The 105,558-nt window shown below is 45.4% G+C and overlaps 2 protein-coding genes and 2 pseudogenes across 9 annotated transcripts; all 4 read left to right on the forward strand.

The window, feature by feature from the left end:
• Positions 1-22,941: 22,941 nt before the first annotated feature.
• Positions 22,942-24,207, forward strand: LOC146337892 (18S ribosomal RNA; annotated as a pseudogene).
• A 1,534-nt stretch (positions 24,208-25,741) lies between these two features.
• Positions 25,742-36,768, forward strand: LOC146337893 (sulfotransferase 2B1-like; annotated as a pseudogene). Its single transcript, XR_014785116.1, has 7 exons — positions 25,742-25,817; positions 26,698-26,843; positions 28,218-28,426; positions 29,466-29,592; positions 30,329-30,423; positions 32,397-32,577; positions 34,584-36,768. The product of XR_014785116.1 is annotated as a sulfotransferase 2B1-like (transcript).
• A 2,283-nt stretch (positions 36,769-39,051) lies between these two features.
• On the forward strand, positions 39,052-58,483 carry LOC146337894 (sulfotransferase 2B1-like). 7 transcript variants are annotated; one of them, XR_014785117.1, is made up of 8 exons: positions 39,052-39,092; positions 40,907-41,052; positions 45,551-45,759; positions 52,354-52,480; positions 53,306-53,400; positions 54,786-54,960; positions 56,157-56,941; positions 57,781-58,324. XR_014785117.1 is itself a non-coding variant. In XM_084815428.1 (7 exons), the coding sequence occupies exons 2-7, from the start codon at positions 41,043-41,045 to the stop codon at positions 57,888-57,890; spliced, it is 726 nt and encodes a 241-aa protein (XP_084671554.1). In that variant the 5' UTR covers positions 39,052-39,092; positions 40,907-41,042; the 3' UTR covers positions 57,891-58,483. The 7 variants fall into 7 exon arrangements, 4 of the variants coding, with proteins under 4 accessions (XP_084671554.1, XP_084671555.1, XP_084671556.1 ...); XR_014785118.1 differs by having other exon boundaries at positions 54,786-54,825; positions 57,781-58,305; XR_014785119.1 differs by having other exon boundaries at positions 40,944-41,052; positions 54,786-54,825; positions 57,781-58,305.
• Positions 58,484-71,013: 12,530 nt separating this feature from the next.
• On the forward strand, positions 71,014-93,905 carry LOC146337895 (sushi, nidogen and EGF-like domain-containing protein 1). Its single transcript, XM_084814373.1, has 8 exons — positions 71,014-71,084; positions 74,752-74,799; positions 77,666-77,710; positions 80,645-80,775; positions 85,222-85,503; positions 91,331-91,468; positions 91,689-92,068; positions 93,744-93,905. Coding segments are annotated over exons 2-8 (1,014 nt in total). The 5' UTR covers positions 71,014-71,084; positions 74,752-74,762; the 3' UTR covers positions 93,745-93,905.
• The last annotated feature ends 11,653 nt before the right edge of the window (positions 93,906-105,558 follow it).

Below are 105,558 nucleotides of genomic sequence, written 5' to 3' on the forward strand. Positions count from 1 at the left end.
ATCCAGTAGCCAAGTCCAGACACAGACAAAGGGATTCTTTTCAAAGCTTTATTCTTCTTTTACAACTTAACAGCTCTACAGGTAGCAACTAGATCTGAGCAGCAGCATCCCTATGCCCTAAGTTGGAACAGTTGGTCCCCATTTGAAAGGCAATTACTGGCAGACCCCTGAATATAAGGACTAGGGAGGATCCCTCCCCTTTTCCCTTGGATCCTCTGGGCGCAACCGTTCTTTGAGCGCCAACCGGGCACTACGCCTCCTTTCTGCGCCCTCCATTTGGCGCCGCTCTCTGCGTCTGTGCCGCGCATCCACCCAGTCTGCTATCTGTGCTGGGTCACTCCCTGGACTGCTTTCTAATCTAGGAATGTGGGTGGGAGGAATCTCCACCAGCTGTGGGCCCTGGGAAAAAGGGGCGCACTCCTCTCCCAGGAGCGACTGCTCTTCCTCCGAATCAGAACTACTCTGGGATTCTATGGGCTCAGTGTCCACCCTGACACTCAGAATACAAGCATTCTGTCTTGGGATGTGGTGGTCTCTCTTTTGCTTGAGGTAGTTCAGCAGAGGCTCGACAGTCATCTGTCAGGGATGCTGTGGTTGTAAAATTCCTACATCGAGCAGGATGTTGTTCTAGATGACAGCTGAGCAGTGGCATTAAGAGCTCTCCTGCCATGTGATACAGGACAACAGGTGCTGGTGCACCAAGCCAATAATCGCCGTTGCCACTGCAGTGACCCCCCGCAATTGCTGCCACAACCCCAATCATTGCCGCCTACCCTCTCGCTCACTCTGAGGACCTCCTCAGAGTGAGCCACATCTGAGGATCCCCCTGAAGAGCCACATCATCCAGAGAAAGTGGAAGGTACATCTCTTCAGAGCGCCACCCAGACCCAAATGCCTGGCTCTGAGGGGGTTCTCCTTCACAGACAGGCATTGTGGAGACTACTTGGAGAGGTATCCAAGGAGATTGCCTGTGCAGCAGGCAATCTCCTGGGACACCTCTCCTCTGGCAGCCCCCATCCACTGTTAGCTCTGACTTACCTCAGAGCAAAACAGAAATTGGGCGGCTGCTCCAGAGAGCCCTGCCAGCTCCTTTTCTGCTGCAGCAAGAGCTAGGTCAGTGGGACTCTCCGGAGCAGCTGCTGATGTGCCACCATCTTGCTCTAGCGACTTGGCAGTGGGGAGCCCTCCCAGTAGGGGCAGGGGGAGCATCGAATTTGCCACTACCCACAATCGACTGCTTGAGGCAGGGGATTCACCCCACCTCATGGGAGGACCACCCTTTCCTCTGAACTCCCTTTCACTTCAAAGCGTTATGATTATATGTTCTTGATTTTGGGAGACAGGTGCATGATTTTAAGTCAAATCATTCCTTGGAACTGGACTTGGAAACGAATGCAAATCGAGATGCTTGAAAATATAACTTTCTTTTCAATAAAGACCAATGAGTTTTGGCTCTGATATTTTAGGGTCCTTCTTCAGGGCTATTAAAGGGACAATATACAAACAGAAATTTCTTAAAATGAACAATAAACAACAGCAAATAATTTCAATACAAACTGCATTCACCTTTGTATTTACTACCTTTAAAATGGCCTTCTGAGAACTGGGAATGATATACCTCTTCAATTCAATAACTGGCAGGTAAAATTATTATTGAAAGCATCAGATTAACTATCCTGTACACATCTTCCATATCAAAGAGCCTGAGTAGCCTTGGTGATAGTTCCCCTGAGTTGAAGGTACTGCTGCTGAATGACAGGTCAGTGAATGGAAAAACAACAGCTATCTAGGACCTGATCCTGGATAAGTGTGCTGACCTGGATTGTATCACTGAGAGCTGGTTGAATGAGACTGGGGGGATTAAATCTCTCCCAGCTTTGCCCACTTGGGTTCTCTGTGTTGTAGCAGGCAAGACTTGGGTTGTGGGGAGGCAGAGTTGCACTGGTCTATCGTGATTCTGTCCCCCTGTCCAGGTGGCCCATTCCAGGTGTTGCAGTTTTGAGTGTGTGCATCTGAAGGTGTGTGTTTGGGACAGAACAGGGATTCTGATAGTGTACTGTCCACCCAGCTGCCCAACACTTTCTCTTGCTGAGCTAGCTGAGGTGGTCTCGGGGTTGGTGCTGGAGTGTCCATGACTTGTTGGGCCAGGGCCCTTCAACATACATGCTGAGGCCACCTTGTTGGAAGTGGCTCAGGACTTCATGGCTTCCTTGGCAATCATGGGTCTGTCCCAATTAGTATTTGGCCCCACTTATTTGGCAGGGCACATATTGGATCTGGTCTTCTGCATAGGATGAGATGATGGTGATTTGGGGGTGGAGGAAGTTTCTATAGTTCTGTTGTCATGGTCAGATCACTACCTGTTGGGTTTAGACTTGTTGGTGCTTAGAGCCTCTGCTGGTGCAGGGGGTTAATTAAGATGGTGTGCTGATGGATCCAGATGGTTTTCTGTAGCCTCTTGGGGATTTTCCTGTCACCTCGGCATGGAATTCTGTTGAAACCCTGGTTGATGTCTGGAATGGAGAAATAGCCTGGGTGGTTGACACAATTGCTCCTGATTGTCCTCCCCCATGGAATAGAGCCAACTGGGCCTCCTGATTTTCCAGGCACTGAGGGTGATAAAATGAGTGGGATGTTGACTAGAGTGATGTTGGTATAGGGATGTTGCAGGTGCCCAATACGGGGGTGGAGTCCAATAGACTTCCCCCCTTTTGGCCCCCTGGATCCCCATTCATGGACCATGCAGCACTCACCGGACCCTTCTGCAAGCACCGCATGGTCTGTGAGTGACTGGCCACCCGCCTCCTCCTTCTATGAGCTGCCATTTTGCACAACAATGGCATCTCAGGTATTTCTGGGAAATCTAGGACAGGAATGCCAGGGAATTGTTTTTTCTTCAGATGTGAGGAAAAGCTGGGCACTTATTTCACAGTCCAAACAGTGGAGGACAGCAAACATGCCCAAAGGACAGCAGACTTGCCCATAGTAAACATACAGAAAATATATTTTTAATTTTAGAGACATCCCAAGGTTAGCCTTTCTTGTCCCTCAGCTATCAGCATGTTGATATGGAATGAAAGAACATTTTGTTTCAAAAACAGACTGCCCACTGTCCTAACTCTTCACTCAAATAATTGGCGAAAATGTTAGGGCTTTACCTCAGCATTTTCTCTTTGAATACGATCATTGTCATCTTGACTATTATTTTTCAGGCCAGTTAACATAAGAACATAAGACAAGCCCTGCTGGATCAGACCAAGGGTCCATCTAGTCCAGCATTCTGCTCACACAGTAGCCAACCAGCTGTAAACCAGGAACCCACAAGCAGAACATGAGTGCAACAGCACCCTCCCACCCATCTTCCCCAGCAACTGGTGTACATAGGCTCACTCCCTCTAGTACTGGATGTAGCTCATAGCCATCAAGACAGGTAGCCATTGATAGCCTTTTCCTCCAAGAATTTGTCCAACCCTCTTTTAAAGCCATCCAAATTGGTGGCCATCATTACATCCTGTGGTAGCGAATTCCATAGTCTGACTCTGCCCTGTGTGAAGAAGTCCTTCCTTTTCTCTGTCCTGAATCTCCCACCAATCAGCTTCATGGGATGACCCTGGGTTCTAGTATTTTGAGAGAGGGAGAAAAATGTCTCCCTATCCACATTCTCCACACCATGCATAATGTTGTAGACCTTTATCATGTCTCCCCTTACCCCCCTTTTTCCCAAGTTAAACAATCCCAGCCATTGTAACTTTCTCTCATAGGGGAGATGCTCCTGCCCCTTGATCATTTTAGTTGCCCTTTTTCCAGCTCTTTTTTTTAGGTGCAGTGACCAGAACTGGACACGGTATTCCAAGTGTGGTTGCACCACAGAGTTGTATAGGGGCAGTATGATATTAGTAGTTTTATTCTCAATTCCTTTTCTAATTATGCCTAACATGGAGTTTGCCTTTTTTTACAGCAGCCTCATACTAGGTTGACATCTTCATTGAGCTGTTCACCACAACTCCAAGATCTCTTTCCTGGTTGGTCACTGCTAGCTCAGATTCCATCAGGCTATACTTGAAGTTGGGATTTTTTGCCCCAACATGCATCACTTTACACTTGCTTACATTGAACCACATCTGCCATTTAGAGGCCCATTATCCCAGTTTGGAGAGATCCTTTTGGAGCTCTTCACAATCCCTTTTTGTTTTAATCACCCTAAATAATTTGGTATCATCTGCAAACTTGGCCACTTCACTGCTCACTCCTAATTCCAGATAATTTATGAACAGGTTGAAAACTACTGGTCCTAATGGGGGACCTCACTATTGACTTCCCTCCATTGGGAGAATTTACCATTTATTCCTACTCTCTGCTTTCTCTTCTTTAACTAAGTACTGATCCAGAAGAGGACCTGTCCTCTTATTCCATGACTGCTAAGTTTGCTCAGGAGTCTTTGGTGAGGGACTTTGTCAAAAGCCTTTTGGAAGTCCAAGTAAACAATATCTATCAGATAACCCCTGTCTACATGATTATTGGCACTCTCAAAGAACTCTAAAAGATTAGTGAGACAGGATTTACCTTTGCAGAAGCCATGTTGATTCTTTTTCAGCAGGGCTTGTCCTTCTCTAGGCTTATTAATTTTACCTTTAATAATGCTTTCGACCAATTTACCCAGAACAGATGTTAAGCTAATTTCCTGTATCTCCCAGGATCCCTTTTTAAAAATTGGTGTTACATTGGCCATTTTCCAGTCCTCTGGTAGAAAGGCTGATCTTAGGGACATGTTGCATATTTTGGTTAGAAGATCAGCAATTTCATATTTGAGTTCTTTCAGAAACCTAGGATGGATATCATCTGGGCCCAGTGATTTATTTGCTTTCAGTTTATCAATGTGGTTGAGAACTTCATCTTTTGTCACCACTACTTGCCTCAATTCCTCAGACTCCCTTCCTGAAAACATCAGTTAAAGAATTCTTTGTTGTTGGCCTTGATGTTGTTAGCAATATGCTCTTCAAAATGCTTTTTTTGCATCTCTTATTGTCTGCTTGCATTATCTTTGTGCAAGCTTGTGCTCCCTTTTGTTTTCCTTATTTGAGCAATACTTCTATTTTCTGAAGGAAGCTCTCTTTACTCTAATAGCTCCCTTAACACTGCTCATTAACTATGCCGGCGGCGACCTCTTGGACTTGGTGCTACCGTTCCTAACCTGTGGTATACATTTTAGCTGGGCTTCTATTATTGTGGTTTTGAGTAATCTCCAAGCATTTTGGAGGGATTTAATCCTCTTGACTCCCCCTTTTAACTTCCTTTTCACCTATTCCCTCATTTTAGAGAAGTTTCCTCTTTTGAAGTCAAATGTGACTGTGTTGGACTTCCTGGGCAATTTTCCACTGAAATATGCATTAAGTCTGCTAGCACTGGGATCACTGTTTTCAGTTGGTTCAACAACATTTACATCTCATACTAGGTCCTGGGCAACACCACTTGTTCCCTGAGAGCCAGGAGCTCATTACACCGAGCACACACCCACAACTTCCATCCAGCAGGCAGATAGTCGTACATGTGGCACTCAGTGCAATACACTGGATAGCCCCCACCCCCCTGCTGGCTTTCTACCTTCATAACTATTTTTTTAATTTGCGTGTTTTTTCCCTGGAAAACTTAGTTGTTTACTATGAGAAGGTGGGGAAATCTGGGATTTAGCTGTGCTCTTGTTTTGGCTTCAGCTGCTATTTATCAATTTTAAATTGCTACCTGAGGTACTTTAGTAGATAATTAAGTAATTTCACTTAAACTTTCCCTCACACAGTTGCTTAACTCGCTTGTCTGCTGACGTTTTGTCACTGCGGTTGAGAGATGCTTCATCGCTGGGGCTCTTTGCGCTCAGAGAGCTGGCTCCCTCGCAAGCCTGCGTCCTTATATAGATAGGCCCAACTGCTGCTGCAGTGAATCTGATTGGAGGGCCTCATTTGAAAAGCAAGGGAGGCTGTGTGAAAAGCAAGGGAAGCAGTTACCTAGAGTTTATTGTGAACCTGCTTGTGTTTTGGGTATCTTCCCTTGAATACAATTACTACTTTTTACTTATTTATATTTTTAAATTCTTGATTATTCATCATTAACATTTGGCATTTGCATTTCATAGTAGGACATCATATATTATTTTAAGAGGCATGGGTTAGTGTTTTTTTTCCAATAATCTTCCTAGCAAGTCTAATAAAGCAAAGTCAGCAATTTCCTAAAAATATTCCAGGGCAATATTACCTCCAGTTTCTGGGAAACATGAGTGAGATGGTGGTTTTTCTTGTGTGCTTCCCACTGTGTCATCTGGTTGGCCACTATGGAAGGAGAATACTGAAGTAGATGGTTGGATCCAGCACAGCTCTTCTTGTGTTCTTATATCCACCAACGAACCATGTTCTTTCTTGTGCCCACCCCTGTTCTTCACCAGACCTGGGAGGTGTCTCCATGGTCAATTTGGTGTGAGCTGGCTCTGTTTTGAGTTTGTTCAGGGCACATGACATCATGGCCATCCAGCAGCCACCCTGGAACTTTTCATAGAAAAACTGGATTTCCTGAGACTACTTTAAGTTCAGTTCTTTTCCTTAAGTCGGGTTCTCCATGGTATAGTTGTTGTGTGCCCCAACCCCCACATTTACCTCTGGAAACTAGCCCTGCCCAAGGGTGTGCCTTTCACTGTGACCCTGGTCAAGGGGTGTTTCCTGTCCCTGTGTTTCCCAGCACAAACCAATTAGTATCTACTCAGAAGTATCTTCCATTGTAGTCAATGAAGCTTGTCCCTTGAATGCGCACTTCAGAATTTACAGAGATTTCCCTCAATCAAAAAAGCACATTTTAAAGCACTAATTCCCTAAAGGCTGTAAGGTGCTATCTTGAACCTGTGATTCTCCGTTGTTTGGTTTATTGCCATTTGGAAGTAACTAATTCACACCTTCGACCCTGCACTGCATCAGGTTAGAAAGGGGGCTGGTTCCCCATCCCTGTGTTTCCTGTCCCTGTCTCTCCCAGCACATCCATATGTGTGTCTACTCAGAAGTAACTCCCATTGTGGTCAATGAGGCTTGTTCCCTAAGTGCACACTCCAGAAGTTCCCAAGATTCCCATGCATTGAAATAATGCATTTAGGAGCCTTAATGTCAACACTGCGTGTCTTTGATGTTTGCTTCCTTGCCGTTTGGAAGTTATTAATTTGAAGCTTTGATCCTTTGCAGTATTGGGAGCTTCAGCAGAAAAGAGAAGGGATTAGAAAGGGGGCTGGTTGGAGCCACAGTGCTTCAAGTATTCAGAGGGTTAACTCCCCTAAAGGCTGTGAAGCGCTATGTCGAAGCTGCTTTCTCAGCTATAAGGGAGTAATTAATGAGAAGCATCGAAGCTTCGATTGTTTGCAGCTTTGTCAGCTGTAAGGAAGGATGGGGGAAGCCTCTAACACTGGATCGGGGAGTGGGGAAGCCTCTCGCATTGGTTGATCAGCCCCTGCCAGTCTGATGATGTTCACTCCAATCCCCCCACCCCACCCGGAAGTATGTTCTTGTGAAGGGGCTTAGAATGGTGTGTTGCACTCGTTCATCAAGCTCTGCATGGACCAAAGCCAGATCCTTGAAAAATCCGGTTAAGCCACCACTGGCTTCTCCTTCTGTTGTCATGGAGACACCCCCCTGGGTTTTGCTTCTCCAGCCAACTCCTGGAATTGGCTGAATCAACCCCTCCTGTCCAGAAATAAATACATGCCTTGCAGAACTCTTTCTCTCAGTTCAAATCTTTTTTGGATTCCTAACAAGGCAAACTAAGAACTTAATATTAACAAAACCAAGATGGGTAGCATTTGATCTCAAACGGCCACCATGAGGCCCAGTTTCTGGCTGCTGCTGTCTGTGTATTTTAATGTATTTTTGCTTGTACAATGACCTTAAGAATGTAAGAACAGAAAGCAGATGTCAGCAGGGGGTACATAAATGTAAGATCAGAAGAAAAGTCCTGCTGGATCAGACCACAGGCCTATCTAGTTCAGCATTCTTTTTCCACAATGACCAACCATGGGAAGCCCACAGAAAGACAGAAGTGCATGACCTTTCTGCTCATGTTCCCCCAACAACTGGTATCAAAGGTATATCACCTCTTATACCAGAGTTTGCATCAAGAAGATTGCATTACAAATGCTCCCACAGTTTCTTGATAAAATGATGGAGGAAACAGCAGAGAACTGCCCATGAACCTGTCATGGTGTAATCTCCAAATTGTTCAAAGGGCGAAAAAGGCAGCTGAGATAATCTCAACAAAAATCAACAATTGTGGGGTGGGAGGTGGGGAATAGAGAGTTCTTGAATCATTATACCTTTTTTTCTGAATTTTATAAACATGAACATAATTGCAGGGTGAGATCTAGTGGGTGGACTTTAGAGGGATACCTGCAAATAACTTCAGGATATGCTTTTGGCTGAAATGTCATGGGATGCCTTGGTATCAGCAGGAATGTTATTTAATGATAACCATCACTGAATGCTGATGATGTTATAGACCAAGATGAGCTTCTGTTCAGTAGTTTGGTCTCCTTGATAAAATTCTCACTTGCACCCACTCAGAAGGGAATATGCTCATTATACATGACCCTGTTGGACTGGTCATGAATTTAGGGAATACTGGCTTTGTAGTGTTTTCAGTAGCTATTAGCACTTTACAGAAATCCATTCCCGCTCTTATGATTCACTTATTAATTTTGCAAGGGAAAGTAATTATTCATGGGTAGTGGAAGGAAGTGGGAAACAGTTAGGTAAAAGGGGTGCATTGCAGAACCAGGAGGGTGGGGAAGAAGAGGGAAGCCTATAATTGGTGTTATCCCCTCCACCCCTGCCCCAGGTACCTTTTGGCTACAGGAGATCGTGGGTTTGATCTGGCATGATGGGGATCCCTCTTGGGTTTGCCGTTTGATGCCATTGGACCAGCCACCATGGACTGGGACTGTTTATGGCCTGAAGCTTGCCCTGCAATGTCCTTCACTCAGGCTCTTAACTACTCACCTGCCATTTCAGCTCCCTTGAATGGAAACCTATCTGCTGGAACATTGGCCTGGTTTATTACTTTGCGCTGTGGTCCACCCTACCACGGAGATTGCTACAGCCAACTCAGGACTGGGGGGGGGGCACTTTAGCAGCACTATGCCAGGGGCCCATTGGAGGCTGGTGCCTGAATGGAGAGCATCCTTCAGCATGCCTGAGTGTAAGCAGATATGCTAAAGGGGTGCAGGGCATGCCACATGAAATGCACACCTTGCTAACTATTTCATCTGCTCCCTACTTGCTGCCCACTCTTGCAATTGCTGCAGTGCAGCATTGGTGGCAGCAACCTGGGTTGCATGTCTAGTCTCTGGCTCGATCTGACGTCTTGTCTGCCTGTTTGTTCTATAAGAAGCCTTTCCCTACAGTGCTGACTGTGACATACTGGGAGAAAGCTGCTAGTGGGGTACGAATGTCAGTGCTATTCATCTTCTTTGTGGTTACTGCTCTTTCTTGTGGTTTTCCAGGGATCTCTGGGGATTGGAAGAACCACCTGATGGTGGTACAGAGTGAACACTTTGACCATGGTTGTCAAGAGAAGATGCAGGGTGTACATGTGACTGTCCCATGGGACTGAAGAATATTAGACTGTTTCTTCTGCTGTTCCGTTTTCTTACACTCTGTGTCTTCTATGGTTCAGGTTCCTTCTAGTAAATATTCAAACCATATTACCAGGGAATTGTTATTTCTTTAGATTTGAAGAAAGCTGAGCCTTGTTCTAAGGGCCGATCTACATTGCACCTGCCATTGCAATGGATTCAGTGTCCTGTTGGGTTAAATGCTCTTGCATTAAAACATGATTATCCACACTCACCCATTTTCCCCATTGCGGTGCTTCATCGAATGCGCGAGCTCAGTTCACACTCGAGCGCTGTGCTGTTTTCTTGCTCTTAAAGACAGAGGCTCTCATTGGAGGATCAGAAACTCTTTCTGTTTCTGCTGATTCCACGCCCACCACTCTCATAGCTCTCGATGGCCCCATGTCGCCTTCCGGCTACTGATCGCATAGCTTCCTCAGCACTCAATGTTTCCTCAGCAACAAGCAAAGGGCTGGATGTGCGCATGCTTGTCTGATCTCGGAAGCTAAGCAGGGTCAGCCCCGGTCAGTAGTTGGATGGGCGACCGCCTGGGAATCAGGCTTTCTGCATTGAGCAGGGGGTTGTTCTATCCCTTCAAATGAGACTAAGTTTTACCCCCTTCTATCCTCCGCTTCAGCTGTTTTTTTTAAAATTAAGGCGTTATCTTCGAAGAATTGTGGCTTCTCTGCGATTTCCCCCCCTCTAATTCAGGCATGATCTTTGAAGATTCGAAAATTCAAAGATTTGAAAATTTGAAGATTTGAAGCTTCAAATCTTCGGATTTTTGAATCTTTGAATTTTCGAATCTTTGAAGATCATGCCTGAATTAGGGGGAAAAAATTGCAGAGAAGCCACAATTCTTCGAAGATAACCCCTTAATTAAAAAAAAAAAACAGCCAAAGTGGGGGATAGAAGTGGGGGGTAAAACTTAGTCTCATTTGAAGGGATAGAACAACCCCCTGCTCAAAGCAGGAAGCCTGATTCCCAGGCGGTCACCCATCCAACTACTGACTGGGGCCGACCTTGCTTAGCTTCCGAGATCAGACAAGTGCGCGCACATCCAGCCCTTTGCTAGTTGCTGAGGAAACATTGAGTGCTGAGGAAGCTATGCGTTCAGTAGCTGGAAGAAGACATGGGGCCGTTGAGAGCTGTGATTGGACAGGAGGGAAATACAAGCACTGCCATATATGGACAGGCAGGGGAGGGGACTACGACCAGATATGGTAGCAAAGGCGAAAAATCAGAGCACATTAAGGGGAAATACCAGGATATCAGGCTATTGAAAGTGGGAGCACGGAAGCGGGAAATTCCGGTTCCAATTCAAGGTGGGTACTGTGTAGTGTGAAAGATGGGCAGTGAAACCTCATTGGAAGCAAAAAAAACCCATAAGTGTAGATCGGCCCTAAGTAGCAGAAAATAGCAGATGATAAAAAGCTCCATGGGTGCATTTTTTCATTCTATTTTTTATTCTAGAGTTACCCCAAGGTTAGCCTTTCTTGCCCCTCAGATGTCAGGGTGATGTCACGGACTGAAATAATATTTCTTTCTCCAAATTGCCTTTTGTCATAACTCTGGCAAAGTCTGTATTCTCACTACTGCTCACTGTCCAGAGGCCCAGAAAGAGTAAGTAAGGATACATTCTTACTAGTTTTTCTTTTAACTTGTGGACCGCTTTGCACAAGCACAATTTCTTACATGAAAAGTACTTCTAGGCAGGTTCTTATATGTCTGAATCTTGCATTTAATTCAACACATTTCTGTACCTGGCATTAGATCCAGACTTAGTTGGATCCAGACTCTGATTTCAGAAATAAACCACTAAAACCAGTTAGTAAGCACCCATTGTCTTCTTCAATGTCATGACTCAAGAGTGAGCTAGGGACCTGTTATCTGTGTTCCTTGGAAAGCACCATGTTCATAGATGGAGCCAAATAAATAAACTGGATTTGAAACCTTTAAAACAGTAAGTATTTAGTAGCACTTTGCACTCTATATTGTATTGTGCTTGTGGCATGATGGCTTGAAATGTTCATTTGCTCAAGGAACAAAAGGACTGGTAGTCTACCTTTGGTGTATGAAGGGGATGTTGTCATCTTGGCTGGGATAAGCTAGGGCATGACTGAGAGGGCTGTGAAGAGATCCTGGGCAGGAAAACTAAGTGATATGATCCCAGAACTAAGGCTGCTGGAGGAGGGGTGTAGACTAGGCACGCAGCTGGGAAAGCAGAAGGTGAAAGAAGTGTTGGAGGGGAAGGAGGCTTGGAAAAGGGGCAGAGGAAAGAGGGAACTGAAGAAAGAAGGAGGTGTTGAGAGAGGGGGCTTTATGGAATTTCCTGCTTTTAAGGGCAAGCAAAATGGGTAGTAATGGGGAAGGGGAGAAAGAGTGGTGCTAGGAAGGTTGGTCCCAATCCCAACTCTACTCCTCATCCTGCCAGTGGTTGTCCTTCAGCCATGCCCCTCTGCACCAGTTTAGTTGTCTATGGCTCACAACTGACAAGGGTTGCCTGTGTTTAAATTATTTTTCATGAGGTTTTGTTGCCGCTTCCTCATTTGTGGCTTAACCACTAAAGTAAAGCCTCTCCCTGATGGAAATAGAACCACAGAGTCTGTGCCGCACTCCTCAGAAAACAAGCATTCTGAGATACAGCCTTGAGAGGCGGTGGTCTCTTTCTTGTTAGAGGCATTTAAGCAGAGCCTGGGCAATCATCAGTTAGGGATACTGTACTGTATATGCAAGATTCTTGTATAAAGCATAGAGTTGGACAAGATGGCCTCTGATCTCCCCCCCCCCAACTTGGAAATTCTATGATTCTATGTTCTTGATTTTGGGAAGCAGGTGCAGGGTTTTAGGTCAAAACCAGCACTTGGAATTTGGTTTGGAAAGAAACTAGAAACCAAGGACAATGTTTCTGAACTGGCATGATGGGTTCTCTTCACCTCACATCTGTTAAAAAAGGACATGCAGTATTCTGTAGCAGTTGAAGTTTCCAAGGCAGCCACACATAGGATGCACAACAGTACTCCAAACTGGAGGTCATCAAGCATGAATGACAATAGACATATCTCTGTGATGCAGTAGTGGGCCCAGCTTTCAAATCAGCAAAAGGTGATAAGAAGGCTTGCTGGGAAAGAGTCACCTCCTGAGATCTAGCAACAATGCCAGGTCTAAGAATATCCCCTTATGAACCTGTGGCCTCCATCTGTGATTCGATTTAGTTTCCATCTAGAATGTGATTCCATCTAGAGCTAACATTGCCCGAGCAACTGCATTTTCCAAGCCACAAGAGATGGCAATTTGAATGCCAGGAAAATGTGATAGCTCTTCAGTGTTGCTGCACCTTCACTCTTGGGAAGAAGGACGCAGTAGCAGTGTATCAAGTCACTGTACGTGCTTCCATCAAGGGACGAGTATTTGGATAGCGCACAAACTCAACGGATCACAGTTGCATGGGGAACTGATAAGCCTCAAGTGGTTCACTGGGGCATGGCACTGGGGGAAAGAAGACATTTGGGTTGTCTCTCACAATTTGTCCATGCAACAAATACTGGACCCTTAGGAAACTCTGCATGTCCTGTCCTGGGTTTTTAGGAAATAGCTGATTTTGCTTTATTGGACTTCCTGGGAAGAGTATTGAAAAAATGCTAACCCATGCCTCTTAAAATAATATGGGATGTCTGTAACATACGCATGTTATATTAATGTATGTGTTTTCATTGTTAAATTTAATCCAGGTAAGATAGGGTTAATAGTATGCCAGAGAGTGAGTGAAAGGTCCAAGGTGTGTGTGTGTGTGTGTGTGTGTGTGTGTGTCTGCCTGCATGTGAGTATTCTGAAGTTATATAAGGAATGAGCTGACAGTCAGTCAGGTAGGGTCTTAGGGATCGTGGAAGCAACGTCTAGTTAGTGGGGTTTGTGTATAGGATTTTAGAAGGGGTAGAGTAGGTAGGGAAGTTATGACACAGTATTAATGAATAATAACATATAACTCTTCTTGTGTTAAACAAATTTTTATTTGTTTTTCTTTTAAAAATCCAAATTCCCACGCGTTTGATTTTACACTAGCTTTATTGCATCTATATCCTTGTTACGTCTCCTGCCTTAGGTTGAGAGAACCAATTGAGCATACTGAGTTTCTCTGGAACCCAGAGAGAGTAGAAGGGCTGAAGCTTGTGGGACAGTGGGTATAGCTGTCATAAAGTGAAAGCAGAGGTTCCTGAGGGGTTTGCTTCTCTGTTTCTGAGCTGGGGAAAGGTGGATCCTTGAGTGGGAACACCACAGTATCTTATGAAATGCAAATGCCAAATGTTTAATGATGAATAATTTAAAAAATTGAAATATAAATATGTGAAAAGTAGTATTTGTATGAAAGGGAAAATACACAAAGACACTAGCAGGTTCCCCATGACTTCTATGTCACTGGCATAAAAAATAATGGTCAGGATGACCTGGGTAGTATCCAAAGAGATAATGCTGAGTTAAAGCCCTATCATTTGGGCCAAAGAGCTGAGTAATGAACAGGTGTAATACTATATTATTCCAGGTCAAAAGTGTACTTAAGTGAAAAAGTTATCAACTAATGAGCAACAAATGTTGTGTAAGGCTTGAAAGCAGGATGTCAGAGGAATCCGTTTGGGGATGGAGCTCAGCGAGCTTTTGCCAGCTTGGTCCTCCACCCAGCCTCTGACCTGACATCTGCCAGCTGGCCTGACTCGACCCACAGTGACTTGGGCCAACTGGCAGATTTTCGGCCTTTGCATGGTGGCGGTGGCAGGGTGCGAGGAGAGCCCCATGGCACTTTCCCCTCCCCCCCAATCCTGTTGCTGCCACTGCAAAATCCTCCGTTATTTATTTCCTTTCCTTTCCTTTCCTTTCATTTCTATACCACCCAATAGCTGAAGCTATCTGGGCGGTTCACAAAAATTAAAACCAAACAGCACACAATAAAACAATTTAAAATATATAGAACATTAAAAGCACAATATAACAATACATCCACAATAAAACCTAGCAGCAATGCAGGAGTTTAAAATACAGATTTAAAACAGCAAAGCTAAAAGTTTAGAAAGCTAAAATGCTAAAATGCCTGGGAAAATAAAAAGGTCTTCACCTGGCAACAAAAGGAATACAATGTAGGTGCCAGGCGAAGCTCACTAGGGAGCTCATTCCAGAGCCAGGGTGCCACAGCAGAAAAAGCCCTCCTCCTACTAGCCACCCGCCTCACTTCCTTTGGCAGGGGCTCACGGAGAAGGGCTGCTGACGATGATCTTAAGGTCCAGGCAGGTACATATGGGAGGATGCGATCCTTCAGATAACCTGGCCCCAAGCCCTTAAGGGCTTTAAATGTTAATACCAGCACTTTGAATCGGGCCCGGAAATGGACTGGCAATCAGTGCAGCTGAAAAAGTACTGGCATAATATGAGCTCACTGGCCAGTCCCTGTTAACAATCTTGCTGCCCTATTTTGGACCAGCTGAAGTTTCTGGACCGTTTTCAAAGGCAGCCCCACGTATAATGCATTGCAGTAATCCAGACAAGAAGTTATCAGAGCATGGATAACTGTAGCTAGGCTATCTCTGTCCAGATAAGGGCGTAGTTGGTATACCAGCCTAAGCTGATAAAAAGTGCTCTGTGCCACTGAGTTCACCTGTGCCTCAAGTGACAGTTCTGGATCCAAGAGCACCCCCAAACTATGAACCTGATCCTTTAGGGGGAGTGCAACCCCCTCCAGAACAGGTTGAATATCACCTCGCCGGGCAGACGAACCACCTACTAACAGTACCTCTATCTTGTCTGGATTGAGTTTCAGTTTATTGGCCATCATCCAGTCCATTACCGTGCCCAGGCACTGATTCAGAACAACCACTGCCTCACCTGGTTTTGATGAGAAAGCGAGGTAAGAGCTGGGTGTCATCCGCATATTGATGGCACGTCAGCCCACATCTCCGGATAACCCCCCCAGCAGTTTCTTGTAGATGTTAAACAGCATGGGGGATAAAATAGAACCCTGTAGAGTAATAATCCCCCAGCACCACCTTCTGGAATCAGCCATCCAAGTAGGAGCGGAACCACTGCAGTGCAGTGCCTCCAGCTCCCAACCCAGACAACATATCCAGAAGGATACCATGGTTGATGGTATCGAAAGCCGCTGAGAGGTCCAGGAGAATCAACAGGGTCGCACTCTCCCTCTCCCAGCAGAGGTCATCCCACAGGGCGACCAAGGCAGTTTCCATTCCAAAACCAGGCCTGAAGCCCGATTGAAATGGATCTAGATAATCCGTTTCATTCAACAGTGCCTGGAGCTGTCCTACAACCACGCGCTCAAGCACCTTGCTCAGGAAGGGGATGTTGGCCACTGGCCTATAATTGTTAACATCCTCTGGGTCCAGGTTAGGCTTATTCAGGAGTGGTCTAATTACTGCCTCTTTTAAAGCAGCAGGCACCACTCCCTCTCTCAAGGATGAATTTACAACCTCCTGGACCCAGCCAGACATCCCCTCCTTGTTTGATTTAATAAGCCATGAAGGGCAAGGGTCAAGCACACAAGTGGTCGATCGGACTTGGCCAAGCACCTTGTCTGCATCCTCAGGTCTCAGTAACTGAAACTCATCCAATAAAACTGGACCAGACAGTGCTCTGAATGCCTCTACCAATGGAACTGCATTAATCGAGAGCCAGCGTGGTGTAGTGGCGAGAGTGTTGGACTGGGAGCCGGGAGATCCGGGTTCTAGTCCCCACTCAGCCATGGAAGCTCACTGGGTAACTTTGGGCCAGTCACAGACTCTCAGCCCAACCTACCTCACAAGGTTGTTGTTGTGAAAATGGAGAGGAGGAGACTAATGTAAGCTGCCTTGGGTTCCTTGCAAGAGGAAAAAAAGCGGGATATAAATGCAATACATAATAATAATAATAATAATCGTGGTGTCCAATTCATGATGAATCTGAGTGACTTTATCTTCAAAGTGCCTTGCAAACTTATCACAGTGTGCCATCGAGGGTTCCACCATCTCTCTCCCTGGCCCAGAACGTAACAAGCTGCAAACCACTTGGAAAATTTCCGCTGGATGGCACTGAGAAGATGCAATGCTGGTGGAAAAGAACTGTCTCTTTGCCACCCTCACTGCCACAGAATAGGCTTGATAGTGGGCTCTTACCTGTGTTTGGTCAGACTCAGCACGAGTTTTCCTCCACCTGCATTCTAGCCGTTTCCCCTCTTGCTTCATTGCCCTCAGCTCAGGAGTATACCAATGAGCTGGCTGGGCTCTGCTCAGAGGGAGAGGGCGCTTGGGGGCATTCGTGTCAACTGCCCGAGTCATCTCTGCATTCCACAGAGCGACCTGGGCTTCGACAGGAGCACCAGCCATACCAGCAGGAAAATCCCCCAGAGCCCTCTGGAATCCATCGGAATTCATTAATCTCCGGGAGCAGACCATTTTAATAGGTCCCCCACCCTTGCAGAGGGGGAAGGCTGCCAGGAGTCTAAACCTCAGCAGGAAGTGATCTGACCATGACAAAGGGACAGATGTTAATTCCTCCACTTTCAGATCACCATCCTCTTGCCCAGCCGAGAAAACCAGATCAAGCGTGTGTCCTTTTATATGCGTTGGGCCGATGACATGTTGGGACAGCCCCATGGTTGTCATGGCGGCCATGAAGTCCTGAGCCGCCCCGGATACAGCGGCCTCGGCATGGAAGTTGAGATCCCCCAGGACCATCATCCTGGGGGTTCTCTACACCAAGTCCGAGACCACCTCCGTCAGCTCAGGCAGGGAGTCTGATGGGCAGCAGGGTGGGCGGTACACCAACAGAATCCCTAATCTGTCCCGGGTACCCAACACAAGGTACAAACACTCAAGATCTGCACTCGAATGAGCAGGAAGCCTGGAGAGGGAGATGAAATTCCTATAGACCACGGCAACCCCCCCTCCCCGACCCTCGAGTCGGTGTTGGTGCCGCACTGAGTACCCAGGAGGGCACAACTGGGAGAGAGTGACCCCTCCCAGTTCCCTCACCCAGGTCTCAGTAATACATACCAGGTCAGCCCCCTCATCCACAATCAAATCATGGATGAGGGAGATTTTATTTTGGGCTGACCTGGCATTCAGCAGCAGCACCACCAGGCCTGGGAGCAGGCTGGTGAGGCTGCCAGGAACCATCAGGTTGGGGGAAGAACCAGAAGAGGGGACAGCTGTAAGGTGTCACGCCCCTCTTCTCCTCAGCTGGCCTGTTAATCCCCCAACGCCATACCTCCCCCTGCCCGTGACCACAGTTATAGTGGCACCTCCCCGACCCCCTGAGTTGCTCAATAGTCCTCCCAGGCACATATTAAAATGGTAGGATATAAAATGTACAACAGTGTAAAAGAATATAAAAGATAAAAGAGATAAAAGAGAACAGCAGCTAAGAAGGAGCAGATAAAATCCACGTTTGCCCCTTTCTCCCTGGTCTTTAAAGCTGCTGCCCTCTGCTGCTGCTATTTGCTGCTGGTATCTGTGGCTGCTGGTGTCTCTGGAGAGGCAGGTGGGTGGGTCTTCAGGTGCTGTTCCATGCGACTCCAAGTGCGATGCTAAGTGCGCACTTAGCGTCGCATTTGGCACGACGCTGAGGCGCACGCCGAGGCACTGCCTCTGGCAGCCCCACCTTAAGTACCTGTTTGGTGGGGGCAGAAGCAGGCTCAGGATCCACCTGGTACAGCTGGCTGGTCCTCCTTCCCACAGGCTCCTTCCTCTTTTTCTGCTGGTGCCAACACCAGCAAGGAGAGAGGGAGGGTTGTGTGGCAGCAGTGCTGCCCTCCCTTTCCGCCACCGCTGCTGCTGTGTGCAGCTCTCCCGTTCTCCGTGCCAGGGACTGGCAAGCAGAGGGTGGGGAGTGAGCACAACATGGCAGCAGGAAGGGAGGGGAGCAGTGGCACTCCCCTCTCTTGCTGCTGCCACCACGCACAACCCTCCCATTGTCTCTGCCAGGCACCAGGAGGGAGGATAGAAGAGTTGCACATGGCAGCTGCGGCAACTTCCTCGTGATGGACCTCCCTACTTGATATACAGATGTCTAGAAAAAATCATAAGCCAAGCTTTAACTAGCACATTTTGAGTAAGGAGTTACCTTCTCAAAAAGTATAATTCAAAATTAATCTTATATAGGCTGAAGGTTATATGTATAAGCCTTATTCGTACATTCTAATTTTTTAAGGAATGCTTAATAACAGTGAGATAATAAGGACTGTGAGCCCTAATGTAAGGGACAGTAGATAAGAGCTATGAAGGAATTTCTACAGAAAAAGTACAACTACGTGCTGATTTTAGAATGAGGTAGCTTTTTATTAAAAGTTCCCCAGGCCTGAGTACCTGCCAGCAGAACAGTACTGAATGGGAAACTTGCTACTTCGTAGAAAGATATCTCTCCTTTTCAAGCTATTAGAACTAGAAGTCTAAGAACAAGAAATGTTTAAGCAGTTCTGTTTCCTGCCAACGAATACAAACACTTATAAATACAAATATGAATACAAACACTTTTGATTATGATGATTTAAATTTATGCCTCGCCTCCCAAGACGAAAGAAGTCTCTAAGTGACTTACAAAGGTGGCCAACTGATAGATCCAGTCGTAAAAATATTTGTTGGGAAAGCAGTTGCTCAAATGTGTCATGGAGCTGAGATCTGGGGTGATGGCGATATTGTTTCTTTGAAAGCACTCCAGGATGGATTTATAAGCAAAATACTAGTATTACCTCTGGGCACACCATCAGCCCTGTTGAGAGCAGAGACTGGTCTGCTCTCTATGGAATCTAGAGTTAACAAAAGTATGACCTGATATTGGTGCAGACTGAATGAAATGGTCAATTTTAGACTCCCTAAGAAATGCTTATTGAACAATGGAGATGGCATGCTGTGACGGCAGGTGTGTTTTGTTCGATCTTGGGTGTGTGTGTGCAGTCATTCCAGCTCCTTCTTAGATTCCTTCCTTCTCCCTTGCTATCAGGTTTTCCTAGGTTTTTAAGAGCAAACAGCAACCTTGTGGTGGGATTGTTCCTTCACTCCACGTGCAAGCAGTCCCTTGCAGAAGGTTTTTTAAAAAAACTTAGGCAGTCAAAACTTTGGCTCTGTCCTATTCCTTCCTTCCTCCAAGTCCTTTGTTGTGAAGGCACTGTCCCGCTTCTGCTCCCAAGCATCAGATGCCCTGGTGGGCAAGGCATTTTCCTCCTTTTCCCAGAACCAGCCCATTCACCTGGATGCACTTCTGAAAGTGCCCTGTGCTCTCCAGATGAAGGGAGGGAGGTCCGACACACAATCCTCTCTTTAAGCAACACTGCGTCTCAGTTACCCAGTGCCATCTTGGCATTACACACTACATGTAAAGAAATACCTACGATCTTTTGAACTGCAGCAACTCTACTATACCGGATGTGATCAGAAAAGCAACAAAGATAATATAGATAACGGAACCATTCTGAATAGGAAGTATGCCCAAGATCCATCTGGTCATCCTCCTGACCTCGCAGTGCCCTGTCCCCCATCTCTGGCACAAATAGCTGGGCTTGGAGGCGTTGACATCACAGGCTATATATATGCAATGTGCCACACCCACATGTCCTCTGCCACCCTCTGTTTTTCTTATTCATTTGGCCTTTCCTTCTTTCCAGATCCTTCATTATGTATCTCTGTTTCCCAAGAAGCAGCAATGAGATGTTCCCTGTCATGCAATGATGATATTGTATCTTGCACTACCATGGCTGCTGGTACCCGACTTCCCCACCCAGATCATTACTCATTAACCAGTACTGGTTGCACAGTCCGGCATTGTTTTCCTCCACCGCCTCCCAGGCAACAGAATTGCCCTCCCTTGGATGTTCATTAAAGGATTTCAAGTGTGGTCATCCCTGCCAGGCCGTATATCCACAGTATTTCCCCTCATTCCCTCCCTTGGAGTCAGTGCCCTTCGCAGAGTCCGGCACGCCCCCCCCCCGCCTCTCCAGCACCGGAGTTGCCCTCCCATGGATGTTCTTTGTCCATACCAACATGGGTCAGGAGTGGGTGGCCCATTCTACTCGCCAGGCTCTGCCAGCCTCCCTTCCTCAGCTGGCCTCTGCCAGCCTGCCTGTGTCTGCCGCTGCCCTCTCTGCTTGCCCTCTTGGCGGGCTTGACTCAGTTTATATCTGCCTTTCTGGCCACAGGCCACTCTTCCCTAGAGAATATGTTCTGGTGTTGTCTGGATTGCGGCCCCAGGCTGCTCTTCCCTACACAATATGCTCTAGTGGACAAAGCATTGCTCTTTCTTTCTTTCTTTCTTTCTTTCTTTCTTTCTTTCTTTCTTTCATAGATCCTTCATTTCAAAACCCAGTGTAACTATTCCCATGGTCCATGGCCGTTCCCCAGGCAGCTCTTCCCTATAGAAGCACTCCTGGGCATGTAGGAGCAGTAGAACCACCACAGGTCCTGACTGGCAGAGTTGCTTTGTCATTCTGCCTCTGTCAGGAGACCACTGAGAGCGTGAAGACAGCAGAGATCACCAAATGCATAAAGTGGATAATTAATGTGCACTTTCAGCACCCTCTGTTCCTTCAGTTCCCTAGAATCAGGTTTTAAATTAAAACCTGTTTGAGATTTGGCAGATGTGATGTGGCCAAGAAAGCCCCAAATATTACAGTGTATCATAAAATACTCATTTAGTGTGTGCTAGAAATAAACAACAGCAGATAGAAGAAAAAACCTCTTCTAGCCTGCCTGCCAGGTAATTGTGTATTCAGCCATAGAGAGGCTGAGCCCGTGATCCTTCTGAATAAACTTGTTTTGCACTCCAAAGAAACCTGCAGCAGGGATCAGGCATAGTGACTTCCCCTTCAACACACTATCCCTCCTGAGTTTAGTTTGACTTTCTGGAAAAAGTCACATTTCACCAGCACCCAGCACCCAAGCCAGTGGGTCACACTGCCTGGTCTTTGAGGGGTGTGATGCCCTCAATGGGGCCTGGGAGGGGCCAAGGTGTCACACACATCTGTGGAAACAGGGAGAAGTTACAGCTCTTTGCTTTGAGAGTTTTTCTGGGAAAAGTCAAATTTTAACTCCACCTAGCACGAAAACCACTGGGTCAAACTGACTGAGATTTGGCAGGTGGCCTCCCCTCCAAGCAGCCAGAGAGGTCCCCAAAGTTCATGTCTGTATCATAAAAACTGAAAACGTTATGACTGTTTGTGTTCTCCCATGCAAGTTAATGGGAATACACCAAAAACGGGCAATCCGGATATCCGAATCTCACTTTGGATTCAGATCCTAGTCAAAGCGAAGGGGGTCTGAAGTGGCATCTGAAGCAGAATGGGGGGGGGGGTCTGTGCACAGCCCTAGCTACCACTCACCCCAGGCCCTGCCTTTTGGCACTTCCTCAATAGTCTTAACTGTGGGGTGCCACAGGGTTCCATCCTCTCCCCGATGCTATTTAACATCTATGTGAAGCCGCTGGGGGCTATCATCAGGAGGTCTGGAGTGCGGTGTCATCAATATGTGGATGACACGCAGCTCTACCTCGCATTTAAATCTTCACCAAGGTTGGCCATAGAATCCCTGTCCAAATGTCTAGAGATGGTGAGTGGCTGGATGGGGTGGAATGGGAAGGAATAAGCTGAAGCTGAACCCTGACAAGACTGAGGTACTTTTGGTGGGAGACAAGAGGAGGCTGGAGCATGTTGACCTGGTGTTGAATGGGATATGGCTACCCTTGAAAGACCAGGTCCGCAGCCTGGGGGTCATTTTAGACTCCCAGCTGTCCATGGAGGCTCAGGTGTCAGCTGTGAGCTGGACAGCACTGTACCAACTCCATCTGATATGGTGGCTGCGCCCCTTCCTTCCCGACCATCTGCTCCCATGGCTAGTACATGCCCTGGTCTCCTCTCGTTTAGACTACTGTAATGTGATCTACGTGGGGTTACCCTTGAAGACGGTTGGGAAGCTGCAGCTGGTACAGAATGCGGTGGCTCACCTGATTAAAGGCAGCCGCCGGCGAGATCACATCACTCCAGTGCTGAAGGAGTTGCACTGGTTGCCAGTTGTTTTCCGGGCCAAATTCAAGGTATTGGTTTTGACCTTTAAAACCCTATATGGTTCTGGCCCAGCCTATCTTAAGGAGTGTCTCCAGCAACACCAGACAGGCTGCTTAACATGATCAGCCTTGGATGGCCTTCTCTCCGTCCCATCAGCCAGGACAGCTAGACTGGTGAGGACAAGGGAGAGGGCCTTTTCTGTGGTGGCCCCCACTCTGTGGAACTCCCTCCCTAGGGAACTCCGCCATGCCCCCTCTTTAATGAGCTTCCATTGTGCATTAAAAATGTGGTTGATCAGGCAGGCATTTGGGGTGGGTTAGGGTATTTTTTATGATGTTTTTAATGTAGAATTTTATTGTTTTAACTGTTTTATTGTTGTACATCGCCCACAGTGGCTGGGTGGCCAGCCAGATGGGCGATTAATAAATTTAATAAATAAATAAATAAATAATAAAAAAAACTGAGTGTCCTGCGGGGTCCAAAGCATTTACTTTGAAAAAAAAATAGAGTCTGCAAATCAGGCCGGTCACCGGAATACTCCAGCTAGGAATAATGGAACAGGACTCCAGTTCTATTTTGTTGGTTTTGGGAACTGGGGCCATGATTAAGAGCGATGGCTGAAGGCATTCATATTGTGCCACAAGAGGTGAAATTCTTGTGCTGGTGCAAGATGAACCAGAGTAAAAGCATTTGCCAAGAATGATTTCATCAATCAAGAATGAAAGTTGAAGGTTTGAAGATGATCAGAGCTTAGTTCCAGCCATAAATGATGCTGACTAGTGATCTGGTGGCACTATTCCCATGACCTGCCAGGCAGCTTCTGGGAAACCAACTTCTTTGGGTTCTGGGGGGAGTAGGGTTGCAAAGCTAAAACTTAAAGGAACTGATGGAAGGGCACCCCCAATAGAGGAACTCAACTTAATTTGACTCAACACAGGAATCCTCACCTGGCCCAGACACAGAAAGGGTTGAGAGTTTGATAGCTCTTCCTTGATTCTGTGGGTTGTGGTGCCTGACTATTCTTAGTTGGTGGGGTGATTTGTCTGGTTAATTCCAATAAGGAATGAGACCCAGGCATGCTAACAAGTTACACGACTCCCAAGCAGTTGCTGGACAACTTCTTAGAGAGACAAATGGCGTCGTTCAGCCATCTACGATTGAGCAATAACAGGTCTGTGCTGGCCTTAGACGTCCAGGATTGCACATACGCTACACTGACTGGCTCAGCATGTGTCTATCCTATCCTGACAGGTGCAGGTAAGTTGCTGAGCCCCATTTGTGATGGGAACCAGGGGACTGCAACTATCCCCATGAGCGAGGAATTCCCAGAAAGTGCAGGTGAGAAGCTCACATTGATTAAGTCCCTGCCGTTTGTCCTCCCCACCCATTGCTCCTTCCAGTTGGATAGTTTAGTTAGGTCCTTGGATCAGCACCATTGGGATCAGCCCTGGCCCTGGCAGAGTGCTGAGAAGATGGATGAACTTGACTATCTAGAGGAAGTAAAAGTCATAACAATGTTTCTGTAAGTGAACCTGCGGAAGGATCAATAATGGGACTGGGGCATGGAGATAAGAGTGTGAGGATCACCCTCTGGAATGCTTGATTCCCAGCTACTGGTCGGGCCCTGGGTGCCTGCCTGGGGCTGGCTAATGCCCCAGCTGACCTGCCCCCCTTGTGTTGCTGCTGGCCCTGCTTCTTACCCCTTGTGGGGATGGCAGGACAGTACAGGATGAGGATAGGGTGGGTGGCTCAGAACTGCAGGACGGAGGAGTTCAAGGGCCCAGGCACGAGCACTCTGGTGAGATTCCACCCCCCACGATGCCCAGGAAAGGGCCTGGTCCCGACAGCCATGGGGTGGCTTCTGATTGATGTGGCAGTTTTTGCTCTGTAGTTCTGGTGGCTGCCCAGCCTTTCCGGCTTCACCCTTCTGAGGCAGTGGGGGGAAATGGCCTGTCAGGGTGCAGATGAGCATGTGTTGTGAGTGTCCCCCATGGCCAGGCCCGGCCTTTGTCTATGCCCCCATGGGCATGCCAGACCAAATAGCTGTATGCTGGTTCCGCTGCCTCCAAATTATTTTTAAAGGCATCTGTAGTGACTATGGATGGACTTGAGCACGCTCCGGGAGAGAGTGCAGGACAGGAAGGCCTGGCGTGCTATGGTCCATGGGGTCATGAAGAGTCGGACATGACTGAACAACTGAACAACAAAGTGACTATGGAGTGCCCCAAATGTCAAAATTAGCTTGATTGGAAACTGATTTTGACTAGGAATGCTGGAGAAATTCAAGATGGACTAAAATGAGCTCGGATTTCTAAGAACACAGCCTGAGGATACCACTGTGGAGCAGCCCCATCAGGCTGTGCGGAGTCCGTGGACTTTCGGATCTTTTTTGAAATTTATGCAAATTAGTTCATGGGAAAATATGCAAGTTCCTGCTGAGACTGGTAAATATATGCAGGGAAAAATTGAATGGAATGTTAAATGTTACGTACTAACGAACACTCTTACGGAATTATTTGCATATTTTTCTGCATAAGGGAAAAAAATAAAATTCATCTGTGAATGGACACCGGAATGAATGACACTGTACAATCCACAAATCCATAGCACAATCCATGAAACACACAAAATCTGGACATCCCTAATTTTGATTCTTTTGGTGATCAATAGCCACTAGGGATGCCATTTCATTATTTTTTTTAAAGTTTTTTTGTCACTTGTGTGTGTGTGCCCATGGGGCAAAAATGGCTCCAGGACCTGCTGATATTGCCCACCCCTGATTTACAATGTGGGAAAGCCTATTTTAAAGGGTACTTGTAAGTATTAATGGGAAAATGTGACCTGCTTTGGAGACAGGCAATAGCTCTGCAACATGACTATGGAGGTGGGAATTCAAGGCTCACTTCATCAGCTCTAAAGAGAGGCCACAGCCAGTCCCATTCATTTCCTCCTGTCCCTGAACTGTTTCTATTTTATCTAATCATCAGAAGGATGTTGTAACACTAAGAATGGATGCCACAGTTTGTGTATTCTCTTCCCTCCTCTCCTTTTGAATATAAACACACAGGCACAGACCGCCCTGTCTGTCTGATTTTAGTGATCACCTGGACCTGGCACGCTCCTGCAAGAGATGAGAAGTAGCTGATGGGAGATTCGTAGGTGAGTGGGGAATCATTTGGGGCTATAGAGGAGGAGGGATTAAGTGTTCACTTTGAGAATGAGGGCTGCCTGATGCTTATGTTTCAAAAGCTCTTAAACTACCAATCCCATAAACCCAATGTGTCCCCCTTTAGCTCAGGAATGCCCATATTTTTTCAAAGCTTGTCTTGAACCCGTGACGCAAATTCTGCAACCCTTTGGACTTTTGGAGATCATCAATTCACAAATGTCCTTGCTGTCTTTTTGCCATTGTGGAATACCCCAGGAAACACCAATCCCATATCCACAGTGGGAGAGCTAGCCTACAATCGATGCATGATATTTGTATATGAAGGATGGGTCCTGCTTTGCTCAGGGTGGCTGTGTTCCTGCTCTCCCCCTTTTGTTTAAATTGATTTGTGTTTAGTTTTTGACATGTGGTTTCAATCTGGAGAATGTGACTTGGGCTGAATTCCTAGTTGATTTATTATTTATTTAAGGTGTATTTATCCCATTCCTCAGCCAAAGAACTCCTGAAGTGGCTTGCATGCAATTAGTAAAACAAGGCTTACGATCTAAAACGACCTACAAGGAAAAAGGGATGGAAAGGGAAGAGGTAAAAATTAAGTAGCCTTTCAGCAAAGCTGGTGAAATGGCTCAGTTTCCCCTCTCATCTTTCTCTGTACAGCCTTTTGGAACGGCTGGTGGTGGTGATAGTGCTGAAAGGTCCTATTTTTGCTGAAAACAGAAGTGCTAGTTAGGGGACTGATGTTTGGATCCCCCTAATAATGGCATATTCCAAATTACAGGAGAAAACAACCTGCAAAGGCCATAAGGATGCTATATCATTAACTCTCTCTCTCTCTCTCTCTCTCTCTCTCTCTCTCTCCCACATATACAGTTTTTCAATGTCACCAGCAAAGTATTTCACCCACAAGGGGATCTCTTTTCCCTCACTGGGATATTCAGCAGAAACACTCAGCTTTGTGGAAAATGAATTCCAACTGCGGGATGATGATGTACTGAATGTCACTTACCCCAAATCTGGTCAGTTGTGCTGTTAAGTCTCTGGACCTAATGATTGTATTGAAACCCTGCTTTTGATGATAATGTACATTCCTTTTAAAAGTGAAGCACAAAATGAATGTTTGACGATGAGATATTTTGCCTCTGCTCATCCCATCCCATCCCATCCCATCCCATCCCATCCCATCCCATCCCACCCCATCGCTTACGACTGTTGTTCTTGATGTGATTTCATGGAGCATAAGTCTATCAATGGCTGCCAGTTATGACAGCTACATATTACCTGCGGTATCAGAGACTGTATGCGCAGGGAGGTCTTATTGCTTGTGGGCCTCCTACTGCAGCTTCAGGTTAGACACTGTTTGAGCAGAATGCCGGAACAGATAGGCCTTGGTCTGATCCAGAAAGGCTCTTCTTACATTCTTAGGTCCACCAAAGGACCTTGATCTTTCTTGTGCCCACACCTATTCTTCCCCAGGCCTGGGTTTGGTTCTATGGCCAACTTGAGTCAACCCCTCCCTGACAGAACTTGCACCCCTCCTTTCCTCTTCTCTTCCCCAGTTCGAATGCTCTTTATTCTCCTGACAAGGCTAAGAACTTAATATGTGCTTGTACAGAGAACATAGGAACATACAGTAGGTGGCATCAGGATGCACTTAAATGTAAGTGTATAAGGAGAACCATGGGGGATCACACCAAAGGTTCTGTTTCCACAGTGGCCAATCAGGTTCTTATGGGAAGTGTGCAGGAAGGCATGAGTACAGTTCTTGAGAAACATGAGCAGGAGGAACTGGTGCTGGGATGAATACTTCCTCTGATATTGGAGGTAATATATCTCCATCATGACAAGCAGCCATTGATAGCTTAATACCACATGGAACTGTCTAATCTCTCTCTTTTTTTTTAAGCCAAATCAGGAATGACAGTTGTAAAGCATGTAATGGGATGGAGGGCGGTATCTTATTTTACTCTGGGGTATGCTTGTAAGTGAGGGGCTGAAATGCCATGGCATGCTCTGGTCATGTGAACAGAAATGTTATTTGTGGAGATCCATTCCAGAATGTTGATCATATTATAGACTCACATGAGCATCTGTTCGGTAGCTTGGTCTCCTTGTCCAAACTTCACTTACCCCCAACCAGAAAGTGATATGCTCATTTAGACAGGACTGCATTGATGGTCTTGAATTTAGGTAACCTTGGACTTGTCATGTTTTGAGTAGCTGCCAGATTTTCCCAAAGATCCATTCCAGTTCTTATGATTTTACAAAGGGCAGGCAACTATGAGTGGCCGGTGGAAGGGAAGCGAGAATCAGGAACTTGAATGGGATGCATTGCAGAATCAAGAGGGTTGGGGAAGAAGAGGCAATCCTATGACTGGTGGACTCCTTACCAGGTACCAATTGGATGCAGGAGATCTTGGGCTTGATCCGGTACAATGGGGACCCATCATGGGTTCGCAATTTGTCTGTTTTCGAACGGTCACCGTGGATTGGAGCTGATTCTGGCCTGAAGGTTGCCTTGGGATATCCCCCACCCAGACTCCTGACTACTCACATGCCATTTCAGCTTTTCCCTAAGTCGTTTCTCCACTCCAAGGCTAAGGTAAGAGATGAACAATTCACACATCAAGCCCACCTTCACCTCCTGCTAGTCTGCAGCACAGATATGGGGAATTCCAGGCTAACACAGTCGATTTACTGGAAGGTGCTCCAATTTGTAGTGGCAGTTGGTGCCCCTGGGACTGGTGGGGTAGAGGGCAGGTTCACCAGAGGTGGAACCAAGGGGTCACCAGAGCGGAGCAATCTTTTAAATCCCTAGCAGCCAGCAACCTACACCACAGAAAAGGTAAACTGAGGCACATGAACTTTAAGATCATGAGGAACACAGGAAAAAAAACTTGTGTGGAAGATTGAACTATGGTCATCTTTACTCAGAAGTAAGTCCCATTCAATTCAATGGAATTTACTTCCAGGAAAGTGGGTATAGGATGGCACCCTAACAGTGCAATCCTATGCATGCCTGCTCAGAAGACCCACTGAGTTCAGTGGGTCTTACTGTCAGGTAAGTGTGTATAGATTGCTGCTTTAATCGTGTGTGTGTGTGTGTGTGTGTGGATCTGTAGAACGCATGTGTGACATTTTTGATATTTTGAAAAAAGTGTGTGCAGATTAAACACACAGATCTACAGCTTGTTGAGATCTTGGACATTCCTGTGATGGGATGGAATGGGGGAAGAAAAGGCAAAATGAAGACAATAGTAGCAAATATAAATATGAATGTATGTATGTGTTTCTTCCCAATGGGCTGGAGAAGTTTGGTGCTTCTCTGTTTCCCTGCTGGATGCTAGGTGAGGCAGGGTCAAACGGCAATGCCCCGAAATATTACCTACCTACTTTTTAAAATCAGAAAAAGACCTGACATTGACCACATCTTATCCTCCAATATCCTTATTAAATCAGGGATTTAAGATATGGAGTCCTATTTTAGCTAAGAGGCTCAAAGGTGTCAGGGTAATGCCAATGAAGTCCGTAGCGCACAATACACATGCTGGAGGCAGTTGTGACTGGAGTCTCCCTGTAATAGGGGTCGGGGGGGGGGGAGATCTTGCCCTTCCTTGATGTTGTCTCTGCCTCTCCTACAGGTGATCTACACTCTGCGTAACCCCAAGGATGTTCTGGTCTCATTCTACCACTTTTCCAAGGTCTATAAAGGATACAAGGACCCTGGAACTTTGGAAGAGTACCTGGGGAAGTTCCTGACTGGGAATGGTATGCAAAAATGCAAATCAGCTGACTTCTTCATGTAGGCTTGCAGCAGACTTCCACAGATACTCACTCAGCCATCTCCCCGTTACACCAACCTCCTCTCCTATAGTCAGAAGCAGAAGTCAGCAGTCGAGACTTGTAGCTGCTAGCACACTTCAGTGTCTTCCATTTGATTGTCATGACTTTCCTGATGGAATCCTGGGATTCCCTAAATTTGTCAGAAGGCTGCAATGGGCCTTTTATTGTATTTACCTATCATATTGGTATCCTTCTGTTGCTAATGCCACAAAACTGTGTCTATGGAATTTTCCCATTTGAGGTAAGTTAGGCTGAGAGATGGTGACCATCATGGACTAGTTCACAGCCACTCAGGGCATCCTATGACTGGGTGAAGATGTGAAGTTCTCCTCCGTCGCAATCCAACCCTCTTTGCAGCATGCCATGAAGATGTTCTTCTTAACTCTGTCATAGAACTGTAATTACCAATAGGGGACATGGGAAGGTGGAGAAAAGGTACGAAAATCATTAAAGTGGCTTAAAAAAGAAAAGAAAAAGGAAATGTCATGAATGGGTAGGTGTGAATGGCCTGAACATGTGGAGAGTGGATGTGGTGAAGCCCCAGTTTCATAGTTTACATGATACTGCACAGTCTCAGTTGTGTAAACCTCCTATCCTGTCCCACCCCATATCCCCCCTGACCTATTTACATGCAACCTTTGCCTCTGTTTTGCTCTTCCAGTGGCCTTTGGTTCCTGGTTTGACCATGTGAAAAGTTGGGTGAAGGTGAAGGAGAGACCCAACATCTTCTTCAACACTTATGAAGACCTGCAGCAGGTATGGTTTGACCTTTGGCTACATTCACACATGTACAGTTAGCTTAGTTAGTTCCTTGCTACTCCTCCAAGTGAAGATTTTTAAAAATGAAAAGCTGTTAAGAGCAACAAGTCTCTAAGAATATAAGAAGAGCTGTGTTGGATCAAACCAAGTGAAATGCTCTTCAAAATGCTTGTTTGCATCTCTTGTTGTCTGCTTCCATCTCCTTTGTGCAAGTTAGTGCTTTCTTTTGTTCTCAGCTGGGCAAGTCTTCCATTTTCTGAAGAAATCCTTCTTTTCTCTAATAGCTTCCTTGACACTGCTTGTTAACCATGCTGGTAACCTCTTGGCCTTGGTGCTACCTCACCTAACCTGTGATACACATTTTAGCTGAGCTTCTATTATTGTGGTTTTGAGAAACCTTCAAGCATTTTGAAGGGATTTAACCCTCTCGACTCCCCTTTTCAACATCTTTTTTTTACTGTTTCCCCCATCTTAGAGATGTTCCTTCTTTTGAAGTCAAATGTGACTGTGTTGGACTTCCTTGGCAATTTCCCACCTAAATATATAATAAATCTAAAACTGTGCTCACCATTTCCAGTTGGTTCGACAACATGCACTTCTCATACTAGGTCCTGGGTGGCACCACTGAAGATTAATTTCAGGGTTGCCTCCTCTCTGCTGGGTTCCATGACCAGCTGTTTTAGGGCACAGTCACGTAGGGCATCAAGAAATGTACGCTCTTTGTCATGACTGGAACATGCATTATTTCAGTCTGTGTGGGGGTAATCCAAGTCACCCATTATTACAATACTTCCAAGTTTGGATGCCTCCCTGATTTCATTTTCCATCTCATGATCACCCTGAGCATTCTGGTCTGGGAGATAGTAGCATGTTCCTAGTACTAAATTACTTTTGGAGCCTGGTATTGTCACCCACAGCACTTCTGTGAAAGAGTCTGCCCCTTTTAGAATTTCTCCTCTGCCTGACAGTGTGCCATCATTGACATACAGAGTGACAGCTCCCCCAGTACGTGGTTCCCTCTGCTTCCTGTACTGTTTATATCCAGAGAGCTTGGGTGGTATAGGAATATAATAAATGAAATGAAAAATCCCACTGGTTCTCTCATTCCACCATGTTTCTGTTATGCCCACTACATCTAGGTTCTCCTTTAAAGCCAAGGTTCCTGTCTTGGCTCAGAATCTTCTAACATTAGCATGGAAACACCTTTCCATGGTTCCCTCCCCAGATGTCTCTGGCATTTGCATCTTCTGCTATGGCCTTTAGGCCTCTTCTATTGGCTATCATATTTCACCATATGTACATGACCTATTTGCACCCCATGTCCATTTGGGCAATTGGAAATATTTTCTTCATCATCCCCTAGGGGGGTGAGTCAACCTGAACCAGATGCTTTCCAGCTCCCAACAACTCTCCTACAGGGTTCAGTTTAAAAGCTGCCCTGCCACCTTTTTTAAAGTCAAGCACCAGGTGTCTGGTTTTATTTTGGTTCAAGTGGAGCCTGTCCCTCTTGTATAGGCCCAGCTTGTCCCAAAACATTTCCCTGCAAATTTGAATCCTCCTCTCTACATTGCTATCTCATGCACTCATTGAGACTCCTTGGTTTTGCTGGTTTAGCTGGCCCTGTTCATGGAATAGAGAGCTTTGGCTACTGAGTGGTATAAAAATGTAATAAATGAATGAATGAATGAATGAATGGTAGGTAGGTAGGTAGCATTTCAGAGAAATGCTTCAGAAATTCAGGTAGTCCTGGATTTCAACTTCCTACGCAGCAATGTAAGTGTGGTTTCCAGGACCTCCCAACTAAATTTCCCCTTGTCACTGGTACCAACATAAACCCTGTGTCACTGGTACCAACATGACTACTGACTCCACCCCAGCACTATCTACAAAGCTATCTTGATGGCATATGCTATCCGCAACCTTTGCACCAGGCAGGCAATTTACCATGTCATCTGCTTGTATCTCCCCAGGACCCATGAGGCACTGTGGAGAGGATCTGCCACTTCCTTGGTAAGGAGCTGAACAGCCAGCAAATTGACTCTGTGGTGGAAAATGCCTCCTTCCAGAAGATGAAGGACAACAGTAGGTCCAACTTCTCCCAGATATCAGATGAATATTTCAACCACAAGAAAGGGAAGTTATTGAGGAAAGGTAAAAGCAGAGCCTCCTGGATATCTAGTGTTGTCACGTGTCATTTGGTGGACTTTGGATGGCAGCCACTGACCAAAAAAGATGGGAAGCAGGAAGGAGAGGATGTGCCATTGGCTTGAGCTTCCTCCCATTTTTCTCTCTCAACCAGAATTAATAGTAATGGGTTGCCCTTTCCTATGCCTGTAGTGGGAGGGGCATTTGTGTGAGATGCAGCCCAGTCAGTTGTGTTCTGATGTGATACGTTTCTGCCCACCTGGCAACCTTTTCTGAAAAAGCCAAGTGGAAATCTTTTTGCTTCCTCTGAGAGGGAGATTTTGATTTGGAGGCACTTGGCAACCTTTTTCTCTTTTGTGTAGACTTAGGCAGAACTGTGCCGAGAGAAGCCTGCACTATGTATGGTGCATCATATTTGTATAATATGGGTGAGTGGTTCCCGGGTCTGGGAGACAGGCTTATTGCCTGCTCTGGATGAGGGTTGCACTCCCTCTGAAAGATCAGGTTTGTAGTCTGCGGGTACTCCTAAATGGATCACTGTCACTGGAGGCCCAAGTGGCCATGGTGGCTTGGAGTGCCTTTTACCAGCTTTGGCTGGTTCACCAGCTACGGCCTCTCCTGGACAGGGATAGCTGGGCCATGGTGGTACAGCTGCTAGTAACCTCAAGACTGGATTACGTCAATGCAGTCTATGTGGGGCTGCCCTTCAGGCTGCTCCAGAAGCTGGAGCTAGTGCAGAACACAGCAACTCAACTGTTATCAGGAGCTGTCTCTTTGGAGCATGCAACTCCTTTGCTGAGGGAACTGCACTGGCTGCCTATTCACTACCAGGCCAGGTTTAAGGTATTAGTACTAGTGTACAAAGCCCTAAACAACTTGGGACCAGGATACCTGAGAGAGTGCCTTCTCCCTTACCAACCTGCCCAGTCACATCAGGGGGTATGCTCCTGGTGGTTCCACATGGACCTATGGCCTGACTGGATTACACTCAGAGAAAAGCCTTCAGTGTGGTGGCCCCCTTTCTATGGAACTCCCTGCCTCTGGAGGTCAAGCAGGCACCAACATTGGGTTGTTTTCAGCACCTCCTGAAAACAACTGCTTTCCAGGAAGCCTTCCTTGGTTGACAAGCCATGGTTTTATCGGCCCTCTGTTGTTGTTGTTGTTTTTTAAAGAATAATTTTAATGTCATGTTTAATTCTTTTTATCATTTTATCTCTCCTTGTTCACTGCTCTGGAATCTGTTTAGATGTAGAGCTGTACACAAATGTTGTAAATAAATAAATAATCTCTGAGGAGGCCTTTCAGAAGTAGCAGTATGAGAGTGCAAATATGGCCTTCCCATGACATTTCTCTGCTTATGGGGCAAAGGACAGGAGCATGCCCATTCTCCCCATTCCATGTAAAGAATCTGCCTAGACCGGCAGTTGAAGCTTACTCGAACACTGGAAACTGGACAGCGCCCTCCACCATGCCTGAGGGCAGCAGACTAGCTTAAGAGATTCAAGGCATGATTATTTAAGTTTATTTATATACCACCCTTTCTCCCAAGCGAACCCATGGGCATTCCATGTGATACACACAGCTCCCTCCTCCAACATCTTGCCAACTGCTTTGCCTGATGCCTGCTTGCTGCCCACTCAAAGAATTGCTGCAATTCTTTGCAAAACCCAGCCCCAACACGGGTTGCATGAGTAGACTGTGAGTCTGCCTGCTTAGTCAGGCTTTTCCTAACAGTGCTAACTGTGTCCTGTTGGGAGGAGGCTATGATCTGACAGCCAGCTAGCCCAGGACATTAAAAAAACACTACCACTGTTGGGGGGCTGGCTCAGAAGGATGTACTTGTAGATGGGGGAACAGCCAGGTTAAAGGTTGCCACTGCTGCCCACACTATCCGCATCCTTAGGCGGCTTCCTCACTCTGTCTAAAGGTAGGGCCAGCCTTTAGAGGGGTACTCATTTCTGTGTGCTAATTCAACTTCTTGGTGATTACCACTCCCTCCTGTGGTGTTCCAGGGATGTCCGGGGACTGGAAGAACCAGCTGACGGTGGCACAGAGCGAACACTTTGACCGTGTTTATCAGGAGAAGATGCAGGGCGTGGGAATGACCTTCCCATGGGATTGAAGAATGCCAAATTGTTCCTTTTAATGTTCCATATCCTCAGATTCTATGTCTCATATGGCGCAGGTTTCTTTTATGAAAATTTAATTTCAGTATCTATTAGGGGATTGTGATTGATGTGTGATGTTCTGAGTCCAAATGGTGAAATTGGTCTTGCGGAAAGTCTAAAGCACTGGGAGGTGGCTACCAAAAATTCTGGAGCTGAACACTACATTTCTGGATTTGATTAGAAGCGTTAAGCAGAACCCCCATTGCCAAGGTTCTCCACCTATATCTATTTTTAAGCAAAATTGTGGTGGCTCCAGGGCCCTTTCCTGGCTTAGCCTCCCTTTGATCACCCCATCCTCACTCACCAGACAATTTATTTTTGGATGTCTGTGGACAACATGGTCCAGCAGCCCATTGTTAACAAGTACAGATTAGTGAGACGGTGTTGCTTCATTTTTTTTTTTTAATTGGAAGTAAGATGATACATTGGAGGGTGGTCTGTGCCCACATTTTTCTAACTGTGGGCAACCAACCAGGCAGTGAAGTCCTTTGGGTTCCCTTTCCTCTAAAGTCACATAACTGTAGCTGCTCCCACTCTATTTCTTCTCCCTTTCTCCCAAATCTATCCATTTCTGCCCCCCATGCCCCCTCAGCCCACAATTTTCACCAGTGCTTGAGCTTTTGTGGTCCCCTGCTTCTCCATTTCCATAGCATCACCTTTTCCTCCTTATTTGGTAAAAACCAATTTCAGCAGTCTTTGTCTTTTTATCTTCTGCTTAGGCCTATTAGAACTGGTAAAGTGACCCATGTGTTGCATGTCAGAATACTAATCAAGCCAATTTTCTTCTCTGTAATGAAATGTATGCATGTGTTTTGAGAAGAAAAAGCTGTAAAAAAAAGAAGTGTTTGAGCTATTTCCCCCATTTCAGTTGTAGTTATTCCCCATTTTAGTACGAGCATAGTGCAAGGGGCCCCAACATATCTGGAATATTGAGAATGTATCATTTTATTTATTCATTCATTTACAACGTTTGTATACCTCTCCACATCTAAATAGATTCCGGAGCAGTGAACTACAAGAGATAAAATAAACAAAGATTAAAAGAATGAAACATGATATTAATCTTTTAAAAAAACCAGTCTGCCGATAAAACTGAGGCTACTTAACCAAGGAAGGCTTTCTGGAACGAGCTGTTTTCAGGAGGCACCAGAAACAATGCAGTGTTGGTGCCTGCCTGACCTCCAGAGACAGGGAGTTCCACAGGAAGGGAGCCACCACACTGAAGGCTCTTCTCTGGGTAGACTCCAGTTGGGCCATAGGTATAGTTCTCTCACAAAATAGTTCCTATGTGGATGGGGCTTTTCCATTCATAAAATGGTTGCTACGGTAGGCAGGGCTGGTCACAAAACATTCATTTCCCAAAAGGCTGGTAAGACTAAAAGAAAACTAACTTCCCCAAAAAGCTAAGTATAAGGCAGAGGTGGGGATCGAAGCCTCCAAACACAAGAAGACACTTGTGAACCCATTTTTTTGCTCCAACACCCATTTCACAGACAGCAAACTGATGAGGCTTAAAGAAAAGTAACTTGGCCAAGAAACCGAGTATAAAGCAAAGGCGAGGTCTGAGCACCAAATGCCAGAGCAAATATTTGCCCCCACTAAGTGTATCAGAATATCACTTTCACAGAAGGCAAACTGGTGATGCTCAGAGAAACACATACCACACTCACCAGGCAAAGCACATGCATAACACAGGCAAACCCCACCCCACCCCTGGGCACTCTCTACCACCACCAGCTTATAGGGATGCTGGAGAATTTCAAGATGGACTAAAATAAGCTTGGATTTCTAAGAATCTGACCTGCAGAATCCACTGAGGAGCTCCCCCCTCAGGCAGTGCAGAGTCCATGGATTTTCAGATGATATTTTTACTTTCCCCCAAATTTACGCATATAAATTTGTAGGAAAATACATAAGTTTCCACCAAGGAAATGTTGAATGGAATGGGGGACAATACACTACATGTTACGTACTAAGATAAATTATGTAAATATTTATGTAAATACTTACGTAATTGCGTATTTTTCCACATTACAAAAAAAAAAAAATCGCACCTGTCTGTGGGCGGACGATGGAAGCTTCACAACTTCGAATCTTTGAAGATCATGCCTGAATTAGAAAAAAAAAAAAATCACGGAGAAGCCCCGATTCTGTGAGGATAACACCTTAATTTTTTAAAAAAACATCCGGAGCGGGGGATAGGAGGGGGTAAAACTTAATCTCATTTGAAGTGATAGAATAACCCCCTGCTCAGTGCAGGAAGCCTGATTCCCAGGTGGTCTCCCATCCAACTACTGACCTGGGCCGACCCCGCTTAGCTTCCGAGATCAGACAAGCACGCGCACATCCAGCCCTTTGCTTGTTGCTGAGGAAACAGGGGCCACTGAGGTAGCTATGTGATCAGTAGCTGGAAGAAGACATGGGGCCGTCAAGAGCTGTAACTGGGCAGGAGGGAAATACAAACACTGCCGTATATGGACAGGCGGCGGAGGGGACTACAACCGGATACAGTAGCGAAGGCGGAAAATCAGAGCACATTAAGCGGAAATACTGGGATATTAGGGTATTGAAAGAGGGAGCACGGAAGTGAGATATTCCAGTTCCAATTCAAGGCGGGTACTGCGTAGTGTGAAAGGTGGGCGGTGAAACCTCATTGGAAGCGAAAAAAGGCCATAAGTGTAGATCCAGCCAGTGACAACACTCACATCTCACACTCGGTCCTGGGTAGCACCATTTAGGATTAAATCCAGGGTCACTTCCCCTCTCGTGGGTTCCATGACCAGCTGTTCTACAGTAATTTATGCCATCAAGAAATTTAACATCTGTCATGAGTGTAACGTACATTAATCTGGTCAAGGTTGGGGTAATTGAAGTCACCCATTATTACAACACTTCCTCATTTGGAGGCCTTCCTGATCTTGTTTTCCATCTTAAGGTCATGCTGAGTATTCTGATCTGGGGGATGTTCCTAGTACTAAATTACTTTTGGAGCCTGGTAATGTTACCCACAGTGCTTCTGTGGAAGAAAATACTGCTTTTAGGATTTCTAGTCTTCTTCACACTACTCCCTCTTTGACACACAGAGCAACACCTCCTCCAATACGGCCTTCCCTGTTCTTCCTATAGAGTTTATATTCAGAGATTACCCTATCCCATTTCACCAGGTTTCCATAATGCATACTATATCTGTGTTCTCCTTTAAAACAAGGCACTCCAAGAACTTTTCTACAGGAGGCATTTATTGTGTGTTCATGATTCCTTACTCATGGTTGTTTACGGGTTCTTTAGATGATGTCATGATCCTCCTGGTTCATTTCTGTTTTATATCAGAGCACTTCCCCCCCTTTTTTTAGAATGGGGAAAATGGGGTATTATTTCTGAAAGTTCTGTTTGTACTTGTGCTGTTCTGCTATAACACAGCTCCACCTAGAGGTTATGTAGCTGACTTCATTGCCTGCAGCTCACAACTAACAAGGTTTGAATATATTTAAATCACCTGTTTTTAAAAGTGATCTAGTGCAACTCCCCCACACACATTTTAGTTTAACCAGTTTAGTAAAAGCCTCCCCCTGATGGAAATGGAACCCCAGAGTCTTGTCATACTCCTCAGAACACAAGGATTCTGTGAGGGTGCATTGGGAGGTGGAGGTTTCTCCTTTGCTGGAGGTATTTAAGCAGAAGCTGGTCAGCCACCTATCTGTCAGGGATGCTGCAGTTGCATGATCCCTGCATTGAGCAGGAGGTTGGACTAAATGACCTCTGGGGTTCCTCCCCACTCTGAAACCCTATGTTTCTATGCTGTTGATTTTGGGAAATGGGTGCATGGTTTTAAGTCAAAACCAGCCCTTGGCACTGGGCTGGGAAACAAACTAGAAAAAATAATGCTGATGTTTCTGAACTAGCGTGATGGGTTCTTGCCACCTTACATCTGTTAAGAAGTGAGGGCGGTATCCTGTACTAGCTGAAGGGTGTGGCATCCTTCTGCAGTGGTCTTGTGGAGCGCAATGTTCCACGATGGGAGTAGGAATTCTGCCGCCACTTTCCAACTGGAGCAAAAACAATTTTAAAAAAGAAGAAAAGGAAAGGGGGGGGGGAATACCCTCTGCTGCAGACTATTACAAAAGTAATTCCTGTACTCACAATTTACAAAAAATGCAGCAGCTCAGCCCAAATAGTGTGGAAGTGGAGAGGTACTTCCAGGTCAGCAAGAGAAAAAAACTCTTTCCATGAAAAAAAAAAGGGAAAAATTCCAGATTGAGGTATTGCATAATATCAAGGGGCCAAAAACTGAGTAAGGGAGGGAGCAAAGTTCAGTGGCAGCCGATGGCAGAGAGCGCAACACTGAATTCTGAAGTGAGTTGGGGAAATGTGGGGGACATAGAGGAGGGGGATTAAATTTTTACTTTGGGACTGAATGTTGCCTAATGTCTTTGTTTCAAAGGGTTAACCCAACAACCCCGTACAACCAAATGTACCTCCCCTCAGCTCAGAAGTGCCCCCATTCTAAAAAACAACTTGTCTGGAACCCAGAAGCAAATTCTGTATCCCTTGAGACTTACTGAAACCACCAGTTCAGGCATCAACCTGCAGCATTTTAGGCTTTTTGGAATACACCTGTAAATCCCAATTCCAAGTTTACAGTATGAAAGGCAGCCCACATGCAATTTGGGGAATGTGTACATAGTGTGTGTGTGTGTGTGTGTGTGTGTGTGCGTGCGCGCATTGCTTTGGCTTGGGATGGCTGTGCATAGTGGCCCTTCTCTAGAGAAAGTGACTTGGGCTTAAGACCAAATTGAAATAAAAAGGTTTGAGTGAATTGTGCCACAAATCTGTCCCATTGATTTGCATGAGCCTTAAAATCAGATGTTATGTGTACTCAGAACTGAGTTCACCAGGAGTTCTTTCCACCAGGCTGGGCAGCTGATGACTGCCCTGTACTACCTCCTTACTACCTTACTTTTTCCCCTACTCCCACTCATCTGAACCCACCTCTTGGCCTTAAAAGAGTAGCTAATAAATGGCATGGGGCCCCTTACCTACTGTTTTAGGTCCAAACTAGACATGACGTTAATTGCATGAATGCCATTACCATGCAAGCGTCAAATCTGTGGGTGGTGGGTGGTGAAGTGAAGTTGAACTCTTTCTTTCCTTGGGGGTATCTCCATGAGCAGCTTACTGTGAGGTTGCTGCATTTGGAGGTTGTTTTGGACCCATAATTTCGTGGCCATCCCGCAGCCACCCCTGGAGTGTCACGTTGAAAAACCATGTCTTCTGAAACTACTTTTAGTCCCATTGTTTTCCTTAATTCAGCTTGTCTGCACTTCTGTTGTGGTGTGCACCAGCCCTCTGCATTTACGCCACCATGATAGCCCTGTCCAGGGGTGTGTCTTTCACTCGGCTATGACCTCACTGACCCAGTCCATGGGTCTCCCCAATGTTTTCCCCACCTGTGTTTCCCTGATGTTTCCACCAGCTCATGGCTGGCCATCAAAGTTCTGAGCAACCTCATGGCTGGGTCCATCATGGGGATCTGTTGGGCCCCCAGAGTGCCGGATTTCCCCACAACAGTCAACCCTAGCTGGGAGAAACCTTCTTTCCTACCAAAAGAGAAAGGCCCCCCTTTCTCCTTCTGGGTGAAGGAAGGTGTGTGTGTGTGTGTGTGTCTTCTGACAGTCTGATGAGACCAGCCCTATAAAATCCTGAGCAGATTAGCCTGCTATCTATTCTCACCTGAGAGGGGGAGACACATCACCTGCTCACCAAACAGCCCCTTTGGGACAATGACAGTCACTTTATGGGAACTGGAGTGACTGTGGACTGCAAGTCAAAGGGGCGTGATAAGCTTTCTCTTTGCTTTTATTATCTGCATCCTTTTCCCATCAATAAACCATTATTCTTTCACACAAGTGGACTTGAGTCATATTGGTACCTTCGAATATGGTTAGTGTGGGTCCTGGCTGGATCAGGCCCCAGATTTAAGACAGTTGTTTATTGCTGGGAAGATCCAAACCAGAAGAGAAGTGCTATTTTGGGGACTGATATGAACTGCACATTCCAAGCTGCAAAACATACACACCTGGAAATGGTTGAAGGATGCAGCATCATAACGTCAGTCTCTGCCTCTGCCTCTGTCTCTCTCTGTTTCTCTCTCTCTCTCTCATTTACAGTTTTTGAATGTCATCAGCAATGTATTTCACCCATAAGGGGATCCTTTTCTCCACACTGGGAAGTACAGCTGAAACCGTCAGCTATGTGGAAAATTAATTCCAACTTTTGGATGATGATGTACTGACAGTCACTTACATGAAGTCAGGTCAGTGGTGCAGTTAGTAATTCTAGACTCTGGACTTAATGGCCTTATTTGAGAGGGTGGCACTTGAGATGGTGTGTGTTACTTCACTTACTATGGGTGGAGGGTTCCTAGGTATGGGAATTGGGGGGTTTGCCTGTTCTAGATAGGGTTGCACTCCCTCAGAAAGAACAGGTACATCATTTGGGGGTGCTCCTGGACTCATCATCGTCTTCAGAGGCTCAAGTGGTTTCTGTGGCAGGGTGTGCCTACTACCAGCTCAGGTTGGTATGTCAGCTGTGCCCTTTCCTGGACAGGGATAGCCTGGCCACTGTAGTCCATGCATTGATAACCTCACATTTAGATTACTGTACGGTGCTTTATGTGGGGCCACCCTCGTGCTTGGTTGGGAAGCTGTGGCTGGTGCAGAATGTGGTAGTCAGGATGCAGAGTGGAGTGCATGACCATGCGCATATTACACTGGTGCTGAAGCAATGAAGCTGGCTGCCTATTAGCTACCGAGCCAAGTAGAAGGCTTGTCTGTTGATATATAAAGCTCTGAATAGCTTGGGACAAGGTGACCTGACAGTTCGCATTCCCCAATACAGATCTGTGAGATCATTAAGATTATCGAAGGAGGTTGTATCACAACGTGCACTCTGCCATTTCACAGCAACCAGGAATTGGGCCTTCTCCATTGTGGCACCTAATTTATGGAATGACCTCCCGCCTGATGTCCAGGAGGCACCAACTATAACATGCTTTAGAAAGCAATTAAAGACACATCTCTTCTCCCAGGCCTTCCCTGAGTGTGCTGCCCAGTTTGTTAATTATGGTGTTGCATTGGTTTTAATGTTTTATTAATGTTTTATATAAATCTTTTAGCAATTATTATGTACTTTAATTGTATTCTAATGTATATCATAATGTATTTTAAAGTATTTAATTTTCTTCTAAACCATTTAGAGATATTTTTAAATATGGGCAGTGGTTTAAAAATCTATTAAATAATAAATAAATATGTGAATGGTACAATGAATATTCAACAAAAAATTATCTCCCTCAACCTCATTCTATGGTTTATAACTGCTATATTCCTGATATGTTAGGACACAAAGAGTTTGGCAAGCCTGATAAATAAAGAGAAAAGTTTCTGTGCATGTCCAGAAGGTCACATTATAATGTCCAAAATGTCACATTTTAATGCCCAGAAAAATTTCTGTGCATGTCCAGAATGTCACATTATAATGGCCAGCATGTCACATTATAATTACAGTTTATGAAAAGTTTATGTGCATGTCCAGAATGTCACATTTTAATGTCTAGAATGCCACATTTTAATGTCCAGAAAAGTTTATGTGCATGTCCAGAATGTCACATTATAATGGCCAGAATGTCACATTTTAATATCCAGAATGTCACATCATAATATCCAGAAACGTTTCTGTGCATGTCCAGAATGTCACATCTTAAATTCACTTAACTCATCATGGCACCATAATGACTCTATCCTGTCTGTATAGTCTCCCCCACCCCTCCACAAAGAATCCTGTGTATGAAAGCTTCTACCCTCCTGTTTCAAAAGCCCTCTAAACTGGTGCCCCACATCATAGATTATGGATTTGTAAGTACACCACTCCTGAAAATGGATTATGAATTATGGATTTATAAGTGGATTATGGATTGATAATGGATAATGGATTTGTAAGTACACTGCCCCTGAAAATTATGGAGCATGAATTTAAAATGGATTATGGATTTAATTACGGAAACAATTAAATTTAATAAGTATAATAATTTATAATACTTTATAATAATAATACTTTAGTTTTGGATTTAATTATGGATTATGGATTTAAAATTATGGATTATGGATTTAAAATGGATGATGGATTTATAAGCACACTGCCCCTGAAAATGGAGGCTGAATTAGGTCACCATGACAAATCTGTATTCTCCAGGTCTCTTAACAATTAAGGCATAACTAATCTCTGTTAAGTGATGAGGAAATATGCACTCTTGCTAGTTAAGGCAAAGATGAGAGCAAGGTCGAACTACTCACACATTCTTTGCAAGAATCCCAGCACCCAGCAGGTTATGCGTCAGGAATTGGCTGGTGGTGAACCAATGACCATGAATGGTCTACTTTGTGCCCATACCTATGGTTCCGGATACCCTGGGTTTTGCTTGCACAGTTAACTTTGGCCAACCCTCTCCCCCACAGAACTTCGTATTCCATCTCCCCCCCTCATGCAGCCCCCCCCAGCCATCCTTTAGTACAATCTGTTTGGATTCCTGATAAGCAAACTAAGAACTAATTAACAAAAACCAGAGTGAGACGAGGAGCAATGTTAGCTCTCTTCCGTCAGCCCGAGTCCCAGTTGCTGGCCGCCGCTGCTGTGTGCCTTTGAGTGTATGCTTGCTTTATACAAAGACCTGGGACTTCAGGAGCTGGGCATTACTTGGTGGATGTTACAGTTTTGATTGGGTACAGTGTTGGGGCGCTTTAGAGGATGTAAGGGTCAGAGAGTTTATCTTATGGTAGGAATATGAGTCTTGCACACATAATGCACCACCTCCGCTCTTTGGCATCTGCAGTTGAGGAATTTGAGGCACAGTGCAACTCTAACTCGGAATATCTGTAAGTCAAAGTTCACTGGGCTAGCTGGAGCATTGATTTTATACTCATTCAGAGCAATCTGGTATCTTTGTCTGAGGAGACTATAGAATATCGTTGGCTGCATCCCTTGCTCATTCTACTTCTGGAGGCAAGTAGGTGCTGCCAACGTCCTCCTCTCTTCTTAATGATTCCCCGTAGCACTGTTCCTCCTCTTTACCCCTTGCCCCAGGTGGATGAAATTGATTGCCAGTTGGGTGATAGTAGCATGGAATGGCAGCTTCAGTTGCATGACAGCTTCTGTTGTGTAGATGTCATGTGTCTATTCCAGTGAACTGACAAATCTGGGACTTAGTCCACCACTCTGACACTGGCATCCATCCAGCTCCAAGGTAGAGTTGAAGCTGGAACTAATGGCAACATAGGGCACCACACCACATCCATATTGCTTAAATAATGCATCTGTTAAGGGTGTGGCCCTTAACAGCTGCAATTTTCTGGCATTTTTGAGGTTGGGTGAACATGGAAAGCCCTTAACATAACATGTTAAACCAAAAGTGTGTGTTTTTTTTTTTTTGTTAACTGAATTTGATAACATTTTGAGAAGGGTATGCCTACAACTCTCTGATCAGGCAAACGTGAGCTTGAAAATGAGATACTCAATGGAAAAAGGAGGAAATATCATGATTGATAAGAAATCACACACCCTTTAGAAGGGTAAGAATTCACATGCAGGCACTTGAACATACATATTTTAAACACACATTTATTCCAAATATTATGACACATGTATTTTAATATGAAATGGGGATTATTATTTCAAGAAACATAGCACTGCTCTAAAAGTGTCTAGAATTCAGAAAGAGGTTTTTTTAAAAAATCACTAATGCCCACTGGCATAAATAAATAAATAAATAAGCTTATAAACTTGCAAATTGAAGATAGTTTATTTACTCACATATCAGCCTTGGATGGCTTTCTCTCTGTCCCATCAGCCATGACAGCTACGAGGGAGAGGGCCTTCTCTGTGGTGGCCCCCACTCTGTGTAACGCCCTCCCTAGGGAACTCCACCATGCCCCCTCTTTAATGAGCTTCCGCCATGCATTAAAAACATGGTTGCTGAGGCAGGCATTTGGGGTGGGTTAGGGTATTTTTAGAATGTGATGTTTTTAATGCAGAATTTTATTGTTTTAAACTGTTCTATTGTTGTACATCGCCCAGAGTGGCTGGGTGACCGGCCAGATGGGTGATTAACTAAGTAACTAACTAACTAACTAACTAACTAACTAACTAACTAACTTCTGGGACCTATAAATTTAGTAGCAGAAATAGCTCCTGCCCATTCTTACTGCAATCAGTGTATCTGCACCAGGCCATATCATACATTCAATAATCTCAATGAGCTTGTCTTTATAGCATGGTTCCATTGTGCTGGTGGCTACTGTGCTGCTGCCAGTGGCCACTCTCCCCCTGACCCCTTCCCCAGCAGCCTGGTGGCTTCATTTCATAAACTGTATACATGGTGGTCATACGTGCACAGGTATTTCCCTCAGCAATGGAGAGCATTTCCTGGAGGGTGCCTGTGGGAATGATCCCCCTACAACTTGTCCAAAATAGGCACTCTCCACCTTCTGCTAGCTGAATGGATAGTGGTACGGTTGCACTGTTGGTTTTGAAATATCCTCTATTTAACAAATCCTGTACCAGATGGGTGGCACAAAATGTTTGTCCTTAAAGATCTCCTGTGGCAGATGCATGGCTGCCTCTGGCGACCGCATGGCTCTGCCTCTTGTGGTCCACCATTGGAAAGGAAGAGGGAATTAGTTAAATGAGAAGTGTGCATTGTAGAGCCAAGAGCTCTGGGAAAGAAGAGGTAACCCTATGACTTTTGGATTCCCTCCCAGGTACTGTTTGGATGCAGGAGATCTTGGGCTTGATCCGAAATGACAGCGACCCCTCATGGGTTCACAGTTTGCCAGTATGGGAATGGTCACCATGGCTTGAGACTGTTGTTACTCTGAAGCTTGCCTTGGAATATCCTCCACCCAGGCTCCTGACTACACACCTGCCATTTCAGCTTTTCCCAAAGTCCTTTCTCCACTCCAAGGCGAAGGTATGAGAATTTCATTTTTGCTCACAAAACGTGCGAGCAGGCCCCATTTGGAGCTCCCAATGTGAGCATGAGTGCGTGTCCGCCAAAAATATTCATAAATTGTCTAACACGTGCTTGTGTTTGCCTCATTCCTGATTCCCAGTTTGATTGGCACACATTTTCTGATTTGCACGAATTTCCTGATTTGTGCAAATTTCCTCCATGGACTGAATTAGCCATGCTTTAGTCTATGGAGGAGAGTTGCACAAATGAGGACATTTGCACAAATCTGAGGAAACTTGTGCAAATCTCCAGTTTGATCGCTGCTTGATTTGCACAAGTTTCCCATTCACTCAGAGCTAGCAGCGATCACAAACATGAATAGGAATTGGACATGAGCTGACCAGTGAGACCACGTATGGAGAGTCCTGGCAATCTTGAACATCACTCATTGACCCACCTCTAGGCTAAGGTAAGAAAGGAACAATGCACACAACAAGCCCACCTTCCTACTTCCTGTCAGTTGGCACAAAGATATAAGGAATTCTGGGCTAACACAATCCATTCACAGGGAGATGCTATATTATGCACTAAAGCATAGAGAGGACTACAGGATGTCCCCTTAATGGTTTCTCTGATTCCATAACCATTAGTCATACTCCCTTTGTATGCTTAGTCCATGTCCTCATTGGATGTTTTCTGTGGTCCCATTTCATGTGTTAGCTAGGGATGTCAGGGAAATCCACGACGGAACCAAATGAGTTTGGATTTTGATGAATTTGACCCACAGATTCCGCAGTGGACTGGCTTTCCCCCTGTTAGGAAGATTTTCACTATTCTAACCTTCAGGAATTTTGTGCAAATTTTGTCATAGAAAAATACGCAAAAATTTAAGAAAAACCTGGCTGAAAATGCACATTTCCCGCTTAGGCTAAAGCATGAAAACACGCATTTTGTGGGAATTTGTGCATTTTTGCACATGCAAATTTGTGCAAATTCAGAATCTAACAATGCAGAACAAAAGGCACCTGATAATTTTATTTATTTTATTTATTAAATTTATTAATTGCCCATCTGGCTGGTCACCCAGCCACTCTGGGCGATGTACAACATATAATAAAACAGTTTAAAACAATAAAATTCTACAATAAAAACATTTTCTAAAATACCCTAACCCACCCCAAATGCCTGCCTGAACAACCACATTTTTAATGCATGGCGGAACCTCATTAAAGAGGGGGCATGATGGAGTTCCTTAGGGAGGGAGTTCCACAGAGTGGGGGCCACCACAGAGAAGGCCCTCTCCCTCGTCCCCACCAGTCTAGCTGTCCTGGCTGATGGGACAGAGAGAAGGCCATCCAAGGCTGATCTTGTTAAGCGGCCTGTCTGGTGTTGCTGGAGGCGCTCCTTAAGATAGTCTGGGCCAGAACCATATAGGGTTTTAAAGATCAAAACCAACACCTTGAATTTGGCCTGGAAAACAACTGGTAACCAGTGCAACTCCTTCAGCACTGGAGTGATGTGATCTTGCCGGCAGCTGCCTTCAATCTGGTGAGCCACCGTGTTCTGTACCAGCTGCAGTTTCCGAACCATCTTCAAGGGTAACCCCACGTAAAGCGCATTACACTAGTCTAAACGAGAGGAAACCAGGGCATGTACTACCGATGGGAGCAGATGGTCGGCAAAGAAGGGGTGCAGCCGCCATATCAGATGGAGTTGATACAGCGCTGTCTGGCTCACAGCTGACACCTGAGCCTCCATGGACAGCTGGGAGTCCAAAATGACCCCCAGGCTGCGGTCCTGGTCTTTCAAGGGTAGCCATACCCCATTCAACACCAGGTCAACATGCCCCAGCCTCCTCTTGTCTCCCACCAAAAGTACCTCGGTCTTGTCAGGGTTCAGCTTCAGCTTATTCCTCCCCATCCAGCCACTCACCGTCTCCAGACATTTGGACAGGGATTGTACGGCCAACCTTGGTGAAGATTTGAACGAGAGGTAGAGCTGCATGTCATCCACATACTGATGACACCGCACCCCAAATCTCCTGATGATAGCCCCCAGCGGCTTCACATAGATGTTAAATAGCATTGGGGAGAGGATGGAACCCTGTGGCACCCCACAAGTGAGTGGCCACGGGTCCGAAACCTCCTCTCCCAGTGCTACCCTCTGGTACCTGCTGGAGAGGAAGGACCGGAACCACTGCAGTGCGGTGTCTCCAATGCCCAACCCCTCCAGGCGGTCCAGGAGGATATCGTGGTCAACGGTATCAAAAGCTGCTGAGAGGTCAAGGAGAACAAGGAAGGAGCAGTCACCCCTATCCAGAGCCCTCCTCATATCATCCACCAAGGCAACTAAGGCTGTTTCTGTCCCAGGCCCAAGCCTGAAGCCCGACTGAAATGGGTCTAGATAATCGGTTTCTTCCAAGTGTGCCTTCAACTGCATCGCCACCACCCGCTCAATCACCTTGCCCCAAAATGGCAGATTTGAGACTGGGCGAAAGTTGTTCAGAACTTGGGGATTCGAGGAGGCCTTCTTTAAGAGCGGTCTTATCACTGCCTCCTTGAGGGCTGATGGCATCACTCCCTCCTCAAGGGAGGCGTTCACCACTGCCCTGATCCCCTCATCCAGTCTCTCTTTGCAGCCCATAATGAGCCAAGATGGGCAAGGATCAAGTAAGCAGGTGGTCGGCCTTACAGATGAAAGCACCTTGTCCACTTCATCAGAAGGAAGAAGCTGGAACCAATCCCACAAAAGTGGTTTGCTACAGGCCGCCTCTTGCTCACTAACTTTATCCACAGCATGTGGAGTAACACTCCTAATCCGATCAATTTTATCTGCAAAGTGCCTTGCCAAGGCCTCACAGAAGGGCTTAGAATGCTCCAGTGGTTCCAGAGCCACAGGACCGACCAGGCTCCGGACCACTTGGAACAGCCTCCTGGGACAGCACTCTGCAGACGCGATAGAGGCAGCATAATATTCCTTTTTTGCTGCCTTCACCACCACGTGATAGGCTGAAGATACAGCTCTAGCCTGTGTCTGATCATCTTTGGAGTGAGACTTCCGCCACCGGCGCTCTAGCTGTCTCACCTCCTGTTTCAGAGCTTGTAACTGCGGATTGAACCATGGTGCAGTCCGATCCCTGTTCAGGGGGAGAGGGCGTTTCGGAGCCACCCGATCTAATGTCCCAGTGATTGCGGCATTCCAGCCACCCACCAGGGTCTCGACCGAGTGGCTGTTGGTGTGCTCCAGAGAATCCCCAAGCATGTTCAGGAATCCATTCGGATCCATAAGACGCCTGGGGTGGACCATTTTAATGGGTCCTCCACCCCTGCGGAGAGGTTGTGGAACCAAGAAGTCTAACATCACCAGATAGTGATCTGACCATGACAAGGGGGTGGTGGATATACCCCCGACTTCCAGATCACTCCCCGCTTCTCCAGAAACAAACACAAGGTCTAGTGCATGACCAGCTACATGGGTGGGCCCAGTTAGAATATGGTGCAGCTCCCAGGAAGCCATAATCTCCATGAAGTCCCGAGGTGCTCCTGTGAGGATGGCCTCCGAATGTACATTGAACTCCCCCAACACCAATAAGTTAGGGGACTGTACACGCACATCAGAGACCACCTCAAGCACCTCGGCCAGGGAGTCAGTCATGCAGCAGGGTGGACGGTACACGAGCAGAATCCCCAGACTGCCCTTCGGGCCCAACCTCCAGTACATGCACTCAGCAACCTTGGTCTCCCGGAGAGGGGGTCTGGTGAAGACCAAGGATTCTCGGCAGATAACAGCCACTCCCCCTCCCCAATCCCCAGCCCTTGGCTGCTGTGCATACGAAAATCCAGCTGGACACATGGCTGCAAGAGTTGGAGCAGCGGCCTCAGCCAGCCAGGTCTCCATAATACATGCCAGGTCTGCACCCTCGTCCAGGATCATGTCATGGATGAGGGAGGTTTTCTGGGTAACAGACCTGGCATTGCAGAGCAGCAAACCAAGGCCAGAAGATGGAGTCACGCCTCCCCCAGCCATCCTTTGGCTCTGGACAGGCCCGGAGCAGGGGACAGATACTACACATCTCTCCCTTGTTCCCCTTACCTGGCATGGCCTGCCCCTAGCGCTCTGCCAGCACCTGCCACCCAGTCACGGTATGTTCTGGCCCCCAACACTCCCCCCACTGCCTCCATCAGGTGGACACATGCCCCCTCACTCCCATCAGGCAGGCTACCCACCCCCAAAATTAAACAACATCAACAACAGCTAAAAAATCCCCTTAAAAATAATGCCAGGCAGAAGTCCACAGGGAAGGCCTCGTGGTGGTGGTGGTGGTGGTGGTGGTGGTGGCGGCGGCAGTGGCAGTGGCAGCAGCAGCAGCAGCAGCAGCAGCAGGCATGCCTCTTCCCCAGTAGTGGTGGCTTCTCCTGCAGGCCCTGGCTCTCCCAGGCCACCTCAGCCAGCCAGCTTATGTAGCCCCTCCAGGGAGGGGCAGGTGGAGCAGCACAGCTGGCTCGGTACCTGGGGGCCTGGTCCTGCAGGGACTGGTGGTCTGCCAGGCAGAAGTCCACAGGGAAGGCCTGGTGGTGGTGATGGCAGGCCCAGCAGCAGCAGGCACGCCTCGTCCCCGGTGGTGGTGGCTTCTGAAACACAGATGGAATGGGTTTTACACAATCTGTACATTAGCATTTCTTGACCTGATATCTGCCATGCATTCAGCTTGCTAGGCTGCATGGAAGCTGAAGTTTGCCCAGAAGCTGAAAGCTGAAACACAATTTTACCTAATTCAAAATTAGGTAATATAGAAGTAGGGATGTCAGAGAATTCCGCCATGGACTCCAGTGAGGCCGGTTTCTTTAGAATCCGTGGCGGAATGGCCTCCTGCCCCTGCCACCCTGCAGAATCCCCCTGGGATGGAGCTTACCTGGGACGGCTCTGGCGGTGGCGGTGGCTGGTCTCCCAGCCGCCATTTGTGTCCTTGCAGGCAGCCATGATAGGCTACATAAGTATTTACGTAGCCTATCACAGCAAAGAGCAGGGGTGCAAATGGCAGCTGCTATGCCATTTGCGCCCTGCTCTTTGCCGTGATAGGCTACGTAAGTATTTACATAGCCTATCACGCTAAAAGCAGCCATGCAAATGGCGTAGCGGCCGCCATTTGCGCCCCTGCTCTTTGCTGTGATAGGCTACGTAAATACTTACGTAGCCTATCACAGCTGCCTGCAAGGACACAAATGGCAGCCACTACAACAGCCGCCATTTGTGGCTGCAGCAACCCGGCCATGGCCAGAACTCCGGCTGCGGCTGGCTCCGGCCAGCGGCTCCATGGAGCCATCACCGAGGAGCCAGCCGGGGAAGATTCTGGGGGGAGGGATGGAGCACCTCCCCCCACCGCGGATGCCCCAGCGCGGAGCCAGGTAAGCCTTTCGTACATCCCTATATAGAAGCATTGAGCTGGAAGATAATCTCAAAAGTGATCTACTCTAAGCCCCTGCTGATGCAGAAACCCACAACTATTCCTGATAAGTGGCCATCCAGCGTGTGCTTAAAAACTTCTTACCAAGGAGAGTACACCACCTTCTGAGGCAGTCTGTTACACTGTGAACCGCTCATACTGTCAGGAAGTTCTTACTAATGTTTGTGAACCGCCCAGAGAGCTTCGGCTATTGGGCGGTATAGAAATGAAATGAAATGAATGAATGAATGAATAAATAAATAATAAATAAAATAAATAAAATAATGTTTAGTCAAGATACTTTTTCTTGTAACTTAAATCCATCAGTTTGTCCTAGGCTCTGGAGCAGTAGGAAGTAATTTTGGTCCATTGTTTTCATAGGGGTGCAGAACACAGGGTCCAAATCTGGCCTTTCAGGTTTCCCCAGTTGGTCAATCTGCCTGACCACCAATCATTTGTCTGTTTCACACCCTTTGTGTAGGTTTTTCTTCAATCTGAAAGGTTGAAATGACTCTTCTTAGTTAGTGGCAGTAAGAGCTTTAAGCTAAAATGTGCTGATATTTTGTTATTTTGGGCCCTAACCCTTTTGCGTTTGGCCTGGCCCACCACTGGAGTGAGACCCCTGAGAGCTTCTCCAAAATGAAATTTGGCTTTTGGACTGAAAGAGGTTCAGCACCTGTGATCTACACGAACACCCTTTGAATATTTGAAGGTGGCTATGACATCACCCCTTCGCGGTGATATGACCTGAAAAGAAACTTACCTAGTTGCAGCAATATTCCTCCCCGACCTTATCCTCCATGCAGAATTGGTTGGAATATTTAACAGAACAGCCAAGTTACACTTTCTCCACAGTTCAACAGAAGTCTAATACCACCACAAAGAGATTCCATTGGTAGTGGTGGTTGTGGGGAGAAATTGCCAACAAAGGTCAAATATATATTATTGGATATATTCAACATGAAACCTGCTCTCTGCCTACAATAGAAGAAGAAAAAAATCTTAAAAGAAAAGACCCCCCCACACACACACCGCCCAGTACATTTCAGAAACATGTTACTGTTATTTTTTATACTTCACAAAAAACTAAACTATATTTGCTCTTGGGAAATAATCCCATATGGGTGAAATGCCACCTTCCCTAAATGTAGCCTCTGCCTCTTCTACAGGTTATCTATGTTTTGCGTAACCCAAAGGATGTGCTGGTCTCAAACTACCACTTCTCCAAGATGTATAACGGACACAAGGATCCTGGAACTATGGAAGAGTTCCTGGAGGAGTTTCTGAGTGGGAATGGTATGGAAAAAGACAGATCAGCTGACTTCTTCAATTGAATTTGCACCAGGCCCACAAAGATATTCAGCAGTCTAACCCCTCTCCCTTCCTCTAGCCAGAAGCAGAAGTCAGCAGTTGACTCTTGTAGCTACTAGCATACTGTTGTTTCTTCCACTTGACTCTCATAACATCCCTGAGGGGATCCTGCAAATTGTGGATTTGTCCCCAATTTGGATGGCTTTTAAAGGGGATTAAGATAAATACCTGGAGGAGAAGGCTATCAATGGCTACTAGTCCTGATGGCTATGTGCTACCTCCAGTACCAGAGGCAGTAAGCTTATGTACACCAGTTGCTGGGGAACATGAGCAGGAAGGCACTTTTGCAGTTGGGTCCTGCTTGTTGGTTCCTGGTCGACAGCTGGTTGGCCACTGTGTGAACAGAATGCTGGACTAGCTGGACCCTTGGTCTGATCCAGTAGGGCTGCTGTTATGTTCTTATGTCAGAGTATTATGACTCAACACTCTATGCACCATGAAGAATCTCTTCTTAAACTGCCCCAATAATGCTATCATGAAAGTATAATCCCAATCAGCTATGTGGTAAGGGGGATAGAGGTGCCACAGTTGTTAGATTGCTTTCCTTTTAAACAAACAAACAAACAAACAAGAACAAATGTCCTTAATTGGTAATTGTGTGGCCTGAACCTCTGAGCAGGAATGCAGTTTTGAGGTTGATATTGCACTTCCTCACTGGTGTCAGAAAGTGTCATCCTCCTGTTCCATCCCACTCCACATCCCCCCCTCCATTGTTTACATTCCAACCTTGCCTCTGTTTTGCCCTTCCAGTGCCCTTTGGTTCCTGGTTTGACCATGTGAAAGGCTGGATGGAGGTGAAGGACAGACCCAACTTCTTCTTCATCACTTATGAAGAGCTGCAGCAGGTATGGTTCGACCTTTGGCGGTACACACACAGCTATATCTGCCATGGCTGATGAGGTTGCCAAATACCTCTGAGTGTGTGTAGGCAGCCTTTGTACCCCTCCCAGTGAAGAGTCTATTAAATAAATAAATAAATAAATAAATAAGGACTTTAAAGGCAAGTTATCTCAAAGCAAGTGCAGGATGTTTTCCCTTTCCCCCCACATCAGAACAGGTGTGTCCTACAATTCCACAGTCTGGTATTCTGCACCAAGTTCAAGGTCTCTCACCTCAGATGTTGGATGATCCATTGGTGCTGCACTGGCTGAGAGGCAGCCTGAAACAAGATGGCAGGCGATCCTTCTACTTAGATTGTGGGTGGGGAACCTTTTTCATCTCTACAGCACAATTAGAAAATGGAAATGGTTTCGGGGGGCATTTTCCATCTGTTGGTGGGGCCAAAGGCAGAATGGATGGGGACAAATGTGACTATTTTAACCCTACTCAGAATTAGGGATGTACGGATTGTGTAAAATCCGTTCCATCTGTGTTTCACAGACTGTCAGACATCTTTCATTCCATTGCCTGTCCATCCATGGAATCGTGTGTTTTTTTGTTTCTGAATTTGTGCAAATGTGCATTTGCACAAATGTGCATTTGCGTAAATCCACATGTGCAAAAATGTGACCCCCCCGCCCAAATATGCATTTTCATGTTTTAGCCTAAGGGGGAAATGCACATTTGTGGCCAGTTTTTAAAAAAATGCTGTGTATTTTCTACCACAAAATTTGCACAACTTTCAGGAAAGTTAGAAAAAAGGTTTGCAAACTGTGGAATCTGCCCGACAGGGGGAAAGCCAGTCTGCTGTGGAATCCATGGGTCAGATTCATGAAAATCTAAACTCATTTGGTTCCTTTGTAAATTTTTCCAACATCCCTACCCAGAAGGAAGCAGAACTGTATCCCACAGCAGTGCTTTAAAATAGCATCCCAAATACCAAGTCTCTGCATGTCTAAGTGCAAGAAAGTAGGTCTCCTGCAGGCAAAATGCACACTTCAATTCTATACAACTACTTCCCTGCCTGTAAACTTCACAGCTCAAAATCTTTGCTACAGCTCTTGCCTTTAAATTTCCTCTTATCTCCAGTCAGTGATTGGAGACAACCAGAGGTTCCCCATCACTGACTTAGAAGGAGAAGTCTGGATTCCACTCTTGTCCATCTTAGTTTTTTGCAGAACCATTGCTGAGAGATCAAACTACACTTCACAGCAATTTTGCCAAAATGCAAACCCGCAAAATGGCACCAATCACCTTGGCATGCCTCTTCTCAAGGGGCAAATCTCTTCAGGGAATCACAGCGTCAGGATTCACATTCCCAGCTGTTGTCTTTTGTTTTTGCCCTTCTCAGGACCTGCGAGGCAGTGTGGAGAGGATCTGCTGTTTCCTGGGTAAGGAGCTGAACAGCCAGCAAATGGATGCCATGGTGGAAAACGCCTCTTTCCAGAAGATGAAGGACAACAAAATGTGCAATTTCTCTGACATGCCAAGGGTATTTGACAAGAAAGGGAAGTTCATGAGGAAAGGTAAAGGAAGGGCCCACAGGGTGCCTATTGTTGGTGCATGTCCATATGCTGGAGCTTGGATGGTAAAAAATGGGCAGAACTTTGATGGAGAGCCCAAGGTTTAAGGCCTTGGCTTACATATCACAGTTCAATATTTGCCTGCAGATTTTTATCCTGATGCTAGGCTTGTATGTGCTAGGGTTAAGATTGTAAGAATAGCTGTGCTGGATCATGACAAAGGTCTATATAGTCCAACATTCTCTTTTCTTAGCGGGCATCCAGAACTCCCAGTGGGAAGCTCTGCATCAGGACATGAGCAAAATTGTACCCTACTGGTTGTATTCTTTGCAAATCTTACTCAGATGCTTGCTGCTTCTGATCCTGGGGGAAGCATATTGCTATCACGACAAGTAGCCATTGGTAGCCTTTTCCTCTATGACTTCGTCTAATCCTGTTTGAAAGCCATAGAAGTTGGTGGCCATCACTGCATCTTGTGGAAGCAAATCCCAACGTTTAATTATGCACTGTGTTAACAAATACATCTTTTTGTTTGTCCTGAATCTCCCTGACCCTGTGTTCTAGTATTATGAGAGAGGGAGAAAAGCTTTTCCCAATCCATTTTTTTCCACACCACACCATAATAGTATACATATCTGCCATGTCCCCCCCTTTTTTTGAGGGGGCATCATTGGAGGGGCTGTCACTGGCAAGGGGAAAAGGTCATGGGCAGTGGCTTGGCTGTGATCGCAAATGGCAGTTGCAGCCCTGCTCAGCAAGAGCAACACCAGTTTCTGCCATTCTTGCTGAGTGGCTCATCACTCAATCCCCTTTACCCACGATGGGATGGGATGTTTGGGTTTGCATGACATGCCAACCCATCATGGGTAAAACAACCCCTACTGCAGGTAGTTGGTTATCAGGGTGGGTTATTTGGGAAAAACAACCCATACCCTGATTAGAATGGTTTGGGTTCATATGACACACTCACCCATCATGGGCAGTCACCTGTGATGGGTTACTGTGTTGTACAAACCCAGTCAGTGTGTTTATTACCCTTGTAAAAATGTAATCTGGGCAGGAGATCCTGTGTGTTCATGTGCGTGTTCTTGATCTTCGTATGTCCCCTTGCCCTGAATTGTGGTGCATGGAGATGTGGCACTAATTGTGGGGCTTCTTACATTGCTATGTTCATCTTTTCCTCATTGTGTGTCTACTAGAGCTGTGCACAAATGCCTTCTCAAAATTCTCCAGCCTATTGGTGGGAGAATTTCACCGAATTCCTAGGGGTGGAGAAATTCTTCAACAGTTTCTCACAGATGCAGGTCACTTTTGGGAAGGGTTGTAGCACAGGTTCTTTCTTTTCTTCCTAAGGGTTTTTGGCTTATTGCACTGCTTCTGTAGGTGGCAGCAGCATCAACTGTGTCGAGGCTTCCACTCTTCTGAGGCAGAATTTTGAATTTCTTTTGGTGGTATTTTTGAGCTTACCTAATCCCTGAGAGGGTGCTGAGGGTGCTGTATGTGTTTTCTCTCTCTGTTACACATCTTTCCATTGCTCTGCAGCCTCCCAGGCCACCTGCACTTCCTGAACTGAAAAAGCCCCATGGGAGGAATTCCCTCACGATGTCTCCGTCATGATGGCTTTAGCTGAAGTGCGGGAAGCTGAGGAGGCTGCAGGCTGCCACAGAGATTACCATACAGTGAAAGACAGGACACTTGCACACACTCCTCAGCCACTTCATAGGTAAAGTAAGCACAAGAACCCTGAACCCAGCCGATGAGAATTTATCTGAAATTTCTCCTCCTTTGAATTTCTTTCGGAAAGCAATTTCTTTTCCATCAAATTGAATGAGAAAGGTAAAAAAAAAAAAAAAGTGGGAGAAATTTTTGGCACAGCACTAGTTTCTGTGTGTGTGTGTGTGTGTGTGTGTGTGTGTAGGTGGGTGAAAAGTCAGAAGGCCCAATGCGATACAGAGACAACCTTGGAAACTGCAGAGCAGAGAATGTAAGAGAGTCATCCTACTTCCACCCCCGTTTCCTCTTTCTCTTTCCAAACCCCCCGCCTGTCTTCTCCATCCTTCCCCTTGCTCTGATCCCCACCCCCAGTAATTTAACTTATGGAAGTAATAAAGTTTGATGAATGGGGCAATTAATAGAAGGGGAATTGATTAAATTTTGGAGAAGAATTTGGGTGGGAATTGGAAGAAAAAATGGGGCGGAGCCCCTGATTCATCCTTGGCTTGCATTTAGATTTGTCAAATTTAGATTTGTCACATTTTTGAAATTCAGTTTTAGTGCAAAAAATTATGTTTAGGGATGCCTGAAAGGGGTCATGAAAAAATGCACTATCCAATCTTTTTTGGTGCATTTTTTCACATCTCTTCATATCCATTACAAACTCATTGTAATGGAAGAGGACCTACTGGTTTAGGATGATCTGGGTGCAAAATAATAAAGTGCTTATTTTATTTGGGGTTATTTGGATAGGGAATTAACTGGCTGGCTTTGCCATCTGTGAAATTTTAAATAAAACCTAGTAATTATTCCTAACTGTATGCAGATTTGTGTCCTGTGGGTCAGTGTCCCAAATCTCTTAAGTGCCTAGCAGCATCCCTGAGGACCACCACTATTGGAGCACCAGCTCTGGAAGATGTCTTGGCCAGGGCAGAGATTCAGGGGGAACTCCCACTGTAGACACTGCCACAGCTGCCCTCCACCATCAGCCACCTCAGGCAGCTGCTACATTCTTCCTAACGGCAGGGCCAGCCATTAGAAGGGTATCAAATTCTGTGTGCTGCTCATTCAACGTATTTGTGGTTAACGCTCCCTCTTGTGGTGTTCCAGGGATCTCCGGAGACTGGAAGAACCACCTGACAGTGGCACAGAGTGAACACTTTGACCGTGTTTATCAGGAGAAGATGCAGGGTGTGGGAATGACCTTCCCATGGGACTGAAGAATACAGACTGTCTCTCCTGCTGTTCTGCATCCTTGCACTATGCTCTTCAGGTTCCTTCTGCTAAATAACCAGGCTGTATTAGTGGAAAATTCTTATTTGTTCAGATATAAGCAGTAATGGCATAGTCTAAACATGGGTACATTACATTCTTAATTCTGGAGTAACCCCAGGGTTAGCCTTGCTTGCCTCTCAGCTGTCTGGGTGATGTCATGGGCTCAGACAATATTTCTTTCCAAATATGACTGCCTTTTTTCTTTCTTCTTGCAAGGTCCCCATTCTCATTGCTTCTTGCAAGATTTTCTTGTAACTTATGGGCTGCTTCATACAAGACAAATTTCCTACATGGAGCTCACTTCTATGCAGCCTATTTTATCAATTGCATTGTGTGAACATCATAAAATAAAGGTACGTTAAAACAAAGTTTCTTAATCAGGATTTGATTCTCTCTCTGTCTCTGTCTCTCTCATACACATATACATTTCTATACCACCTTATCTGCTAAAAAGCCATCAAGGCAGTGTACAACAATTTAAAACAATAAAAACTTTAAAGCAATAAAACAACAGCACAAAAAAAACAGTCAAAACGTTAAAACTAGTGCTGTGCCAAATATTTCAATTCTTCCACTTTCTGCATGGGTGTGTGTGTGTGAGGGTGAAATGAAAACTTTGGTGAAAGAAGACCATTTTCTGTAAGTGTGTGTCATGTTGTGAATCCCTGGCTAGCCTGTCTAGTGATAGAAAGTCCCAAAGGCGTCTACTCCTTGTTTAAGAAGTGTTTAAAAGCACAATTGTTGTTCTGTTGTTGTAAAGAAGTGTTATGAGAGTGAAAAGAATGTCAAAGCCCAACATCAGTAATGCAGTGAGGCCTTGTAAGTTATAGCCAAGATTTAGTTAGAAGTAGCCTGAAAGAGTTTAGGCCTATTCAGTTTTTAGAATGTCAGAGTCTGCGTGAGCTTATCTCTGTGTATTCTCAGAGCGGAGCCTGGGGGAGTCACCCAACTCCCTAGCCGCCGCTGGTTTAGCCTGGGCGGGGAAGGAGGCTGGAAGGTGTCTGTGAGAACCTGACAGAAGTAGAGAAAGATTTACAGAGGGGTTGCCCAGGTTGAAGCATCATGGCTAGAGAGCTGAGCCGTGCCGTTCTGTTTAGTCAGAAGCCTTGCTAAAAGGCTAAAAGCCCTTGTCTGTCGATGGATCTGGAAGGGGTGTAGGGTCACACCTTCCCCTTTTGAGCTGATGCAGAGGCGGGGAGCCTTTGCTAGAAACATCCCAGCTTCACGCTCCCACACCTCATTAGAGGCCAGGCTGTCCTGCAACATTTCTCTAATCAACAGCCACAGATCTTCTTCTTTCAGCTCGGCCTTGAGCTTTTCTGCTGTTTCCTCTCTCCATTCCAACTCCTTCTGCCTGACAGCTCCTAAACCTGTCAGCAACAAACATGCTAGAGGTCCTGCATGCTGCTTCTCTTTAGCTGACCATTTGTCCAGCTTCAGAGAGTCTAACGCAGCTTCCAGGCCCACTGGGGTCCAGTCCTCTTCGACCTCTGGCCATGCAATCAGGCCACTCAGGACCACCAATGGCTTTGCGGCTGGACCCCACAGACCCTCCTGTGGCCAGCCTGGGAGTTGGTTTAACACGCTGACCCCCCGATCCTCCTTCCCTTTGAATCTGAACATAGCAGTATTATTTTTGGCACCCTGCTTGCTGTGCCAAATGTGTCATCCCTGCACTGGGCATTGAACTCTTAGGTTAGAAGTGCCAAGATAGTGATAAATCAGACTCAAAGGTTTACTTACAAGGAGTACTTTATTGGGTAACTTACAGCACACAGGCATACCCAAGGGTGGTTCAGAGAAGCTGTCTGATCCAACCATTGGGTATGCCTGTGTGCTGTAAGTTACCCAGTAAAGTACTCCTTGTAAGCACCTTTGTAAGTAAGTAAGTACCTTGTAAGTACCTTGTAAGCACTTGTACCTTTGAGTCTGATTTATCACTATCTTGGCACTTCTGACCTAAGAGTTCAATGCCCACTGCAGGGGCGACACAGTAAGGAGGACACATGAACACCCTGTTTCTAGATCAAAGTTCTGCCCAGTATACCACAACAGCATTCCTCTTAACCCATTCCTATATCCAGGCCAGCATCAAGGGTTGGCATAGTTGGACAACTGCCAAGAGCCCATACCCAAGGAGGGGCCCAGTGAAAAGAGCTCCCTAGAGTTGCTCCTCACCTTCATCCTTGCAACCTGCTTGTTCACCTGCCTCTTGCTCTGGCCCAGGCAATGGTGGTGGTGAGAGGGAGGAGCAGTAGATGCCACTGCTGACTTGTTCCCTGGCTGTCTGCCAGGGTATGGTCTGAAGGCACAAGAGGCAGCCACCTTGCTGAAGCTAAGCAGGTCTGGGTGTGGTCAGTGTTTGGAGGGGAGCCTGCCAAGGAATCCCATGTAGCCACCTTGAGTTCCATGATAGAAGAAAGTTGGGATATAAATGTAATAAATAAATAAATAAATAAACAAGCAAGCAAGCAAGCAAGCGGTGGAAATAATGAGAAAGAGGATGAGGAGCAATAGCAGCTGGTGACATTGGTGGTGAGAAAGTAGACTCACTGAGGGCGTCTTGCCCAAGGGCCCTCAAGAACCTGGAGCCAGCACTGCCTATAACCCTGTCATAGAACTAGAATTCCCAACATGGTACATGGGAACAGGTGGGTGGGAAAGTGCCATGATAAACTGGAGTGTGGACAAGGTGAGGTCTCCGGCCCAGTGTGGTGGATGATATGAAATGGCCTCACCACTGGCAGAGAGAATATGTAAACTGTAGGGCTGTGCACCACTTTGGCCTGAAGCCCGAGCTCCAAGTCAAAGTGGGGCACTTCGAGTCATTTCGTGCCGCCTCTAAGGTGAGGCAGAAGGGGCATGAAGCAGCACAAAGTGGGTCAGGTCACTCCAAAGTGCTTTGGTGCACTTCAGAGCAACTTGGAAGCCCGGGCCAGCCATGCTGCCACTGCCACCACCCAGCCCCCAGCTCCTTACCTGGGTCCTCTGGATGCGTGCCGGCAGTCATCTTGTTGTTCCGGGTGGTGGGGGGGGGGTGGAGGAGCAATTTTTAAAATTGCAACTCCCTGTATTTCCAGAAATAGATCCTGCAGATCACTGGGAACGCAGCCGCACAGCCTTCCGGCTGCGGCAGGGGAGGGGTATGGTCCCCAGTGGGTTCTGTGGTTTTCAGTGCTGGAACAGGGGCTCAGGTGTTGTTCGCCTGCCCGCCTGCCTCCCTTTCTCTTCTGGGGTCCTACCCACAGGGGGTTGGTGGTAATGGCCCTGCAGGGGAAAGAAGAGACAGCCCAGTGGGAGCAGAGGCCTCAGATGATCTCTTGAAACCGGCACAATTGGAAAACCAGTGTGATGCAGTGGTTCAAAGGTTGGATTGAGACACAGAGCTCCCTGTGTATCTTGGGCAAATTGTCATTACTCAAAGTAGTAATCTGGGGGTGCTTTCGGATGAGGGTTTTTATCGTGCCATCACCCTGCCTCATTCACAGAACTTCATGGAGACGATAGACAATGATGTCTTCCACTTGTTATAACCCTCCTGTATTTTCTATTGCTTCTTCCATCTTTTTTTTTTCTGTAAAAAAATATCTGAAGAAGAGACTGATGGAATAGAGACACATACACAATGCCTTTGGATTGGTAGTTGCGAGGAGCTCTCCGTCTGGAAGCAACTTACTTTGCAGGGTTGTTCTTAGGTTAGAATGCCACCAACGCAGATTCTCTAAGGACAGTCTGGATACAAATGAAACTAATAAATATATTTTATTATCTACAATGGGTCTGAGAACATGGAAAGAAGACCATCGCAAGCACAGCCCTTGCCACAGCAGAGAAAGAATGCATGAAACTGCTGCTGTTTTGTCATGTCCAGAGGATACAGACTCTGTGGCTTGATGAACCCATAATATCTACCAACTTTTGGATCAATATCTACCAATCTATATCTACCAATCAATGGCTTGACGAGCCCATAATATGAGCCCCTCTGTGGCTTGATGAGCCCATAATATCTACCAACTTCTGGATCAATATCTACCAATCTATCAATATCTACCAATCTATCAATATCTACCTATCTATCAATATCAATATCTACCAACTTCTGGATCTTTATCCACCACAAGGCTGGTTTCAGGTTTGAAGGGACTTGTAGCCTGTGGTGGGGCCCCTCCTACCCTGGTGGGTTATAGCAGCAGTAGGTGGCACCATTTTAATTTCCCGCACTGTCCCATGGTGGCAATGCTGTGGGACATTGTGGGAAATCGAAATTGTACAGTCCAGCACTAATTGGTGCAATGACCACTGAGAGAAAATTTTTGAAGAGGGGGCAAGGGGGGCATCTATGGTGGACCCTGCTGAGGCACTGAGCCCCCAACAGCTACCTGAGGGGGCTGTGGATGCTGGCACTCGAGCTGGATCCAGCAACTCACCCTACCCACAAATCCTGGCAAAATACTCTTTCCACCTGAGATTTAGCAGACTTCCAAGGTGGTATTGAGAGTGGGGAAAGTCCACACTGATCAAGGTCAAGGAAGCAATCCAGAAGACAAATATGGATTCATATCTTCTGACCAGGCAATGACAGGTCCTTAGAGCGGTCAACATTACCTAAGATTGTAGAGCTCCAGTCCTATCTCATCACAGACACAGCTGAATCCAAGCAAATGCTGGTTGATGACTCTTCAAGGACCTCAGGCCTTCCCTGTTTGCTAACCCTCTTTGCTAATAGTTACATAAACGTAAGTGCCTTGGCCAATGCATTTGCTGCAAGGAGATCAACTGAGCCATTCATGTGCCTGTGGGATGGGTAAACAACTTCAAAATGTGAGTGTGTCACATGACTTGAACTAAGGAAAGTTCGATGGTCAGCAAACATATCAGGGTTTGGACTAGACTCTGAGTCTCCTCCCCTGAGGCACATCAGAGTGAAAGAAGAGCAAGGGTGTGACACAGGTGGATCCTTACAGGGTGAAGTACCTCCAGGTTAAACATCTACCGTGTAGAACTGGGATTCACAAAGCAAATGCTACCCCTTGGTAAGCAAGGTTGAAGTTTACTGCCTTTTAATTCCCAGATCAACTGGGAATGTTCTGTTGATTATTTCAGCCATGTGAGCAGCTTAGGGCAGAGCTATATTATAGTGGCAAAAATGCTGGTTCCCCACCCTGTGTTTGCTAAGTGACATGAATCATAGGAATATGGGAAGCTGCCTCCATCGAGCCCAGTATTGTCGACACTGGCTGGCAGCGGCTCTCCAGGGTTTCAGGCAGGAGTCTTTCCAACCTTATCTGAAGATATTGGGGACTGAAGCTGTGATCTTCTGTATGCAAAGCAGGGGCTCTGCCACTGAGCTACACCCCCTCCCATAAATCACTTCTAGAGAAGAAGTGGGGGGTGCTTAAGTGAGGATGCGGAGAAGAAATGGGGGTGCTTAGCCCTCCCCCATTTACAGTTGTCCTCTTGCAATCCCTCCCTTTCTGGCTGTTCCCTCCCCCACCCCCCTACCCCAGTCCAGGCTATCTTATGGTCTCAGAGCCTGGCTGGGAAAAAAGTAGAAAGAAAGCAGCTGCCAGATTCAGCCCAAAGGTTGAACTCAATTTTAGAGAAGCTCTGGGCCCCCCATTACAGTGGTGGGTGGGGCCAAAGGCAAAGGGGGTTGGGCCAAGGGCAAAAGTGATGAGGCCAAAAATACCAGTCTATTTCAGCTTAAATCTTTTACTGCCAGTAACTAAGGAGAGGAATTTCAGCCTTTTAGAATGCGGAAACAGCTGCACAAAAGCCAGGAAACTGCCAAATCATTGGTGGTCGGGGTAAAAGGGGTGGGGCCATGGGAAGTGGGTGTGGAGATCTAGGGAATCCCAGAGGGTCAGATTGGGACTCCAGATGGCCAAATTTGGCCCTCTGGCCCTTGGTTCTACACCCCTGCTCTAATGTCTACATTAAGTAAGAATGCATTATCTCACAGAAATGTGGGGTGGATCTATCTGTCTATTTCTGGTCTGCGTTAATTTTGCATGCATTCATTCATAAGTCTATCCTGACCCACTTTTGCACTACTCTTTCAATATTTAAAGTCTGCACAGAAATTTGAATTTAAATATGTATTTTTGAATGCATTTTCCTCGTGAATGTTGCAGTTATAAAGATATTTGATCTCAAATATACTTTTCTAAACAGATTTTACTCTAAAATATGTCTTTTAAAACATATTTAAGATCTACATGAAACCATTGTGTGCTGTCATCCAGAGATTTGGAGTGTGTTGCCATCAGTATGCTGATGACACACAGCTCTATTTCTCCTTTTCATCTTCTTCAGGTGAGGCTGTGCTAATAATGTGCTAAATCAGTGCCTGGGTGTGACAATGGACTGGATGAGGGCTAATAAACTGTAACTCAATCCAAGCAACACTGAAATGCTGTTGGTGGGTGGTTCTTCTGACTGGATGGAGGGTTCTCAACCTGTTCTGGATGTAGTTGTACTCCCCCTGAAGGAGCAAGTTCATAGCTTGGGGGTTCTCCTAGAGCTACCTTTGTCACCTGAGGGTCTGGTGGTCTCAGTGGCATGGAGTGCCTTCTACCAAATTTGGTTGGTGGCCCTGCTATGCCCATATTTGGAGAGGGATAACCTGTCTTTAGTTGTCTATGCTCTGGTAATCTCCAGGTTAGGTTACTGCAATGCAGTGGGGCTGCCTTTGAAGACGATTCAGAAGCCTCAGCTCATGCAAAGTGCAGCAGCCAGATTAATAACAGGGACCAGAAGGTCCGAACATATAAGACTGACTCTGGCCCGCTTGCACTGGCTACCTGTATGTTCCCAAGCCTGATTTAAGGTGCTGGTTTTAATCTATAAATCCTTACATGGCTCGGGACCACAGTACCTGATGGAGTGCCTCTCCCGACATGAACCTATGCATAAACTATGCTCAACATCTAAGGTCCTTCTCCAGCTGCCTACTCTGAGGGAAGCTCAGAAGACAGTAACAAGGGAGAAGGTCTTCTCAGTGGTGGCCCCCCAATTATGGAATGATCTCCCTGATAAGGCCCACCTGGTGCTAACATTGTTATCTTTTTGGCACCAGGTCAAGACCTTTCTCTTCTCCTATGCATTTGGCAGCATGTGACGAGTTTTAATCAATCCTGGATTCATCCTATGGTTATGGCTGATTGCTTGAAGTTGGTTAGACATATGTTGCCTTTCTGTATATTGTCTGTTCATGTGTTTTCTATGTAAATAGCTTTTAACCTCTATATACTGTATTTTTAATGTTTTCAATCTTTGTAAACCACCCATATTGCTTTGGCTATAGGGTGGGATAGAAATGTAAATAATAATAATATCGGGGTACATTTTGGGAGCAGAGAAGTGCATCGCAAAATTCAGTGAAGTGCAAAATCTTAAAAAAAAAAATTATGTTCTGATCTGCATATTAGTTCAGGAGGCGTTGATCAAGCCAGTTCATACCACAATTCACCAAGGTAAAATTCCTCAAACATCCCTACTCAGAAAAGATTTGAAATATGTTCTAATTCCACAATATTCAAATCAAAGTGGTTTAATTCCATTGATTTCTGTATGATCTCATCATAGGCTCAAGCAGTCTTCTGCAACCTGGTGCCCTCCATATGTTTTGGACTTCAATCCCCCCATCGTTGGCCTTGTTGGCTAGGGATAATGGGGGTTGTAGTCCATCACATCTGGAAGGCACCAGCTTGGGGAAGGCTGAGCTAGTATATCATTATTTACAAAAAAACCTTCTGTATCTGTATGCCTTATATGTTCTCTAAAGCCTGCCTGTCATTTTGGCTCTCTTGAAAATTGGATCATTGATTAGCGATGTGATTGGTGATTCAGAAGGACCCGTCCATTCTTAATAGTCATCTCATACATTTGATTTGCAAGTACAAAAATGATTCTTACTTCTACTGGGCATATATTATTGTCTATCTGTGACACTACTAATGGATTGATTCCTACCCTATTATATACAAATGCGATGCTGTATTTTTAACCAATATACTATTCAGTTAATACAGCTTGAATGCTAACATTCCTTAACATTGGAAATGAGAGACCTTCTTTTCCCTGCTCATCTTGAATTACCAGTGATTTTTGTTCATGTTTGCTATTCCTCCATATATGTTTGTTTTCATGCACAGCCAGATATCTGAGGTTTAATTACGAGAAACAGCTGACTTCTGGTAAATGGATAAATATGGCTAATAGTACAATCTTGTACATGCCTACTCAGAAGTAAGTCCCATTGCATTCAGTGGGGTTTACTGCCAGGTAAGTGAGTATAGGGTCACAGCCTGAGAGGGAAATGGAAGGGTTGGCAATGGAGTTTGTGCCCATGTGTCTCACATAAACAAGATATATCCTGTTACTTGTTCTACCCTGTTGTGTGAATGCTTGCTTCTGAGATGGGAGATAATACAGCCATTAGAAGCATCAGTATTGCCCCAGAGTCGGGGGTGTGGCAGGATACTGTTGCCCAGTGCAGAACTCCATTTGCAAACTTTCTGGAGATCAATGCAAGTGGAATGGCCAAGGCACACAGAGGCCACGCCCTGTATGCTCACCTAATCCTTGCTGTGCAGAAGCAAAACGACTGAGGATCAAACGGCTAATCTAGATCCACATTTCTTATGCAACACTGAGCTCAATGATTAATCGTTTTCTGCTTTCTTAATGGGACTTCCCGATTTTGGCCCCTACATTTTCTTGCCAGAGGAATGCAGGGCGGATGTCAGCTAATATTGATCCATGCAGAGATGGGATAAAGTGCCCTGAGGCAGGGACTAAAGGAAAGAGCCATCCCAAAGCATCCTGTCTCCACACAGTACAAGCAGGCAGGGCGTTTTAAGGCAGACATATACACGAGAAGAAACATCAAGGTGTCAAAAATGGCCACCCCTGTTTCGTCTCTCCATCCCCTCTTTCCTTAATGTGAGCTGCAGCTTACCTTATGTCCTGACATAATGGACAATGAAATACCAGAGAGCAACACACACAATCCAACACACACACACACAGATTCCCCAGTTTATTTTTTCTTAATATGTCTGCCTTGGGAATTTGTCACAGGACCAGTTTCAGATTCAGAGTGCAATCCTAGACATGTCTATTCAGACATAAGTCCCAACTAATTCAGTGGGGGTTTACTCCTAGACTGAAGTCTAAATTAAGTAAATTGATTCACTGGGCCATTTTATAACTTATTCCTAGTACATATCATTGAAGGATCCTACTGTGAAAATCAAGGCAAGGATGGAAAGTAGCATATGTTAACGACAGGCCTTTGGCAAGTGTCCTCTGGAAAGTATATGGTCATTTGAGAAGTGCTAAAGAAAAAGACAAGCTCCTTCACAGACCGTTTAGGATTTTTACAAAAACAAACATGCTATTCTGTGTGGAGATGAGAAAAGGGTTGGATGTGCCTGATCTAGTCTGATCTCAGAAGCTAAGCAGGGTCAGCCCTGGTTAGTGCTTGGATGGGAGACTGCCTGGGAATCAGGCTTCCTGCACTGAGCAGGGGGTTGGACTGGATGGTCTTGTAGGCCCCTTCCAGCCCTACCATTCTATGATTCTCTGAGTCTTGTTTGTTATTCCTTTTTAGAGCTAGTGCTCCTCTCCATAAGAAGTGTGATTAGTGTAGACGTGAAACCCACCACAGCAACTTGCATGATTTCATTGGTTCTTGAACTGAAGGTGTAATTGGCTCTTGTATTGGTTTTTCCTACTTCATAACCAACGTTGAATTTCCTGGATAACATAAATAACTCTATGGCTTCCCTTTTGCTCTTTCTATGGTTTTCACCACACACATGCAGGAGGCGGTTTTAAAGGCATGTGAACATTTAGGGGAAGGTTCTGATATTCTTCTTGTGTTTGGAGATCATTGTCTCGGTTTTCTTTGGATAACATAATTAACTGTGAAGTACTATTCTTACTACATATGTTGGCTTATTCTAGAGAATCTTAATATAGACAGAATGAGAATACTACATTGCCGTATTTTTTCCCATTTATTTATTTTATTCTAAGTATGTATAAGCTGCACCTTTTAATAAAGTGCCAGTTGGGATGTTTGGTTCTATCAGCTGAAACAATCAGATCTCCAATAACATCAAAGTCCCTTCCTGTAAGCTGCCTATTTTGATGGCAGTACTGATTGATGGGAACCCCAAGTTGGGTGACAAGCAATGACGGCCAGATGTCAGACCACCTTTGATAATGGAAAAAACAACAAAGACAATTCCAGGTCACAGAGGAAGAAGCATTATCTGTGTTGTTCTTTGATGGGCTTGACAGAGCACCTTGGGACTGTTCTTACTGCCCCTTGCCAAATGTTTGGGAACAAGAAAATCTTTACAAATATTAAATTACAGTGAAAGATGCTTTTTCCCTTCCTGGTACTCAGTGCTACATCAATGACCTTTGGAATAATGTCTTGGGGTTTAACCAGGAACGAAGTGGGTCAGGCCGATGAAGTAAATTTGACTTAATTAATCACCTGTTTTTTAATGATAAAATCTAAATAGTGGAAGAAGCATTATCTGTGTTGTTCTTTGATGGGCTTGACAGAGCACCTTGGGACTGTTCTTACTGCCCCTTGCCAAATGTTTGGGAATAAGAAAATCTTTACAAATATTAAATTACAGTGAAAGATGCTTTTTCCCTTCCTGGTACTCAGTGCTACATCAATGACCTTTGGAATAATGTCTTGGGGTTTAACCAGGAACGAAGTGGGTCAGGCCGATGAAGTAAATTTGACTTAATTAATCACCTGTTTTTTAATGATAAAATCTAAATAGATTTTATCAATACAGGTATCCAGATAGAATTCCATTAGGTAAACTCTTTGACCTGATTCGCATGTTAACAACAACCCAGAGTACGGGTTGAGTATGGGTTGTTGTTGAATTGTGGGTTGTCGTTACATGCAAACCCTACATTATGTTTTACTATGGGATGTTAATCACAAACAACCCAGAGTTCACAACCTAACAGCAGACCATGAGTTCTCTTCCTGTTTCTTAAACCATAGTGCAGGGTTTGCACGTAGCGACAACTCACAATTCAACAACAACCCATGATTCAATGACAACACATACTCAACCCATACTCTGGGTTGTCATTATATGGGAACCAGGCCTTTCAGTCACAGCTTTTTAATGGTTGGAAAAGCTGTGTGTAGCAGAAGTTGCCTTTCTGTGCCATTATCGCCAAATGTGGCTCCTATGCTGAGAATAGTTGCATAGAAGGTAAACAAAATTTTCGAGTGTTTTCCACACCCATTCACACACACACACACACACACACATTCTCTCTCTCTCTCTCTCTCACACACACACACACACACACACACACACACTGTCCTTTCCCCAGAGCAGCAATTAGACTTGAAAAAAGCCTCTCATTGAAGCCAATGCAAGGCTTTTTTTAAAGCTTCATTGCCATAATGGGGGGCATCACAGCACTCCCCAGCCACAATCCCCCCTGACAATTTTCCCCATGCTGCACTCACGCACTGGTTGTTCATTCACTTGGAGAAAGCAGATGGACAGGCAGCAACACCAAGGAGGAGGAGGAGGAGAAAAAGGGTCAGGAGGTCCCAGTGTTTGCCAGTGGGGGCCCCTGCCAGAGCAAGGGTCTCGGCATATCCTCAATAATGCTGACCCCCGATGCTGTCCTTGTCCCAAGGCAGTTTGATCAGAGCAGTGGCACTAAGAGACATGGGGTTTTATCCACCTGCTTGTGCTGTTCCCCAGTTGAAATCACCCCTAAAAGTTGCAATTAGCACCATAGTGGTGCTAATTGCACAGGGTTGTGTGGACCTGCTTCGGAACCGCACCGTTGTGAACTGAAGTGCCGTGATCCATTTCAGGTGTCGGGGTTTGGACCAATGTGGTCACAGCCCTAGAAAATATGGCACTAGGGGAAGTTGAATAATGTTTTCTCATTGTGGCATGTCTCCACTCAAAATCACCCTGAAGCTATTATTAGTTCTACAGCAGGAAGCAGATCAATCCTAACCTGCTACAATACTGTCCCCCACGCCCCAAAGTGGTTATGAATCCTGCAGTGGGAAGTAGTACCCATTCCTCTCATAGAACTTCAGTGCTGGATAATTACACCACTTTATGTTCACAGTATATATATCAGTATCTGCTCATTGGAAGAACAGATACTGAAGCTGAAGCTCAAATATTTTGGCCACCTAATGCGAAGAGAAAACTCCCTGGAAAAGACCCTGATGCTGGGAAAGACTGCAGGCAAAAGGAGAAGGGGATGGCAGAGGATGAGATGGCTGGATAGCATCACCGATGCAATGAATATGGACTTGAGCACGCTCCAGGAGAGAGCGCAGGACAGGAAGGCCTGGCGTGCTATGGTCCATGGGGTCACGAAGAGTCGGACACGACTGAACAACAACAACAACATGTTCACAGTGGGTATTTTCTATGTGGATGTGAGCAATCTGCAGTGTTTAACTAGTGGTGTGGAATAATTGTACCATCTTGTCTCTACAGGCAGCACTCCAGTTATGGGAGGCAGAGGGGCCCTTAATGGAATCTATGGGCCCAGTCCAATTTTAACAAAACCATAGCCGCAACACCCTCCCTCCCTATAGCTTTCTAAAAATAGTAGCTAAAGGAGCCACCATAAAAGACCATGGGTCTGGGCCACCTCTGCCCCCTTTTAATTCAAACACTGGTTACATGAACTTAATCAGGACTGGTCCTAATATCAATGAAAGTTTGTCTTGCTCTCATCATGGTCAATTCGAGAATTCAGTTCAATTTGCTCTTCCTTCTCTGAGCCTCTCTAGAACTTTCTTTTGGATAAAACCTCAGATTAAGCCTATGTGCCCTCTGAATGAAAAATACACAATGGATTAAGAGTGGATTTACAACTTCCTGCTCTCCACTGGGTTGGCGATCCCTCCCTGGGGCATATGGCCAAATCTGTAATGTGGAGGGAGGCAAGTCAGTTCTTGCAGGGGTGGTTGGGTGTGTGAAACCTGGGTGGCTGACTATAAAAACAGCGGAGGCTCATTGAGGAAGTCTGAGCCTGGGCAGCAGAAACACGGAAGACTTGAGGAACCAAGAGGTGAGTGAGGCGGAGGCAAAAAGGTGAGTGGGTGCGATACAGGAAATGGTTGCATCTTCCAGGTATCAGTAGCATAAACAAGCAGATATTTGCAAACACACACGGGGTCAAACTAGACGTGATGTCAGTAGCTTGAAGGCAATTAATGTGCACATATTTAGAATATAAATAGCAGCGGAGGGGAAGCTTGACCAACATCAGGGCACAGGTGATGGAGAGGGAAAAGATTCCATTGGCTATTTCCACTTTATCAGCACAGCTAGCATAGTCTAGTGAACAGCATGTTGGTACTGGATTGCTGAGAACGAGATTCAAATCCCTGGTCAACCATGAAGCTTGCAAGAACATAAGAAGAGCAACTGAATCAGACCAAGGGTCCATCTCGTCCAGCATTCTGTTCACACAGTGGCCAACCAGCTGCCCATGGGAAACCCACAAGCTGGACATGAGTGCAACAGCACCCTCTTGCCCATGTTCCCCAGCAAGTGGTGTACATAGGCCTACTGCCTCTGATATTGGAGGTAGCATATAGCCATTGACAGCCTTCTCCTCTAGGAATTTGTCTAACCCCCTTTTAAAGCCATCGAATTTGACAGCCATTAGTATGTCTTCTGGTAGCGAATTCCATAGTTTTAACTATGCGCTGTGTGAAGAAGTACCTTCATTTATCTGTCCTGAATCTCCCACCAATCAGCTTCATGGGATGACCCCACTGGGTTCTGGTATTATGAGAGAGGGAGAAAAATGTCTCCCTATCCACATTCTTCACTCCATGCATAATTTTGTACACCTCTATCACATCTTGCCTTTTTTCCAAGCTAAACAATCCCAGCCATTGAAACCTTCCCTCACAGGGGAGTTGTTCCAGCCCCTTGATCATCTTAGTCACCTTTTCTGCACTCAAGAGTCAAGTCAGGTTGGACTCGAAGGCCTTGTAGGCCCCTTCCAACCCTGCTATTCTATGAAGTCATAATAGGAGGTTCTGTTGTGTTAGCTAACCCCCTTCCACAGCTGATATGTGTGACAGCCATGGCCCCACATCTGCATGTTCAGCAGCCATGTCAAAGGACCAAACATGCATACCTGTGCATGTGCATGGGGCTCCTCAATGGGAGGAAGAGACCAGAATTATCCATCATAAATTGGTATGTGCATATGATCCCTTCACGAGGCCACCGAATGTGGCCAGAGGGGAGCATTGTCAGGGTGAGCATTGGTGGTGGGGTAGCTAGCCACAATGGAATATAGGAAGCTGTCTTAGTCAACCATTGGTCCATCTAGCATCTAGCTCTGTATGGCACTGACTGGCAGTGGCTCTCCAGGTAGCCACAATGGAATATAGGAAGCTGTCTTAGTCAACCATTGGTCCATCTAGCATCTAGCTCTGTATGGCACTGACTGGCAGTGGCTCTCCAGGTAGCCACAATGGAATATAGGAAGCTGTCTTAGTCAACCATTGGTCCATCTAGCATCTAGCTCTGTATGGCACTGACTGGCAGTGGCTCTCCAGGTAGCCACAATGGAATATAGGAAGCTGTCTTAGTCAACCATTGGTCCATCTAGCATCTAGCTCTGTATGACACTGACTGGCAGTGGCTCTCCAGGTTTTCAGGCGGGGTTCTTTCTTTCTTTCTTTCTTTCTTTCTTTCTTTCTTTCTTTCTTTCTTTCTTTGCCGTACCTGGAGATGCCAGGGATTGAATCTGGGACCTTCTGCATGTGCTCTACCTCTGAGCCATGGAGGCGGGTGGCTCTGATTTCGGTGGGACTGTGATTCTATTCTGGGTTTCAGTCAGAACCAGCCAGAACTCTAAAGGAGCTATTCAAGGTGCTGAACCCATTCTGGGGATAGGGTTCAGAACTTTGGATAGCTCCTTTAGAGTTCTGGCTGGTTCTGACAGAAACCAAGAATGGAATTAGAGCCCCACTGAAATCAGAGCCACCAGCCTCCACTGCTCGGAGCTACATTCCTTCCCAAATGACCCTGTCACTCTCTCATGTATCCTTTCAACATGTGACAGGGTTCAGCTGAATCCTCCTCATGGCTCCAGGTATCCTGCTTCACAGGGTTGTTGTAAGAATATGATGGGATGTTCCTACATATGCCTCCCTGTGTAGCCTTGTGAGGTTTGCAAATTGAACTGTTGTGCAGTTTCTACTCAGGGCCACTTAATGTATGACATTTTTCTAAAGTAGAAGTATCTGAAAATACACCAAACTTTCCAGTTTTGAATGTGAAATGTTTCCTTCAGCATTCAAACTCTTTAGAGTTGTTGACATCTCCTGAATGTTTTGGCAGGCACAACATATGAAATCTCATAAGCTACCAGTTCTCATATTCAAAATAACATTACATGTCAGCTATTAAATTCTGACAGATTCTGAAATCAGATTCTAAGTTAAACATCAGATCTTGGAATTAATTATCATAGAACGTCAGATCCAGATATCAAGTATTCAGTGTATATTTCGCAAGTATGTGAGACAGTTGGCAGATGTCTGGGGAATATTCCACATCAACATTTGTTGAGAAAAATTCTGAGGAGAATTTTTGTGTGTATGTTTGCTTCAGCTCTAGATTTTTCCCATCCCAGTGTATATACTCACAGCAAAATAAACTTTGTGCCAGTTTCACTTATGTAGTACGCCTTGCCCCTTCCAGGGCAATTATTTTCATATAAGAAAACAACACTCAAGCATGAAGTTTCATTGAGTTTCTCAGTCTGCCTCTATAAGAAGAGTAGATAGAGTATGTAGATCAGTGATGGGTAAAGGGTAGGATGGAATAGGATCTGAGGATAATACGAACAGTCCACTGATATAGACAGTGGTGCCCAATAGCCAACCTGAGGTGGTCACTTTTTGGGGAAAGAGTGGAGGTGACGGGGGGGGGTCCCAGAAAAAAAGATGGGATCCATTGTTAGGTCTCCTTAATGCAGGGGTGGAGAACATTTTGTGTGTGGGAGGGAGCAATCCTATGGCTGCTAGACAGTGGCTAGACAGCCATAGGATATGCTGTTTTCTGGGAGCCGACCTTGGAGCATGGGCTCCGAGGTCGGTTCCTGGAGAACCGACCTCCCCACTTCCGTGCTGCCCCCGAGGCAGTGTGGAATGGCCCCATCCTCTGCACTCGCAAGAGGAGTGCGGAGCAGCCAGAAATGGGTGTGGCTGGGGGAGTTCCGGGGCAGGGAGAGTGTAGCTGCCTGTACGACACATCCAATATGTCGTACAGCAGCCTCCTTCCCCACTCCATGCTCCCATGGCTAGACAGCCACAACTGGCTATTTAGCCAAAAAAGCAGGGCAGGAGAAGTGCGGAGGGAATGATCACCTCCGTGCTTCTCCTGCCCTGCTTTGGATAGGCGGTCGCCTATCTCGATAGGATTGCGCCCTAAAGGACTGTATTGCCTCTGGTGACACATGCTAGCAGTGGGGCATCCCCCTTTTTATTTATCTACCAGCTCCCTTTTCCCTCACGCTTTCTGCCACCCCTCTCTCTCTGCCCCCTTTCTCTCAATCTCTTCCCCCTCTTCCTTTCCACCCAGCAGGCTGCCAGGGGAGGGACAGATCACTCTTGCCCAAATGAAGAAGCCATCATTCCCATCTTACACTCACACCCTAATTCTGTTTTATATTCCCTCTCCTCCTCCTCGTTCCTGGGCTGCTGTTGATCATGCATTGTGACCTGTGAAGGAGAAGCCAGCATGAAGACTCCCTTTGCATTCCTGCTATTTCTGCTCGGTAAGTTGAACTGGGAGAACTATCTGAGCCTCAGAAGAGTCTGGAGTCTGGGGAAATGGATAAACAAACAAGATGAAATGAGTGAAAAATCTTAAAAGGTGTTTTAGGCCATGAGTGGAGGGAAGTCACACCATGAATCAGTGAGGTGCTACAACCCTTGTTACATCAATAGCTGGCATGGGGCCTTCCACAGGAATCCATAAGTTCAAGTAGCTTCCTAAACTCCTACAGGGTCTCTCCTATGTCCAGAATAGGGATGTGCGAATCAGCAAAACTCAAGGTCACCAAAGTTCCCCAAATTCCATCTCAAAGCTCATTGTTGAGCCCTCTTCAGATTGCGAGCTTTGCTTTTTTATTTTTGCTTGAAAATCTATGTGTATTTGGGTGCATACTTTTCCAAACTATGTACATCAATAGTGCCCATTTTTGAAATGTACGCATTCTTCTCTCATTGTTTGAAGTGTGTTTGCGTGTATTTTTCAAAAGTATGTATTTTTTCATGCACATTTTTCAAATACACACATGACGAACACATTGTTTTTGGTCCGCAAATCACTCTACAAGCTCAGAAATGTGCAAATTTTGACTGCAGATTGCATCCAAGCCTGTGTCCGGTCCAGAAGGTGTGAAATGGGTAATATCCTGATCAAAAACAAACTGAAATGGATTTTTCATACATCCCTACTCCAGAATCAAGACTATGAAAGTGTTGTTACATCTACTCAGTGCCAGCTTCCATTTTGAGGGGACCCTTGGGCAAAGTGCACACACACGGTGGGCCCTCTCCCTGAATGGGCCCCCCTCCTACCACTGAAATCCACTCACTTGAACAATCTATATAGCTGCCTCCTCTCTCTTGTCACTGCTTGCATGCTAAGAGAGAACCGGTGAACAGGCAGTGACACCAAGGAGGAGGAGAACAGAACCAGGGACCTCTAAGGGGTGGCAGTGGAGTCCCTGCTGGGATGTGGACCTTGGCAGGTGCCCAACAATGCCTACCACTGCTGCTGGCCCTGCATTGGCTTAATTGCTCCCCACTTCTCCGAGCAGTGAGTAGTTCCAGAGGCAGTGCTACTTAAGTCAGGTTGCCTTTGGAGGAGAGCTCATTGGAGAGGTATGGTGGTTTTGTGATATTTGGCTTACTTATGAATATACTTCATGTACTGACAAAAGTTGAACATGGGTGGGGGTCGGGCCAAGCAACATAAGCACACCTAGGAGGCAGCAGAACCACTACTGGGCCTTTTCTGCTGTGGCACCCTGGTTGTGGAATGAACGCCCTAGAGAAGTTTGCCTGGTGCCTACATTGTACTCCTTGTGGTGCCAGGTGAAAACCTTTTTTATTTTCCCAGGCATTTTAGTGTTTTCGCATTCTAGTCTTTTAGCTCTGCTGTTTTAAATCTGTATTTTAAATCTCTGCATTGCTGCTAGGTTTTATTTGGGTTGTATTTTTATATTGTAGTGTTAAGCTTTTATATTGTATATTGTTTTATGCTGTACTTGTGGTTTTAATTTTTGTGAACTGCAGGGAGAGCTTCAGCTATCGGGTGGTATAGAAATGTAATTAATAAATAAAGAATAAACAAGCACCTCAAATTAGATTTCCAGAGACAGGCACACCAAGATCCTTTTAGCCTACAGCTCACTTCTCTCTCTCTTTCTCTCTCTCCCCTTCTCTGCATCTCTGTCTGTCTGTCTCAGAAAACTGCTGTTTCTACACACACACACACACACACACACACACATGCCAGGGGCGGACAAACTGCAGGCTTGTGGATCTACTTGTGTTTTATTAGAACCTCCTATCCCCCCCCCCCGGTGTATCAGCCCCAGGAGTGTAACCAAGTCACCTGTAGTGTTAGAGGGGCCTAGAGATCCATAATGCCTTGCTTAAGTTCATTATTAGTGCAATTCCCTTGCTGGTAAGCCTCTGAGCATGTGAAGATGAGTCAAAGGGCCGATAGTATGGCCTAGCACATTCCATACTAATGAGTAGAGTATTTAATCAAGATGTGCCTGGGAAGTGAAGTTTGTTTACCTTAAAGCTACAGGGGGCTGTTCTGAGAACCAAGTGCTGTTAGTCTATGCTGGGAATGAATGCTGGGGGGGGGCACTTGCTGTTGTCATGCTGCCTCATTGCTAACATGTATGGTATAAAACCCATTGTACCCCATGGCTCTGGGTTCAGAGAAGCTGTCTGATCCAACCATTGGGTAAGCATGTGTGCTGTAAGTTACTCAATAAACTATCTCCTTGTAAGTAAACCTGGGTCTGATTTATCACTATCTTGGCACCTCTAACATAAGAGTTCAAAGCCCACAGCCAGGGCAATACACAAGGTCTAGCAACTTGAGCCAGGTGCAAAATGATGGCTCAGGCAGGTAGTACTACAAACCTACCAAAACCCATGGGGCATACACTGGGATGCCTTGCATGCACAAATACAAATCTGCATTTGAGTTACTACAGATCAGGGGTTCTAACAGTCTAATTTAGACCTAACAAAATTCCAGTTGTTAGGAGAGTTGGAGACCCTTTCTGATCTACTGTAAATCACCCAGAGATCTATTAGGAGATGTCGATCTACCTTCTGCCCTTACATCTGGCTTACATTGCCTCCTCCATTTTCCCCTTAGCTGGGGGCTGTCCAGAGTGTCACCTTCTCCAGTCTTTGCTTTCACATTCCAAAGAAGATCTCTACGTACCTCCCATCTACCAGTCATTCTGAGACATTAGCAAGAAATTTGCCTGGCAAAAAGTTTGTCTCATCAGCAGTCACTGCACTCATAAACTACCTGGCAATTTCAGAAACACCATATAGATTTGGCATGAGACTCGCAATCACCTTTTTTTGTCTCTATTACAGGCTCAGCCCTGACCTCCCCGGTGCCTGAAACAAAGGAAACCAAAGGTAAAATCGGATGCATGTGTGTTAGGAGCCTGAGTTATTTAACTGAGCCAGCTCATAACAGGCAGACAATCTGGATGAACACATAAAATCATTGCTGATGATATTGGACATGACAGGCAGAGAGAATGATATCTGATTATGTTGACTTGAGCAGGGTCCACCTAGCAACAAGTGTTTAAGCAATGGCTTTAGGAATTAAACAGATCATTATTGTACAGATTTTCCTTCCAGATCTAATAACATGCTGAGAGAAACCCCAGATTTAATTTGAAACACTGAAAACAACTTTGTAGCTATCATGGTTGCAGGGGGCGGGGGGTAGGGATGTGCAAATCAGCAAAACTTGAGCTTGCCAGAGTCCTCTGAATTCCATCTTGAAGCTTGTTCTGACGAGCTCATATCAGATTGCAAGCTTTGCTTTTTTTCTTTTCACACGAAAACCTGTGCATATAGCTGTGAGTAATTTTCCAAACTAACACATCTATTCTGCACATTTTTGAAATGTATGCATTCTTCTCCCACTGATTAAAGTATATTTGTGTGCATTTTTCAAAAGTATAATTTTTTTTCATGCACATTTTTAAAATATATGCTTGCTGTTGAACACATTTTTGGTGGTGGTGGGGATGATCCACAAATCACGTTGCAAGCTTGGAAATGTATGGACTTCGACCACAGTTTGCATCTGAGTCCACGCTCAGTCCACTGGGTAAAATCCTGGGTAAAATCCTGATCAGAAATGCACTGAAATGAATTTCTTTTACACCCCTAGAATGGATGTTAGACATTGCCAAGCCAACATGCAGTTGCAGTTACAGGACACAAACCTTGGGGTGCAGTTGGGGTGGGATTTCAACTGACCCTTGGCTGCATGGCTAGGCAGCAGAATACCCCATATCTCATATATCATGGCAGTCAGTGCAAGCTGGTCATCATGCTATGGCAGACATATTGTTGGGATCAAGACCTCCAATACAGAGGAGGAAGACAGGGCAGATGTCAGGGATGAGGCCAAGCCCCTTGAGATGTCTGACAGCTCCGATTCTGAATCAGAGTTGGAACAGCTAGATCAGAGCCTGGGCAAGGGACTTTCCCCAGAGCCCCAAGGCACTGGGAGACATTCCTCCCAAGGCCCTGGCAAACAGATGGCCCAGGCCAAGTCAATCTTCTCCTCCCTCCACCATTAGAACTCAAGTTTCAGAGGAAGAGGGGCATGACTTGAGAGATGCTAGGGTGCATCACAAAACAAAGCAGGAAAAGTTAGGCACAGAGCTCAGATGCTCTGCCAGGATAGCCACTCTTAGAAGCCCCAAGAGAGGGGTGTCACTTAGAGGCAAGTTTGGCCATGAGGTTCATGGGCAAACTGTCAGCAACTTCACTAGCCTCTGGTTCGTCTTCTCTGTTTGGAGATCTCAGATTAGTTGTTCAGAGCCTGGCACAGTCTGAGAGCTTCCTTGAATCAGCATTTGTAGAAAGGCTAGTCTTTAGCAAAATAAAGTCATAATAGCCTGAAGCTTTGATTCTCTGTGGTGTTGCTTGTGAAGGGGGAGGATGATCTATTTGTGACAGCAAAAACCAATGGCTGTAGATTAAAGTTGAGTAAATCCCAGTTGAAGAGGGGCCATAGTTTGGTGAGGGACACTAGTTTAGTGGTCATAGAATAATAGAATAGTAGGGTTGGAAGGGGCCTATAAGACCTTTGAGTCCAAATGGTAGAGCATTTGCTTTCCATGCAGAAAGCCCCAGGTTACCCTCTTCCCTAGCATTTCCAGTTAGAAACTAAGGGGTGATGGGAAACACCTTTCTTTGTCTGAGACCTTGGAGAGATGCTGGTAATTGGAGTAGACATGGTGGCCCATATGGACAAATAATCTGATCTGGTATAAGTCAGCTTCCTACATTTTATGCTTTTAATAGGAAGGACAATTACTCCTTGGAACTGGTACAAGAAGTAGTATATATCAGTATCATTCCCTCTATTTCCAATGGTCACAGTGAGAGTGTCGATCCTTATGAGATGAGACCAAAATAGTACCATACACAAGAGGTAGATATCAGCAGACTTTGCAGAAGTACAAAAGACCTTTAGAAAAAAGATACGGGGGGCAGGGGGAGGGAATGCCAAATACAGCCCAATGAGGACTGAGCATGTTCAGTGGCCACAGAATGCTAACTGACTGTTGTAGGGGTGGAATGGAAATGGTGGGGAGAGGAATAGAATGGAGTATTCTGGAAGAGGGCATGGCTGAACAGGAACACTCCACATTGCAACCTTTTGTTGCAGGTCCCGCTTGTATGGAGTATATATACCACTTTCATCAGTTCTGACATGTGTGATGTGAGGAGGTGCCAAAGTTCTATATGTGGTGTTATAAGTAGGATGTCCCACTTGCACATGCAGGTCATCACTTGACATTGCAGTTGTCATGTGATGAACCATGCATGTGTGGACCAAGGCACAGATTGCACATCAAGATAGAAAAAACAATGGGTTGGATACAAATTAAGTTGAACTTCCTTCCCAGTTAAATCAATGGGACTTAAGATCAGTTGTGACTAACTTGATCCATTGATTTCAATGGGACTTAAGTTCAACTAACTTTGTCTAGATCCAACCTTACATAAGGCATGCACTTTAAAGCAAGCTTGATTGAATAACAAGAGGAGTACATTCAATAGCTTGTGTGATATAAGTGTTTTTAAAGATATTAAACAGGCTGCAGTCTTGTAGGGAGTTGGCTTCAGTGTGGCTTACTTCTGTGTAGGCACACATAGGACTACACTATAAGGGTCTCTTCTCACCTTAAAATATCTGGGAATGGAATTTTACACATTCTCACAAGGATTTTTCATATGCCACACAACAGCATCTCCTCTTTTGTAGTTTTGGGTCAAGTTTGAGGTATCAAGGCATTCTCTCTCCTTTCTCTCCAGAACACCTTTTGTATCCCTATGGGGAAGCTGTAGGAGATATGAAGACCCCCAGAGATGATGATGGGACATCACCAGAGGTCCCCATTTCTCAGCCTTTCACCTTCTACAGCAAGACTTACCACAGTGTTTATGTACGTATGACCCCATTTGTCACAGAGCGAGACCAAAACATAGGAAAGGGAAACATGGCGCCCATCTCAGTTCTACTTTGGGTGGTTTGTCAGTCTACTTTGCACATCTGGTACCCTACAGCCATAAAAGAGGCATTTCATGAAAGCATCTTCTCAGAGCTGGAACATTAGTCATAACAAAAGCTGTGACTTGGAGCTAGGAATTTTTTGTGAGATGATAGACAAGGTTCCCTTTAGTGGTGCAGCTAGGGCTGGACATTGGAACCAAAGTCCAGAGCCCCCACAGCCTGGGAGGGGGGCAAATGACCACCCAGCATGCAGCAGGTGATGAGGGCAGCAGGGCAGCAGAAGCAAACTCAGTTTTATTCCTGTCATCATGATGGTGCTGATTTAAGTATATATATATATATATATATATATATGTGTGTGTGTGTGTGTGTGTGCGCGCGCGCATGCGCGCACCTGTTTATCTATCTATCTATCTATCTATCATCTATCTATCTATCTATCTATCTCCTTATGTGTTCACCCCACACACCCCCTTACATGCGATAGTCCAGGCATATCAAATACTATAATAGGTCAAGGCAGAAAAATACAAAATACATTTTGTATTTATACAAATACACATGAACCAGAGAGAGCAATATGCTACAGGCAGAGTGTTAAGAAGTTGAATGTTGCCAACATACATAATATATTGATACTTATCTGTAGTAAATGTATCTCGTTACCTACTTCCTTTTGCCAGTCATAACTTATTTGTTAATTTTTCTTTCTTTTTTTTAAAAAAATATTTCCCCCAAACAATCCTAAAAGTGCCAGCTCTGGTGTTCTCTCCAATGACTGTTCAAGTATTTTATCAATTTCACCAAAGACTGCAGTCCAAATCTTGGCCACTTTTACACAGGACCACCACATATGCTGGGTGGATCCTGGTTTCTTGCATCCCCTCCAGCACAATCTTGACAATTCCCGATGAATATGAGCTAAACGAACAGGAGTCATACAAAGAACCTTCAACGTTTGTTCTCTCATATTAATAGATACTGATTTAAATGGGGAATTTTTCCAACACTGAATTCCATAAAACATCCTCTGCTTCTGTTTCCCAGTCCAGTGCCCACATTCATTTTAAACTGTTAGTTGAACCCATATCTAAATCAATTAGCACCCAGTAAATATGTGACACCAGGCCTTTCTCCCTGTTGCCTAAGAGTTTTGATTCAAATGGTGTGAAATTTCTCAGGGCCTGTTACTTGACGTCCTCTCTTTTAATGAACATACCTACTTGTTACCATGCTAACCAAGTCATTCCAACCTTCTTCAAGTGAGTCCTCCAGAACTCCCTGGGAAGGGGCAGAGCATTCAAATAAAATTATTTCAAACTATAAAGCCCCTTCTGTTTAAAGGCCAGTGTATCCATTGGTCAATCCTCAGAGCGAAAGGCCAGATGAAAATATAAGGGAATCATGGGGGATATCCCTGGTAGTAATTTTTTTCCCCTCCCTCTCAATACCTGTAAAATCGCTCTCAATGTAGTGGTTTCACTCACACATATTCTTTTAAGTTCATTGTTAATATATAAAAATGAATCCACTGTCTGTGGTGGTAACATCATTCTCTCCACCTGTACCCAATGATTATTATCCGTTGATAACCAAGAGAGGAGGTGACGTAACTGATACGATTCATAATATCATATTAGATCAGGGATATTCCATCTTCCTGATTAACGTTGCCTTCATCTAAGAACTTTGGCAGTATGTAGTTTCCGACTTTTAAATATAAATTTCTCTAATCTATTCTGCCAAAGTCTTAATGTTTTATACTGAAATTCTAGAGGTAATACATAAAACAAATATGTTAACTTATTAGGACCATCATCTTAATAGCTGTTATTCAACTAAAAAGTGAAAGATTAAGTTTCTCTCATTTAATTATATCCTTGAAAATATTTTTCTATAACCGCCCATAATTTATTTTAAAGAATTTTTGTGTCTTCCTAGGTAGATAGGAAGGAAACACTATTAGATATATTATAGGTAGATAGGAAGAAAACACCATTTCCCTTAATAGTGAAAACAGTTATTTACTAATGGGATCCCTAGTCTTTGTGAGACTCTTAATTGTTCATCCGGAGAAAAATATAAACAAAAAAGGTCCAATTTCTTGAAATTAACTCTCAGGTGCACTGTTTCCTTAAATGTATCTAATTCTACTTGTGAAGCCTGAATTGCATATGATGGATTATTCAATGTCAATAACATGTTGTTGGCATACAAACTAATAACATGTTCTGTATTGCCACTGTAATTCCACTTATTTGTGGGTGAACTCAAAATTGATTAGCCAAAAATTCAATTACAAAGGTAAACAAAATAGGTGACAGTGGGCAACCTTGTTTGGTACCACTATACAAATTTATATTATGGGAGTCTAAATTATTAACATGGATCTGTGCCAAAGTCAGAGAGTAAATAGCTTGGACTGCATTCAAAAATTTAGGGCCAAATTGATAATGTCATAAGGCTTTTTTCAGAAAACTCCAATTTACAGAATCAATTAAGTGAGTTTATAATACAAAACTGCACATGCGCAGAGTATTTTTTTAAATATTAAGATTGGCAAAGACTGCTGTGATTGCTCTGACATGTAAGGAATGTAGAAGCGGTTGTAAAGCATAGAATGATGTGTAGATGGGGATGGGTGGGAGAAGAGACATGTTAGTTGTTGCTTCACAATTAGGGATGTCTGTTGCTGGGAAATCTAGTTCTTTTTCGACTCAATGGAGTTCTGTGGCATGTATGGCTCCATTTGTGTTTGCGGGCTGAACTGAGGGCTTTCCCCCGAATGCTGGAAACTTCATTGTGCATTTCTTTTTGCAGGTTCCACAAGTTGCACAAATCTCTAAGCAATTTGTGAAAATTTCTGAGCATTTTGTGCAAATTATGGCCAAATTTGCAGAAATTATGGCCGAATTTGTGGAAGTTTTGGCTGTATTTGAAGAAATTATGGCCAAATTTGTGCAAAGTGCTCCAAAATTTGCACAATTTGCCAAACCTGCAAAGAAACAACAATGTGCAAAATGCCCGGAAAATCTGCAAACTGGCCTTACTCACTGCAGATCAAGTCAGGAGCTGCAATGAGAACCAAAATGAAGTCCTGGGGGCTGAACCTAGGAAAACACGTTGAACACCCCCCAAATGGATTTCTCCAACATCTCTTTCACAGTGGAAGTAATACACATGGCCATCTAAAGAGAGCCCTCATAAGACTGTTAGGTCCACGGGTCTAGGCACATAGGAATGTCAGAAGAATCCAGAGGTGAAACTCACCAGGCTTTAATCAGCTCAGCTTGCCAGACTTTGGCTCACTTTCCCACTAGCTGGACTAACTCGATTTATTCTTAAATTGCTTTTTATGCAAATAGCAGCAGCAACAACAACAACAACAACAACTGAAAAAGTTCCCAGATTTCAGGAAGAAACCCACGGCTTGGCTTGAAAATGCAAGCTGAGTCAGGGATGCCACGGAAATCTGGAATGCCCAAAAAGGGCTGGATTTCCTGGTGACCGACATCCCTAGCTACACCTCTGGTTCCATCTACACAGGATGTTATGATACCTGGCTGAGAACATGGTTCTCAAAATATTGGAGGGATTGGTTCTTACTAGGTTCCCATGACACACTGACCTAGACATTACCCAGTTTGGGAGATTTTCCTGTCCAATATGATTGGTTAATCGCTCTTGACTTGGATAGAAGAGATGGCTCAAGAGGGGTGATCCTTCCTTGCCTAATTTGAAATATTAGTATTTAATTATTGGTAGTATATATATATATAGACCAGATATGCTTGATGTTTGAAGATGTTTGAAGGATGACAGAAGTAGGGACGTTTGGACTGTGTAAAATCCATTCTGTCTGTGTTTTGCGGATTGTCAGGGCACCTTTTTTCCTGCAGTCTAGTCATGCCAGAATTGTTTTGGGGTTTTGTAGTTCTCAAATTTGCACAAATGTGCATTTGCTCAAATCTGCATGTGCAAAAATGTGCAAATTCCCCCCAAATGTGCAAAATCTCCAAAAATGTGCCCTTTCATGCTTTAGCCTATGAGGAAATGTGCATTTTTGGCCAGAGTTTTAAAAATTATTCATTGTGTATTTTTTGATGATGAAATTTGCACATGAACAACGTTAGAAAAATGGTCCACAAATTGGTGGATTCCACCCAACAGGGGAAAAGCCGGTCCACTGCAGAAAATGCCAGTCGGATTCATCAAAATCCGAACTCATTTGGTTCCATTGCAGATTTCTCCAACATCCCTAGCTACAAGCCTACTTCCCACAAAGGATAACCTCAGGATAATCTGCTTTGGGGTAGGATAGCATTTTGCTTTACAGTTTCTTTTAATGCTTACATTACTGCTCTCTGCCTCATCACAGGTTAACAACAATGGTGTGGTTTCCTTTTCTGTTCCTGTCCCGGAATATACCCCCAAATCCATCCCCTTGGTAGATGGAAAACCCTTTGTTGCTCCCTACTGGGGGGATGTCAACAATATCCTAGGGGGTGACATCTACTACCGGGAGAGTCATGACCCAGAACTGCTGAAACGCATCACCAGTGACATCAATGAGTACTTCCCTGAGATTCCTTTCACTGCCAACTGGGCCTTCATTGCCACCTGGGACCACGTGGCCTATTTCGGGACTCTGTCCAACAAGGTAAGTCATTCCTACTATAAACAGGAGCCTAACTATTTTTTAGCTTTAGCTAATTCATCAACTGGGCACTCTCCTGGAGAATGGGAACTTGCCCACTGAGATACAGACATTGGTGGCCTCTGTACTGCATTACAGTGTGCTTTCATAGAATCATAGAATCATAGAGTAGAAGGGTTGGAAGGGGCCTACAGGGCCATCGCATCCAACCCCCTGCTCAATGCAGGTATCCAAGTCAGAGCATCCCTGACAGATGGCTGTCCAGCCTCGTCTTGAAGGCCTCCAGTGTGGGAGAGCCCACCACCTCCCTAGGTCATTGGTTCCATTGTCATATTGCTTTAACAGTCAGGATGTTTCTCCTGATGTTCAGCTGTAATCTGGCTTCCTGTAACTTGAGCCCATTATTTCGTGTCCTGCACTCTGGCATGATCGAGAAGAGATGCTGGCCTTCCTCTCTGTGACAACCTTTCAAGTATTTGAAAAGCACTATCATCTCTCCCCTCAGCCTTCTCTTCTCAGGGCTAAACATGCCCAGTTCTTTCAGTCTGTCTTCATAGGGCTTTATTTCCAGTCCGCTGATCATCTTTGTTGCCCTCCTCTGAACCCTCTCCAGTTTGCATCCTTCTTAAAGTGTGGTGCCCAGAACTGGACACAGGACTCCAGATGAGGCCTAACCAGTGCTGAGTGAAGGGGAACTAGTACTTCCCAGGATTTGGAAGCTATGGTTCTATTAATGCAGCCCAAAATGGCATTTGTCTTTTTTGCAGCCACATCACGTTGTTGGCTCATATTCAGCTTGTGATTGACAACAATTCCAAGATCCTTCTCGCTTGTAGTGTTGTTGAGCCACGTATCCCCCATCTTGTAACTGTGCATTTGGTTTCTTTTTCCTAGGTGCAGAACTTGGCATTTATCCCTATTCAATGACATTCTGTTGTTTTCTGCCCAGTGCTCCAGTCTATTAAGATCACTTTGAATTTTGTTCCTGTCTTCCAAAGTATTAGCTATCCCGCCCAATTTTGTGTCATCTGCAAATTTGATCAGCCTTCCCTGTACCTTCTCCTCCAAGTCATTCATAAAAATGTTGAAGATCACTGGGCCCAGGACTGAGCCCTGCAGTACCCCACTCTTGACCTCTCCCCAGTTTGAGAAGTTCCCATTGATAAGCACTCTTTGAGTCCGATTCTGTAGCCAACTGTGGATCCACCAGATCGTTGTTTCATCTAGCCCACTTCGAGCAAGTTTGCTCATCAGGATATCATGGGGCACTTTGTCGAAAGCTTTGCTGAAGTCGAGGTATATTATGTCTACAGCATTCTCACGGTCCACAAGGGAGGTTACTTGATCAAAAAATGATATCAGATTTGTCTGGCAGGATTTGTTCTTGACAAATTCATGTTGGCCTCAAGTAATCACTGCATTGTTTTCAAGGTGCTTACAGATGGATTGCTTTGTCATCTGCTCCAGAATTTTCCCAGGGATTGATGTCAGACTGAGTGGTCTGTAGTTCCCAGGTTCCTCCTTCTTACCCTTTTTGAAGATAGGGACAACATTAGCCCTCCTCCAGTCATCTGGCACTTCACCCGTCCTTCATGATTGCTCAAAGAGAATAGACAGCGGTTCTGAGAGTTCTTCTGCCAGTTCCTTTATTACTCTAGGATACAGTTCATCTGCTCCTGGAGATTTGAACTCATTCAAAGTAATTAGGTGTTCCTTGACCATATGCCTATCAATCTCAAGCTGCAATCCTGCCCCTTCAGCCTGTACTTCACCTTTGCCAGGGGGGTCATAGACCCTCTTTTGGGAGAAGACTGAGCCAAAGAAGCAATTGAGCACCTCTGCCTTTTCTTTGTCATCTGTTATCATTTTGACATCCTTACTTAATAGCTGAACCACCATTTCTTTCCTCTGCCTTTTACTATGCACGTAGCTGAAGAAAGCCTTTTTGTTGTTTTTAGCATCCCTTGCTAACCTCAGCTCCTTCTCAGCTTTAGCCTTCCTGACGCCATCCCTGCAATTCTGTGCTATCTGCCTGTACTCTTCCTTTGTTACTTGGCCTTCTTTCCACTTCCTATATGTGTCCTTTTTTGTTTTCAGGTCATCCCTCAGCTTTTTGTGAAGCCACATTGGCTTCTTCTGTTGTCTTCCACCTTTTCTTCTTGTTGGAACTGTTTGTGATTGTGCCTTGAGAATTTCCTTTTTTAAAAGCTCCCACCCATCTTGGACTCCTTTTCTCATTAGCGTCGCTTGCCATGGACCTTACTGATCATTGTTCTGAGTTTATTAAAATCAGCTTTCCTAAAATCCAGGGTACGCATTTGACTACACTCAGCTTTTGCTTCCTTAGAACCAAGAACTCAAGTATATCATGGTTGCTTTCCCCCAGAGTTCCTATAACTGCTACTTTATCCGCTAAGTCATCTCTGTTGGTTAGGATCAAGTCAAGGATAGCTGATCCTCTAGTTCCTTCCTCTGCTTTCTGTAGGAGGAAGTTATCTGCCACACAAGTCAGGAATTTCCTGGAGGGGCCATGTTTTGCAGAATTTGTCTCCCAACAAATATCGAGCAAATTGAAGTCCCCCATTACTACTACATCATGCTTCCTTAAAACATCGGCTATTTGCTTTTCAAAAGTTTCATCCTCATCTTCTCCTTAATTGGGTGGCCGGTAGTAGACTCTGACCACCAGGTTCCTTTTATTCTTTGCTCCATTTATTTTGATCCAGATGCTCCATTTATTTTGATCCAGATGCTTTACAGGTAGGGGTGGCTGAGAATTCTTCCACGGCCTCCAATGATCTGCCTGGGGGGTCCACAGGGGAGGTGATCCTTTCCTCTCCCCGGAATCCTCCCCGGCCGGCTCCACTCCGCGGCAAGTCCACGAGCCACTGGCCAGGCCCATCCGCAGCCAGACTTCTGTCCACTGCCCTACCAGTGTGCAGACGCAAAGTCCATGGCAGAATGGACCATTCCCCCCCCCCCCGTGAACTTCATCCGGGATGGACCTGTCAAGGGCTCCTTGGAGGGCTCTCTCAGTCTCATCCAGTAGCCAAGTCCAGACACAGACAAAGGGATTCTTTTCAAAGCTTTATTCTTCTTTTACAACTTAACAACTCTACAGGTAGCAACTACATCTGAGCAGCAGAGTACCTATGCCCTAAATTGGAACAGTTGGTCCCCATTTGAAAGGGAATTACTGGCAGACCCCTGAACTTAAGGACTAGGGAGAGTCCCTCCCCTTTTCCCTTGGATCCTCTGGGCGCAGCCATTGTTTGAGCGCCAACCGGGCACTACGCCTCCTTTCCGCGCCCTCCATCTGGCGCCGCTCACTGCGTCTGCATCGCACGTCCACCAAGACTGCTTCCCGCGCTTGATCACTCCCTGGACTGCTTTCTAATCTAGGAATGCGGGTGGGAGGAATCTCCGTCAGCTGCGGGCCCTGGGAAAGAGGAGCGCGCTCCTCTCCCAGGAGCGACTGCTCTTCTTCAGAATCAGAACTACTCTGGGATTCTATGGGCTCAGTGTCCACCCTGACAGGACCCTACGTTGCGCCGGCTCGGTCCCAGTCTGTCTGCTGAGTACTTGCATCCGCTGCCGGTGTGCGGATGCAAATGGCGCCTGGCGTAGAGGACGTCATTTGCATCCCTGGTCTTTTCGTGATAGTCTACATACATATTTATGTAGCCTATCACGGCAAAGAGCAGGGACGCAAATGGCATCTGCTACGCCATTTGCGTCCCTGCTCTTTGCCGTGATAGGCTACATAAATATTTACGTAGCCTATCACGAAAAGACCAGGGATGCAAATGGCGTCTGCTACGCCAGACGCCATTTGCGTCCGCACACTGGTAGGGCAGTGGACGGACGTCTGGCTGCGGATGGGCCCAGCCGGTGGCTCCATGGACTCGCCGCAGGGTGGAGCTAGCTAGGGAGGATTCCAGGGGGAGGAACGGATCGCCTCTCTGCCGCAGACCCCCCAGGCGGATTGGAGAGTGGGGCTTGTACACCCCTATTACAGGGCATTGCCTTTGAAAGTGCACCAGAATGAGGTGGCTGGCTTATGACTAAAATGTGCCTGAGACAAGTGCTATAGTTAAGTTTCAAGCTCTGTACCATCTCCCATTCAAACACCCTACATGGATTTAATTTTAATTACATGTAGTAGCTACTGTCACTGTTCAAGAATTTCTTCACTGTGACATGTCTAGTAGGAACCCCAATGATAGATTAGAATCTCATTTTGAAATATTAGCCTATTAACATTCCAACTGGCCAATTAATAGTTTTAATCTCCATTGTTAAAAACTAACTGGCATCCTGTTATTAAACACTCTTTCAGCCCCAGCATCAAGAAGTCAAATCAATGAAGATAATAGCAAATGTAGCTAAAGCAAAGAAGAAAAGACATAGGACAAGTAAATGCTTGCTATACCAATAAGCCCATGTCGTAAGGTCTTCAGGGGAGGCTCTTCTTCAGGGAAACTCATTGTGTGGGACCTAGGCCTGGAGTCCTCTCTGTGATTGCCCCCATGCCTGGAATGCTCTTCTCATTGGAGCTTGACTGGCACCAACACCTATTCCTATGGTGCCAGGTTAAATATTACCTATCTGTCTAAGCATTGGAGGGAGCAACCCCGCCGGGATAGGTGGCTGCCTCCAAACTCAGAGGTGACCACCTATTCAATGCAGGAATGCAGGGCAGGAGAAGCGCAGAGGCGATCATCCCCTCCGTGCTTCAGCTGCCCTGCATTTGCAGCTAGACAGCCGATTTCGGCTGTCTAGCTGCGGGAAGGCGGAGCGGGGGAAGCGGCTGCTGGATGACACATTGGATGTGTTGTACCAGCATTTCCGCCTTCCCTGCCCCAGAACGCCCCCAGGAACGCCCTGTTTTTGCTGCTCTGTGCTCTTCTTCCAAGCGCGGAGAGCAGGGCCATTCCACACTGCCTATGCAACAGTGCTGGAGGGAGGTAAGGTCGGTTCTCTAGGAGCGGACCTTGGAGTGTGGGTTCCAAGGTCGGTTCCTGGAAACCGATGTATTCTGTGGCTGTCTAGATGCTGACTAGCAGCCATAGAATTGTACCCTTAAAGTGTTATGCTGGCTTATGTTTAGTATATCTGCTGTTTTTATATGTTTCTGACTCCCCCCCCCCATTTTTATTGTGAATTTCAACACACAAAAACAAAGAAAAAACAACATAACAAAACCAGAAAGAAAAAATGGATAACAACATTGTAAAACTCCCAGTTTCAAATTATTACAATATTCTACAAAGAGAAAAAAAAGGGGGGGAGTGTAGGTTACACATAAACTTCAGTAAAAGCAGACCAAATATCCACATATCCATTTGCAAGTTACTCCTTTATACTAGTCTTTCAAATGTTGCTAGTGTTGTTAAGTCTTCAATCCATTGCATTACAGGAAGTGAGCTTTTATCCTTCCAGTATTGTAGTATCAGTCTTTTAGCAACCAAATGGGCATGAAAAATCCATTTACGCTGACCACATGTTACATTCCAAGAAGCAGGTAAGTAACTTAAAAGAACATTTATATCGGTGAATATTAAATAGCTTTCCAATACAAAATTTATCCATATAATAACTTCCTCAAAAAAGGAGGCAATGTTTCTGATTTGTTTTATTGGAATGTTTTCAAGTTTATATTAACTTGAGGCTTTGGTTTTTTGGGTTTTATGCCTTTTTTATACTGCCCTGATATCTTAGGATGAAGAAGAGTAAGTGAATAATACTTTTAATAAATAAATCATAATGAAATCATAATGAAAACTATGCTGTGTCCTGACCTCACTCACTCTGCTTGACTTTGCTACAGGTAAACACTTTCCAGGCTGTTTTATGTACCAATGGCAATGTTGCCTTCATAATACTCAACTATCAAGACATTCAGTGGACTACAGGTGCAGCAAGTCAGGGAAACCCCAGAACAGGTCTGGGAGGTATCCCCGCACAGGTAGGTGGAGATCTTTAGCTGGGTAGCCACTGCACTGATTGCCTCCTTCAGAGGTTTGGGAACCTGATCCCCTCTATCCTTTGGGTCTTTGGCCCCCTTCCCTGACAGGGGAAGGCTATGGATCCTGGGAAGACTCCTAGTAATCCAAAATATTCTTACTGGTATCCTAATGCAGCATTTGGATATTGTGCACAAACGGCTGGTATTATGTTTATTTTAGGCTGGCTTTAACAGCGGTGATGACAAAAACTATTATAGCATTCCTGGCTCCCAAACTGATCAAATCATCAACATTACACACACTAGCAATGTGGATGTCCCAGGACGATGGGTGTTCCAGGTGAATGAATTCAGAGTGACTGGAGTCTCTGAAGAGCATATGCCTAAGGAAGAACCGGTACCAGCAGTCCCCACGCTCGAAGAGCCAGCAGTCCCCACAGCCGAAGAGCCAACAGTCTCCACTGCCGAAGAGTCAGCAGTCCCCATGGTGGAAGAGCCAGCAGTCCCCATGGTCGAAGAACCAGTAGTGCCTGAAGAAAAAGAGCCAGCTCTTCCTTTTGAAGAGGTACAGATTCCAGAAGACAGTGATGAGTGTGAGTGGTAAGTATATCAAAGCAAGACCTGATAGGTGGGTGTCAGCTGGCTTTTCTTGGAAGTCAATGTGCCATTCCTGTTCTTGTTACGAAAGCCGAGACATTCGTCCTACGTCTTTCATTTCAGAGGATAACGGCAAAATTCTTTCACCTTCTTTCTAGCTTTTGCAAACTCTCACTTGCTCATCCCCTAAGGAGCCTCTCACTGTTTCAAAATTATAGAGGTCACTTCCAAATATTACTTTCAAAGGTCGTGGGGGAGGTGACACTCTTGGCACTCCCACCCATGTACAAAAATATATGATCTCCTCTGTCTTTAATATCAGGGCCAAATTAAAGGAGTTGGAGAAGGCCTTATGCTAAGCTACAATTTGAGGTCCCTGACTTGTTGATCATCTCCCACCTGGTGCCTCCTCCTTGCTGGTCCTGCACTTCCTGTCTTCCCCCTAGTCTATTATCACAGCTATGGCTAGTCTCTATATGGCTAGTGATGACCATTGAGTGTTACATACTGCTGTTGTGCCTGAGAAAGGTGAGAAAGGAAGAGAAGAGAAAGCAAGGAACACATTCTGCTAGCTGGAGTGTGAAATATGAATAATCCATTGAACACCTCATCTTAGGACATTTTCCCTTCAGCTGCTTTTTGCATTCAGCAGTCATGGGCAGAATTCAGGCTTATGGGAGCTATCTTGTTCTTTTACTATAACCTCGAGGTCCACCAGCCTTGAAGGCAAGGGCAAAATAATAGTTGGGGAGTGGGGGGGAGTTAGATGCAAAATGGTAGCTCAAGGGGTGGAGCCAATGACCCACTGTACCCCATGAGTCATATACTGGGTTAATCTGCATATATAAGTAAAAGAAAAATATATCTGAATTACTACAGACCAAGGAGTCAAACAGCCTAATCTGGGGAGAGGGGAGGAAATACTTTTGTTGTTGATACTGTTAAACAACTGAGAACCAGAATCTAATATCTGAATTATAGGGGGGGGGGGGCCTCAGGAGGGTCCCTTCATGTAATCCACAAGCCTCACAATGGAGTCCCTCAATTTTAGCCAAATCATGCCCCCTCCTGTAGCCTTTTAAAAACAGCATCTAAGGTGGCCATTATTAAAGATAAGAGGGCCAATCCCACTATGTCCCATGTGTAATTCAAGCACTGTCAAATCCCCTTCTTGATCTGCTGCAAAACATCCAGCAATACCAGTAGATACTGATCTACCAGTAGATGCCAATCTACCTTCTCCGCACCCATGATATGCATACAGGCATTGGTCTCTGGGTAGTAAAAACCTCTAGTCTAAAGAAAAGCTTCACACATGTCCTGTAAGGTGGCCTGTGCCCCTGGCTTCTCCAGGCATGGGTGTCACTACCTGTCACAGAATAAATCCTTGCTGTGATTACTGAAGAATACATTCAGAAGGCTTTCTCTTTTTGAAAAATGCATCGAATTTTAGGAAATCGAAAGCAGCATCCTTTGCACTCTGTACACCATTTGTTGTTCCTGCACTTATAATTTCTTACAGTGCGGATGGGCAGGGATAAAACCCAGGACGAAACTCTGTAGTTGAGTGCTGCTGGAAGGGCATCAGTCCCATTAAAAAAAACAAAACTATTTGTATATGCCCTGAAATTATTGGATTTTCCTCCTGGTGCAAACCTTGTCTCTCTTTCCCTTCCAGATGAAACCACCTTCATCTCAGAAGACCTTTGCAAGTGCCATCAGAACAGAGAGCGGGAGCGCCAGGATATGGAACAATCCCTTTGCTGCCCCCTAGAGGCTGGGAGCCTTCTGCAGTCACCGTTTAATTGTAGTGTAGCAATAAATAAGTGTTCTGACATTGTAGTTGTGCTGAGTCTCTCAAGAGGTGGAAAATCAGAAGGTGCTATTTGGAAAAAGTGTGTGTGTGTGTGTGTGTGAGAGAGAGAGAGAGAGAGAGAGAGAGGAAGGGAGGGAGGGAGAGGGAGAGGGAGAGGGAGAGGGGCAACAGTGTGTGTGTATGTGTGTGAGGTGGGGAAGAGGGAGAGAGAGAGAGAGACAGTCAGACAGAGGGGCAGCAGAGAGAACCTGTGTGATGCTCTCACAACATTTGGGGGTTGGTTGCGAGTACACTATTTTGTGGAAAGACACTCTGTGCATGCTCAGAAGCCCTCTCATCTTTTAAAATTATTACTTCACATGTTCTGGGACTGACACTGAGCATGGTTTTTTTTTTTTTTAAAGAGCTTGAAACCAGTCCTTAGAGGTCATTGGACTCTGGGGCTTGGAAGCGTACAACTGCAGTCTGTGCTACTTCAGGTTATAGCAACCCTTCCCCTCACACTTGGCTCATTTTCTGAGCTGCAGGGGGACAGCATGTGCTGTATCATTCCTTCCAGCATCCAGTCTGGAGGACTTCTGCTCTCTGAAACTAGCTTGGGCAAGCCCTCTTGGACACCAGCCCACTCCATGCCGGAAGTACCTACCCTTTCATAGATTCATAGAGTTGGAAGGGATATTGGAGGTCATCTAGTCCAACCCCTTGCAGGATATGCAATGCAGGATGTGACTATAGCATCCCTAATAGATGGCTGTTCAGTTGCTTCTTAAATATCTCCACACCATTGCCAAACATGTACTGCTCTTTATTACATCTATATCCCACCCTTCCTTCAAGGAGCTCTAGGTACCATGCACGGTTCTCCCTTTGTATTCTCACAACAACCTTGTAAAGTAAGTTAGGCTAGGACAGAGTAGCTTGGTTGCCCCTGTGCTTCATGGTTGGGTGGGAACTTGAACCTGGGTCTCTCCATTCTAGTCTGACACTCGAACACTACTATACTATACCACACCGGCTCTGCATTTAGCCTGCAGTGGCAAGTGAAGGTCTGTCCACATGGTGTGGGATTGTCCTGCAAGGAAGCAGTTTCACAAAGCCTTCACATGGTAACTTATGCCACAAGAAATGGCCCTAAGTAGCCAATCCTACTTTTCTTGCCTTGGAGGACTTCTTTCCTGGAGAATCAACTTGCAAAGGACTCTCAAAAGACACTTCTAGGCCCAAGTCTGCACAGTCCTTTTTGTTGTGGTCACCTTTAAGGATACACACATCTGTCAAGCTTGATTTCACTCAGTTTCTCTCTTTTTTTAAAAAAGTTAAGTTCATTCCATCTTATTTTTGCATCAGTTTCCATTTTTTTAAGTGCCCATCAAAGTTCATACATATTTTTCATGCACATTTCTCAAAATATACATACCTTTGTACGCCCATTTCCAAATACACACATTTTTGGCAAGCAATTTCCTCCTAAAATAAAACAGTTTGTGCACACATTCCCATAATATATGCACTTTGGTGTGATATATGAATTTTTGCACACCTTTTTTATTTGCGAACTGCATTGCAAAGTTCTGGAAAGGGCGAATGTTGCTGTATAACTGCGTCCCAGTTGGTATGTAAAATCGGGAAGTGTGAATTTGATAAGTTCATGTTAAAATGTGAACCAAACAAATTTTTCGCCCATCCCTAGTCATCTTTGAACACGCCTTCTTCTTGGAAGACGCAGGAATGGAGGGTGGTGTGCCATCTAGTGGGTATATCTGTGCTTGTCAGAACCAAGGTGCTATTCTGAGGATAGGGTTCAGCCCCTTGGATAGCATCTTTAGAGTTCTGGCTGGTTCTGACTAAAACCCAGAATGGATTCATAGCCCCACTGAAATCAGAGCCACCAGCCTCCACTGCACTCTCATGGACCAAAGGAACAACCTGGATCAGGTTCCAGGCCACAGCAGGAGCCCTCCCATCACAGGCACTGCACAAATCTAATTAATGGCCTGTCCAGCCATGCTTGCTGCTGCCCAGGGAAGAGTTTGCACTTCCCAGAGTTAAATGCCACTCACGTGCTTCAGGATGGATGGAGAGGTCATTACATCTCCTAAAGGAGCCAGCTCTTAGTGATTAATAGGTCCTCTTTTCTTTCTGTCTTTCCCTGAAGTGACAGTATAATGGGCGCTAGTGTGTCCTGAGGCCCCATAGCGGGTGAGAACAATAGCACTGCTGAAGGAAAGTGATGCCACATCCGCCTGGGGGAGAGGAACAGAGACCCACCACCTGTTAATGGTTAACTGTACTCGTTCTCTCCCTGCTTCACCTCACCGAAGGCCAAGAGCACCAAGCACCAAGCACCAGCAGGACCTTAACAGTCAACACGCTCAGAGAATTCATATCCAGGTGTGGATGATGGAATAAAGTTGCCAGGGTCCAAGCTGATGAAGCTTCCATACCTTTCAGAGTTGTGCGGAAGATGGAGATTTCTTGGGTTCTTGGTGGGAACGCGGGAGAGGGCCTTCTCGGTGGCTGCCCCAAGGCTCCCAAACTCCCTTTCCAGGGAAGCAAGAGTGGAATCTTCCTTGATATGTTTTCATAGGCATGTAAAAACTTTTTTGTTCCAGCAGGCCTTTGGGGATAACTAGCCTAGGGATGGCAGAGAATTCCATCACGGATCTCGGTGAGGCCGAATGCCAGTGCATTCGGCCCCCTGAAATCTGTGGTGGAACGGCCTGCCACCCCCCCACCCCCCCACAGATCCCCCCTGGGACGAGACTTACCTGGAACGGATCTTCCGGGCGGCAGCGACTCCGGCGGCGGCGGCTGGTCTTCTGACTGGCCGCCACCGCCGCCATTTCCAGTCTTGGTAAAAAAAAAAAAAGACATGATAGGCTATGTAAATCTTTACGTAGCCTATCATGACTGGGTGGGTTTTAAAAACAAACCCGCATACGCAAAAGGCAGCGGCTACGGCCGCCGCCATTTGCGTTCCTTCTTTTTCGCCATCTTAGTCTACGTAAATATTTACATAGACTATGACAGCAAAAAGAAAGGGGAACGCAAATAGCGTAGTGGGCGCTATTTGCGTCCCCTTTTGATTCGCCGTTTTAGCCTACGTAAAGATTTATGTAGGCTAACATGGTGAATCAAAAAGGGACGCAAATAGCGCCCGCTACGCTATTTGCGTTCCCCTTTCTTTTCGCCGTCATAGTCTATGTAAATATTTACGTAGATTAAAACGGTCAAAAAGAAGGAATACAAATGGCGGCGGCCATAGCCACTGCCATTTGCTTATGTGTTGTTTTTTTTACCCAGAGCCCTCCGCGGCTGGAAATCCGGCTGCCGATGGCTCTGGCCTGGCTGGGCCTGGCCGGCTGCTCCGCGGAGCTGCCGCGGAGCACAGCCGGCCATTCAAGGATTCCGGGGGGAGGAACGGAGCACCTCCCCCCCGTCGAGGATTCCAGGGGGAGGGATGGAACGCCTCCCCCCCCCATAAACATAATCCGCGAACAGTTAAGTCACTTTTGTACATCCCTAAACTAGTCTGGACCTGTGAAAATATGACAGATGGATACTATTTTTCTTGTTGTCTTTTAATGTTTTGATATTTTTACAAGTTTAATATTGATGGTTTAATTATATTTTTAACTTTTGTGCACTTGTATTTCTATTTCTATTTATAGGTTTTAATTGTACAAGTTTTAATGTTGTAAAGCTGCCTTGAATCCCAGTATTGGGGAAAAGGTTGGATGATGATGATGATGATGATGATGATGATAATGATAATACACCTCAACTTTGCATCATTTAAACCAGGTGAACCCATCGAAACCTAGACGCAAATGCGATGTTATAATAATGGACCTGTCTATCATGGCAACCCCTACTTTTTGATCAATTATTTGTTGTTGTTCAGTCGTTCAGTCGTGTCCGACTCTTCGTGACCCCATGGACCATAGCACGCCAGGCCTTCCTGTCCTGCGCTCTGTCCTGCAGCGTGCTCAAGTACATATTCATCGCATCGGTGATGCTATCCAGCCATCTCATCCTCTGCCGTCCCCTTCTCCTTTTGCCTTCAGTCTTTCCCAGCATCAGGGTCTTTTCCAGGGAGTTTTCTCTTCGCATTAGGTGGCCAAAATATTGGAGCTTCAGCTTCAGTATCTGTCCTTCCAATGAGCAGTCAGGGTTGATTTCCTGTAGGATGGACTGATCTGACATCCTTGCAGTCCAGGGGACTCGTAAGAGTCTTCTCCAGCACCACAGTTCGAAAGCATCAATTCTTCGGTGCTCAGCCTTCCTTATAGTCCAGGGATATCAGAGAATTTCTCCATGAATCTCTGGGAGGCCGAATGCCAACACATTCGGCCCCCCGAAATTGGTGGAGAAACGGTCCGCCACCACCCCGCCACCCCCGGGATGGGACTTACCTTCGGCGAATGTCCCTGGTGGCGGCAGCTCCTGGCGGCGGTTTGGCGGCGGCGGCGGACGGTCTTCTGACCAGCTGCCGCCGCCGCCATTTCCAAGTAAAACAACAACAACAACAAACGTGATAGGCTACGTAAAGATTTACATAGCCTATCACAGCTAGATTTTCAAAAAACACTGTGATAGGCTATGTAAATCTTTACGTAGCCTATCACGGCTGACTTTGGGGGGAAGAAAAAAAAAAGCGCATACGCAAATGGCGGCGCCCATGGGCGCCGCCATTTGTGTTCCATATTTTGGCCCAGGTAGTCTATGTAAATATTTATGTAGACTACCCGGGCCAAAATAAGGAACGCAAATAGCGGCGCCCGTGGGCGTCGCCATTTGCGTACGCACTTTTTTTTTTTTTCCAAAGGCATCTGTGATAGACTACGTAAAGATTTACGTAGCCTATCACGGATGACTGCAGGCCAGGGACGCAAACGGTGGTGGCTACGGCCGCCGCCATTTGCGTCCCGGCAGGAGAAGAACTTTCATGGCCGGAGAGGCAGGGCGCTCCCCCCCGGCCAGAATTTCAGTGGGGAGGGACGGGGTGTCTCCTCCCCGCCCAGAATTTCGGGGGGAGGGACGGAGCGCCTTCCCCCCCACTGCGAAGCAAGCTGCGGGACCAGGTAAGTGACTTTCATCCATCCCTAAGTCCAGCTCTCACAGCCATACATTACTACTTGGAAAACCATAGGTTTGATTAGACAGACCTTTGTCGGCAAGGTGATGTCTCTGCTTCTTACTATGCTGTCTAGGTTGGCCATAGCTTTCCTCCCAAGGAGCAAGGGTCTTTTAATTTCATGGCTACAGTCACCGTCTGCGGTGATCTTGGAGCCCAAGAAAATAAAATCTGTCACAGCTTCCATTTCTTTCCCTTCTATATGCCAGGAAGTGATGGGGCCAGATGCCATGATCTTTGTTTTTTTAATGTTGAGTTTCAAACCAGCTTTTGCACTCTCCTCTTTCACCCTCAACAAGAGGCTCTTGAGATCCTCTTCTCTTTCTGCCATTAGGGTAGTATCGTCTGCATATCTGAGGTTGTTGATAATTCTCCCGGCAATCTTAATTCTGACCTGTGATTCATCCAACCTGGCGTTTCTCATGATGTACTCTGCATATAAGTTAAATAAGCAGGGTGACAATATGCAGCCTTGTCGTATTCCTTTCCCAATTTTGAACCAATCGGTTGTTCCATGTCTGGTTCTTACTGTTGCTTCTTGACCCTCGTACAGGTTTCTCAGGAGACAGGTAAGGTGGTGTGGTACTCCCATCACTTTAAGAATTTGCCACAGTTTGTTGTGATCCACACAATCAAAGGCTTTAGCATAGTCAATGAAGCAGAATAGACGTTTTTCTGGAATTCTCTTGCTTTCTCCATGATGCAGCGAATGTTGGCAATTTGATCTCTAGTTCCTCTGCCTCTTCGAAACCCAGCTTGTACTTCCTTGATCAACTATACAGGATTATTATCATATTCTGAGAACGATAGCCAACTTTTTTCCTGATGCCACTCCTGTGCATTGAACGGCAGCCCAACACCAGAGATTAAGCAGGCAAAGCTTGGTCTTCATGCTAGAAAAAACAGCACCTACTGATCTCTATTTGAAGTTCAGCTATCAAAAGTACAAAGCCTTATGTGATCACCTGGGGACCTAAGCAAGTGTGAAGAACATGTGGCTAGGGATGTAGGGAGTTTGCTAAATTCATTCTGTCTGTGTTCTGTGGATTTTCAGGTGTTTTACATTCCAACATTCACTCATTGACAGAATCAGGGTTTTTTAGGGATGTACGAGAATTTTGTTCCACTTATGTGAATGCACGTTTGCTTTAATTCTCATGTGCTAATGCACATTAGCACTAATGCACATTGGCACAAGTCCTCCCCCCATAAAAAAAGAAGGCCCACAAGTCTGCAGGACCTATGTGACTTGGAAAAAGCTGGTATGCTGCAGAATCTGCAGGTTGGATACATATAAATTCAAACTCATTTGAATCCATTGCAGATTTCTCCAACATCCCTATGTGTAGCCCTCCAGTTGTTAATGGACTTCAACTCCTATCAGCCGTAGCTAGCATAGACAATGGTGAGGCATGATGGAAGCTGCAGTCTAAAGAACATCTGGAGGTCCACCTGTTTCCCTTCCCTGCAATCAATTAATAGGTGGCTCAGGTTTTCTGGTGTGAAAGGAATCTGGCACCTTCTCCTTTGCCCACCCATCTGGCAGGCTCCACTTCCTTTGCCACATCCTCTTCGTCTGTTGCTTCTCCGTTTTTTGCTGTTTGTGCCTGAGAAAGAGAGGAGAGTGATGTCTGTTCGGGTCATCACCCCTGCTCTCCCTCATAGGGAGCCAGTTTAACTAACTTTTACTTGGGAATGATTCATTATTCACCTGCCTCTAAGCTTTGGAAAATCACACAGGATGTGGGAACCATATGTCCAGGGGCTGTGGGACTCAGCTTTCCCTGAGTCATCCCTCATTACATCTCACCTCTTGATCTGGATCCATTGATGTCTGTGCCACATGGTTGTCTGATAGTCAGTATGCCACGTGCAAGGTAAATGCACTATGGAGGAAAATTGCAGCCACAAAGAGGGGCTAACTTAGATCAGGGCCACAGCACAGGTGGGGGTTCACCCATATTATATTTCCAGTCCAAATCAATCCACCTCCCTGGAGTTGCTGTTTGCCCTGTGGGATACTTGGATATCCTCCAGGGCAAACAACAGCTCTGTGTGAGTGTGTGTGTGTGTGTGTGTGTGTGAGAGAGAGAGAGAGAGAGAGAGAGAGATTCAGATCAGGAAAATGGCATGGGATGGAAACACTAACCACCCTCTCCCAGTGTCACAACTGAATCCCGCCCCCCAGCTGCGTTTACCCTTAAAAACAACACCAGAATATCCAGTTATGGTCTCCCACCATCTTACCTGGTTATTCCAACAAACCCATTCCTTGTCACTCACTTTATCCTGTTTTTGACATTAGTAAAAACTCCCATACATTCTTGGGAAAGCATACATGTTGATGTATCACCCTGAAAAAAATACCTTCAAATCTAGCATACTTTAAACTGTAAGAGAATGGGGAAACCATCATCCACCTCTTTCTTTGTACTGCTACTACCACCACCTCATTGGACATTCAGTGTGATTGCCCTTTCCCTTTGCCAAAGGGCATTCATTAAAAACAAAAAGAAAAAATGTAACTGCTCAGTTTGATATTGGTACCCTGAGATCGCCAGGGCTTGGGCTTGGCTACAATAGGGGAGGCTGAGGAAGGCCAAAGGACAATGAATCCCTGCCAAGCTAGTCCAACACAGGTTGGGGTGACAAATGAGCCTATTCATTCCTACTGAAGTATCCAGGATTTGTTCTCAGTTGCACCTCCTGGGAGATCCTGTATAAAACCCCCTTGAGCTACTGGAGGAGATCATGTGGGTAACGGTGAACTGTGACACAAGTGTTCTGGAGGATCCTTTTGTGGACATTGATGGGCGGCTGGTAAGAGCTTTACCTTGAATGAAGTGGGTAGCTGGAGGATTGACCTATTTTCTTACACAAAAAATCATATTTATATTCTCCAGCTTTATCTGTCTTTCCATCATGAGCCAGCATGATGTAGCAGTCAGTGTGTGGGCCTTAGACCTGGTAGAGTCAGCTTCAAATCCCCCTTCAACTACAATGTTTATCGGGTGACTCTTGGATCAGTTGTGCTCACTCAGCCAAACCTCCTTCACCAGGTTCTTGAGAAGATAAAATAGGAGCAGCTAGGCACACTGCTCTGAGAATCTTGGAGGAAAGTGGGATTAGAAAAATGTAGTAATTCCCAGCTATGGAGACCGTTGAATTTAAAGGTTCGGCATGGGGGCAGGACAGGAGATTGAGAAGTACTGAGTTGGGCAAACGAACACTCATTGTTGATGCTGTAACATTCATCAATGCAATTGGGCTGACCAGAGCAATAGAAATAAGGCTCCTCCTGTGTCTTTAATAATTATGCAGAAGCGGGAATATGGAAAATGCTGCTTTTCTCATCTCTGTGGTATTGTCATTCAACAAAGCATTCTCTGACATAGTTTACCTATGCAAAGAAAGTTTTCCTGTCTGTCATGAAGCTCTTAAAGTTATAGGAGCCTTATCAGGAGGAAAAAAAAAACATGGCAACTTTGCTTGGATGAGGTAATTATTTAAGCATAGGGGCTGAACTGAATTGCCCACAAGTGGTGAAAATGGGGCATTTGGGCTATTTAGGGGGCAGAGGACTATTTGGGTGGTGAATTTTGAGGCCTGGGTATGTAAAAGTCACTGACACTCCCCTGGCTCCTTGCTGGTACCCATAATGCCATCAGAGCTAGAGCAGTTCTGAGAGGCATTCTGGGGGTAAAAAGTAATCCTACCATTTTTCTCCCAGAAATCCCCTTACAGCAATGCTATGTCATTATGTAATGTTGTTCTGGGGTCGTTATGGGGAATTAAAGATGGCAGCTGACAGCAGACAGGAGCTGGGGGAGTGTCAGTGAGTTTTGAGTCCCTCAGCCTCAAAATTCACTTTGTTGTTCAGTCGTTCAGTCATGTCCGACTCTTCGTGACCCCATGGACCATAGCACACCAGGCCTTCCTGTCCTGTGCTCTCTCCCGGAGCATGCGCAAGTCCATATTCATTGCATCACTGATGCTATCCAAAATTCACTCCCTCCCTCCAAAATGTGATTGAGGGGAGAGTATCACTCCACCCATTCTTTTTCCAGCATGGACCTTCCTAGAAAGCTGGACCAAAAAAGGAAAGTTTGCACTATAAACCCGAGAAGGGGAGTATTGATCAGAAAAGGACAGAAGTATTAAGTACTCATAAAGGCTCAGTCCAGGTTGTATTTTCATTTTCTCTTTTTTGCTAGCTGCTTTGGAGGCCTGTTGTCAAGGCAGAAGGTGGCATATAAATATTTTAAATAAAATAAATCACATCCAATCCTGGTTTGGGCTAACCATAAGTCAGAACCCCACACATGGACAGTACATCTAATCATATGGGCAAACCATAGTTCAGAGCTGCTTCTCTGCTTTTGTTTACCATGCACACAGCACACCCATCTCTAGGTTCAGTAGCCTTTGGAGGTAGATCAACAGCCATAACTAAGGTTTGTTAAATCAGGCATCATGCCAAACCCTGGTCGTTATGTATCATGGTTTGCAAACCCACTTCAAGCATAGTTTCTGATGCTGGTCTGCTGGACAATTGCAATCCATGGTTTCTCAATCCAGACATTATTTCCAACCATAGTTAGGCTTCCTTGTAGTGCCTACTTTGAAGCCCAACTGCATGCAATGGGACTTACTCCCAACTAAGTGCATATAGAATTGCAGCCTTAACAAATTATTTTCTTTTCAGTGATTTGAATTAATTGGTTTATTTTATTTTATTTATTTAAAATATTTCTTAGCTGCCTTTCAGGGCTGAAGCTCTCCGAAGGCTATGTACAGCAATAAAACCAATATGATATTAAAAGTGATAAAAACACAATACAAACAGCATTAAAACCCAACAACAAAGCCACCAACAGCAACAAAAACCACCACAACAGCAATCGTATTAGAAGGCCAGAATAAAATAATAATAATATTATTATTAATATTAATAATAATAATAATAATAATAGTAAAATTTCAAGGCTTTCTTAAAAGCTTACAAGGATGGAGCATGGTGGACCACTGATGGCAACTTCTTCCAGAGGTTTGGGGTCATGCAGATGTTTTAATCATTGCTATATTTTTGCTTTAATCATTGCTATATTTTTGTTTGTTTGTTAGCTGCCTTGAAAGCCCTACTCAAAGGTGGGGTATCAATACCTGATATAATTAAATAAATAATGCCTGGATGGAGCTGGTATTTTCTGGCACAAATCCTGAGAGATTATAATTTATTGCAGATTACATAATCATAGGTTTGCATCCTTTTGGAGCTATAACCACTGACAGCGAGTTTTCGCCTCTCATTGTCCAGCTTGCTGAATCTAAAGTAGAGAAAGCAGGGAGCAGGGATAAGTAGGAGACAGCAGATAAGGAGCCATGGTATTCCATGATTCTTGAGTATCCTGGAGTCTTAAATTTCTTTCAAGGGACATGCATGTAAGACATATATTTGTTTAAAAACAGATTGTGTTGCCAATCAACAAAATGCTTCCAGATAGGGATGCTGGAGAGATCCACTGCAAACTCAAATGAGGGCAGATTCCAAAGAATCTGACCTCCGGGGTCTGCAGTGGACCAGCTGCACTCACCTCCACGTCTGGTGGGGTGGCTCTCCAGCTTTTTAAAAAATGCAGTATGCTAATGGTGGTTACCATTAGTTTATCACAGGAAAATTACAGCTGTAAATGGCATATTGTATGCCATTTGCGGCTGTAAAGCACTTACTTTACCTAAATACAGCCATAAAGAGCTGCAATTTATGCAATTATGGCTGTAATTTTCCCACGATATCTATCGCATCTTTTAGAAAGCTGGAGAGCCGCTCTGCCAACTCCAGTAGATGCAGCAGGGCTCCAGAGAAATCTGCGGGGGCACATGCAGCCTGAATTGCCCTGTGGAGAACACCTCCCCCCCGATCAGCCCAGCCCTACTTCTAGATGAGGCTTTTATCATGCCATTACTCTGCCCCATTCATGGAACTTTACAGGGGGTCCAGATAGTGTTGTTTCCCATTTGTAACCCTCCTGTGTTTTCCCAATGCTTCTTCCATCTTTATTCTTACCACCAAAAATCTGTTAAGAAAAAGAGATAAAATAGCTTGCATAATACTCCATGTGGTTTACATGGAAATTGTCATTCCTTCTAATAGTGAACACTAGTGGTGAGTGGTGAGAAGAATGCAGCCAGAACAGGTCTTTTGAGAAACAAGAAGGAGGTATCCTCATGTTTGGGGTAGGGGTGGGGGACCCTGGGGTTTACAAAAATTATATATGTATATAGTAAAACCTAAGGGAGGCAAACAAAGAAACAAATTTAAAACAACCCCAGTGCGGACTGAGCATACTTATTAGCCATGGAGTGTTGTCTGTCAGTTAGAAAAGAAAAACAGAACATTGGTGCTGGAACCCTGAATAGGAGTCCTCCTATCAGGAGGTAAGAATATATTGCAACATGTCATTGGACATCCCACTTGTACAAAAATAACAATTTCTTTTATCAACAGACAAAGAAAGTATGTTTCTTGTTTCAGAACGA

Source organism: Heloderma suspectum, chromosome 10 (assembly GCF_057233095.1).
Source record: "Heloderma suspectum isolate Gila_16-S chromosome 10, 16-S_ref, whole genome shotgun sequence".
NCBI classification, from domain to species: Eukaryota; Metazoa; Chordata; class Lepidosauria; order Squamata; family Helodermatidae; genus Heloderma; species Heloderma suspectum.

Coding starts and splice junctions, on each gene's coding strand:
- LOC146337894 (XM_084815428.1), top strand. Junction 52,481..53,305: donor GGAGTTTCTGAGTGGGAATG/GTATGGAAAAAG, acceptor TTGCCCTTCCAG/TGCCCTTTGGTTCCTGGTTT. Junction 53,401..54,785: donor CTTATGAAGAGCTGCAGCAG/GTATGGTTCGAC, acceptor TGCCCTTCTCAG/GACCTGCGAGGCAGTGTGGA.
- LOC146337895 (XM_084814373.1), top strand. CDS start 74,763: ATGAAGACTCCCTTTGCATTCCTGCTATTTCTGCTCG. Junction 74,800..77,665: donor ATTCCTGCTATTTCTGCTCG/GTAAGTTGAACT, acceptor TCTCTATTACAG/GCTCAGCCCTGACCTCCCCG. Junction 80,776..85,221: donor AGACTTACCACAGTGTTTAT/GTACGTATGACC, acceptor GCCTCATCACAG/GTTAACAACAATGGTGTGGT.